The sequence below is a fragment of the Sander vitreus genome, chromosome 7, assembly GCF_031162955.1.
Source record: "Sander vitreus isolate 19-12246 chromosome 7, sanVit1, whole genome shotgun sequence".
NCBI lineage: Eukaryota > Metazoa > Chordata > Actinopteri > Perciformes > Percidae > Sander > Sander vitreus.
The window spans coordinates 8,483,007-8,627,185 of record NC_135861.1 but is presented as its reverse complement, the minus strand read 5'-3'; the positions used below and the strand labels follow the sequence as shown (position 1 = coordinate 8,627,185).

The window sequence follows — 144,179 nt, the reverse complement described above, 5'->3', positions numbered from 1 at the left end:
GTCCCGACCACTGCCGTTTTAGCTCAGGGGACGCTTGTAGTACGTAGCTGCAGCTTCTTCGTGTTACCTGCACTGATTCGGGGCGGGGTTTTTTCTATCGAAAGTACTCGCGTAGCTATAGTGATCAAGATTAACGTAAAAATTGGCCGGAATTCTCCTTTAAGCTGGGAGAGGCTCCGGTCGCTACTGCACATTCAAGAACAGAGAATAAAGTTAGAGGATGAAGAAAGACCGGAGATACACCACAACAACGTATGCTCAAGAGAGGAGCCGTCTGTTGTACCAAAGTTTTTTGTTTCTAAAACAATTGGACATAATTTAGCCACTGTTGTTGCCCATCGCTCTAACATTACTTGGTTGCGCTAACGTTAAAGACATGTCACTTCAAGCATGCAGCGGAGCAACATTATGAACGCAATAACAAGCCACCTACGGTCCCGCTACAGACCGTTGAGAAAGACAGGTTCAGAGCAATGATTAAGACACTGGATTTAAGATGCCTTGTCTTGCTGAAATACGTCCGCCAACCTACTAACATTATTCAAACACCGAAAGAGGCTGACAGAGGAGCTACGTTCAGTCGCCCACTTTTCAACCTAACTTACCTGTGGCGAAGGTAGTGTTTATACAACTATCTTACGACTATTTTGTTTTGAAAGGGAAACTGTTAAAATTGTTTGTATGTTTATTCATTCGATATAAGTTTATTTTACCACTTTGCAGTTAGCACAATAAAAGTAGTTTAGATTCTGTAACTGTTTCATGCATTCTCCTTCATATAACGTTACTGTATAATGTTGTGGAGCCAAGCAAACCCTTTAGTAATCAAAGCTTTTAGTAAACATGATGACATTACAATGTTTTTGTGATATTCTATGTACTCCTGACAGTAGAATAAGACATTGTAAACCTATATAAAGGCCCAGTCAAGCAAAAGAAAGAAGATACCGTGAAACCGCCATAATCTTAAAAAATACTGTGTTACAAATTTTTTGTCATACCGCCCAGCACTAATGTTTCATGCCTCACAGTTGGAGCACTTTAAGAGCTTTGCTGGACATTAACCTCTCCCAATTAAATACAAAAGATTAAGAACTATTAGAAAATATGTGGTTCTTCGATAAAAAGTCGAAGTTATAAGCCTGTGTACATAGAAACTTTAGGGGCAGGCTAACTACGCCTCCCAAGGTGCACTTCGGCAAGAAACATACCATCACAGAGATTTAAATTCAGTCACATGCACCTTAAACAGCAGGCAGGACCTAAAAAAATTATGCTGTTGAGAAAACTGATTAATCTGTAGCTTAAATCAGTTCACTTTTAATTTCTGGGTTTTGCAGTTTTGGGGGAATTTAGCAACTACGGAGCCTTGTTTTCTTTACAATTGCAATGATGAAGCGTTTTGATTTGCTGCTACTCTGAATTGCGTCGCGGTAAGGCTTCTTCTCCACAGCAAGAGCGGCCAAAGCTCATGGGTTTTGTAGTATTTAGAGCCCTCTGCCATGCTGAAATAATGGACAAAACCAGATTTCTTTGAAAATCTGTTGAAATAATTTAAACTGGTCATTAGTAGGGTTGGGTACCGACTCTACTTTTTTATTTTTTTTTAGGTACCGACCGAATTACGTCGGTACCCCACACCCACCCCCACACACACACACACGTAAAGCGGTTGCAAGTGTGGTTACACTTTTCAAAACTCAACGCAAATACAAGAATAAAAGATACAGTGCAGTGTAAGAAATGAATAATTATGTGATAGTTTGTAGGGACGGGTTTGGGAGGGGAGAGGGAGGTGTTTTTTTTTTGTGTTGCATGTAAAATGTTTTAAATAAATAAAATGTTCTAAATAAATAGGATAAATAGGTTTGGGATTATTTTTACTACTGAAATTAATTTATTGTTATTACAGAGGGAAAGTACCGAAAAAAGTAAACGGTCCCCAACCCTAGTCATAAGATTATAAACCTATAGGGTCTTTACATTATCTGGGAGAGGCCCGGATTTATCTGTTAAGTAACACTGAGCATGTAATTTTAAGAAATATTTGAAATGAGAATACATAATGGGGAAAAACACAGGGCCCTCCCACTTCACAACTCTATATAACCTGTTTCCATACATCTAGTCTCTGGCAACTTGTGTTGTAACAGTGAAATGTCTGACCTCCTTGATATTGACTGGCTGTGCAAAGATCTGGGCTGTGTCCTTCTCCTGTAGTTGGTCCAGAGTGGAGCGGAGCAGCATCAACATAGGGGTCAACTGCATCTCCAGAGCTTCCTGGTGAACTTTGACCTGCAGTTGTCAGATGATATGCATGTAATGTCACCATACTGTATGTGGAAGTTGCAGCCATAAAGGTTTTACAAACTGCCCAAAGGCTAAAGACAAGAGAAGCAAGCAAATTTCTCTAAGAAGAATGTCTACAAAATATCACATGAAGCCCTTATTTGGTCAGATTTCAACAGCCACAGACCACTGGCAGTCCAGTACATCGTCTGTATAATTGATGGCTTTCTCTTTTAACCTCTTAACAATCCGATGGCCCATCCGACATACTGTCTTTCAAAGGCTGTAGCGGTCTCGGTTTTAAAGCTAGAGTAAAAATATTGGTATCATATAAAACAATCTAAGAAATCTATGACATGCTAGCTTGTCCGGAAGGGGGCTAAAAAATACGCTCCATAGTTAGGCTACATTTTGGTGAGGGAAAAACTGGCATTTGGCCATTTTCAAAGCAACCTTACTCTATAAAATGACCTGTTGTGATCTTGAGGATAACCACAGCCTTATGAAACTTTCCAAACACAAACTACAGACCTAGGGCATTCAGAGGATGCATGGATTTAGGTCAATTGATAATAAGGGGGTTTCTAAGCAGTTTCTTAAAACATAAGTGCGGCATCCAACCGCTGAAAAATGCAATTCTGACAAAAAACTCCAAATGTCAAAATATTTTTGATAATGAATCACAGCATTTTTATGGTGTTGGACGAGGTCTTGGTGTCTAAATTTGGTATTTTGGAGTGACATTTTTTTTAATCAATTCTCAAGTGGTCAAAATGTTAGCGTCAAACCTGTACAACAAATCATATCAAGCCAAAAATTGCTGCAAAAATGTATGAGGCATGATAATGGCCATCATTTACTTCCATCATAATGTTCTAAGCACTTATACACAATATTATTTCATTTTGATTGATGACTAGAACAACTTGATGCAGCGCTGAGTTGCATCTCAAGTTAATCTTCAGGTTCCTAGCCTCAGATGATGTACATCACTTCTACGTAATCAACTGTTGACCTTTTATCTACCCCTGAACATCCGGTCCCCTACCCCTCTTAAAAAAAAAGAAAGGGGGCGGAATGCTAAGAGGTTAAAAAGGTATTTGCTTATTTTTCTCTCTGTCACACAGCTCAACCCATTTATTGCAGCCGCCTGTTTGTTTTGCCACTCAGTTGTGGTTAGGGGATACTATCATGTGAAAACGAGATGGCAACGTCTCTACTACTCTATATGACAGGCAAAGAAAAGTGTGACCATCCAAACGTCTCAGAACTTCAGACTACATTGGTAAACACCATTAAATTTGAAATACCTGTAATTTACATACTTTAGATCTTCAATAGTTCAGCTTCAAAATTCTGTATTCTGTACACTGAACTTCATGCTTTCAAAAGGGTAAAGGATGAATTAACAAGCCTGAAAATAAAATACAGTTAGTTGCCATGCCTGTGAGCATCTGACATTCATCCGTGTATGTTACCTGTTCTCGTTTAAGTTTCTCCCTCTTGCGGATGAGCTCCACCAACAGCCTGGCTTTTTCAAGATCATGCCGCAGCTTTTGCCAATATCTCAGTGCTTCTCTTGCAGCAGAAACCTTCTCATCCACCTCAGGCTACAAAGTGCAACACATTTTTTTTAGCTTCACTGTATAAACACTGTATCAGAGATGTATTTAAAGGCAATCAATGCAGTTTAGAAATTGTTTGTTAGGACAATGGCTAAAAAAAAAAATTGCATACCATCACACATTGTTTGTCATCAGAGTACAAAAATAGTTACAAAGTACTAAGGCTGTAGTACTGGTCCTTACCCTGAGCTCTTCAGTATTCCTTTGGGATTGGAAGTTAGAGTGCAGATGCCGGACCAGCGGCACACCGTTCCTCGACTGACGCTTCAGTAACCAGTAGTTATGCAGCCTCTGCATGAATTGGTTTTTCCTCTGAAAGAGGATTCCTTTACAGATGATATTCAGCCTGAGAGACAGAGATAGATGCAGGTCGGTCTTACTATTAACATGCCTGACGTCAGTTCAGGCATCTCTACTCGAAAACGATTTCTTGTAATTGTACACGTATTTAAACTGGCTAGTAGCAAATCCAAAAATTGGTTAATTTATGTTGAACAACAGATGCACAACATTTTATTGTATTGAAAATAAAATAAAATCAAACCTGCTTGTGGGTATCTGGGGCACAGTCACTTGTGGTGAAGCAGTGTGTTGTGCTGTTGACTCTGTGCTCTTCTTTCCTTTCTTTTTATCCATCTTGGCATCATCTTCAGACTTCCTGCCTTTTTTCGGTGTTTTAGGGCCCTCTGTGTATGCACTCCGTCCTCTACTAGCCCTCCCTCTGCTGCCCACCACTCTTCCTTCACTCTCCTCATCTGAGACGGCCTCCTGTCCTGGTGGCGAATGGGCCTCACAGAATGCTGTCTTCTTAACAGAGAACGTGGTCCCGTTAACATTTGTCTCTCGCACAGGATCAATCTTCATAAACAAGCCAGCACGCTGAGCACATGTGACGTGAAACGCAGTGTAACAGTTGGCCTTGTGGCACTGAATTGATGCACCACGGCCCTTCTGCTTGCACAGGTAGCAGGTCAGTTTCCAGCGAGCTGGGGGGATGTTATTGACGCCTTCCACTGGTTCCAGAAATACTGTGTTGGCAAAGCAGACTTCAGGGATCCAGATGGCACACACCACATGTGCCCAACGGCCGTCACTCGTTTGCTTGAAGGCGCCGCCACGGTTCGGACATAGAACACAGTCAACAGGTTTCTGAGCGGACTGGAGGCAGCAGCGGCACAGCCACTGGCCCTCGGGGATGTAGGGCACACCGTAACACTCCTGGTGAACAGCTAGGTTGCAGGAGTCACAGAAGAGGATGACGTTGCTGTTAAGGCACTCATCGTCCAGGCACACGCAGCAGAAGGCATCGTCGTCAATAGCACCTTGGGAGGGCGTCCGGCTGCGGGCTTCCCGGTACGCCTCCTCCTCCAGCCGGTCAACCAGCAGCTCAAAGGTGTCTGGTGTGACAGCTGAATAACCCTCTGACGTCCGGCCAGCATTGACCATCTCCAGCCAAGCAGTGTCCTCTTCGTCCAAGTCATATTCTGCCTCAGCTTCCTGCTCCTCAGCTGAGCGTTCAATGTAACGGTAATATGCTGTAGGCAGAGGAGGTGCCTCGACCGGCGTAAAGGTTTCTAGCACATGAAACTTAGGTTCAGGGAGGGTCATGTGCTGATGGTGTGATGTGTTAAACTTTTCAGGTGTTTGTAGATGAGAATTGGGGCAGTGGTTCTTGGAAGGTCGTGGCGACTTGACAGGTGGACATTTGGAGTCTTTCCTGCGGCCTCTGAGTGAGACAGGTTTGCGGACTGTTTGGGCACTGCTGGTGGGAGACGATGACTGCTCACTGTTCTCTTTGTTACTGTTACACTCACTAATGTCCTGAGCCATCATCTCATCTTCAGTAATGACCTCCAAGGGCTCCAGAATAGAAATGCGGTGAAGCCTACCATCCAGTTCCACCTCTACCACCTTCTGGGCCTGGGAGTAAGACAGGGTTTCTCTGCTTGGAGATGCTTTAAGGCTGTAAGGGGATGGAGATCGCTGGCGGGCACCCCCACGCCCGCCAACTGTCCCATTGGACTTCTTGACATCAGCTCCACCTCCTGCGGCCACCTGGCCTTTTCGACGTGGCTTCCTCATAGGCCACCAATCACACTTTACCTCCTGTTGGTTTAAAAGGAAATAGGTATGAGAAAACAGTGTTGTCAAATATACAAAAAGGTATTTTGTACAAGAATAAGCATTTGATGGTGCTACAGTAGAATATGAAAATGTTATGCCATTATATCACCCTTTGAGGATAGCCCTCTGTAATGATTCATACATGACATTGCCCTTGCTAATATTTTGTTGTTTGCTTTTGTTATCTTGATTGTCTTATTCTTATCTAGCTCGTTTTAGTCAACAGCTTATTTTCCCCTTTTGATCATTATATATTTACAGGGCTAAGCAAAATCTAAAGCGATAAAACTAAGGCCTAAATACCATGCTTTGAACTTATTGAGACATTGAGCCATTCAAAGCATCTCTGTTGTGTGTTGCATTTAACTGCAAAGTGTTATTAAGCTGGGCTATGTTCATTATCACCTGTAGTGTAAACATTCCTTCACAGACCTCAACTCGCAAGACTCACTCAAACCAAATAGCTAAATGCATAGACCAATGTATTGACAGCTGGCCAACGGTCAAGCTGAGGGTCACTATTTACTGTCAATAGACACACGGCCAGTAAAGAAAAATTATCTGCAGATTATTCTCGACTTTATTTCATAAATTGTTGGCAACTACTATCAAGGCTAGCCACAACACAACGGGCACATCCAATCAGCTTTCAGGAAAGTTTGACTGATCCACCCCAGAGCCAATCAGCTTTAAGAATACCAACAGATCATGTCCTTATTTAGGGAGTAAAATGTCAGCCATATTTACTATTAAAAGCTCTTCTTCGGATTAAATTTTAAAATATAGTTTTGTACTGCTAAAGCAGTGCATTATATTGTAAAATTGATATGAGAAAGGCACAATATTAATAGTATTGCGGTACTCTGACATAAAAATACAGAGTAAAGTAGTTAACGTTACAGATATCAGCTAGCTAACGTGCTCACTTTTAAAGATGGGCAGAACTAACGTTAGCTGCCTTGTTATAGTTTAACGTTGACAATGCGCATTAGCTATAAGTTTAACCGTTGCTAGCCAAAATGAGGTCAAACTTCTGAGCCACTCTATAATAAAGAAACAGCACGTAGCAAACTTAGCCATCTTACCTATTATGGCAGCTGACAGACACAGGTAGCTCGACAGCCGCCGGTCTGAAGCCGCTTCTACAGTAATGGTTGCCTAGCCAGCCGCCTTACTTGCTGTACTCGCGAAGCTAATAGCTAGCTACTGTTAGCCAGCTACAATTTGCTGGCACAGCCGGTATGTTTAGCTCTTTTATACCGCTTACGTTTCTTCACGACACGGCGTTTGGGAGGCAAGGAGTCAATCCCAAATTCTTACTGAAAACACGAGTAGTATATTTGCACTAATAATCTGAGAAAGAGCATATCGTCGACTCAATTTTATGAGAAGGAGAAATACTAGTCTCCTTCGGCTAGCTGTTTGGGATCCTGAGTATGTGCTAAATCGAAATTAGCAAAAGTAAAAACATAGGACTTCCAGATAGATGTTTCAAAATAAAGTCCTTACTGGAAAATGTTTCAATGTTTCACAATTAATACAGCTGAAAAATAATTAAATTTAACATGAGACCGAATTTAATTACACCTAGTTTTTATTTTTCCCCCCCCCAACATATCATTTTCACAGTATTTCAATGCCATGCGGTCTATGACAAAATGTGGTACCATGCATAGTGAAATGTGGCAGAAGTTGGATGAGCAAAATAGACCTTTTTCACGGCAGACATGTTGACATATCATAGTAGGAAAAGCACAGGTATATTCAAAACCATTAATGATGGCTGTATTCCACTTAGGAGAGGCCCTGGTAGTGTGCATGCTGACTCACTGAAATAGCTTACTGGGACACTCGATGGAATTGAGCCATCGTTAAGGTTATCAATTTCAGCTGTGCTTTTCCTACTATGACAAGTCAAAAATGTCTGCTGGGAAAAAGGTCCATTAGATGGCGGTCTAGGTATTTGGTAGCTGCTAAGTGCAGAGATACTTTTTTCCACACGTTTTATTTGACAAATATGTGTGTTATCATTGCCTTAGTCTTGCATTGTCAGACATATCTCTACAGCGCTAATGTTGCCTTAAATGCACTCTTAAGTAATACATTCTTGCTTAAAGTATTTTATTTTGCTTTTAAATAGTATTTCCCCTTAATATTCCCTGGCTGTATAATGTTTGATCTCCTTACATCCAATTATAGGGGATATAATGTTCAGTGTTTTGTTGTCGGATTTGCTTTGAAATGATGCAATCATTTATAGACTTACATTTTGTTGCTTAACCCTTTCTTTTGAAGTTAGAATTTAAGTCTTGAAAATAAAATAGCTGCGCAAAAGGAGTTATATCCATCAATATACTTTTATTTTGACGGCAAAAAGGCTCACTTCCGCTTTTATGGTAGTCTGTGGGCACAGTCGTTTGTTACAAGTTAACCCGCCCCCTTTACGTCACCAGGCCTGATTTTCGCGCGCAAGGTATTCAACAGTGCTAATGACTACAGCGTTATCCATTCTAAGTGTGTACTTTTTAATCCATCCTTTCATAACAGCAAACTATATAACTATCTGAACTAAATCTAGAGTGGAAACACCTGTCCTGTAACCCCATATACACAAAACGTGCACGCGCGCGCACAGCAAGTGCAGGATGATCCCCTTTCATAAAGATGATACAATGAATTAAACAGAATAACTTTAACCATAATGAATTACCTTTGTGCACTTTTATACACCACACAGCAGCCTCTAAATGTACCAGTCAAGTACATATTCAAAAGCTGCTACATACTGGAAAGATCCACACGGGTTGGGTGTAAAATTGTGTGAAGTTTTTTTAGTAATTAAGTGAAGAACTACAAAGTGATACAAGCAGGGACATGAATAAAACAACTAGTTGCTTTCAGCATCATACACACCTTCATGGTCACATATTCCAGCTGACACTGGTTACATATTAGAGATTCATACAGTAACTGCTAATTGTTTTTGGCCTTTGCTTGTCAGGTCTTCAGGGCATTCAGTGGCAAACTCCAGACTTTGTCCCTTTATAATAATTTTAATGAATAACATATAAAAAACTAAATGCAGTTTTTACCTCAAGATTGCACTAATTTTAATGAAAATAGATTTTAGTTGGCTATGAGTTAGGCCAGTCTTAAGTCAATCTCGGGCAGCAACATTTACTATTTGCCGCAAAAACGAAACGTTGTACACATCTTGTCTTATTATTTAATTGTAAAACAATATTACAGTAAACCCTGTGACATTTGGTCACAATACATTTGCAAAATAATTCACTGATAGGGAATATGTAACATAAGGAGCAATCCACACTTAGGAAACAATTGCACAAAAAAATTGAATATAACCACTCTTCAAAATCTAAATATATCCAGGGTAAAAGAAATAAAGTGAATCCATGGTTGGAATATACAAGGGCACCATTGGCTGTATGCTGTGTAGGTTAGGGCATCAGCGCTAAGAGACATTTGTCAGGTCACGGAGATATAGTCAGCGTGTTTTTTCTCTTGGAGTCCCGCCGTGGGAACGGCACAAAGCTGTTCACCTCTCTGAAGCATAACCCTGTGGGTAAAAGGGGAAAAACCATTTGTTTTCTGCATGTGCTGCATGTCCACACAACTCCAACAATAATGTAAACAGAAAGCCAATAAAAACATATTACATTTTAACACAAATTATTAAATACCACATGAACAGAAGACCTAAACAGGATGTTTGCGTAGTTATAAATCATACAATATGGCCTACATGGTAAACACTTAAAAAAAAGAAAATCTCCACTGTTTTCACTGTTCCACCGTTTACTGTATGCACAATGAGTGTATTAGTACTTCTGTTTATCTTTCTCATATAACATAAAAATACATTTAAAAAAAAGCCTCTTTTCTGACAAATTTGTAAAATAACTGTAAATAAATGAGACCATAACTGATAAGTATATACACGACTCAAATCCGCACATAGGTTATATTGTGGCAGTTTCTTTAAATATGTTTTCTTTTTGTTTTTCACTTACGCTTCCACTCATCCAGGGACAATGTGGCGTTGTCATAGCTGTCGTCATATGGCGCAGGTTTAGGTAAGTCGTCTGGGTCCCTGAGGCTGTCAAAATATGGGTGCTCCAGAGCTAGTTCGGCTGTGGGTCTCTCGTCTCCGTCCAGAACCAGCATCTTCTCCAGCAGGTCGATACCTGCAAACAGTCAGTGAAACAAAATAATACAACAAGTTGATCAAAACCATCAAATTGTACATCAGTCAATGTTTTACTGACATAAGCCATTTGGCAGATTGCTGCAAGGTTTTTAGAAGCAGGAGATTAAATTATGCATACAAGTCCAAAGTACTATTTGTTTTGTGCCTATTAAATGTAACAATTTAAGTTGTTTCCAAAAGATACAAAGAAGAAGGAATTATACTACTGCCAGATACATTACATCACATAGAGAAATTCTCCTGTTCTAGACTTACCTGGAACTGTTTGTTTAGAACAGTAGGCGCATGTCGTTGAACAGGGTACAAAGAGAGTCATAATTAACATGATAAGCAAATGGCACAGATGATTACTGTTAACGGTTACTGACAACAACAAGCATTTGATGCCCAACTGCTGTGGTGGACCAGCTCTGTGGACAGTAGTAAGACTGTACTTGTGCTGAATGTGTCTGAAGTGTAATAAAAATGTGTGGATCAGTCAAGCTTAGGAAAAAGGCTGTGGCTAAACTCACCCATTGCACTGGCTCTGGGGAACAATGTTGAGAAGTCTTTTCTGGGATAGCGAGGAAGGGCCTTAACATAAGTTTTGGCCTATATTGTTTAAAGATGAAAGAAAAAATTAAATTAAGCATGAAAAACCAAATTTGACCAGATTATAATGCAAATCAAAGCAACAGCTCATTCTGTATCTATTCAATGCAGACATTTCGGGTCATGGACATGGACTAGAATGATTCAAATGACATGCATTTAAACTGATCAAAAACTGTGACTGAGGATATCACTATTGCTTTAATGAATATATATATATATATATATATATATATAAAAATCACTTATAATAAACTACTTCATATTTTCCAAAGACAAAAAAATGATTGTTAGCTATTAGCTTAAAAATCATCTGCTTCAGTCTGCAGATGATACAGGTGTTTCTGCAAAATGTAATGAATCATTCATTTAATCATCTAACTCACTGAAGTTAAAAGATATTCTGTAATAATTTCATTGTTTGCTTTGCACCTTGCAAAAATGAAACAAATGGAACTGACTGCTTAAGTCTACGTAAGCAATATGTTTTGAGATTGGTACACGTTTTATTCCATTCATTATGTGTGTTATAATAGTAGGATAATAATAATAATTTTATATATATATATATATATATATTTCTACTCCCACTACTGGTAAAGCTCAAAGAATGGCAAAATCTCCAGTATGTTGTTTTTGTTAGATGTAAAGTACATTGCAACCTCTGTGTGCTGCTAGTGGGACTTGTTTTTCAAAGTTTTTCTTTTTAACTGAATTTTTAACAAGTAATCTTACAATACAGTAATATGTTTGCTGTATTCGGTACAGTCAAGATGGTAAATCCACCCCTCCCCCTATCTGCTCTCTATCATTGTCCTACTGGCCAAAACACCACGGCTGAATACCAGCTAAGATCAGTTGCATTGTATTTTTTAATCAGGGCAGCAGTTTTCAGATTACGTTATGTGCTTACATAATTGCAAAAGGGTTCTCGACTGTTGTAGAAAGACGTGGCTGATCTTTAATGCAATATCTACATTGCCCATTATCAGCAACCATTCATCCAATGCTCCAAAGGCACATTCTGTTTACTAATCTGATATCATTTTAAAAGGCTAACCGAGAAAACATTGGAGAACCCTTTTGCAATTATGTTAGCACATAATGTAACCTGAAAACTGCTGCCTTGTTTAAAAAAAACAATGCAACTGATTCTTTCTATAATGGAGTCGAATGGAAATTCTGTATCCTCCTCCAGCAGAAAGCAAAAAAGAGGTCCACTAATCAGAAACTAGCAGGACTTGTTAATAGTAGTTTCCTGAGAAGGATTTAGTGTAGCATGAGGCATTTTCACTCTTACTCTCTTGGGGAAATCAATTCATACTTTATTTATGCATTAATCTATTCTTTTTAATTTGCCAGCTTTAAAGGTCATGAGTAGTAACAACATGTCAGCCACTGGAATCAGAGTTTTTTTTATAAAAAAAACCCATCCCAGTCAAACTGTTTCATATCATGCATGTATAATTATGACACAGTAATTTGTCCTACCTCTGGACTGTCCAGCTTCTGTATGAACTCTGCTCCAGGTACTCCAGTCACTTTCATGATCTGAGTCAGCTGGTCCATGTCTGGTAATAAAGGGTTACAATTGAGGATTTTTTAACATTGGATGTCCTGGTGGTTCAATAAGCAAGCGTCCACACAGAAGCAGTGAAAAGTAGGGTTTCCACGCAGGTCCATAAAACAGAATAATGAAGGAAACTAAGCCACAAGTGACAGCTTTATTTGCTAGGAGACGCTATGTATAAGTAAAGGGCGTCAAGTGCAAAAAAAGAACATAAAAAAACAATATAAAACATGCAGAAAAAGTATGTAATATAGTGCAGCATTAGCTGCATTGGATCCTGCCTGAAGAAACATATTTTTGCTGCATGTAATATACTGTGATTGCCTTTTGTGTTCCATTCTGCACCTGCTTTATAGTGCCCATCATCAAATAAAACTGTCACCGTTTAATCAAGTGGCTTTAATCACCTTTATATTACAATGATTTAATAAAGTGATATTAAAAATGTGTTGTCATTTCAGAATCCTACAGTACATATACATTTCCTTATACTGATAATCTCATTATCTGGCATTACACAGGTTTCAAAAGTCCAATAAACCGACAAGGCTGATGAAAGGATACAGTCTCTCCCTTTGAAAAGGGTTTTTCCATTGATCATTTCTGCCATGATACAACCCACAGACCAGATGTCCACTAGAAAAAGAAAAGAGAAAGAGAAAAAAATTGAGTGAGAACCTAAGGAGAATACACGTTTTAACTTAAGCTCAGTGCAGTACAAATGAGGAAGGTGGCATTTATATGCCACAGCAAAGTTCCTCATCACAATAGAGTGCAGAATATATTGTGCTGTTTATATTGGGGAATACTTGGTGAGTAATACAATCCTACCAAGGGTGCAAACTTTCCAGAGTTGCTTTTTATGTTACATCCCATACGGTAGATGCTGTTTACAAAATGCAAAACCACTATCTCCTAAAGAAACATACATCCTGGGAAAGTCAGTTTCATTAGAGTGACAGCTTTATCATTGTCATTGAGTCTGAGCACTATCGGGCTACTGTCAGACCAGATCTTTGTCAACTGCTAAGAGATTAAGGGGAAAAAAAAGATTTATTGTCAAAATGATACCAATGCAACTTCAAAGGCATTTCACACACCAACGACAGGATTAGAAAAACTGCTGACCCATAAAGTACCAAACAAGCCACCTCTTAAAGAAAGAAATCCCTCTAACTGGAGTTGGGATGTTTTCACACGACAAACAGCGAAAAGTTACAGGCCAACTCAATACTGAGATGAAATGAAGGATGGATATAATTGTCTTGCCAGTCTGGGTGTAGTGCATCCAGTTCAGAATGACCTCAGGTGCCCGGTACCAACGTGTCACTACGTAGCCTGTCATCTCAGCATCAGTACTGCGAGCCAACCCAAAGTCCAGGATCTGTATTGGAAGCCAAGAAACTGATCACAGTCTAGAACGTGAACACTGTGCAGGACAAACATCTGTAAAGTTAATTTATTGTTTGATGAAGTGTTTACATGCTTTCCAAATGTGTGGACACTTAATGAACATATAGACTGATATCGACCGTAATGTTTCCAATGTTTAAAGATATTTTCATAAATCAATAACATTAAGATTTTCAGAGCCACATTTAAGTAAGAATCAAATCTGTCTAGCAACAAAAACAACTGTTAGTAAATCCATATCCTGTTTCCCATATATTGCTAATTTGATAGTATATCTTGTATTCATTACTTTTCTTTTGTAGCTGCTGAATTCTAATATGTTGCTGCCGCAGAAACCCTATCATTTCAGCTTCGTCATGTTTTCTTGTGTAATAATTCAAAGTACAAACCTTCAGTTCACAGTCTTGGTTTACAGCCAAGTTTCCAGGCTTAAGATCCTGTAAAAGAAAAAGAGCTGATGATGGTAACTTACTGCAAATAGTGATTAACAGCAAATTATAGTGTTTGTACTGCGCAGTATCAAAATTGGGATCGGGAAGAGCCTTAAGCCACAACACTTTCAGTATAGTACCCCTAGAACCTGTATGTAACTCATATGGACATGCACCTAAACAGTACATCTGTTTTGCATTTCCACTGCAGAGGTTACTCTTAAAAGTAGGCGGGGTTGTTACCGGAAGGTAATAGCCGCGTCAACCATGTAAGAAGCATGTTGTTTTTAGTTTGTACATTTCCTCCTGCATTGCTCGAACATGTGATGGAAGTCGTAGACAGCCGTGCGCTGAGAACTGATGGAGAGGAACGTCTGCATCAATCAACATACTGCAGTGTTTCTAGCTCCACCTTTTAGTATCGAACCAGTGTGCTGGATACCTCAACAGAGAGGTAACGAAAAAACGGGACAGAATGGAAAAGTTCTATTGGTACCAGCCACAACTTTTGACAATGGAAAATGCAAAAATAACCATTCTAATGTGTAATGAACTGAACTGAACCAGACTGCTTGGTGGAAACGCAGCCTTAAGCATGATTTATGGTTCTGCCGAGGCTGCACGCAGAGCTTTCGCCGTAGCCTACGTAAGTGGCCTAAAGTTTCTCTCTCTTTAAAAGAATAGCAGGGCCGGCATGTGTGTAAGTGACAGTGATTAGCTTCAGAGCGAGTACCGACTCTAGAGTCATAGTGAGAGAAACAAAGTGTCTCCCCTGTGCTTTTTGACCACAGTGGGAAATATTTAGCAGGAAAAGTTAACCCTCTCCTTGATTTCATGTTGATTATGGAGAAGGAGAACCTGGAAATGAGTCGGGGGAAATGCAATGCTACCAAGCCACGGCCGAGCGACGTGCGTCGCCGCGACGTGTAGTTACATTTTTTGAGAGTTGCAAGTCAGGCTATGGCGTAGGGTTTGTGTCTCCACGTACCTAAGTACGTAGCCACTGCGTAGATTTAACGCAGAAGTATAAATCACGCTTTAGTGCTTGTAGTTCCTGTGGCCTAACATGGCTCAACTGTATGCCTCAATGCCTGAATACTGTGGGGATTTTTTAACAGGTATTCAATGGTCTGACTCAACTATGAGCTGACAATAACACTCACTGCAGCATTTCTGCAGAGTCACTCATACAATACTGTGACATAATGTGTGATAAGTGTGGCACTGTTAGTGAGTGTTGATAACACCTTAAACTGTGTTAGGAATTACAAGAGTAAAAGCAGGGTAACACTGACTGAATCAGAGTGTGCATGATCATATTTTCTTCAGTCTAAACACACAATTAGCTGATCTCAAACACATGTTCAGAGCTCAACCACCACAAACTATAGCTTAGTTAACAATTAGCATAATCGATAATTATGTTTTGATCAAAGCGTGAAAAAAGGCTACATTGTCCTGTAAATGCTCAAGACACATTTTCATAACAGTGCATAACCATTAGTGTGTCTGGAAATCTACTACTTCCCTGTAAGGGAAACAAGAAAATAGTAGATTTAACAGTAGATCTTGCTGCAAACATTAGTACTATATGTCTTTGGATTTTTGTGTTCTTGTGTTTTAAGTCTTTCGGCATCAAAGAGACAAGAAGCCATTAATATCTCCCCGATATATAAGTGCTGTATTGATTTCACCCTACTTTCCCTACGTCACACACACATCCACTTGGCACTGGTGCTGATGGGTGTGGCCTAACATCTCTCGACATGCAGTCAGACATCGGAGAGTCAACGCATCCTACCTGTTAGGGCAGGGTTTGATCTGAGTCAATAACAATGACTAATGAAATCAACATTCCTATGTATGTCTGCAGGAAGTGCATGTGTGTTATCTGAGCCAGTACAGTACAAACCACTGCACACACTACAAGTGCTTCATAATAGCCTGTAAAGAAACATTTATCATAGGTCCAAATTTTCCCAGGATAAATCTTATTTTTAATTTTTTTACCTAAGCTTGAATGTCAACTCTCTACAGTGACATTTGACTTGTACTTACCCTGTGGATGATTCCAGCCTTGTGAATGTACTGCAGAAAGGGAGAGACAGAGCAGGTCACATCCAAAATGTATGTATGGTATACGTTTACATTACATGTCATTTAGCTGACGCTTTTATCCAAAGCGATTCACAATTGCTATATATGTCAGAGGTCGCACACCTCTGGAGCAACTATGGGTTAAGTGTCTTGCTCAGGGACACATTGGTTGATATATCGCAGTGGGAATTGAACCCAGGTCTCCCACACCAAAGGAACGTGTCATATCCACTGCACCATCACCACTCCTATGTTTACATAATGGTTTTATTAGTATGCCTGTTTTGAATTGAATTTCCCCATTGTGGGATTAATTAAGGATTTTGAATCTTGAATCTTTGAATATATACATGCATGCATGTAACTGAAGTGCAGACAATTCTCTGAACTTATTGTAGCATATATTAAAATACAGTACAATTCTGGCATGAATGTGTTACATGATAACCTTGGAACGTATTCAGTGAGGTTTTAATAAGTTATAGTCATGTTTCACTAATGTTCTCATTATGCTTCATAATAAAATTGTGCGTTCCTAAAAGGTCAACTTTTCCCGGCTCACCCTGAGTCCACAGAGCATCTGGTAGACGAGAAACTGTACTTTGTCTTCTGTGAGATGACCTCGCACCTTCGACAGGTCAGTAAACATGTAAGGCATCACCAGGTAGCTGAGAAAAAGAGGGGGAGAGAGGCAGAGCGATTATTGTGTTTTTAGCCACACCCTGTTAATGCTGTAATCCATGACTTTTTATACTTTGATTAAGGAGCTTAGGGTGCTTGTGTATGTTCATATAACACTCATATTTCATAAAACCTTCAATTAGGGTTGGGTACCGAAATGCGGCAATGTGTAGTGGTAGTAACTAGACCGAATAAGAACGAAGGTTTTGGTGCCTGACTTTACACTACACTCGACAGCAGGTAACGTTAGCCTATCTTTAGCTAGCAGCTGGATTAAACACGGTTAAAATGCTGACAGCTAACGTTAAACAGTGTAAAGTGTGACTGTATTTCACTGTAGAGGATTCCAACACCGGGTCGTAACAGTCTGCTCTGCAGCTGCCGTTGTCGGAAGAACAACACAGACGGTGTGTTCACTTGAAACAGGTAGCCTTGTGGTGTATTCAAAGTTATTGTAAAATACCATTTTCCCATCTGGTGGTTTTTTTTCTTTTTTAAAGATTATTTTTGGGGCATTTTAGGCCTTTATTGTGACAGGACAGCTGAAGACATGAAAGGGGAAAGAGAGGGGGGAATGACATGCAGCAAAGGGACCACAGGTCGGAGTTGAACCCGGGCCCGCTGCGTCGAGGAGTAAACCTCTATATATGGTGCCTGCTCTACCAACTGAGCTATCTGGGCGCCCTGGTGGTTATTTTTGTCGTTCAACAGCAATTTACTGGTGAAATAAGTTATTGTTATAAGTTATAGTTATTACATTATTATTAAATCTTTAATTTTGACCATATGGCCTTGGCAAAAAACAAGCTGTTCTTTAATGTCGCTGACTGTTGTTTAGTACCCTTCTTTTTTTTCTTCTTTTTTAAAACTTTATTAAAAAGTATTGGTTCAGGCACCGTTTAGGCATCGGCACCATTTTAAAACTATCGCTTTAGCACCGGTATCGGAAAAAACCCAAACGATACCCAACTCTACCTTCAATATACTCTTCCTCTTTGCAGTATTCTCCTAATTTGCTGCTGCAAAAGTCTAATTTAGGGCCAAATAAGATCATGAAACCTATGTGGCAACAGTTCAGGGAAGGTACTTTCACGTTTCAACATGACCGCGTCCCTGTGCACAAAGACAAATAAAGAAATGCTTTTCAGAGTTTGGTGTGGAACAACTTGACTGGCCTGCATAGAGCCCTGACCTCGATCCCATTCATTACCTTTTGATGAATTGGGACAGCGACTGTGAGCCAGGCCTTATCGCCTAACATTAGTGGCCGACCTCACTACTACTCTTGTGGCAGAATGGCAGCAAATCCCTGCAGCCAGGTTCCAAAGTCTTGTGAAAAGACTTCACAGAAGACTGGAGGCTGTTATTGCAGCATACTAATGCCCTTGGTTTTAATATGACATGTTCAGCATTTACACACGGGTGTACTATTTAGGTGTCCACATGTAGTTAGCCATATAGTGTATGATATTACAGTGGGTCTTTGCTTCATACTTTTTTGTCCAATGTCCATACTTCTAATGAAAAGAGGTGTTGGCTGTCTCTGCCTGAGGGCTTTGCTAATATGCCAAAAAATACTCACAAGTCCTGGATTTCTTCAAGGCTTGAGGCAGGTGAAAACACATCAAGAAGTCCAATCACCTGATTGGAATGAAAAGGCGACGTGACGAATACAGAGACATGGGAGCAGATGTGAGGAGCTTAAGTATTAACAGGATTATCATATCTAAAATGCAAAATGATTATGCTATTTAAAAGTTCAAAAACAAATGTCAAAGTCTGCTAAAGGAAGAAGTAGAAGGAGATGTGTTCGGTTTTATCTACTTACGTTTTCATGCTTCATGTGTTTGAGAAGTCTGAGCTCTCGGTAGGCCCTCTTAGCAAAGATCTCTGACTGGAAGGGCCTGTGGAGCTTCTTGATGGCCACTTTCTCTTTAGTCTTCTCATTTATTGCTGAGCTGTGATGAATAATGTAAAACAAGTCATTAGCTTTGCACTCCCAGTCTGCCTCTGCCTCCTAGTATCACTGTGATTTCCCTCTTTTGAAGTCAGAGCAGTGAGAAAATGACAGGACGGTCTATTTTGAGGTTTCACTCAAAAAAATCTTTCAACAGCAAAGACGTTCTCAGATGAAGGAACTCATTCTCTAACTGAGTGGGGGGGTCTGTGGTTTATTAAGTATGAGTATGTATGAATGTTTGGCAACTCGTGATGTGCATGTCTGCAGTGATCTGCAGGGCACCAAATCGTAGGAGGACAGGCTTGTGCGGCTATTTGGAGCCACATCCACCAACACATATTACACACACACCACTTGTGTAAAGTGTTGTTGACAATGTTGATACACTAATGTAGGATATTAATGTCAATTATACGTGCAGCAGCTGATCCATGCCAGATAAGCATCCACAATAAATACAGTACATCTCACACATACAGTAGTTATGAAACTGTTGATTATGCCTCTGTTTATTAATTCTTTCTTTTCCCATGTTTGCAGGTTCCTACAAGACGATAAATGAGAGATGTGCAATTTGGCAGAATTACAGATAATGGTGGTGGCTTGATCCAAGTTCATCAGATGGAGCTTCTTTTAAAAGGTCAGCTTAAGAGACTGTCACTCCCACACTATAAGCTTTGACAACAGACAGACCACAGTCAGTATAAACACCCTCAATGGGATAAATAACAAAGCTGAGACACTGGCAATAATGCAGTGTTTTCTTAATAAATGTTGAAAGTGAATGTTCAGTGAATGTCATCCAGCACCTGTGCAATGGAATTATCAAATTATCCAATTTGTGGTGCTACAATTTACAAAATGTATACATTATAGTCTAGATCAGGGATCTTCAACAGAGGGTCCGGGACCCCCACTGGGTCCTCAGAGTCAGTTGACCTTTCAAGATGATCACTAATACATCATAGTATATCATATATAATATCAAAAATGTAATTGATTACAAATGTATCACCAAATTGCAGCCTTAGTTGACCCTAACACTGATTTAATTTATCTAGTCAGCGTGATAAACAATATGGTACCTGTAAATCAATAATGTCAAGTGATGTTGGGTGTGTCCAATGTACTTATTCTATTTGCTTAAACAAATCAAACGATTATCACACTGAAAGTTGTGTTTCCCCGTGGCTTGACGCCTGACCCCCTTCGTGTATCCCTAAAATGTCATTTAATGTGCTATGGTACTACATGTAAATATACAATGTGCTGTTTAAATATGTATTATGCAATGTGCCCATTATCTGTTTATGTGGCTTCCACAATGTATTTACGTACCTTTTATATGTGATGATATATGAAGAAATGAACGTGGAAAGTGGCCATCTTTAATATTGACATACTAAATAGCTAGGCTACATCTCCTCTATTGTTGTATGTAGACATATACATATAAGTTTAAAACGTACGTGTTATGCGATATAGTCTTCGTCCTAGCACATGCTGGTAGGATGCGCTATAAGGTGTCAGGTGTTACAACTTGATAACATGAATGGCTGTGCCATCAGTGTTGACAGTGTATTGGTGTAACATACACTACAGTACACTAACGTTACAGGATATAACCATAACCCAGGCCCAACACAGGCTGCATGCAGCCAATGTAGCTAACGGTAATGAATGTTGGGCTCCGACTAAACAGTATTCATACACAGTCCAGTTCCAACTACGACACACACATCATACAGCTTGAGGTAACGACACTTACCATACAGAGCCATACGCCCCGGTCCCTATCTGTTTGAGCCGTGTGTATTTCTCCGGGACTTCCCACACCGTGCTGTTAATTTCCTCACGGGAGAAATGTGCCCGAGCCTCCATGATTAAGAGAAGAAGGCGAAGCTAGAAAGAAAAGTTCCTCCTGTAAGCCTGTCACTTGTTCAGAAGGTAAAGCAAATACTGCTTAAATACGAGACCACATAACCTGCAACTTACTTCCGTTAGAGGTTTTCAAATTAATGTCCGTTAGCCACAGCGTGGGGAGGAAACAAACGGCTGCTGCTCAAAACACCGCAAAACAAACTAATGCATCAATGTATGTCAATTAATAATTATAAAAATTCTAGAAATATGACATTCAGTCTGTGCTATTGTTTGACTTTCTTGTTTTATAAGATTCTCATTTGATTTTCCTTTGACTTAATAGGCCTATATTTTCAGTATGCAGGAAATAATTTCCTAAACTTGACTGTCTCCCGTTGGCTTTACTCGACACCACAGCATAATGATGTCTGTCAGTAAACTATAGTCACAGTATTAGACAAGTAACCTGGATGACTACTTAACATATAGCCTCATGTACAGTAGTCTTCCTTTTGCAGAAAAACCATTTCACTCTATGCTTCATCCCCCGTGTGGAAAACAACCCAATGATGTGTGTAAAAAATCAGACGGCTGCTTGCTGAAACATGTCAATATGACTCCATTTGCTCCCACCCACACACAGTAGGTGTTACTTGTCATGAATAATTAGGCTACTGTAAATTGCCAGAAGTTTATGAATCATAGCAGCTTACTGCAGAACATCGCACTTACAGACATGGACAAAAACATGTAAACTGAGCTATAAGATTTTGACTTTGTTCACAAATACTGTAGGTTTAAACCATACATTCATAAATTATCTTTATAAACCCTTCTTTTGCAATCATCACCCCGTTTTAGGTTTATGATATGAACCAACACTAGCCTATATATATATATATATATATATATATATATATATATATATATATATATATATATATATATATATATATTTAAAAAGAGTGTTATTCCTGTACTATATTATAACTATAATATTATATAGGCTACATATTTTGTTAGATCAGATGTGGACAAAGTAGGCCTTTGTGCATTTGGAAACACAGGGTTATGTGAGTAAGGTGAATTTGTATTTTCTGTATGTCTTATGTTAGTATCATGTCAGTCCATGTTATCGGTGAAGGTGTAAGACTATTAATGATAATTTTTATTTGATTAGAGAACAACGCCTTTGTGTAAGTAAACACAAAGGCGCGAAGATGGTGAATATGAAATCAAATTAAAATATTAGACAGTCAAAAAATAAATTAGTGAAATAAACCTAAAATGTGTAATATTCAGTTGTATTTATCTTGTATTTTATGGGAGTTGAGTCAACACAGCTCTCATGTTTTGGGGGCAGCATTTAAAAATTAAAAAAGGGATGAGGTGAATGTTTTAAAGTGAGCAATAAGTAAGATTTTTACTGCAGGATGGCACAAAATGACCATAATATATCTGTGGGGATCAAAAGGATTATATATCAATACCAATGACTCAGCCATAACTTGGCCAGCTGTTGACTTTTCTGGCTTTCAAAACCCACTTTCCATCCTGTACTGTGTTTTGGAGAGAAAAAAATCCCACCTACTGGAGTTTCAAGAGCTAATTTCCTGAGCTAAACCGGTCTCTGTTTAGTCAAGTGATTAGCAAAGTAGACTACATCGCAACATATAATACAACATAATAAATGTAAAATAAGGTAATATAAATTTGTGGAAGATAGTAATTGCAAAGGAATAACATGAATGTTAACACGAATGTAGCAAATGTATATGCATAATGAGAAATTATATATATATATATAAATATAATAGTGTAACATTTTACAGTGCAATTTGTAATACATATAATATAATTGTAATTTACTTGATAAATATACATATTATACAGTGTTATTATATAGTATACACATTGATGTCAAGCTAATACGGTAGTACTAATCATGGTATTAACTTTGTCCACATCACCCACTCATATGTTTGAGTGGTAACTATTAGTTACGGTCATCCTGTATTCCTCTCTTAAATGTATAGATAATGATTAGTGTCATGTGCAGGTTATCTGCTCTGTATGCAGGGTGTTACCAGTTTCTTAAACTCCTCTAAAAACAGCACTCTCTTCTGTAGCTTTCCATGGTGCCACCCTGCATGGGCCTCGCAGATCACAAAAGCATTATTGTATGCCAAAACATCCAGTATGTTGTAAAACACTAGAAGTGGAAATTGTGAGGTTTTTCTTAGGCAGCTGTATAGCAGGATAGCAGCTTGGCTAAATTGTCCACACCTCTCTTTGTGCCATTATGATTCAGTATGATATCTGGGTCACAGTGCTCTAGAGGAAAAGTCAGGGGATCAACAAAGTCATTATAATTCGCCCCCTGTGGACCGTGGGTGTCTGTACGAAATGTCATGGTAATCTGTCCAGCATTTATTAAGATTTGTCAGTCTGGACCAAAGTGGTGGACTGACTGACAGACAGAAAGACCTTACAGCAACGCTGGTAGCTGATAACCGTTACTCCATCCATCTATCCATCCATTTTCTACACCTTCAGTTCTATGCAGTGTCGCAGGAACTGGAGCTCATGATGGCACACACAACATTCACCATTAGGTGTAAATTAGTCTTGCATTGCAAGGTGCAAATATAAGGTGACAAGACAAATACATACAGACAGACATATCTTTGGACTATAGAATAAAGAGGAAAGCCTTGCTGACACGAGCAGATCTGAGGTCCAAACCCAAGGCCTTTTTGCTGTAACCACTGTGCCACAGTACAGTATAGCTACAGTAATTTAAAATTCAATAAACCTCGGATGCATTCATAAAACACATTAAAGCCCAATGTCATGATATAACCTCCATGCATGTGGTTTACGATGGGCACCCTCCTGTTAATCTTCAGAAGACAATTTAGCACCTGGGTGAGGCTCAATGTACAAAGTAATAGTCTTACTGTAAAATGAACCAAATAAGCTAAAGGTTTCCTTCACCTTGTTATTTACCTTGACCGAAGTATATTCTGGCAGCCTCTAGAAGATATATGCATTTGATTTATTGAATCCACTCTACCATTGATGCACATTATGGGTACGTCTGCATACTCCTTGTTCTATGTAATTACTTTACATGCTACCTGCAGGCTAATCCAAAATTGAGAAATCCAATTTGACAGAAATCTGCAGTCTGTCTGTTGTTGCCAATATTGATCATAAATCCATTTGCTCTTTGCTATTTATTTGCATTTGATCAATATTTTTGGGTCATTTCCGAAAATAGTTTTCATCAACTGTTTGAAGAGGGCCTCTGTCATTCTGTATGGGTAAATGTCAGTGAAATTCCACATTTTACAGATATTTTTGGAGTCACTGAGATGCCAAAGGATTGTGATTAACTTCCAGTGAGCGAATTACATCAGCTTCTAGCAGAAAGGTTATGGCAGATGTGTCAGTTGCAAGTTGGCTATAGTAGAAGGAATTTGTCAGCGTGTTGTGATATAACAGTTGTTTAGAGGGAGTAAATTTCCTTTGATAGAAACATAATAGTTCAGAATATAATTCAATGATATTCATGCCATGTCAAATAAAAGGAAAATGAATTCAGTAAAATAATGATATACTAATGCATATTTAATATCACCCACACAGTGATTGAAAATTGAAAGTTGAAAAAAGCATAGCTAGATATAGCATAGAGATAGTTATCTCAATCTATGTGGATTCATGTTATGCTTAAACAATGAAATGATGATCCCATTTTCAAAAACACAGCATCGCATATTCTATAAGCCTGCTAAGCCTGCCACATATGCGTTGAGCTATAAGTCTGTCTTGAAATGGTACTTTTACAAGATGTACCAGATTGATGGCATCAGCTGCTCCTGATCCTACTAAACACATCTCTAAGTCCTACTCAAGCTCACTTTGGCTGTGTGAATAAAAGCTATGGATGTGAAAATGTGAAAAGACGTCACACCCAGGTTGCAGCTTTAAAGGTTGCAGCTTAATATTTTCTGAAAAAGATCTAAATAGACCACAAGATGGAGCTAAAGTCTAGCACACTGCCACAGGATGAGCTAAACGTTGCACTCAGGCCATTTTATCCAACACGGTCTCAGTGACCAGTGCAGCTTTGTTTAGGCATAGCTGTGTGTACTGTTTTAAATCTGTTCATGTGTTAACTGCTTATAAAATAAAATAAATGTGTTTGGGCCTTTCATTTGTAAAGCCTGAGTCATGTAATCCACAAATCCATGTTTTTTCTTGAATCTTATTTTGATGAAATTGAAGTTTATGTAGGAGCTGCTCATCTTTTAGCATCTGTGGCTATCCCTTCTAACACTAACTACCAAGTGCTTTTGTTTATTCATGATGATGTGGGAATGTAAAATGCATCACTTCCTACGTGCAGGAGGTTTATTCCCAGGAAAGATCTTCCAGACACTGACAATAAAGAACAGCGAATGTAAAAGCTTTCATAGGTTGAATCATTACTCTGCTTTCATTATTGTCAACGGAAACAAAAAGACTGAATGAGATAGTAGTAGATGACACATTTATTTATGTGAACATGTCACCGAGTATTATTTTAAAAGTAAAAGCCTCTGAGCACTACATTGCATCAGCTTCCTTCACAATGTGGAATGGTAGATAATAAAATAACATGGCATGTCCTCTATTCTTGCTTGTGATGCAGATATTATGGTGGCGTATATGTGACTCAAGACAAAGTCAGATACATACACACACGTACCTATACATCACTGCAAACATAAATGCACACACACCAACAGTCATACAATCGTGCAGACACACAGGCTCAGAGTGTGTCGTTCCTCCGTCATTTGTGCTTCAACCCATCTGCCAAAATCCTCTCAAGCTAAATCGGACTTGACATTTTCCAACACTGAATCAGCAGGGAAAGTAGGCTAGCACGTAGATGGTACAGGTAGAAAGAGACATAGGAAGGAAGAGAGAGAGGGGGAAAGAAGCTTGTTTTCACAAAAGGCACCCTCATGGGTGGAGGAAGACAGCCATTTGCCCCCCGTGCCACCAGAGCACACAATGGCATTAACCTAATGAGTCTTTACATAGTAATTTAAGGTTCCCCACTGGATGATACTCTGTACTGAATGAGTATTAATTATTAGTATCAATCACTGATGTTATCTGTGGGTGTTACTTGGTTAAGAAGGGAGATGGGCAGACAGTGGCATTTAGCTGTGATTAATGAAGTGACCTTCCCTACAGCCTTGGCTGAGATCTAGAAAAATCTATTCCATTTCAAAGTGACCTCCGGGAGGGATGGCTGGTTGGAACACCCATTAACACTCTGTATCCAAATGCAACAAAACACCCACACACAAGCATGCACACACATGCACACACGACCCTCACCATAAGGACTGCAGCGATGCAGATGCAAATCATCAGAAATGAATGTCCGAGGAAGTCACATCAGATGAACCACACTGTCCTCCAGTCAATCATTGCTCTCATATTCAGCTGATTCTGACATATGACTGAAGATTGTTGTCATCGTAGCTAAGTTTAGTGCACTGATATTATTCCTCAAAGCTTTAGCACACCAACCACTGGCATGCAAATGTGATGGTGGCAGAAGTGGTGATGATAATGATATTAATGGGTGCCCAAAGACTTTAACTAAGTTAACTAATTTCCATATTTTGTCCCATGGGCCTCAGTTGGTAGAGCATGGCATTAACATTTTTATATTGGTACCATTCCCACTAGAACAGGACAAGCCAAGCATGTAGGCTTTATTCATTCCTCACACTGGAGAACAGTAGAGAAGAACCAGGCTTTTCACAAAGTAGGCATGGAATTTATTTGTAAAAGAAGATATACAGGGCAGTTAAATGAACTCAGTTGCTACTTGTAGATATAGACACTGTAAATAAAGACACATGGAATATTTTAGAATGTGCATACATGTATGTTTAAATTATGGACAATAATTAGCAATTTCATTTTAGTCTATTTTAGTACGCTAAAATGTTTTACATGCAGAATGCTCTGGTTAAGTTAGTTAAGGCACACAATAGGGAAAACAGGAGATAATGAGGTATGTATTATTAGACCTTTACTGCCGTTGTGCATTTTTGGCTACAAAACCCTTTGATTTTACTGCATGATTTTCTGCCATTTGCAGAAAATTGCTGGATGTTTTATGCTTTTATTTCATGCTATCGTATGCTTTTTGAACTGTACAAAGATACAAAGATGATAGTTTAAGAGAAGCTGAGATAGCAGTAGATGGGATAAGTACGTATTTAGTGACCCTCATGAACATCAGTAGAACTATAGCTGATATGGCTATGGCATGGATAGATAGAGATAACGACTAATAATGTCAGTTATAAATTAATAAAAATACAAGAAAACCAACACAATTGCCAATCCAATTCATATGAATCTGCATATTGCTTTGCTGTAATTAATTGTCTTACTTTTGACTTACTTTTGCAGTATTCTTTTTTTACAGAAGACATTTCGAAATGTCACAGTAGAAAAAGCACAGTTAATAATGGCTGAATTCCATTTAGCTGCTTCAGTTTCAGGGTCCTGTATGACTTCACGAACACAGCCATTGTTCATGTTTTTTACAACACCTGTGCTTTTTCTACTACGACAAGTCAAAATGCCACTAATACCAAAAAATAATAATCAAAACATAGAATTGGGACATCCATGCATGTTCCAATATGTTTCTGACCTGAGCTGACCATATAACTCAAACATCCCTCAAATTCATTTGGTCATTTGGAGGCAATGAAGCAAACTTTGTTAACATATGACATACTAAAACACCTGGGAAACCCAAACAATGAGCAAAAAGAGGCTTAAAAGTTTCATAAAGCTGGTGGCTGGGTTGGATCAGTGGGTAGAGCAGGCGCACATATACTTGGAGGTTTATACCTCAATGCAAAGGTCTAGGGTTCAAATCTGACCTGTGATGATTTCCTGCATGTCTTCCCCTTTTCTCACCTAGCTGTCCTGTCAAATAAAGGTGGAAAAGCCCCCAAAAAATAAATAAAAATAAAGCTGAGAGGGACTGCAGAGTTGGGTTTTAATTCCCTGTGAGTTCATCACTATATGTGAGCCATTTCATATCACATGTCATATGATCCCCAATGACCTGCAGACAGCATGATTAAATGGAGCTATTCAGTTTGGACTTGGCAATGCAGACAGCTGTCATGGAGTATCAACCTTCATATCATCTATGATGATCAGGACTCAGACCATGAGCATTTTACAATCCCAAATGTGTCCATTCCATTTACACAACCAGCTGGCTCTCCTTCCATCTGACCCAGCATCAGGTCAGCCCGGATCATCTCCTAATGAGGATGAAGAGGAAAATACATTAGTTAAAATAACTCTCCAAGCATTGCAGATGTCACATTTGTTTTTGACACAGATGAACATTTGGTAACAGATGGGTAATACACACACATCCACACAAACAATGCCAGCAATATCTAACACACTAGTGCTCATCTAAACAGCGATTACCATCTTGTATGAGGCTGGTGCGCTGCCCAGATGATGACAGCTCCTCATACAGTACAGCAAGTCCCTGCGGTGTCACTATACCAAGCCTCAGATGCATGCAAGTCATTGTGCCATTGTGCCGGCTGGCTGCCACTGTAGCAAAGCAGGCCAATTCTAATAGTATACATGGCATGTAATTGCTGCATTTCTGGAGTGTACGGAAATAATGGTCTATAGAAGGCTGTTACTGGGGTGACCCTCAGCATAATGACCCAACTCAGGCTTTAAAAAGCATTCAGGACATTGACTTTTCATTCATGAGTGTGAGACTGAGGGAAAAGGAGATAATAATGAGTATTAGCCAGGCTAGTGTATTAATTTGTGAGAATAATGTCCCAAATAGTGTCAGAGGTTACAGAGCTATGTAAGTGAGAGGATATAATAAGACAGGCGTTCATGTCTGCAATGTGTCCCTGTCTATATATTCAATGTGGCTTAAATGGTGATTTTATTGCAGTGACAGTGGAACGATGTGGTGTTATTAGACTATTCTAAGGAGAAAAGTGCAGCTAGTGCTGATCAATACAATTTTTACAATCAACCCTTAATTGCCATAGTAGCCAATTAAGTGAAGCTAAAATGGAGAATAAGACTGTCTTTTCCACTCAGCTCCCATCAGGAAAACAGCTGCGAATTTTTCGACAAACTGAACATAATCTGCTGGGTTCGACAGCTTTCCAGGGAGCCGTAATGAAGGAGAAGCATTGGTTGCAGTTTCAGCGGTAAGTTAATGACAAAAAATATCTGGTGTTGTAAAGTTATAGGAAACATAGCACAATGGTCTTAGGCTGAATCTCATTTCTCTGTCTGTATGTATTTTTTCTAAACCGAGATAAGAAAAAATAATTCTGGCTTTGTTCAAACAACAGTCATGGAAGGCCAAATGTGCATATGATGAAGGGTATAACTCATTCATCTTCAAGTATAATTACAGTTTATTACAACTTTGGTCTTTTGGTCATCATCTCTATCAGTTATGATAACATTGTACTCACCAAATGCAAAGTAGCGATAACATACGATAACACAAGCATTCAGATGATCAGACAAGACAACAGTATCTACAATCCAAACCACTTTATGTGGAGGTAAAACTGAAAGTGAAACAGATAGGGTAATCATTTCACAGCCCCCGTTTGTTTTGTTCTCCAAATAAGTTTGGCCAAACTGGAGGTTTATTTAAAACCTGTCTGCCATGTTCCCAAATGTCAGCAATTAACTTGATTGTGTACAAACTTACTATAACCGATGGCCAAAACTACAAAATAACAACCACGTAATAAATAAACCAGAATCATCCTCTAATTATGTCATTCATTTGTTAAAATAAAGCCTACTTATTGGTTTGTGGATATGGACTGAGGTTACCTTTCCTGTCCAACACGTGCTAGTAACAAGCTTATTTTGTGATTTTGTATTTTCTTATTTTTATGATGACGTTTCATAGTCACATTGCTTTACAAGAGACACTATCAGTGACAGAACAGAACTGTATCTACCATGTTGGTGGTGTTGCTGTCAACAGTCTTGTCCTTGTTTGCTGTGCTCTTGTTTCCACAAATTTTGTTTTCGACAGTTAGAAAATACCAGACAGCAAGACAGCAGGGCTGGAACAACACGGGGCCATAATTTCAGATTCAGCCATAATCATCTATAGGAAATCATTTTTAATATACAGAAAACAAGTAAGGTAAATTGGCTTATTGCTACATGCAGTATCTTCTGGGTAACAAATCAGTGATACTACACAATTATTAAAGAATAATGTACATATACAAAAAGACCCAGAATAGACATCAAGGGAACATTTTACACAATCAATATCTATAAAGAGGAACTGTTGTTCATTGCATTATAACAGCAGAAAAAGTCTACTGGGTCTGAGAAAAATGTGTGTTTTCAGTTGTTTCACAGCACATAAGAGACTGTATAAAATGTAAATCTACTGCAACCCATAAGAAACTACCAATTACTATTCCTTCTTGACAACATTTAGAGCCACCAACCTTGTGAACACTAAAACAGTGAGGTGTTTCTTGTGTTGTTTGCTGTCTTAATTGTCATTATTATGCTGCTTTTACATAACATTGTATTGTCATGCTGTCTGTGATTGTTGTCATGTTATTGTTGATTCTGTGTGTCATAGGAGCTGTCTCTCTTGTCTCTATGTAATGCAGACACCTCCCTAGGGAGGTGCCCAGGGGGAATCCTTACCAGATGCCCGAACCACCTCAACTGGCTCCTTTTGACGCGAAGGAGCAGGGGCTCTACTCCGAGCTCCTCACGGATGACTGTGCTTCTCACCCTATCTCTAAGGGAGACGCCAGCCACCCTCCTGAGGAAACCCATTTCTGCCGCTTGTACCCTGGATCTTGTTCTTTCGGTCATGACCCAGCCTTCATGACCATAGGTGAGGGTAGAAACGAAAACTGACCGGTAGATTGAGAGCTTTGCCTTCTGGCTCAGCTCTCTTTTCGTCATAACGGTGCGATAAATTGAATGTAATACCGCACCCGCTGCGCCAATTCTCCGACCAATCTCCCGCTCCATTGTCCCCTCACTCGCGAACAAGACCCCAAGGTACTTGAACAACCCTCACCTGAAACAAGTTACTGCCGAGAACCCGGACACAGCTCTCGCTTTGGTCATACAGAGATTGGATGGCCCTGAGAAGGGACCCCCTCACCCCATACTCCCGCAGCACCTCCCACAGTATCTCCCGGGGGACCCGGTCATACGCCTTCTCCAGATCCACAAAGCACATGTAGACCGGTTGGGCATACTCCCATGCTCCCTCCAGGATCCTTGCGAGAGTGAAGATCTGATCCGTTGTTCCACAACCAGGACAGAATCCGCATTGTTCCTCTTCAACCCGAGGTTCGACTATCGGCTGAACCCTCCTTTCCAGCACCTTGAAGTAGACTTTACCGGGGAGGCTGAGAAGTGTGATACCCCTGCAATTGGCACACACCCTCTGATCCCCCTTTTTGAACAGGGGAACCACCACCCCGGTCTGCCACTCCTAGGCACCGTCCCAGACTTCCACACAATGTTGAAGACGCGTGTCAACCAAGACAACCCCTCCACACCCAGAGCTTTAAGCATTTCTGGATGGATCTCATCAATCCCTGGGGCTTTGCCACTGTGGAGTTGTTTAAAGTGCCCATATTATGAAAAAAACACTTTTTCTGGGATTTGGGGTGTTCTTTTGTGTCTCTGGTGCTTCCACACACATACCAACATTGAAAAAAATTAATCCATGCTGTTTTGAGTGAGATACGGTTTCTGAATGCACGGCTTGTGACGTCACAAGCCGTGCCGATTTTGTGCTAATGCTAATGCTAACGCTAGCATGCTACCTCGTTCTCAATAGCAAAGCACTGCTACAACACACACAAATTCACCATAATCTACAAAAGACCTACTTACATGTGCGCCCTCATTTAGAAGTCTCCCAGATAATCCGGCCTTGTAACTGACCGAAGTTGGAGAAACAGCCTTTCTTTTACAGTCTATGGAGCTAGCTAGTTGACATGATCTACATCTGAGCTACTGCATGTGAGAGTGCAATTAAAGATAGTACAGAAGAAAACAGAGACCAGGTGAAAAGGGGATCTGCAGCAGTGAGAGAGAGCTGTGCAGTACAACAAAAATATAGTGTTTTTTGAAAATTAAACCATGTAAACCTATTCTGGTACAACCTTAAAATACAATTATGAACCTGAAAATGAGCATAATATGGGCACTTTAACTACCTCAGCGACTTCCACCAGGGAAATTGACGACAATCCCCCATCATCATCCAGCTCTGCCTCTACCATAGAGGGCATATTAGCTGGATTTAGGAGTGCTCCTTCCACCCCCCTATTACCTCCTCAGTTGAGGTCAACAGCGTCCCATCCTTACTGTACACAGCTTGGATGGTTCCCCGCGTCCCCCTCCTGAGGTGGCGAACAGTTTTCCAGAAGCACCTTGGTGCCGACCGAAAGTCCTTCTCAATGTCTTCTCTGAACTTCTCCCACACCCGCTGCTTTGCCTTTTTCATGGCAGAGGTACCTTGCAATTGCCTCCGGAGTCCTCTGAGATAACATATCCCGGAAAGACTCCTTCTTCAGTCGGACGGCTTCCCTGACCTCCGGTGTCCACCACGGTGTTTGAGGGTTACTGCCCCTTGAGGCACCTAAGCTTCATCTTCAGCAATGGAAACTTTGAACATTGTCCACTTAGGTTCAATGCCCCCAGCCTCCACAGGGATGCACGAAAAGCTGAGGAGGTGTGACCCAACTCACCACCAGATGGTGATCGGTTGACAGCTCCGCCCCTCTCTTCACCCGAGTGTCCAAAACATACGGCCTCAGATTAACAAACGATTATAAAATCGATCATTGACCTTCGGCCTAGGGTGCTCTGGTACCAGGTACACTTATGAGCATCCCTAAGTTTGAACATGGTGTTTGTTATAGACAATCCATGACTAGCACAGAAGTCCAACAACAGACAACCACTCTGGTTTAGATCAGGGAGGCCGTTCCTCCCAATCACGCCTCTCCATGTATCTCCATCATTGCCCACGTGCACGTTGAAGTCCCCCAGCAGAACTATGGAGTCCCCCACTGGAGCCCCATACAGGACTCCATTCAAGGTCTCCAAAAAGGCAGAATACTCCGAACTCTTCAGTCAGAGTTTTCCCCCCCACAACCCGCAGGCGTAGGGAGGCGACCCTCTCGTCCACCTGGGTAAACTCCAACGTTGCGGCGCTCAGCCGGGGGCTTGTGAGTATCCCCACACCCGCCCGGCGCCTCACACCCTGGGCAACTCCAGAGAAGAAAAGAGTCCAACCCCTATCCAGGAGTATGGTTCCAGAACCGAGACTGTGCGTAGAGGTAAGCCCCACTGGTAGTGCTCCACCTCCCGCACAAGTTCCGGCTCCTTCCCCCACAGAGAGGTGACATTCCACGTCCCCAGAGCCAGCTTCTGCCGCCGGGGTCTGGTCCGTCGAGGCCTTCACCGCCACCCATTTGGCAGCGTACCCGACCCCAGGGGTGAGCCCAATATGCACTGTCCCTGTCAAATAAAGTAATAAACTAAACTAAATATAAATTTGTTTTTTAATAACCAGTGTTTAGGATTTAGGGGGATCTATTAGCAGAAATAAAATCTAAGAACCATAGAGTTTTCATTATATATACATATATACTTTGAATTCTTTGGTCCATTTTAATATTAATTGTGTTTTTTTAATTCATTCCTGTGGCTATGTGGGTACTCATTCAGTGATTTCTGTATGGATTATTATAGACAATAGAGATAATATGGAAAGCCCATATGCAATCTATGTTCATAGTTAAAGGTTAATGTGTTCTGTTAACATTACTGACAGTTATTCTGGGAAAATGAGGGAGAAGCAGCAGAGTAAGTAGATAAGGCATGTAGACATATGAAACAAAGAGAATTACCACGATGAGTCACACAACGACTGGCAGCACATTTTGAACATCACAGATTGATGATACACATAACTGAATAAGACAATGTGTGGGTGTTTATTTTCTTAAGTTTTCCATCCCCTTAGTCTGAATTTGCATGCCGATAGAGCCCATTAGCTCTCATTATGCCTGTTGATTGAGTTTACAAAACAATAAAGCGTGTAGGCTTTTTCTTTCCTAAATTGAAACTTGATTAAGAGAAACCAATGACTTGTAACATCGTTCTACTCCAAACACTTAATTTGTCATCTCAGTAAGTGGTGTTTCAAATACATTAGAGGCATCCATATCCAAACTTCTACAGAAAAAAACAGTTTTGTGCGCATGAGAAACACATAAGAGGCATCATTCAGCATCCATGTTTCATTCAAATCACTGGCATTCAGCAAAAAATATTGTTTGGTGCCTGTAATTACTGTAGAAATTGTAAGTGGTGAGTGGGCAGAGTGTGTGTTCGAGAGCATATGTCACAGTGTGTTAGTGTCCAGGCTAAACGTGTTACTTACGCCTGTCATGGCCGCCCTGGCTGCCCATCAGACCAGCCATGACTGAGGTGACATTGATGCGTCTTGTCGGTCCTGTTCATCGGCCCAGAAGACCTGTCACTTGTCAACACACACACACACACACACACACACACACACACACACACACACACACACACACACACACACACACACACACACACACACGTTATTATGTAGATTGACAGCTCATGTGCATCACGTTTCACTCAGTTTTCACTGGCTCTATTTTTCTGCCCATTGCCTCCTTCCAGCTGCACTTGTTCATATTAATGATATGCCAGCAGATATAAACACAATCTCCTGCCCTTAAAATTACCAGTCAAAGCTAATACTGAAGTCTAATGTAAAAGTAAAAGTAAAAGTATGTGCTGATTCCTGCAAAAAAACAAAAGGCAGGATACTATCACCTATGAGAAATTGCAACCATTTGTTGACTGTTAAAGGCAGGATTGGTAATGTTGAAAAGTTAGCAAGATTTGAAAGTAGCATCTCCTCGGGGCTCCGTCTAACCCCTTCCCCTGCCCTCGGGGCTGCAACCCACACACAGATGGGCACGAGCACCGCAGGGAGCAAAGGGCCACAATTTTACTTCATGTCTCATTCACCTGTAAGCAAACACCTAATATTATCAAACCAAATGTTTAAAACAAACATGACTACTGTTAGCAATGCGACGACAAACCACATTGAACTCAGGCTCATACATGGGAGGGGTAGAGTACGTGCAGCGGAGAAGGAGGCATTTCATTGGTTGTTTCCAAGCAGACCGGGTGTTTTTACAGGATTACAGCAGCTACAGATGAAGGATAATTTTCACTCCTTTTTCAGAGCCCATAAGTTATTTATTGCAGGAGGTGGAGCACTGTAAAGGCTATTTCAAACAATACATAAAAAAGTGTATATTGGAAATAGTTACCAGCCCTGCCTTTAAAGGGTTTTAATTGTTAAGTTCACCAACAAGCCAATCTCCCATAACCCTTGATTGTATTGCTTCCTTGTATTCCTTTACTGTACAAATTGTATCCCCCATTTTACAACATTCTTATTTTAATCATTTTCAGCTTCACTATGACTATCTGAAACAACCTTGTGTCCACATGGGAATCTTGAGGTTTCATCTCATCTTATCACTCCCTTTCTTCTCAATCTGAGCCCTCCTCTCTTCTGTCCCTGTGGATGGCCCTGGCCCGCTCCAGACCTCTGACTTTAACCCTGCGGCACACCATCCCAGCTACACTCGTTCTTTCTGTCTAACAGATCCCTCCTCTTTCTCCTCCTCTTCCATCCTCTCTCTCCTGTCCAGTGGCCCTTATCTAAGTGTGTATTTGTGTGTCTCTCTCTGAGGCCCAGTGTGTTAGTGCCAGATGACTTGAAGCCACCCATGACCAGTGGTCCACGGCTAAAACGATAAGGCAGGAGACTCCTCGACTTGCCGTTCCTCCTTTACTTTCCTCTCATCACCTTTGATTTTGTTTTTCTCTTCCTTTCCTGTCCTTTGCTTACATGGGTCTATTGGATATTTCAAGCCAAAAGTGGTGCACTGTTACTCACAAGGACTTTCTCAGGCCTTCATGTCTGATCTGAAAACATTGATCCTCAAAAAAAAAACTCTTAAACATTTATCTACTTTTGGAAAGATGACTTAACAGCTTGGTATTTCCCTGGTAATAGCCATGTGAGTCAATGGGAAATCTATTTATTTAGACGCCAAATTGAATTCTACCAAATCTCATGCAACCTAACAGAACGGTTTGCAAATGATTTTGGTAGAAATGGCCCATGTCTCCATTGACTTTGACTGCAGCTTTGCAGCCCTGTGTTGGCTTCCAGAAACCCCAGAGAGTTTTGATGAACCACATCTGGTCCCGCTCTTTATTGGGATTCATGTCAAATCGAAAACATGACTGATGGCCAATTGTAATCTTATGAGTGCATGTGTGTGTGTTGATAGTATGCAATAGAAATATCTGATTAATGATGCTCATCTTGGCCTCCCTTGGCTGTCCAAATGTAAACAGAGGTCTCAACTGTTTGCTTGCAGTGTAATTAGTCAGCGGTGACAGGTCTTTTCTCTCTCTCTTTCTCTCTCTCTGTCTCTCTGCTCATCTTGTCAACAGGACAGATACGCACCATGCTGTCAACAAGCCTGATAGCCAGCACTGGTAGAAAGGTTAAGATTTACATAAAATACAGCAATCTGCTTATATACACACATCATACAGATTTCCCCATTATTATGTTTTTTCTTATTCTTTTCTTTCTGTGTCTCTACCTCTATTACTTCTCTCTTTTAATGCAGACTTTCGCTCTAAATAACTCACATACAGAGGCAACAATGCACGCATGATTGAGTGTGCACACACACATACCCACAAACACTCATAAACATTCCTCTTTGTTGAGCAGAATGATGGTCATCTGTCACAGTGAAGGTAACGTTGTTCTAGTACATGCTTTCCCACATAAAACTGTATACAATATATATGCACCCTATTGTTTTAGTGTGCAAACAGTGCTATCATTAACTTATCCTCGTCAACAGCCAGAAAGAAAGCGCTCCTTGAAAGACAGCGATGGATTGATCAATTCAGAAGTTCATTTTCTAAAGCCTGAGAATCTAAGGTGCTATATTTCCTGTAAAAGTAGAACAATGTACAGAGAGGATGCATGTAATATGGACTACAAATTGTTAGTAACCACAGAATGTTTACTGTAATGGATAAAAGCAATAAATGCATAAAAATAAAAAACATTTGTTAAAAATAGTGAGAGGGATTCATAAATGTGAATGCACCTTGGTTCTGGTAAAAGAGTGAAAGGGGGTGTTTTTGGGGTTGACTGGTCACCTTGTGTCACTAAAATGTCAACTTCTCCATGCGTGCACACATCTTTTTAATTTTCACATAAAGGCAAACTTGCCCTTGACATTTTGCGATATGCTGAGTATCCCCTTTAATAGGTGCACCTAATCATTTAGAGTAACGCCCTGCTCCAGACAGTGAGTCACATATGAATAAAGCATTAGTGTGAAGCATGCAGGCGGGTGAGAGGTTATAACTGTTTCTCCAAATGTTAGAATGAGCAGTGTGCATGTAACTTTTAACATATGCTTAAATTTGTACCGCTAAGTCCTCTGTATCTTTTAATTAGGCGCTTCAGGCAATTCAGTCCGGTTTTCCAGATGCATCAGAAAAGGTACATTAAGTCAACATTGGTTATTTGCATTTCATCTGACTCCTTTATTGGGATTATGGCAAATCATTCTCTTAGACCTTGGGAATTTTGTGGAAATGACGTGAAATGCTAACATGTCAGTTATAAATAATAATAATAATACCAATAAATAGTGATCAAGGATGAATAAAGGTTGACCTGACACCTCTATGGTGTGATTGCTGGTGTCGGACACTTCTGTCACCAACAATCATTAATAATGTTTAGACTGCCAGTCATTTCCACCTTGGAAGCAGTGTTCAAAAAAGTTATAAGGTGTCAGCAGTGGGGGAAGAACTTTTAACTAAAAGAACCCCTTCACAATACCACAATGTAAAAAATACTCTTAGTGAAAGTCTTGCATTCAAAGTTTTACTTAAAGCTGCACTAATCAATGTTTTTATTTTATTTTTTATTTTAGAATTTGATCAAATACCTTTGTGTAATGAACTTGTAGAGACAAATCATCCTCATTTTCTGTGATGGAAAATAACTAACTAGTACTTTACTCAAGTACAATTTTGAGGGTACCTCAAAATTTTACTTAAGTACTCCACTTCTCCTCCACTATAGTTTAAAAGGAAAATATTGTACTTTTTACTCCACTACATTTATTTAACAGATATAGTTACAAGCTACTTTGCAAATTAAAGGCTCTGCACACCCACACACATATTACCCTGATTGATTAGCCCTCTAGTCAGGTGTAAGTTGGGTGGAGCAGGGAATTTCACCAAATGTCAATCAAGCATATAGCACTTGATAGGCAACATAAGTGAATGCACCTGTGTGAGTGGACAACTGGTGTGCAGTGTGTCTAAGATGTGATTCCTCAATAAAATATGATGCATCACTATTAAATTAAAGAATAAATTACCAGACGGTAGAATAAGTAGGTTAGTTAGCATTAGCTCCATCTCGAACATCTACATAAAATGCTGCTTACAAATAAATGCATCAGTAGTAACACATTCATATTCTATAATAAAACACTTCCACTCTGCATAATGAGTACTTTTACTTTTTATACTTTAAGTACATTATTCTGATAATACTTACTATTACTACTAGGCCTACTATTCTTCTTGCATCACAGCAGGAAAAAATTCAGACTTATTCTGACAAAGTATCATCATCATATCATTATTAATGCTTTTACTCCTTTATATTTTAAAGGCAAATATTGTACGTTTTGCTGCACTACATTTATGTGACGTTTACTTTGCAGATTAAGATTTTACATTTTAAGTCTATGATGAGCTTATATAATACAATGTATTAATACAGTCATGCATCTGTAATGCACGTTATTAAGTTGCCATTAAGTGGCATAACGTGGTAGTACTCAACTTAAGTAGAAGTACATAAAAACTTAAATATAGTATGTGAGTAAATGTACTAAGTTACATTTCATCACTGCATACATTTTACAGTAAACTTTAACAAGTTCCTGTACACCTTGCAAATTAAACTAATGACAGCAGAGATCTGACTTTCATGCCATCTTTGAGGCCTTTATCCTGAAACTTTATTATCTCTGCATTTACATGATTTTTGGGAGCAGCTTAAGTTTTATTCCTCTACTCTCCCTCTCCTCCACCTCCCTGTTCTCCTCCCTTTCCTTCCTCCCTCTTTCTGCCTTCCTCCTTCTGTTCTATCAAAGTGCTGTATCATTACGCCTGGGATAATCCTGATCCCCTCGCCCCTCCCTCCTCCTTCAATTCTTGAGCCTCACCCTTCAAATTCTTTTGTTTTACAGGGTGTTTTTGAGTGTGTGTGTGTGTGTGTGTGTGTGTGTGTGTGTGTGGGGGGGAGGTGGAGGCGGGGGGAGGTTGGGATGTCTTTTTTTTGTGCTACTGCAAAATGATGATGAAACCATATGGAGGCTAGCGGTGGTGGGATTTTGCAGGGAGGGAAATAGGGAGATGGGGGAACAGGAGGGGAAGCTACACAGCAGCGTAAATGACTTCTTAGCAGTGCAGCGAGATGTGAAGGACAGACTGACGTGAGACGGTGTGGTGAGCAAACTAATGAGCTACACATTTCAAGCCGAGAAAGAGAAAGAAAGAAGAGAGAGGGAGGGGAGGGCGAATAGAGGGAGGAGAGATGGAGCAGGAGGAACAAGATGATGACAGAGATAGAGAGATGAGAGGAGGAGGATAGGAGGCAGAAGAAAAAGGGAGAGGAGAACAGGAGGAATGATGGAGGGAAAATGAGAGATGGTGAAGCCTTACATTTGCAATGTTGGGGAAAGGAAGAGGAAGACAGGAGTGAGAGAGACAGACAAGTAGGAAAAGAGGGGGCAGAAAGAGTGACATGAAAAATGACCTTTCCTTGCCAGCTTTTCTCATTCATCCTTGCCACGACAATGAACAATAAAGTTAGCTTCGATATTGCATGGGTACACAATCTCACAGGCTGCTCATACCTCTCATCTTTTTTTAATAGGAACTTTCAAAGATTTCTATTCATTTGACTGCAAAGGAAATATGTATTTGATGCATAAAGTTTCAGATGGGATGTACAATATTAGTGTGGAGGTGATATATGGCTCCCAGACAGAAGAATGAAACATCAGAAATCTGATCTGATGTGTCAGTGTAGTCCACATCTGATACGATAAAGTTGATTTGATTATTCATTGTGGAATTAATCAATACAACACTTGTTGCCTATGGAAAGCCCTGAGCCTACTGCCACAGAGGTGTTTCCTCTCTGGGAAGATTATGCTGTCATTGAACATTAATTGTTTTGTATGAGGATGTCTGGATTTACAACACAGAATTCACATTGGTTAGACTGCAATTTCTATAATGAACAAGCTACTTTTCAACTATATTGTTTTGTAAAATCAGATTATTCATGAGAAAACAGCAACACAAGATGAATGTGCTGTACCAGTAGGTGCAGATAAAGATTCTAATCATTAATACCACCACAGATTTTTTAATAAACACCAATCCGCACACTCCATCACCTGCAACTTCACAGTTTTCAGAGCGACAGAAGTAGCAGCATGCTGCAGTACATTTTGTTATTTTTAGGCCTCACACCCAGGACGGAACTTCCAGCTCTCATCCCTCCTCCTTGGCTTCCTGCAGCGTGAGCCTTTCAATACCTGGTGTGATGGGTGTTGAAGGACGCCTGTGGTTCTCTGTAACTGAATGCAGGCTGCCAGCTAACTCATCTTGAGTCACTTCCAGTGTTTGTTCTGGTCCAACCCGCCCACCTCTCCACAGTCGCTCAATGCATCAAAATTTAAAGCACAAGATACAACGTGGTTAAATAAAATACAGGGCTTTGCCTGAGAGAGTTGTGAGCTAACAGTAGCCCATAACTTTGTCTTGAAAAACATGGGGCTAGTGTATTTCTTAGACCAAGACATGTCTGTATCCCATGTAACCATCTAACAACAAGTTAGAGGGGTGCACCACTACAATTTAGAATAAATATCTTAACAGGTATCAATGGATTTACCACACAGACATTCATGATCCCCAGAGGATGAATCATGGTTATCCCATGACTCTTCCTCTCTTCCACCATGTGATTTTAAGTGAATTGTCTTAACAACTATTTGATGGATCGCTGTGAAATTGGGACACACATGGATGTCCTCTACAGAAGGAATTGTAATAACTTTAATGCCACATCTGTAGCATTGGTGTGTGATACAACTGCACATTTTAGAGTTTATTGTGACCAGGCCAAAGCACACCTGTGTGATAATCATGTAATCATCTAATCAGCATCTTGATTTGCCACACCTGTCCGATGGATGGATGTTGGCAAAGAGGTACTCACTAACATGGATTTTAACAAATTTGTGGCCAACATTTGAGAGAAATAAGCCTTTTGTGGGCATAGAAAAAGTCTTAAATCTTTGAAAAATGGGAGCAAAAACAAAAGTGTTGCATATATACTTTTGTTCAGTGGTAATGGTAAACATTATCTGCTAAACGTCACCATGTTAGCATTGCCAATGTGAGCATATTAGTATGCTGATGTTTTCATTTTGCTCAAAGCACAGCTGTCGCAGGGTTAGGGTTAGGGTTAGGATTAGGATTAGGAGCCATGGATGTAGGTTCTAAGTCTTGTTGTAGTTTTGGCCATCATTGCTATCTGTGAAACTCACCATTGTACTCACCAAGTTATTTGCACTGAACTGTAAAACTATTTAAACAGAAGTTGTTATAAATTAAAATCTTCCTTTTTAATCGTGATGGACAGGTTCTCTGATTTGTGGAGCTTGTTCATGTTTCCGATTAAAATGCCTCATATAATAATGTGTTTGACTTCTTGAATCCAACCTTTTTTTTTTAATTGTCAATGTAATAAAGAAATTTAATTCAGACATATTTGATTTTCCAGGTTTCTGCAGAAGCTGTGTTACCATAGGTGTTTATGCAGTGTAATTGGTTCATCCTAACCAGAGGTTAAAAAGGGCTAACGTGTGAATAATCAGCCTTTCTTCTCTATTTATCTCTCTCTCCCCCCTCTGCGCTATGCTGATATATTATGCTATTTAAGTCTCCCTCTTTTCCTCTTTTAGTTGAGATAAGAGTTCATTTCCCCTGCCTCTTCTGCTTCTCTCATTATTGCAAAAGTCCTTTTCATGCCAAGGAACCTGGCAATGAAGCAAATTGCTTGTCCTACTAATACTTTATTAGAGGCTACTGGTGCGCACGTACTCCTTCAAACTCAGTCGGACTCACTCGTTCTCTCGATCAATCACACGCACTGCCCTCAGCTCGCCCTATCGCGTAACCACTTGTGCTAAAAACAGACCATATGCGCACACACACATACACACACACACACACACACACACACACACACACACACACACACACACACACACACACACACACAAAATCACACAATAAGTGAAAAAAAAAGACCAATACATATAGTTAGGACATTATCCCCATTGTGCTGTACTCTTTCTTTTCTTCTTTGTGGGAACCTGCAAAAAGATCCACTGCATGGTGATTGGTATAAGGGAACACCATAAAACACTGCATTGCATATTAACTGTTACTATTTGTATCACCTCATCACTCAGGCTGGTTCAGGTATCTCCTTCCCGAGCAGCTCCCTGAGGTTTTGGAGGCACAGTTGGTGCTAAATTCTGGCAGCTGCATTCAGGGGGCCGTGACCTTCGCGTCTTGTTAAGTTGGAGAGAGATGGGTCACTTTGCGAGCTGTGTTTACAAGCCGCACACTGCAGAAATCCTCTCAGTAAGCATTTAAAACAATTAACACATGCCAATTTATAAGATTATTCAGACTGTGTTAAATGCAGAGACACGGGTGTGAAGGAGACAACAATTAAACAGAATATGTTGGTGGTATTGACAAAATGTGACTTTCAAGGACATTTTTGAATAGGTGGATGCACATTCAGTTTATCTGACCACAGGTTAGACATTGACTCAATTCCAGACAAAATAATCCATCCATCCATCCATCCATCTTCATCCGCTTATCCGGGGTCGGGTCGCGGGGGTAGCAGCTCCAGCAGGGGACCCCAAACTTCCCTTTCCCGGGCCACATTAACCAGCTCCGACTGGGGGATCCCGAGGCGTTCCCAGGCCAGGTTAGAGATATAATCCCTCCACCTAGTCCTGGGTCTCCCCGAGGCCTCCTCCCAGCTGGACGTGCCTGGAACACCTCCCTAGGGAGGCGCCCTCAGGGGGCATCCTTACCAGATGCCCGAACCACCTCAACTGGCTCCTTTCGACGCAAAGGAGCAGCGGCTCTACTCCGAGCTCCTCACGGATAACTGAGCTTCTCACCCTATCTCTAAGGGAGACGCCAGCTACCCTCCTGAGGAAACCCATTTCGGCCGCTTGTACCCTGGATCTTGTTCTTCGGTCATGACCCAGCCTTCATGACCATAGGTGAGGGTAGGAACAAAAACTGACCGGTAGATTGAGAGCTTTGCCTTCTGGCTCAGCTCTCTTTTCGTCACAACGGTGCGATAAATTGAATGTAATACCGCACCTGCTGTGCCGATTCTCCGACCAATCTCCCGCTCCATTGTCCCCTCACTCGCGAACAAGACCCCAAGGTACTTGAACTCCTTCACTTGGGGGTAAGGACTCATTCCCTACCTGGAGAAGGCACTCCATCGGTTTCCTGCTGAGAACCATGGCCTCCGATTTAGAGGTGCTGATCCTCATCCCAGCCGCTTCACACTCGGGCTGCGAACCGATCCAGTGAGTGCTGAAGGTCACAGGCCGATGATGCCATCAGGACCACATCATCTGCAAAAAGCAGCGATGAGATCCCCAGCCCACCGAACTGCAACCCCTCTCCACCCCGACTACGCCTCGATATCCTGTCCATAAATACTACAAACAGGATTGGTGACAAAGCGTAGCCCCTGGCGGAGGCCAACTCTCACCTGAAACGAGTCCGACTTACTGCCGAGAACCCGGACACAGCTCTCGCTTTGGTCGTACAGAGATTGGATGGCCCTGAGAAGGGACCCCTCACCCCTGTACTCCCGCAGCACCTCCCACAGTATCTCCCGGGGCACCCGGTCATACGCCTTCTCCAGATCCACAAAACACATGTAGACTGGTTGGGCATACTCCCAGGCTCCCTCCAGGATCCTTGCGAGAGTAAAGATCTGGTCCGTTGTTCCACGACCAGGACGGAATCCGCATTGTTCCTCTTCAACCTGAGATTCGACTCATCGACCGAACCCTCCTTTCCAGCACCTTGGAGTAGACTTTACCGGGAGGCTGAGAAGTGTGATACCCCTGTAATTGGCACACACCCTCTGGTCCCCCTTTTTAAAAAGGGGGAACCACCACCCCGGTCTGCCACTCCTTAGGCACCGTCCCCAGACTTCCACGCAATGTTGAAGAGGCGTGTCAACCAAGACAACCCCTCCACACCCAGAGCTTTAAGCATTTCTGGACGGATCTCATCAATTCCTGGGGCTTTGCCACTGTGGAGTTGTTTAACTACCTCAGCAACCTCCACCAGGGAAATTGATGCCAATCCCCCCTCATCCTCCAGCTCTGCCTCTACCATAGAGGGCGTATTAGTCGGATTTAGGAGTTCCTCAAAGTGCTCCTTCCACCGCCCCTATTACCTCCTCAGTTGAGGTCAACAGTGTCCCATCCTTACTGTACACAGCTTGATGGTTCCCCCGCTCCCCTCCTGAGGTGGCGAACGGTTTTCCAGAAGTACCTTGGTGCCGACCGAAAGTCCTTCTCCATGTCTTCTCCGAACTTCTCCCACACACGCTGCTTTGCCTCTTTCACGGCAGAGGCTGCAGCCCTTCGGGCCCTTCGGTACCTTGCAACTGCCTCCGGAGTCGCCTGGGATAACATATCCCGGAAAGACTCCTTCTTCAGTCGGACGGCTTCCCTGACCACCGGTGTCCACCACGGTGTTCGTGGGTTACCGCCCCTTGAGGCACCTAAGACCCTAAGACCACAGCTCCTCACCGCAGCTTCAGCAATGGAAACTTTGAACATTGTCCACTCAGGGTTCAATGCCCCCCAGCCTCCACAGGGATGCACGAAAAGCTCCGCCGGAGATGTGAGTTGAAAGTCTGTCGGACAGGGGCCTCCTCCAGACGTTCCCAATTTACCCCGCACTACCCGCTTTGGGCTTACCAGGTCTGTCCAGAGTCTTCCCCCCACCCCCTGACCCAACTCACCACCAGATGGTGATCGGTTGACAGCTCCGCCCCTCTCTTCACCCGAGTGTCCAAAACATATGGCCTCAGATCAGATGAAACGATTATAAAATCGATCATTGACCTTTGGCCTAGGGTGCTCTGGGTACCAAGTACACTTATGAGCATCCCTATGTTCGAACATGGTGTTCGTTATAGACAATCCATGACTAGCACAGAAGTCCAACAACAAACAACCACTCTGGTTTAGATCAGGAGGCCGTTCCTCCCAATCACGCCTCTCCATGTGTCTCCATCATTACCCACGTGCGCGTTGAAGTCCCCCCAGCAGAACTATGGAGTCCCCCGACTGGAGCCCCCATGCAGGACTCCACTCAAGGTCTCCAAGAAGGCCGAATACTCTGAACTCTTGTTTGGTGCATATGCACAAACAACAGTCAGAGTTTTTCCCCCCACAACCCGCAGGCGTAGGGAGGCGACCCTCTCGTCCACCGGGTTAAACTCCAACGTAGCGGCGCTCAGCCGGGGGCTTGTGAGTATCCCCACACCCGCCCGGCGCCTCACACCCTGGGCAACTCCGGAGAAGAAAAGAGTCCAACCCCTATCCAGGAGTATGGTTCCAGAACCAAGACTGTGCGTAGAGGTAAGCCCCACCAGATCTAACCGGTAGCGCTCCACCTCCCGCACAAGTTCCGGCTCCTTCCCCCACAGAGAGGTGACATTCCACGTCCCCCAGAGCCAGCCTCTGCTGCCCGGGTCTGGTCCGTCGAGGCCCCTGACCTTCACTGCCACCCATGTGGCAGCGCACCCGACCCCAGCGGTTCCTCCCACAGGTGGTGGGCCCATGGGATGGAGGGATGTCCGCCACGTAGCTTTTTCGGGCTGTGCCCGACCGGGCTCCGTGGCAAACCCGGCCACCAGACGCTCGCTGACGAGCCCTCCATCTGGGCCTGGCTCCAGACGGGGGCCCCGGGCTTCCTCCGGGCAGGGTCACTTCATCCCTTCCTCGATTTTTCATAGGATTTTTGAACCATTCTTTGTCTGGCCCCTCACCTGAGACCACTTTGCCTTGGGAGACCCTACCAGGAGCACAAAGCTCCAGACAACACAGCCCTCAGGTTCATAGGGACACACAAACCTCTCCACCACGATAAGGTGATGGTTCCCGGAGAAAATAATGTAAGACAGATTTGTTTTAGCATTTGCTGAAAAATGTAAAGACATCAATGTTAGGAAAAAAAACACCTTACCTGAACAAAGTGTTAGTACTAATAGTAAAGTAGTAGTAATCTGTGATTACGCTTTGAAATGAGAAATGAGAAAAGCACACTGAAGTGGCTGTGAACTGCTCTTTATTCATTTTTTCAGGTAACTTTCCAACACTGATAGACAAACAGTACGCACAGACTTGAATGGACTAACTTTTGTGCTTACACCTGAACATCTTAAATCACACACGAAAAACAAAACTTTATTTTTAATTTGTCACATACACTGAGTACAATGTAGTGGAATTTAATTACTGTATTTAACCCATCCTAAGTAGTAGGAGCAATAGACAGCTATACATACAACATCCGGTGAGCATGTGGCTGGAGAGGCTAGAGGAGGTTGACCATTCTACCTCCGAGCCACAAGCCCACACACATCTTATATAACCCTATGTATACACAAACACAGAGCAATAGGAAGCTTGTCTGAGTCTGGAGGAAGAGGAAGACCTGCCATGACTGCTGGGGGCTTTGACCAGCGTCTGACAGGAGAAAGTGAAGCAGCTCATCTAATTGACTGTAGACAGTGTCTCGCATTCAGGGCTGCTGCTGCAGCCTCCAACACATAGCATTCTCTTACTTACCCTTTCTTCATCCATCTGTCCTCTATTCCTCTTGCTTCATTTCCTTTCTCTCTCTTTCATCGAGTGCCCCTTCTCCGTTCCTCCTTTCCCTCTGCTAATCACTTCTTTTTCATCTCCATTGCTGTTGTTCTTTCTTTCTTCCTTATCAACATATTTTACTACAAGGGATCTGAGCCAAGCCTTTAAGACAGATGGATGATGATGAATGGTGAGACAAACCAGATCTCGCTCTGTCATTCTCTTTCTCTCTTTCTTCCTTTCTTTCACATACTGTTGACATTGTTTTCTTTTATACGCTTTTGAAGATAATGACAATACACCTTTGGGTGGTAAATGATGTGCTTTCAAATGGTTTTGGCCAAAAGCTGATTTCATGGCCATCGAACATCAATAGAACAAAGCCAGTTGGATGCAAACCGTGTTGAGACTGAAAAGAAAGAGAAAAAAACATTCTACTCAGAAGTCAGTTATGAACCCTCTTGTGGAGAACCAATGAGTGGCTGTTGCCAACTTGTTAGAGCTTCCACCCCTCAAGTCTTCTTAACTTCCCTATGATAATGATGTGATCCTGCTTGTATCTCGATTGGATTCAAGGGATGAGGAGGATAAAGATCTGTGAGCAGAGTGACATGTAGCTTTTGCCTTTAAAGAAACACAGATGACGCCTTTTGGGAAATCCCCCCAGGACCCAAGATGGACTCCCTTTGGTCTCAATTATACCAGCCTTTGCTTGTAAGTACATCGTTCTCTCTCTACAGTCTCTATCTCTCTCTGCATGACTTCCGCACGTCTCTTGTAGCACCGCAGGACAGTTCTGTCCTTCACCTTTTGATCTATGCCAGATCAAACACCAGCTGCTCTTTGATGATAGCAGATATGGTGGTCGTGCTATGGACCCCAGGGCATCAGATCCCCTTCGGTTTATCTCTGGAAAACCCTAACAACCTGTAGCAGCAGGCCTGCAGTTATACTGTTGACATCTCCTAGCAGGAGGCAACATAAGTAATGGCAGTCTTGTTGTGGTGATGCAATATTTGAGTGTAGATTTTGCCAGCTGCTATGCTTCCAGGGGTGTTTGAGGTGCTGCTCTGCTGGGCAACACTGGGATGTAGGTGGTGGAGTCAAGCAGTTTATGATTCATAATAAGTGACAGAGGTTTGGGCTAACCCACGAAAGCACTCACAGTGAAGATCAGGTTAATGCAGCACTTCCGAAACGTCCTGTCTTTAATACTGGGAAACAATAGCTTAGTAGCTAGCACAACCAGCAGGTTGAGATAAAGTAGCAGGTCTTGAGTTAATGTCTCAACAACTATTGGATGGAGACTGTCAACCCCATAGGTAGTTTGTACAAGCAGCTTATTGCAACCAATATTTACATTTATTGTTAGGCACTGACCTTTAGTGGCTGCAGTAATTATGACAGGAGCAAAGGAGAAAGTCAGGTGACGTAGTATAAAGAGTAAAAACGTCTGCATAGGGAGGTGGTTGGGGTGGATGGATGTTCTGTCCCATGTGAAACCAAACATTGCCATTCATTGTTAACATTGACTTATTTAAATGTACGTAAGTTAACTTGTAAGTTAAGTTACATAAGTAACTACATTACGCTACGTCATGTACGTAACTATTGTGGTCTCTTACACACTCTTTAACTAACTCTTTAACTATTCTCTGCTAAGAGAATCTTAGCAGGATGTATGTGCACATTGTACCTTATCCATAGCCGAACAATATTAAATCTTATAGTGTAACTAGAAGTGATATTTTATATGCCCATATCACCTTTAAACTAACAATTAATCCTAATTATGATATAGTAAAGCAATGGACAAATTGAGGAAAAGATTAAAATGAGCAGTAAGGCTTTCTAACACAACACATTGGGAAATGTATGACTATTATCACCATCCAGACCTTTTCATCATCACAGGTGCTTACCTTCGGAAGTCTTGACTAATACAGCTCTGGACAGTGATATAAAATGATTACGACTGATATGGACACTTATGGTGCCCACATGTATAGACAAAAGAAACACAGCTACCTGAAGGTCAAGTGGAAGAGGGGGAGGGGGCAGTCAATTTCAAAGGACCTTTTGTCAAGTCCTTATTTAAATTCATCAATGGGCCGCCCTAAGCCTTTTCAGAAATAAAATTGTCATGCTAATTCACTTTGATTGCCAAACTGGAATGGCTAAACAAAATGAATGGTGGGGGCCAGATGCGTCCACCGAAGCGTAACTCTGGATATTTCATAGTGAATTACCCTTGATCGACTTGCCCCATGGATCTTGGTGCAAATTTCGATCAAATGCCCACATGTGTGGAATTCCAATCACTGCTTTGCTAACTCATTGATTTGCATGCCAAAGAGGTACATATTAAAACCCCAATGAAAAGCAGCACTGCTGACTGGGACTTTTTTTGCAAACGGAGATTATTTAAATTTCATCCCAAGCATGCACCTCCTGATATGAAAAAAATATTCAGCCATTTGTGAACCAAACATTGACTCTTCACCGTTATCATTTGCAGTGACTTGCAAACACTTGCAGAGAGTACTATGTTTCATTAAGGTTTTATTAGGGCGGACGTTTGTGCTCAAACATAAAATGTCACTTATCAACACACCAAAGTTCCTTAGTTGCTATTCTTGTTGGGATGAGGGACTAAATAAAAAACACAGCAACTGATACAGTTTCAGAGCAAAATGCATCAAAAACACGACTGGTCCTGTAGATTATAGACCACAGACCATACTGTATGGGGGAACAGCGAGGAATAACAAACTCTCTGTGTTGCATTAGAGACAGGATTCTTGTGGATGAGGGGGGATGATACTTTCCAATGAGCCATCTGGACATGGGCCCCTAGGAGACAGAGCAAAACATGCTTGCTCTGTCTGCCTCTCTCCCTCTCCTATCTATCTATCTATCTATCTATCTATCTATCTATCTATCTATCTATCTATCTATCTATCTATCTATCTATCTGACTTTTTGTTTGTCTCTTACTTTTACAGCATGTCAACATGGCAGACTTGAAACAGTTGCCTATTAACACATTCAGCAGCATGAGTTGTGATTCTATCAACATGGGAATGCAAGTCCAATATTCACTCTCTGTTAGTTCTGTCTTTGGTCTCTGCCAACTCCTGAGGGAAATATCTATTTACTGTTGCTTCTAAATGCACCACTATGTTTACCAGCTAGTTGTTAACTGATACCTAAAATTGACTTTCAAATGGAAAAATCTCCGGTGTCATCTACGATCACAGTGTTGTGTCCAGATAAAATGGGCTGATGAGCATTTTAATAAAAGTTGTACATGGGTTGCATTCTGCGGGATCTGATTATGAGGCAAAACTCTCATTCATATAGTCAGGATGGAATTGACAATGTGGTGGCATATTTTTGGTTTCTTGTTATTCTGTTATACATCAGACTGACTGATCAGTCATGTGAGTCACAGGCATAAATGTGACTGTAGCCTTGGACTCAGTGCCCTTATCCATCACTTTACAAAACATTTCTCCATCACACTCTCTTCGTCTCCCCCTCTCACCCTTTCTCAGTCACCCTTTGGTGTGTCTGTCTCTCTCTGTGTCGTTCAGTTGCAGGGATTGGAGGCCCTCAGGGTATTGATTGGGCTAGGCTTAATGCTGTCAGACTGATGGGAGACATGTGATTCACAGACGAGATCTTGGCCTGGGTACACTCAGCCTCCAACCAACCAACCAACCACACGCACGCACGCACGCACACATGCATGAACGCACACACACACACTTGCACACACACACGCTCGGACACACGCACGCATGCTCGCACACATGCATGCTCGCACACACATATGCATGCACGCACGCACACACACACACACACACACACACACACACTTACATTATGTGGGCAGCAAGCATATACACACAAATGAACACATATTGGGTCATGCACTAATGTACAAAAGCAAATGCATGTACACACAGTTAAACGGGCACCACACACATGCACGAGTGGGCACATTTCCACAAAAACACACAGCCTTGGGAGTCCCTCATGACACCCTCAATCTGTCACAGCTAAAACCCAGAGGACCTTGTCTTTGAGTCAGGAGGGCCGAGGCAGTACACTGAGCTCAGCAGAGTTTGAGCTAATCCAGACTGGCAATAACAGACTGCCTGCAATGACAGACATTTTTTTTCTCCATTTTACATATTTCACAGTTGAGGATATCTCATTTCTTTGGTTGGAGGCATGGAAAAGGGAGTTTGTCCTGATGGGCAAATATGGATCGTGCTTAATCACCCGTCATGGGACTGAGGCACAAGTCTGAATGGATAGACAGCTTTGGGTTGTTCAGCAATATTTACTGACAATAATTACATGAACAATGAAGATTTTTATTATTACTGTAACTGCATTATATCTGGTTCACAGAAAAACATTTTTTTATCACAGCAGGTCAACACTGTGAGCTATACTGTATAGTTATGTAAATGGTAAAAAAAAAGGGTAAATTATGGGCTTCACAAGGTTCACAAGGTTAAAGAACAGCAGGATGAAGGCCAATCAAAGTATATTCTGTCTACTATTGTCTGTCTTTTAAAAAGCCTCAAGATATACTGTATGTTTCAATATCACCAAGATGAGAATGATAGGTATATACAGTATGATGAATTTCCATGATAAATGTAAATAATTATTAAAGGTGATAAAGTTATCGGCCTTTATTCTGCAAACAAGTTAAAGCATGAGGCCGGAATTATTATTTATATTTTCTATTGTCAACAAATCCCATGAAATGACAAAAGAAAACATGTTAGTCTGTCTCTCAATAGTTTCTAATCTCCCTATGCTGTCTGCAAAGAAGAAGAATCTTATAAAGTAAATAGTGGATTTGTTGAGGACTATTTTCAGCCACAAGTTACGCGATACATATGGTGCTCCAGTGAGCATTTAGCAGCAGGTCGATGTATGCTGATATGAGTCCAAATAATGGTAAAGAAGGAACATATCACCTAGTGCAACAGTGTGGCTCATTGATGTGATGTGTTGTTGATTAATGGAGCTCTATGGCACAGATAAATAAACTATATCACGCTGTGGCAACACAAATAACACTTGTTACTGTAATAAGATTATTACATTGTTGGCTTTAGTCTTTTCATGGGACTTGTTGACAAAATGAAAAATATAGAATATGGCCAGCCTTATCCTCTAAGGTTGTTTTACTCTTTGCTTCTTCAATGAATAACAAAATTACAAAATCAACGTGCTGCAGCTCCAGTGCTGTTTATTTCCTCATTCATAATACTGTAATACCTATTGTGTTTCATTTCATGAAAAGTAGCCTATTCTGTGTTTCTGCTGACATTTAATGAGGCTTTGCACTTGACTTTGAGCCTGTTACGTCTCTCTCTGTTGTTGCCCTAATAAAATGTGCATTTGTCCTTTTCTTTACGCGAGTACTCAGCGTCCTCTGTGACATCTGGATGTTCTCTTCGTGTGGGGACCAGAGACTAGTAGCTGCTGTAACTTTAAGTCCAAAGGCAATAAGCGTTCAAATAAACAGTCCTAAGCAGTAGGCCTGTTAATCGTCTGCATGCAGGGCTGGGAATCAGTGAGACAGATGTGGCAGGAAACAATCATGTGATGAATTGACCCCAGTGTTAAATAGTGCCACTAAACCTTTTAAAATTCAATAAACAAGTCAGTAGGCCTGCGTAGAGATCCATACCCTCATCACAATGAATTTCCTGCTGCGTAAATGGGTCAATGGCAAAGTGTGACTTTGCGTTTTCAGAACGGTCCAAGAGGCATTTAAAGACAATTCACCATTAGCTTCACTAACACCAATTCTTTTTCGAGTAAGAAATTGATAAATTAGCAATGTAGATTATTGAAAATATATCCTAATCCAGTGGCGTAAGGTATTTACGACAGGCCCTAGTGCGCAAAGAGATGCATGAGATTTTGCACCTAAACTAACCTCTGTTTATATCATGTCGTCTCAACACATGATCAAATACAGACTTGGCGTTGGACAACATCAAAATAGCATATTACCCAGCAATCATCATTGCATATTTATATATGACAAAAATACCATAGAACATAAGAAATTTATTTAGTTCAATAGTTTTTTGTTGTTTATTTATAGTTTTCATAGTTTATGTGGAATAAGCATATGACTTTGTTATGGATTGCTACTGACTATTTTACAAAACCATGATGAGATGGGTTTGCCTTTTCAAGGGCATATATAGCAAATGGCACTATTTATTTAACATGATTTATTTTTTTTTTTTTTAGCACAGGGCATATTTTCAAGGTGGCAATCTGAATCACTCGCAAGGGCCCATTCTCCGCCCAACACATAGTTGCAGGTCCCACTCTTTCTACAGGCCCTTGACTACACAACACTGTCTATATTTACGCCCCTGTCCTAATCCTATATTGCCGCTATATTATTCTTTAACATTCCTCTATCTTAAACGAAATGAAAAACTGCAGAGAAGTTGACTTTTTAGTTTAATTAACATTATGCTCACAACCTACCCAGTAAAGCTACAGCCATGCTAGTAGCTTTGTGAAGCTGTATTTAAACACAGTTGGGCTTTGACCTTAATGCTAACATCAACATGCTAACATGCTTACAATGACTATGCTAACATGCTGATTTGTTTACCATGTTCATCATCTTAGTTTACCATGTTAACATGCTAACATAAGCTAATTAGCACTAAGCACAAAGTACAGCAGAGGCTGATGGGAATGTCATTAGTTTTGCAGGTATTTGGTCATAAATCAAAGTAAAAAAAGGCTACATCATGGTGGCACTAGAGAAAAAATTAAGGGGATCACCAACGTCGGATTCATCCTCTGGGGACCATGAAGGTCTGTACAAAATGTCCTGGTCATCCGTCCAGTAGTTGTTGAGATATTTCAATCTGGACCAAAGTGGTGGAGCAATCGACTGACAGACATTGTCATCCATAGAGCATTGTTAAAAACAACAAATACATTGGAATGATAGTTTGACATATTTTGCCTAATTCTGATACAGTATATAATGCTAGCCATAGTATCACTGAAATATTACTTCTTCTGAGTAATTAGTACTATTATCTAGCATGCACAATCTGACAGTACAACATGGATCTTCAGAAAACATGTGAATGATTCCAGTAACTTTTCCAATACCTTCAATAATTCACCTCACTGTGTCCTATTAGTGTTATAAAATGATGACTCTATTGGATAAGTTTGGCTCCGGCCCCTCTCTCCTTGACTCACTAAATGAGCCGAGTGAAGGATGTTGTGCTCTTCTGCATAAACGCTCGCAGCAAAATAGAGTTTATTAAGACCCATAAAAAAACAACATTAAAATTCACAACCAAGGGAGCGTCACCTGACCCCTGGAGAATGATAAATTAGCTTGTGTTGCTCTAGCAAAACGACCATTTTATACCTTCATCTTCCCCCCTGGAACTGACTCCCCATCAGTGTGGTAGCACCACAAAGGGCCTGGACTGAGAGGCTTTGGCATTGAGAAAATTTCAGATGCTGCTGATATCATTCTGCCTGCTTTCATTCTCATAGGAAATCCCTAATGACATTTAATTCAGCTGCATGTCGGCTCTCCACATTCATCGGTGTCAAGCTGGTATGGCGTTGTGCCGCACTGCACATACCTTTACCTAAGCCGGTCTGAATTTGACATTGAAGTAATAATAGAGAGCAAGGGCCAAGAAAATAAAAGTCAGAAATCTCTCCCGAAATCTCTGTGGTCGATAAAAGCTGCTGCCTAGGGCTCAGTCCATTGATACCTTTGATTGTATTATACTTTTCACTTACCATGGATGAAGTGTTTTCTGCAGCCAGTGCTGCTCTGCTTATCTGGGACAAGTTGTAATTGTTGAGTGCAGCCACCTCCTCATTGTTAGTTTGAGGGATGGTAAAACAGATTTCATGTGACAGCAGCACTTCCATTTCCCACCAGGCAAACATGCAGTTGTCTGGGCAGCATTTAAGAAGAGATGAAAGAAAATGTGAAAACTCATCAGTGACACTCATTGAGAAAAGAGGGGTTAATACTAAGTTCTAGTATTCTCCAGCTCGGGTCATGCACTCCTTACATGTATGAAGCTGTTGCCCTGTAAGTGCCTACCTTTAATGACGATTCGCTTGCTAACCAAAGTCCCTTGCGAGTCATCACAGGACACTCATTAGCACTATGCTAAGCTAATGGATCAGTAAATGGATTTTTATGTGGGCATAAATGCTAATTCACTACACTGCAGCGCTGTTCGACAACGCTGTGTTTAGCAAGCCAGTCTGAGCCTCTGGGGTGTGTTTGTATCTTATTAGGCTTGGCTAGGGATCTATATTGTGGATGTGGAGGACTTAGTGGCAAAACAAAAATACAATGGTGAAGGCCTACAGTGCTAAAACACTTGTCTGTCCTGCACCTGAAGGTTTTATTGAAGAGGGATAAGATATCCCACAAGTGCAGACTCAATTACTTTTTTTTTGAAAACAGAAAATCAGCCTGTAAGACCGGAACTGATTGAGTGTCAGGTGTTATTATGTTGCATGATGGTTGTTGCTATCTGGGATTGACACTGACACCAACTGAAGCTACTTGATAAAACTTGAGAATGTGTGTAGCTCAGAAATAAAGATCTCATACAGATGTGGTGACTTTTTGCCCCTCTTCTGCTCACACACTATCACTTACTGTATTTCTATCCATCCACAACTCACATCCACACAATCTTTTATTCATCAATTACTGGACACATTCCCAATTGCAAATGCTAATTGGTGATCATTATCATATTTTTTCCCGTTAGTACTCTGGGCATAATCTGTGTAGGGAGCCCTCCTTTTAAAAACCCAAATTTACATGAAGCCCATCTACAATGTCTGATACCTACGTATATACACTAACACATTATAACTTGTATCATAATACTTTCTGCAAGCCTTTATAACCTATAATGCTTTCTACAAAGGTAATAAGGCATTACAAGACTGATCATAATTAAGTATTAGGTATCACAACTGCTCATGCTAAATCACCTAATTTGCATTAGAAATAATAAGGTCTGATGAACATTATGGTTCTTCCAGCAAAGTGTAGTTATAGCTCGCCATAATAGCTTCATGACAACTCAGCTTTTTCAGCTCATACCAACTTCGTACCATTTGTTGATTCTGATAGCAGCCACCACTTAAAACCCTGAGACAGCAAGAGACAGACATTCAAAATGGAAGAGAGCAGCAGCAGGGCCTTGTTGAAAGAACATGTCTAACTGAGTGGGAGCTGAGTGGGAATACTGCCTCGGCAGCGAACACAGAAACCACACGTCTGAGTTTCTAAAGCCAACTGGAGCACATACTGTAATATTCTTGATGATGCTGCATGTTGGTGTATTACATTTTTCACCTTTCTTACAGCAAATATTAGCCTACCTGTTTCTAGTATGTCCTACAGACATTGTGGCAAGCAGAAGAACACTCTCCGTCGATAAATGTTATAGAAAGCATGGCAACACTTTATTTTTTGGGTCCATTATTTCCTAGTCGCGCCTTGCCAGACCTTCCTCCACAGCACTGCGGAGGAGGGTCTGGCTAGTCCACACAGCATTCCGGGATGGGAGAACAAAGTGCTGTGGTTTATTGGCATTTCCTTAAACCAATCACAATCGTCTTGGGTGGCGCTAAGCGCCCGGCAGAGCCACGGTGCCACTGCAAAATAACCTCGGGAAGGAACTTGTTTTGGTGGAACGTGTATGTTCAAAAGTTGTTTTAGTCGAGGAACAGAAAACTCAGAAGATTGGACAGATAGTCTAGCTAGCTGTCTCAATTTACCCTGCAGAGATCTGAGGAGCAGTTAACCATAATCCTCGTTAATCAACCGGAGTTTAAAATTCCAACACAAAGAAAGCGTAAGGTAACGGACAGTCGGCCGAAAAGAGTGAAATCCGGCGGAATTTCCGGCGGCAACGGAGCAATCCCGGAAGTGGAACTTTGTTGATATAGACTAATTATTTCTTAATGATTTCTTTACAGTCTGACATAGCACCCTCATAACCTTTTTAAATTACTTATAGCTGGAAGGCTCAGTGGTTACTACACACTGGCTTCTACTTGTTGAAGTAGTAAAATAACGTTAACTCTGCTTTATTCCAAAGATATCCAAGATTGTGGCGATACAAGTTTTCCACCAAAAGAGCATATTTTCCATCAGAACAAAGAATAAATATTTACTTTATATTCCTGGGAAGCGCAGCCAATGAAGAAGTGAGGAAATTCGTGATGCATCATTGAGAAAAAGAACGCACTCCACACTGTGCGTTGTATTTCTATACCTGCACTTTATGTGTCATTCTTTAATACTGCACACCTTATTGTGGATTATCCCTCACATGAAGGTATGGGGCAACTTTTGCAATGTAATACACTGCTGTTATAATGCATTATGCAGTAGTTTACATTATAATGCATCAAACACATGGGCTTCAGAGAAGGTGTTACCCAGTTTCATTTGAGTCGTCACAAGAAAACTGTTCTTTTATAGTTGTTCCAGTTTTTCTTAGATACCCTTGCTGTGTCCCTGTTAGAAAAATAATTGGCTTGTAGTATTGCAGTTTTCAAGTTAAGCCTCTTTCAAAACAAGGACAGTGTGACATAAAAGTATAAAATATTAATATATACACATTTGAGGCCACAAAAGGCATTTACAGTCCTTACAATTTAAGGACACTCCCTCAGCTTGGGGCCCTAGAGAGTCCCTCCACCACCGTGCATCAAAGGCTCAGAGTCAGCGGCTCAGTGCTAGAAAATGCAGAAACGCTCACCCACTGTCAGATGTTGACAATTTTAGACCAGTAGAGGTCCAGATATTTGTTGTTTATGTTCCTATTAAGATTTTACTAAAATCCAGATCTATGTACTCTGCCACTGCCCTGCAGCAGCAGTTCCTGCATTGGCAGTGGCTCGAATCAAAGGGGGCAATGTATTTACAGTAAGTGCAAACCAAAGAAGTGATAAATAAAAGCAGCATGAAATCAAAGGTAGGGAATCAGACACAGACTACCGTTGACCTGGAAAACACTCACACACACACCAAATACACACTGCACAGCTCCTGGGAGCGGACACTCTCTTTATATACTCAAATGCATACATTAAGATGGAGATGTACAGATTTTTTTAGTACAAAGAAATAAAAAAAAAGAGGGTGTAGACATATTAACAGGAACACCTGTACAATATTATGCAATCTATTGTAATTGCCCTACAACAAACACTACCTCTGTGAAGGTTATTTTTTTAGACTTGAGGATGTTCATTCACCTCGCAGACCATAGCTTATTAGGTTGTGGTATTTGGATAGTGTTTTATCCTATTCTGTGTTTTTGAAATATCTGGTATTATAGTAACTGGTATTTGTGTTATTGTGTCCACCTCTTGTACTTCTCTCAGAAGAATGCCTCTTGTGCTCCTCCTTTTCTTTACTGACTCTTGGAATGAGACCCACAGAACATAAAATACATTAATTGAATATATATACACAATTTCAAATATATCAAGCATCTGAAATCAGCAAATAGCATGTCCAGCTGGCCAAAACATTTCATATCAAAAAATAGTCAATTTAGATAAGGATTCTGAATACATTTAATTACGCATGAATTGATTTTAATTACAGAATTTAACTTATATGACATACTGCAGATCTGTCCCCAGTTTTAATAATATTTCCCCCAATATAAATATCTCTATGTACTAAATAAAAGACACGAAAGAAAAGAAAAGGCAAAGTCAGGATTCATCCGTGAAGATTTAAATGAGATCCAACATCTGTAAAATCACAAATGCTTCTCTTGCCAGATGGTAAGCTCTGGTCTAGGCGTGTCCCAAAAATATACAAGAGTATGAATAATGCATTGAATATGACTTATTTCACAGTGTATATCTGGATGTGCACGATCACTCACACACAGGCACACAAGCATGTATACACATATTCACACATGGACAGATGCAAGCACGCACACATGACGCACACACACACATGCATGCACGCACGCACCTACAAAGTGTAGACCATTAAAATGAGCCAGTGATGTGTACAAGATGCGTGAGGTTCATTGACAAAATCTACTCTTCTAGTCTACTGTATGTTGGCACCACATAAAAAAAACATAAGTTATAAGCTAAGTCGTCCAAAATGTCCACATTTTACCATCATGACCTTCAGTCATTGAGTAAAGACAGTCAACTCATCTCTGTCGTCTCTTCTGTGACATTCCAATAGAGTTTCATGCTTTTTCACAACGTTCCAGCCAAATGAGAGAAAGAATCCAATGGACAATAAAGCCTTTCTCAACCTCTGTAAAGTCATGACTCTTTAGCAGCGAGCTGTCGAGGCGGGGATAGTAAACTAGATGAAGGGTCCAACTTCTGAAAGACCTTCTGACAAGTCTAAATCTTCAAGGAGCCGTCCCCTGCAGACCTGATGTTGGATTACAAGGACAAAAAAAGGTAATGTACTTCAATGAATATTCCACTGCCCTGTTGATAAATGTTCCCCACAGGGATTTTGTTCTATGATGTGTCCACAAATTTGGCTGCAGTGAAGATTTAATGCCGATGGTGTACCATGCTCTTCACATGAGACTTCTCAGAGTTCTCAGAAGTGTCTGTCGAGAGTCTTTCACTGTGGTGATTGGAAACGCTTTGGATTAAATTTTTCTTTTTTTTCTTTTTTTACTGAAGGTCAAACCTGGTGTAAAGTTTGAGAGTCTTGTTGGTATATGGATACAATGTTGTGGTGTAGTGACTGGCCTCAGTTCCTTTTGTAGCATGGATGTCAATGAATCTGGAATAGAGAAAAAGGAAAGGAAAAGATAAAAATCACAAGACAGGCGTTTCATAAGCCTTTTTCAGACATGCACCTTCTTACGTACATATCTAACCTTTTACATTAAAGTCACAATGGTAATCTAACCAGGTCAAATGTAGTTTTCATTTCCATAACATTTTACCTAAGACAACTCCGAATTGAATACCACCACATTGACATAAAGCTTAAATAAAGGTTAAATATGCACATAGAGATTACTGTAAATGTACGTTCGGCCTTCATTTGAGAAAGCTAATACATTTATTATATCACTTACTTATCATTTCTTTTACATAAAGAAAATAAAATCCACTAGAATAAAGGCTTTTTATTTGTTGTACATTTGTGGCCTTCACCTCCTGTGCAATTCTGTAACCAATGACTTAATTTAGCCAATCACTTGATCAAGAAACCCATTTGAATGATAATAAAACTTTGCAATGAATATGTTATATGGATAAATCCATAAATGTTAATACATAAATGATTCATGGTGACAATGGACAAATGTGACACCCTGGACTGCCCATATAAATCATTCAGACACTTAAATATGAGTTGGCAAATCCACACAGAATTGCACAAATTCCCAGGGCTAGCAAATAAATATTTATGACGCCCCCAATTCCCCCTTTCTCCCTGTCCTTGGTAATTGTGCGTGATTCATTTTGTTTTCTCGGTGGAAGAGGGAAAATCAATCTTAGAATATTGGCCAGAGGACATAAAGCATGTAGATTCCAAATGCTTGTGGTTTTGCAGAATGTAAAAGCTTCACAGATACTCAGTCAATGTTCTTGGGAGGGGAATTTAGTTTAATCTTTAGATTTCCTTGTTTTTCAGGGAAAAGAAATGTTTGTGGAAGTAAAGTTAGAGCTAGCCTGCTCCTGAGTCGAGTTTACCTGCCTGACTTTCAATATTAACGTCGGCAGCCAGCTAAATTTAAGGAATCTGGTACCATGGCATTTAGAAAGAGATTTTCTTTGTCAAGAACATCCTCCCATTCATATCAGTTTTCTACCTTTGTCCTAAAAGAAAGCCTGGACACTTAGCCTCTCCCTTTGATGTAACCAAAGTAAGGCTTTTTAGTTTCCATCCTTAAGCATTTCAAAACTTCCAAATCCCCTTTTGATTTCCTTTTTTTACATTATCAAAGGGACTGCATCCTGAGAAATGGGGGATCTCATTGTGTCTTCTCCAGGTCCTGGATTATGTTTATTTAAGCTCAGTGGTGAGAGCAGTACTGAAAAATACATGGTGAATACACACTAATGGCTGAGTTATTCCAGGTCTAAACTAAACTAAACCTTTATACAACTTGGAATTAAGGCTTCTTGATCATCAAGACTCCCTGAAGATTTATTATTTCTGCTTTTTACAAGATGTCTTTAGTTGCTTGAAATTTATGTTGAAGTAAACTGAAGCATGGTTATACACTTAGTATGCAAATTACAATAAAATATATTATAAAAGACTTACATACTTGCTGTTTTCTATGCAACCTATGATGGCTCCTTGGGCAAAGGCTGGAAAAGAAAAGTAAAAGTCAGCATCGGAGGAACAGGGGGCCAGTCTTCACTAACGTTTTACTTTCCCTCTTACTCTCTTACTTTCCCTCAGCATATTGGAGGCATAGCAGCATATGTCCATTTAAAAGCACAGATGGCATGTCCAATTATATCTAAGGCGAGGCGATGGAAGCTGAAGGTTATTTTCTCTCCCAGTTTTTATGACCTCTGAAGACGCCGCTTCTCTCCTCGACCACAAAATACGAGCAAGTAATGGCCACCTCGTCATCTGTGTTAACGATTAAGAGACCTTTTCTTTCTTCCATCAATGGCATCACACAGATACAACATTTTATCACATTACCTGTAGGGCAGGGTGATAAACAGTGTTTCACTTTGTTTCTCTGTGAACAACAACTTCTTGCCTCCTACATTCATCTTAAGAGCACACATGAAAACATTGTTTTTCCCTTGACCAAAGGAAGAAAACAGCTCCCTTGCTTTCTTAATATTGGTGAATGAGCCCCTTTTGTGTAGATAATGACTCGGCTAATGATAATCAGGAAGCTAATGGTCTGTTTAGCCAATCAGAGGAACCAAGGCGAAACGGCGGTCTGGGTAGCGCATTGGCATTCCCAGCAGCCGCTGCTCTCCTCTCTGCTGTGCAAGGCTTTCTGCAACAGCGAGGTGGACTTGGTATTCTGTTGCCCGCCCAGCCTTTCGTCCTACGATCTGTCGCTCTGTCTGCCTGACCGGCCGACCGGCTCTGCTGCTGTCGAAGAAAATCAGTCCTCTGAAGAGGCGCTGATCATCACACCTCTCCAGCAGCATGTCATCTAAATGCTAAGTACTTCCACTGCATCTTTAAATCAAAACAAGAAAAGAAATGAGCATGGGGGGCGAGCGGTTGGAAGGGATAAAAGCTTATAAGGGCACAATAGAATCTGCCGAGCAAACCCTTAGCTTTTTGATAACAATTTTCGAGGGAGAGGAAATGTGAATGAGGAGAAACTGGGCAAGAAGGAATGTGCATGAGGAACCCAGAGACCTTGTTATCTCTTTAAATGTACAAGGAAGACAGAGAAAGAATAGATATTGATACACCTAAAAGTTTCCTTTAAAGAAAACAGTATGTTGTTTGATTTCTCTCCACAAACCATCATGAATGTACCTCAGCTGCTTTCCTTCTCTCCCTCAACTCCCTGTCTTAGTCGGACTCCTTGCTATCGATTGGAGGGATTCTTGAAGTCGGTGCTGAGGTGGCCATTAACTGCTCCTACTAATTAAAAAGGTAACAAGGTGAGTTTGGCCCCACGGGACGAACTGTGCAGGAGACGGAGACGGCTGTTTGCCTGCCATGCACACTGGTACACAGTGCTCACCGCCTATGGTGTTTACAAGACAGGAATCCAAGGACATTGAACACATATTCATCTCCCGCTGGCATGAGGGATAAGAGAGATTCACAGATAAGGAGAGAGAATGAAGCGGGAGCGCACTAATCAGCGCTTTGCTAATTGCTTATGCTGTGGTGAAATTGAAACATTTGGACCTCGTCTCTGAGCTTGGGGTGCCCCTTGTTTCATCAACACTTGTGAACATTGAGCACTGTGCATAAATGATAAAGTTTCACAGTTCTAATAAGGTGCACAGCCTGGATCTTTGAGAGAGTGCCAGCAGAGATTGGCAAAAATATTAAGAGATTCAATTAACTTCCTTCCTTATCATCAACACAGCATATTTTAGGATCAAAGTATTTTTTAAGATACAGTAAGCCTCGCATTACACAAATAAAATCCTCAGCCAAGGTAGCATTACAACTTCCAGAAACGTTTGTAGCCAGAAGGGAACGCCACTGCAGGTAGAGCAGACAGCACGTTTGCTCAGTGCTCATGGGAAAACAAAGCAGAGACTGCATATTCAGTGGCACTTCAAACCGCAAAATTCTCACCAGCAGCCCACCCAGCCATTACGGAGACAGGCGCTGTGCCATCACTGCAGTAACAAAAAAATCTTTTCCAGGGTCTCTCCTAATAAGTGGACTCCTGTACAGGGCTTAATTGGTTTCATCAACTGGAGACTCATAGTGGTCCCAGTTATTACCAGCCACTAGAACTGGTGTTGTTAGTAGGCTAACAAGCACAGCTATAGCCTACTGAAGACCCTGAGTGCACGCTTCATGTCCAGAGTATGAACCTGATGCACAAAAGCACAAGAGCATCAGATTCAGAATTAGCTCAGAGGAACAAAACCAACATTACAGTAGTTACAAAGCATTGGGTTGTATTTGCTGCTTTATTTCTACGGGGGACAACTACAGAAAAACCAAGCCAAAATTCAAATCCTTTACTGAATTAAAATTATAAATTAGTATAAAATAATGTAAAAATAGTCAATTACAAGAAATAAAATACTGCATGAAAAACTATACCTTGCAGTGTTTTTGAAAGTTTAAGCACTTTCAAGCTGCATTAATTTTTTTTTTTCACACTTGGGGGCAGCTGTAAACACTGACATATTATGACCTATTAAAGTTCTCATGGTATTGCTTATTCACACATAAAATAGTAGACACATAACAACATTAACATTCATTTGGTGTCATGTCTCTGGCAACCTGGTGAATGTTAAGTCCAATATTAACTCTCCTCTTAGCTCTGTTTTGGTCTCCACCAAGTAGCATTGCGTAATTAGTCTACGTGTAAAGTTAAAGGAGGGGGGTTCAACTACGAAAATGTGTAGGGGGCGCTAGCGAGCCACTTTTGCACACCTATTTACGAAACCCTTAAAATACAAATTTTTTCACCAGTCCTGATGCATGTGCAAATTTTGGTGACTTTTTGAGGCATTCCGCATAATCATAATTCCTTCAGTTTCAATAGGGCCTTCGCCGACTTTCTTTAACTAAAAATCATGTATACTTTACATGTTTGCTGAGCATTTTTGGATGCCGACATTGTTTTACACTCATTTCTGTACAATATGAAAATTAACACACAGGCTCTTGAAACTGGCTTGATGTGTGTAATCATTACATTGAACATCAAGTCTACATTTTTCTTGTAAATGTTACATTACTGCTGCATGATAATGTAGTTTAGGTACATATTAATTTGAATGTGATTTGTGGTAAAACCTACAAAACCACTGCTATTGGCATTAAAGTAAAAGTATGATCAGCTAAATGTACCTAAGTATCCAAAGTACAAATACTGCAGGGTGGCACCTTTCACAGAATATTATATAATTACATATGATATTATTGAATTGTTACTCCTGATGAATTAACATGTGAACTGCATTTTAATATTGTAGCTGGTCAAAGTGAAGGTTATTTCAAATATTACAAATATACACTGATGAGGGGTTTAATCTAACAATGCATCATATTTTATAAGTTGATAATATGTTTTGTTTGTAATTTTTAACCTGCAAAGTAACAGGTAATAATATCTGTCAAATAATTATTGTGGGGTTAAGAGAGCATAATGTCATATACAATTTGATGTAGTGTGAGTATACAGTAGCATAAAATTAAAGACCAACAAAAATCTAACAATTATATTTTGCTTCATAGCTCTGTAAACGGGTGATGTTTTTAGGTTGACAACAGCAACATAAATGGGACAAAAATGAAAAACTGTGGCTGGCTGCATCATAGGCAGCAGCACTAAACAATGAAATAGGATAAGTTAAGTATGCTTGAATATGTCCAGTCCATTGACAGGCTTTCTGCATAACACAGGGTACAAAAACCCTGTGTTGAAATGTGACCTATGGCTCTGACAATTTCACACTAGGCGAAGCTCGGGACACAAGCATTGTGCATGGTAAAACTCGCATGGCAGTTCAAAGCCTGGCAATAACAGAACTTCAGATAGGGGAGCAGGGTAAAGTGTGCTGAAGTGACGGCAGAAGGGTCCCTATTCATTGGGTCCCAGACAAAAAGGAAAAGGGGGCAACACATGGCCAGTGAACGCAAACTGAAAAAATAAGTATTAGATGATGGCAGTACAAGAGGAAATAAAAAAAACAACGTGTTGCCTTTTTATGCTCTGTGAAACATTAGATATTGTAAATGCAATTATGACGCTTCCTGCAGTATGTTTGTTCCATAACACAACACCTATGATAACACAAATGAAAGAGGGGAATGGAAAGGTGGGTTTTCTCTGTTTTCGTAACATCTCTATCAATCCAACCTATTTCAATATATTTTCTGCATCGGTCCACCAGCTATCTCCTCAAGACTGATGATCATGCCACAGAATCCGACAAACAGATGAGCTGAAACCAAAGGAGTGCATTTTTATTTTCCGCTTGATAAATAGAAGATCTGTAAATGAAACCGAAATAAAATAGAGTATATTTGCTTATCGAGCATAACCTCTGTGTACTCTGGGGCACATATGTTGTTTCAACGTCAGTCATTTTATGAACGTACATCCAAAGGCAAAGCGGCCAGGCTACAATATGTTATCCCCGAGGATTCAGAGAGAGGCTGTCAGAGACAATATGACAGGAGTGCCGTCAGTTCACAAAACAGGAATATGAGTGAAAGCCTGGAGGTGAGCCAGTAAAACATAAAACATAAGAGCTAGACTTGTGCTCTTTTGTCTGATGTATGTATCAAAGAAAGAGTGGTGGTGCATTTAAGATTAAGAATGGATAAAAAATAGTAGTCTCAGTTAATTGCAGATGTGCATCTCTCTCAGCAGATAGTGCTGCAAAAAAAACTAAATTCTGCTTCTTTCAATCCAACACTCCTCAAATAGATCTATTAGTTGTGCACGATTGTTAGACTCTACTTGCTGGAACACAAAATTTAATAATTTCAACTACAAATGGAACTGAAAGCCAGCAGAGCACTGAAGGACACGGTGCACAGCACGCATATCTAATATTTGAAAATGCTCTGGCCTCGTTTTTCAATGCAATTTGAAGATGCAAACATTTCTCTAATGACCTCCAGTTATGATTTCCTCACTAATATTTCCCCACTGCGTTAGAAGGAAGACCATTAATAACATCCTTTAAATCAGGGCACATTTTTACTGTATGTATCCTTCAGAGCCTTCGGCACAAGGAGTTACTATTTAAGAAACAACCTATTTATGTCTCTCATTATGCATTTTATTCAGTTTTAATGAATGCTGCTGGTCACAGGACTACAGCACCTAAAGAAAGGAATTGTACTAACATAGACCACCTTTATCTAAAGATGGCATCACACTGAGAATACAAATATGTTTGCGAGAGGTTTAGAAGGCAGCTCTGTGACAAATACAAGAGCTGTAAAAGAACAAAGGCCAGCAATTTACATAACCTGACAAAATACACTCAAATCAGATAAAAGATAAGAGCAAAGTCACACCAGGCTAATGCAACTGCAAATTAGGCTGAAAACCAAAAGGGCACTGAAGGACCTCTTGAAAAATATTGTCATTATACAGTATATCATCAGTGGTATGATAAAGGTAGATTTGGTTGAATCACAAGTCTGTAAAAATGAAATCACATTCACAGATAAAAGATTGGATGTGACCTGCAGTAACCACTGCAGTCACTACCAGCAGCATTCAGGTTTTTCAGCTTCTTTTGAAAACATTTTCTGTAACGATTGCAGGATTATCATTTTTCATAAGCACAGAGCCAACAGTGGTCACAGGTAGTTTAAAGTGCTCATATTATGCTTTTTGTTTTTTCCCTTGCCTTTATTGTGTTATATATCTTTTTGTGCACGTTATAGGTTTACAAAGTGAAAAAGCCCAAAGTCCACCCCAAAGAGACTTACCATCTCCAACAGAAAACACTGTTCACAAACAGCTCTATTGTAGTCCAGCCTTTATTTAATGACTAACGCTCGTCACTTTGTAATACACGTTATAATGCTCGCCTAGCTGATAGCGTGGCACGCTCTCATATTCTGCAACTGACTAGCTAGCAGTGCTTACCTAGTTATGTGCATGTGCGACTCCCAACAAAGATGGAACAGAAGTGAGATGCCTCACTCTGTAGCTAAAACTGAGAGCTCAACACACAGGGTGAAAAGAGGAGCTGCAGCAATGTGCTGTACAACAAAAATATGGTGTTTTTTGACAATTAAACCTATTTTTGTACAACCTCTAAATACAATTATGAACCTGAAAATGAGCACAATATGAGCACTTTAAAGTGCTGTTGTTATACAACAGTCTATGCAAAATGCTATTCTGTGGCACAAACATGAAGCATAAAGTATATGAATCACTACATGCAGATTAGTGGTTTAAATATAACATACAGATATTTATTTTCAGAAACAGAACAGCTCTTAAGATAATGAAGCAGTAGAGCAAACTGTTTCTGGTTGACTAATGTTGTATTTGGTAAACTGGTTGTGTTGCATCAGCAGTAAGCAATATGTATGAGGACTGTGTGAGTGTCTGCATCTGTTTCATTTTAGTAACATATTAAAAAAGCAGGAATTCAAGCATGTAGCCTCAGTATCAGATACAGTGTGTTTTCCTGTTGTTTACTGTTTGGGCTCTCTGTGACAGATATAGGCTTAACTATAGACCAAAACCATCAATAGGTGTGTATGTCTCTTAATACTTTCTCTCAAGCCTCTCAAACCTCAAGCCCATTGGTTCCTACTGAAGATGTAAATCTTTAAAAACAGCCAACAAATATAAAGTTTCATTTAAAAAAAAGCTTTCCTACAGCAGCTGGGCTCTGTAGTTTTTTGCAAACATTACTCAAACAGAAAAAAAAATATATTTATATATATAAATATTCTTAAAGCTGCACTTATATATGGCTCTTTGTAGTTTTGCTTATTTAAAGCTAATGTACTTGCACTTACTACTTGTTGTCTGGAGTTTGCACCTCCAAGGTTGAAAGAACTTAATTGGCTCAGCTAAATGACATGTAATGTAATATAATGTAATGTAAAAACAGGAGTAAATAGTGCATACGTGGGGACTATTTTCAGTGGCAGATTAACAGACAATTAGTCATCTAGTGAGCATTGATCTTTTTTAGTTTAAATTCATTGATAGTAGTCTTGTCATGGGATTTGTCCAGTAGGGTTGAGATAATTCCACCTGCTTCTTCTAGTTTGAACTATCTCAGTGGTATAAGGACATTTTCATCAATTCAAGGATATTGTAAAAAAAAGTTGAATTGCAGTTAGAGCCACATCACATCGTTAGACTTAGATTGATGACACGTTCAGACATTTTCACCAGCAACTCACTTTTAAACCTTATTGCTTTCTGTTTATTCTTACTTGGACACCACGTCCTTTTCCAGCCTTTACACTAAAGGTACCAAGCCAACCACAAATCTGTCATCTCTGCTCTCTAACCTCACCAACTCATCAACAATTCATTTCAGGAAGCTGCACACAAACAGTTGTGTTGCTGACAGAGCTGCGGTTGTGTTGCGTTGATTTGAGAAGCAAGCTCATTAGAAGTCTATCGCTGGTCAGATGGGTTGCCAGCACAGCAGTGACCATGGTGTCACATGACTTGGCTGCCTGGTTGTTTTTCGTTGACATGGAAGCTTTTATAGCTGATGTGAGAGCAAGTGTTATATAACAACACTGTGGAACTGCATGATCTGTCTGTGTAATTTTATCACCTCTTTCGTAAGAGGTGATCATTCATAATCGCTTTCATAACTGGATAGGAACATTTGTATTGATGTGGGGTCATAAATGCAAATTTTCTTGGTTTTCCCACCACATTTGTAACATTTTCTATTCAAACACATGCTTCCCTATTTCTCTATGTTGGGAACCGAGCAGTGTGGTTAAACGCATAGGCGTCAATTTCTGTGGGGACGCGTACCTACCAGATTTCGTCATGAGTCATTTTGTACCCACCACTTTCTTTGAAAACCAAAAAAAAGCCAAAAAATCCACAACAATCTCCATACCCCCCACACACACACACACACACACACACACACACACACACACACACACACACACACACACACACACGTTTGCTTGGTTTTGCTTTTGTTGTAGTTGTAACAAGTAAATAGGTTTATTGATTGAAGAACTATTGATTGACAATTAATAATTTGGAAGTTAAATAAATTATATTATACTTTAAAGAGCAGTTGTTTGTGATTATTTGTGTATATGTGGTAGTAACAGCTGGTTGAACAGGTCAGTGCTCGAAATTTCACCATTCCGGTTCACTTTGTAAATATGAGATAAATTAATCAAATGAATTAAGATCTGTATTTTCAAAGACAACACCACCTATGAGACTGTTTTCACAGTTCAGTTATTGGTCCCTGATTCCAGGGTGGTGCCCCGTTTAGATTTTTTGTCAATTTGGTAAAGTTATTAATACAAGGTACACATATTAATTCATTTTTCCATTACAAATCAAGATTTTGTGTCATATGGCATCCTTTAAAGAATATTTTTTGGGGCATTGTAGGCCTTTATTTTTATAGGACAGCTTAGACATGAAAAGGGAGAGAGAGGAGAAATTACATGGAGCAAAGCGATGCAAGTCGGAGTTGAACTCACAGCTGCTGCATTGAGGAGCGAACCTCTATATATGGGGGGGGGGAGCTCTACCAGGTGAGCTACCCAGGCGCCCGAAAGGACTGCAGAGCTAACTGGTTATGATGTCTTCTTGTTTACAGCAGCACTGGCAGGACTACACACACTGCCACCCAATACCTTTTTTTTACTCTGGCTGACGCTGGAAAAAAAAGCACATAGCTGGTGGAGGACCACCAGATCAGAAAAAAAGAGAAAATGCTAAAGAACATGATGCAAGCCTTTCTGGCCCACTGGGTCATGCTGTGTGTGTGTATGTCTGTGATGTGTGCTGTCTATTTTGCAATTCTCCTTCATTTGGCAAAAACACCCAACTGCAACTGTTCTGGGTCTCTACAGGCCACACACTAGCTGAGCAGTGGCATTTGTTGTGTGGGTGTTGGAAGATATTTTAACCCAGCTACTGTCGTACATTGTCTGAGGGATGAAGTACACATCAAACCGCAGTCTGAATATGATCAAATAAGTGTTTTACTTAGTAGTCATAATTTAAGCTCTCTCTAGCCTGTGAAGGAACATTTGAAGCCCACAACATAATATTTGTGAGAATAGTCTCTTCTTACCCTGCACTGAAGAAGCATTTCTATGCGCAGTTTTAATTTCAGCCCATCACTTGATTAGCAAAGGCTGATAATAGAGCTCAGTAGTGCTCTCAACAGAGCTCTCACCAAGCAGGGAGCAAGTGATGCAATCTCCCAACCCTCTTGTTTGCCGGAAAGGAGAAAAAACATTTTACTGTCCTGAATTCTGTCTGTCTTGTCAGTTTTCTATCTGACAGCCATTTCCACCATTCACACACTAACACACATACAACACACAACTGTGCTCTTGTATAACCTAACAATTGAAATCCCCCCCCGGCCCCCCACCCCTTTCCCCTGTCAAGTGTATGAAACCAACCTCATAACACCCCGCCGCACTCCTCCCGAATTGCGCCTTTCACCTCAGAGAATATTGTATGTAGACCTTTCAGTGGCTCACTACTGAAGACAAATTGCCAGCTTGTTTGGGGGGGCCTCCAGAGAGTGATTCATATTAATGGCTAGCTGGCAGTGGAGAGCAGGCTGCATATGCAAACACCATTAGCAGGTTAGGCTGGAGTGTGTGACCTGGCTGTGCCACCGTGAGCTGCACACACATGAGGATGGGCTGCGGAGAGGAGGCTGTGTTTAGAAAGAGTTGCAGGGGAGTGTGTATGTGTGTGTGTATGTGTGTTTGTTATTTAATAACCATTTAACACAATTCACCTAAATTTAAAAAATGGACTTTATTTGAATTATTATTAGAACCTTTCACAGTTTTGAAGTTTTCAAGGATTTAATAAATAATTTGACAGCCAGAGTGCTTTGAAGGTAGTGACTGGTGAGACACCATTTTTGTAAAGGTTTCAGTTGTACCCTCTGCCATACATTGTATTTGGATTATGTTTTATGACAGGGAGTTCTTGACCACAATGAGTGGAAAAATGTATGAAAAATGAAAGTCTAATCCATTGACACATTAGTTAATGATTTTTTTCCTTGTACTAGCAGCCTGTGAAAGTTATACATAGTGCTAATGTCCAGCGGGTGGAGCAGTGGGCAGTTAAAGGTTAAATGTCATAAATATTGGCACACTGCATCTGCAATTAGCAGCTGATCAAGACAGAAAGTGTAAAGCCCTTAGAGCAACAAGTGTTGGACGAACTTAACTAGCTATTCTTACAGTAAGTTGACCATGAATGGGCACTCAAGGAAACGCCATGGGGTTGTTTAAATCAGAGGGTTTTATCCCACTGAAAGCATGTGCTTTATCAAAATCATGGAAATTTGAATGCATGATTTCTGGTGCAAAGTTTTTGTTTTTGACCTGAGGGCAGCTCATAGCGTGTCCGAAATGCAAAGAGTTCCTCTGAGGAGAATAAATGTGCTCAGTAAATCTCATGGCAGAACTGCCTTTAAGATTTTAATATTTCTTGTCTACATTTTGGATTGATAGAGGCACAAGAGGAAAGGTCAGAATTCATCCTAAAAGGACCATGAATATTCACAGCAAATTTCATGGACACTCAGTCAGTTTTCATTATGATGTATGGACAGTGTTAAAGTGTTAGTCAAAGAGAGCTTTTGGCCTCACAGTGGTGATAGAGAAAAGATTAGTTGGTCACTAAAATTAGGAGTCATCCTCTGGGTGCTGTTGGTGTCAACAACAAGTTACACGGTAATCTGTCTAATAATTGTTGAGATGTCTTTTTCTGGACCAAAGTGATGGGAAAATAGATCTGCATCTGCATTACCAGGGCTCCAACACTATCAGGGGCAAAATTATCCACTTTTATTAATTTCAGCAGCACTCAATATAGGAACAGAGTACCCTTGTTGACCGACTCCAACCTACAGTAACAGTAAAGAAACTGATGCAAAAACATGACACAACAAAAGCATGCTACATCTGAAGATGAGAGATGGTTCCCTTGAGGAAAATACATATGTATGTTTTTAGTTACACAACACAGCTGCTCGATTAAGGAATGCTGTTGTGAAATGCACAAGCAAATCTTTTTTTTATCTCCTTTTCTATCTTAAATAACCATTTATAAATATTTTCAGATTTGATCAAACTGCTCAACTGCTGTTGGCTTGCTGTGTACTCCGTCAGTTTCCAAAGTAAACTTTCGATCATAAATCATTTCAATGATTTAAGCATACAAACCTCATAGATTTGAATTCACTTGTGAACAATAAGGTGTGAAAGTCAGTAGGCGACATTCATTTTTTCAATGTGTCAGATTCATTTAATCAACATTTCATATCTTCTGCTGCTTATCTCATGGTTAGGTTGTAGCTACAGGTTGTGAGCAATAATTAGGCTGCCACTCAAAACTGAAGTGTTTCTCTTAGTCCACAAAATACAGATCTTAATTGAAGATTAAGTCATTTTTAACTTTTTTACCTTAAAATTGTTGAAAGCTTAACTAGATTTGATAGGTGAGTTCAATACTGGATTCAGATATTATGTGTTTTTTAGCAGATGCATGATCTGCCTCCATCAGGTACATTTGTCACTTTATTTCAGTGGCTAACTCCACCTACGTTACGCCTACGCACCACAGCATGAATAATGACTGCAGCCATTACCAGCTTTCAGAAACCCATATTGTCACACTGAGTGCTCTTATGTAATGTGATTATGAACATGTGAAGACAGATGCTCTCACAATTAAAACTCCCTCTCTACACTCAGATACTCGCACACAGATGTGGACGGACAGAGCTTGGCCAGTGGCAGAGTGGCTCTGTCTCTCTCTCGCTCTCTCTCTCCCTCTCTCTCGCTCTCCCTCTCCCCATCTACTCTCCACGCTCCAGCCTGATCAATCCTCTTTATAGATTTCTCATTTTCATTTATCTTCCAGAATGTGCTATCCAACCATTTCAGGTCTTACAACAAATACCTCTGGATACCTCCTCTCTTCTGCTGCCAAATCCTCCCTATCCCTGCCCGCTCAAATAGAAAACAGCAGCATCACTTGTGATTAACTCCTACAATAAAACTCTCCTCAGCAACAGCTAATAAAGAATATGCAGTGGAACACATAATCTGCATTTTTTTTTTGTAAATGTATGTACAAAAGCAAAACACTAACCTAAGTGTGCTGTCAGGGTAGATTAGAGCACGATGGGAATGCGTGCATGAAATCTGCTGCAGCTGCCCAGGGCTGCTGGATGGAGGAGGCGGAGGAGCAGTGAGAGGGAGAGAGAGAGAGAGAGAGATAAAGAGACAACAAGTGAGGGAGATAAAAGAAAGAGTGAAAATCAAGAGATCCAGTCACAGGTTGACCTTTGAGCTTGTGTACCTGACGATGAGGCAGTCTCTCATGCTCAGTCCGTCCTGTCATCTCATGCTGACATCAACATGCTGTATTGTGCTGTTTCACTCGCTCTGTCTTTGTAAGTTACATCCCTCAGAAAAAATTTAAACCTGAATTGAAAAAAAAAAAAAGCTGGACTCGTGCAGTGCCAACCACTGAAAACAACCACAGCATACAAATGCTTGTGGAGCCAGAGTTAGAGTCTGACTATAATTGTGCTTAATGGCCATTTCAAGCACAGATGAGCTAATTGGTGAAGCAAGACAGTCACCTGGTGGGAAAACTAGCCTGCATTTTATAGAGAGAACAGAGAACCCCTCCATTTTCATTGAGTATAAAGTTGCATGGTGTGAAATTGAGACCTGTATCCATGGCGACTCAGCCGTTGACCAGGCAAGCAGTAGCACTTGGAGAGTGGCTATCTGTCTATAGGCGCCTTTCCAGTTTGTTTGTTTTTCCACTCATGGCACTTCCAAACATTCATAATGAATATTTATAATTCATCCTTTATAATGACACCAACATCTAAAAGCTCAAACCCTTACTAATAAGACATGCTGACTTTGTGTTCCCTGTGTATTGTGAAGAGAGGTAGAGCCTCAATTATGGAGTTATATTCCTGTCTTTATTCAAGAGCGCATTCTTTCAATTTCCGAGCATTTCTCACTGATATTACATTATTTTGTAATAATTTCCACCAAAACCTTGCTCTCACACTCAAATAGTCACTGCTCGCGCTTGGATTTGCTCTGCTTGTGCTCAAACTTTCTGCTTGGACTCAGATATGTTGTTCTGTGGACAGATTTCCTGCTCTCAGCTTTGGCCCTTCTCCTCACACTCAGGCTGATTCTGCGCACTTACAAATCTTCTCCTCACGGATTTCTCCTGCGCGCTCGGATTTTTTGGTGTTACAATCCTATCAAAATTCCTCAACCAATAGAATGCCAGGTGTAGTGTTGACCAATGAAATGATCCCTGCCCCGTTGAGGGTGCGTTTGTTTTACGTTAGAACGTCTGTTGCGGACAACCGTAACCGAGTTTATTTACCCCCGTCGTCCATCGCTTTATTATTAGCATATGTCAACAATGTGCACAGAATGGTCGACGCTCTTTCACCTACACCCATCAGGAAACGGGAGAAAGCTTTGAAGTGGCACACATCAAGTTAGGTCCACAACTACGAGGGTGAGTAACATAAATTAAGCACGTAGCATATGGCGCTAGCATATAGCCTAGCTTGATTTCCAGAAACAAATTTTTATATATATATATAGATTTTCTTTATAGTTTAGCTAGATTGAACTACATATGACTGACAGTATGTGTGTATTTACAACTGGTATTTAATGACCCCACTTTGTATTTTTCCTCGTTTGGTTAAACATGTTCCTGGGGATTTGGCTAATTTCAGAGATGTTAGAGGCAATAGTAAAACCTAAACTGTAATATAACTGAAAAACAAAAGAAACTGGATTGTTTGTATCAGTTTTTACATCACTGTTGTATGTTTTTCAGATATTGTTCTAAATTCTTATAAGATTAGTATACAAATAAAATTCATATCAGTCTGTATAGAAAGTTGTAAGTACAATTCCACTGTTATAATAAAACACTATTTAAAATAGCAGTTATTTATTTTTACCCTAATGAAATCAATACAAAGCAAACTGAACAGAAAGAACAAGTATTGTGTTTCAGTTTCTGTTCTTCCAGGTGTGACTGAAGTACCCCTGTTGAGCTGCATCACAGCTGCACCGTGTGCATGGACCAGTGTTGTACAACCACACTACAGTGTTGTTCCAGTCAGTACATTAGTCCCAATGCAAAATCCCATTGGTTCCCCCTGTAGTCTCCTGTGTGCGGAGGGCAGGCAGCAGTGGCACAAACCAAGAACGTTGGCAAGTCTGATAATAATGTAATTGTAATTAAAATACTACAACTACACACACACATCACGTTGCATACACTTATTTATTTATCTTGCTTAAATTCACAGGGTGCACAACCAGGCGCGGGAGAGAAAATTACCGTGATGTCTACAAAACCAAAGCAGAGCAGGTAAGGTAAGATAGTAATGATGTTAAAGAAAGCTGTGTACACCTAATATATTATGTGTTGATGTCTATGAATTTATCTTAAATAGGAGCACACTATACAAAGACAACAGTGGAGAGTTGCTGGATCTGTCTGTCCTCAAAGTGCCAGAGATCTACAAGGAATTCACCCCGTTTCTGGATTAAATAGGAGGTATATACAACTAGTAGAATATTAATTAACTATATAAGAGCAATTAAGGCAAAGTTATGAGGTAGTGGCAAGCTAAAGTGATGTATAATCAGTAGCAGGGAGTCAAGTCAACAGTGTACACCAGAATAATATATGCTGTGATTAAGTAATGATACTTAGTGTTGTCTGTAGACTACTAATATAACAAAACAGAAAAATAATATAGTGTATGATGCAGTATGGAGAAAAACCAAGTCCCATATGACCCCAAGAGACTTTAAGTGCAGCTGTTGATGATGTTTACTACAAACAAAACTTGCAGATGGTTGTAGTCTGTAGTCAGCCATACAGTAGGTAGATCTGGAGCAGATGGTTGGAGTCTGTAGTCAGCCATACAGTAGGTAGATCTGGAGCAGATGGTTGTAGTCTGTAGTCAGCCATACAGTAGGTAGATCTGGAGCAGATGGTTGGAGTCTGTAGCCAGCCGTACAGTAGGTAGATCTGGAGCAGCAGGGTGACTTCTAGCTTTCATGGGTTGGTGATAAGACACTGTGTTGCTATGTTGCAGCAGCTCAACAGTGGTCGAGCCCTTCAGGCCCAACTGGAAGAAAAGAAAGTAAAACAAAGTACTTGTTTTTTTCTGTTCAATTTTCTTTGCATTAATTACAAAAATAACTGCTATTTAAGGAGCAAATAAGAAGACTTTCTAGATCTGTTTTTATTATAGTGGTGAAATTGTACTTAACACTACAACAGACAGACAGTTTTATACAGACTGATTTGAATCCATCACTTTCAGACTATGAAGGAATAAAGACTAAATTCTGATGAACAACACATAACATTGATGCAAAAACAAACAAACCAGTTTCTTGTGTTCTTTCAGTTATATTACAGTTTAGGTTTTACTATTGGTTCGAACATGAAATTAGCCAAATCCCCAGGAACACGGTTAACCAAACGAGGAAAAAAATACAAAGTGGGGTCATTAAATACACACATACTGTCAGTCATATGTCGTTCAATCTAGCTAAACTATAAAGAAAATCTATTTGTTTGAGGACCTCAAGCTAGGCTATATGCTAGCATGTCTGAAATTAGCCAAATCCCCAGGAACATGTTTAATCAAACGAAGAAAAATACAAAGTGGGGTCATTAAATACCAGTTGTAAATACACACATACTGTCAGTCATATGTCGTTCAATCTAGCTAAACTATAAAGAAAATCTATTTGTTTATGGACATCAAGCTAGGCTATATGCTAGCGTCATATGCTACGTGCTTAATTTATGGTACTCACCCTCGTAGTTGTGGACCTAACTTGATGTGTCCCACTTCAAAGCTTTCTCCCATTTCCTGATGGGTGTAGGTGAAAGAGCGTCGACCATTCTGTGCACATTGTTGACATATACTAATAATAAAGCGATGAACGATGGGGGTAAATAAACTCGGTTACAGTTGTCCGCAACAGACGTTCTAACGTAAAACAAACGCACCCTCAACGGGGCAGGGATCATTTCATTGGTCAACACATTCTATTGGTTGGGGAATTTTGATAGGATTGTAACACTAAAAAATCCGAGCGCGCAGGAGAAATCCGAGAAGAGAGGATTTGTAAGCGTGCAGAATCAGCCTGAGTGTGAGGAGAAGGGCCAAAGCTGAGAGCAGGAAATCTGTCCACAGAACAACATATCTGAGTCCAAGCAGAAAGTTTGAGCACAAGCAGAGCAAATCCAAGCGCGAGCAGTGACTATTTGAGTGTGAGAGCAAGGTTTTGGTGGAAATTATTACAAAATCTGAACGTAATATCAGTGAGAAATGCTCTCAAATTGAAAGAATGTGCTCTTGAATAAAGATAGGAATATAACTCCATACTCAATCAGCACTGCAGCATTGGAAGCTCTGAGGCATTGGATGCATGTTGCACTGTGAGAGGAGCCTACAGACGACCAGATGACACCATATTGAAGGCTTTAAAAATGTAACATGTTTGGTATTTATTTAAATCTCTCACAAAGTCAGGGAGAGGTCATGGACCGTTGTCAGCTATTATTTTTCTCAGCATGACACCGAAACCTCAAACCTCTGATCTCTTGTTAGAGTAAATGAATCTAATCAGCTGCTCCTGTTTCACATCTGAATCCACATTTTGTCAGTATTTGTTTCACAGTAGATGTTCAAGGTAAAACCTCTGATATTTGGCCTGGGTTTGACAGGTTTGTTTGATTGTTAGGTGAATCAACATGGAATCAAAGTGGGCAGAAAGCTGCTGCTGAACTGCTCGCTATTAGTACAGTCTATTAGTTGAAATTTTCAAGCATGTTGCACTTGGGGCCTCAAAAGATGTCACAGCAGATGATTTCATTTCTGCCCTTTATGGGTTGCTAGTCTTCTCGGGGTCCGTAATCAGACACGTGGAATGTAAACTACAGCAAAAATTGGTTCATGACCATTACAAAGTTATATTACATAGTTATATTACAACTGACCATATTGCAGAAAATACAGTTCAAGTTGGTAACAGACTCTAATCTGAAGAGGTTCTGTACAGGATGGTTTCAAATGACGTATTTGAGTTTTGGAAGGTACTGTAGTTGAGCCTTGTTAGCATTCCTAAGATGCTGGTGTATTTAAGCTGGTCCAAGAAGAATTCAGGTTTATCTGGTGAAAAACTTTACCTAAAAAACAGTTTTGTGTGCATTTTGTCAAAGCTAATGTGATACTAACAGTGCAGAGCTAATCTAGAGGCTTTTTTATAAATCCTCCTTAGCTGCAGGGCAAAAACTAGAGCAATATTAGAGGTGGGTTAGAACCAAGAATGATATGACCATGTTCATAACATTAGGTACTGTTTTTGCTGCTTCTGACTTTCTTTTCAATATTATCAATGTCCAGAGTACAAGAGAGATGACACAAAATGAAGTGATACCCAGAAGTTTGGTTTATTTGATTTGTTCCAATACATGTCCCACAATTAAATAGTGGATTGTAATTCCAACCCACAGGGAGCAGTTCACCATGAGTTTCCTACACTTTGACATTCAGTATTGATATACCTGTGTGCTGCCTCTAGCCCTGGACTCTCACTTCACATAACACTTATCAGCTTGCGGGGTTTAACCATGCTAAAATGTTGGCGTGATGCTGTTAAGTGCATATGGTGTATATTAATGTCATGTCTTGTAAATTACCGTGACGGTCTTGATGCGACCACTGCCCTTGGTGCAGGTCCAGCCAGATCGGTTGAACAGGAGGCTGCAGACCTCCCCCTCCAGGCAGGGAGCCATCTCACACCACTGACGACTCCGCACGATTCGCGCTGAGAGGGCGAAAGACAAGAAGGCAAAGAGGCAAATTAGACAGACAGATTCACCGACCCAGACAGAGACTTCAAAATGTCAACATTTTCTGGAACAAAAAAACAAAACTGTCCATTTTATGCTCACTAGACAGGAAAGAATCGTCATGTACAAACTGTAGCATTTTAATTAGGTTCTTGTTGAACTACCAGGTCTAAATTGCCTGTGGTAGTAACCTTTACAGGCCAGCTGGCGTTCCATAAATTACTCTTCTTCTAATGCTTGCTTTTACTGCAGCTGCACAGAAAGATTCTCTTTTATTTTATTTTTTTTATTTTTTATTTTTTTGGTGGTAATTCTAGGTAAAAGGTTCTAGGTTGAAAGTAATGTGTACCATTATACAACATAATATTGATGGAATTCTTTTACTTAAGCTACATTGTAGAATTTGTTCTCAAACTTGCACTCAGTGGACAATACGCCAAATAGGTTACCTGTGAGCTCTTCAAATGGTTTGATGTTACCTGTCTCTTCACCGTCAAAGCCAGACACATTGTGTAGTATATTGCAAGAATCTTGGGCATCTCTTTATACACCAGGAGTAAATATAGCTACATAGCAGGAATAGCAAGAGCATGAGTTAATTGTTGGTTTGCAACAATGGCTGAAAAAGCCCTATAGCCACTAGGGATGTACCAATCCCACTTATTTCAGTCCTGATACCAATACCTGGGCTTTGGGTATAGGCTGATTCTGAGTTCCAATCTGATAACAGCATGTAATTAATAAGCTGTATGCCTCACTGTGTGGAAGTGACTGGGATCATTCTTTTTTGTTTAAGGCAACACCAGGCTTGACATTGCTTTCCTCACTTTGTAAAACAAAATGTAACAAATAAATACACAGATTAACAATTCAAGTGTAAACCTTTTCAATGCAGCAACAAATTGGTCAAAACTTAAACAGGGATTACAATTCCAGTGTATTTGAGTCAGTATCAGATCAATGAATACTAGCCACCTTATCTAAGTTCATAAGACGTTATCTTCAGGTAAAAAGGGAAATGATAAACATCTGCAAAAGAAGAGCAGTACTGTAATTGGGACTGCACTGAATTTGCGGAGATATAATGATGGCACGAAATGGTCAATATTTTGCTAAAATCTTTTATATTTTCATTCCTATTTGCATTCTAAATTCAAAAAATTAGCCTTATTGTATTCTGTTAAAAAAATAATGTGATTAAAGTTTCCTGTGATGATGCCTTTTGGAAATACTTAAATTAAATGTAATGCTATAAGGTGTACATTTTAACAAGAAAATCTCAAGCTCTCTGCAGGGAGACATTTACTTATTCTTTGGGGCATGTTTGTACCTTTTTTTATTATAAATTAGCATCAGTGAAGAGATGAGAGGAAACGAGGTAAGGAAATGCAACAAAGGTCCCTGATCACATGGTGAGCAAAACGGGGACAGCAATTCAAGCTCCATCGATGCAGATTATTTAAAAATATTTCAATTTCAGGTTAAGACATGGACCTGTACAAAGCCCAGCAGGTGTCAATTTCTCTGCACAAATGAGTAAAATTAGCATCAAGTCACTGGATCAGTATGAACTAAAGTTACAGGTTGTATCAATATTGTGAAATGAGTTTTGTTTGGATTTTGGAAAGAGGTACTGTGGGTGGATGTTATATATGATACTCCTTAAACATGTTATCGATGTTGTTTAATCTCATGTTCTAATTCATGCACACAACTTATTAATACTATAGGAATCAGTAATATTTCAATATGTAGATTAGAGGGGATGGGATACAGTATAGAAACAAACTTCAGTCTTCTTAAAAGGTATTTGTCAGGCTGTCAGAGTGATCCCTCTGCAGTCTGTCTGCATGACATTGAATAAGCCTTCGCCTGTAGTCGATGCTGATAAGCTCTTATTGTTCTTTACACAGCGTACTAAAGCAACACTGAAAGGTTATCAGCTCTCTGCGGACCTGGCTGCGGCCGCTGCTCTTGCCTACCCATGATCCCCCAGGGGCACACACTGTGGAACGAGGTAACATGGTCGCCAAATTGAAAGAGAGGAACTACAATTCGTTGAATGTCCACTGGAGAGCTGAGGGCGAAACAGAGAAGGAGCGGAGATAGGGAGAGTAAGGAGGTGTGGAAAGGGAGGCCTTGTGACATTTTGCTGTGAGGTATTCCTGGTCCAGGCCTTGTTAACAGTCTGAAATTGGTCTTTGGAGTGTCATACCCAGACTGCTACTCTAATATAGATCTGTCATCTTGTGCTATTTATCAAGCACCCCTCATGTATGTAACCACACATACACACACTCGGACACAAGCAAATAATAGATATTGTTGACACATCGAGACAGGAGCCGTGTTTTTTCCAGCCTGCACTCACGGTGTAGTCAGGCAGCTGGGAGACGAAGCAGTGGAAGAAAAAAAATCTAGAAACCTGTCATCTCATTGAACCGAACAAGCATAAGAAAATATTAAAACTGAGACAAAATGGGCATTTTGGCTTCTCCGTGAACAGAGGTTCCTCAGTGTGTAGGAGAAAATCTAGTAAGTGACCTTCCTCTTGACACAGCAACATGCCGTGGTGGGTTTTCATTTTCACAGCCACCAGTCAGGCGCAACAAAGCGTAGATTTATCAGTCAGTTGCAGATGTAGTTTTGAGTATATTACAGGGCCAGCACAACTCAATTTCCAGGGCACGGAATATAAGCTGAGCCCGCAAAGTGGCGGGAATGCTGACTAACCGTGGAGTGCATCAGCCCAGCCAGCCCAGAGTCGCGGAGGTTGGCTAAAATAAATGCCTTTTTCAGCTGCTGCCACAGTATCCAGGCACTTGATAGCTTGCCCTTGTTACTTTTTCAATGCCGCCCATGACAGTGTGACTTGATCTATGATGACTTGATGAATTGCATGGTGCCGTAAGCCGTGAATCGGTCGCATGGCACTGGTTGGGATTAGAGCGTCGCCATGATAACTTCATCCACAACGACATCATGAATAACACGAGCAGCTACAAAACAGCATCGCTGCAGTTTGGCTTCAGCCTGTCTCCATCCATCAAACCTATCTGTCCAATATGCTGGCACGAGCAATTGTGGACACATTAAAAATCTTATATGGTACAACCACCCACACACACATCAACTATATGCTGAGCAGACTTTAAGCCTCTCAGCTGAAGCCGTCTGAAAATATCTGTCTGCTGTTATATTTCATCTTAGAGTATCGATTACATGCTGCTATTAGGCAAATGGCTGAGGATTATTGTGGTTTTATTATGATGATATCTGTTTTGTGTTTGAACATGATTTCAGGCCTGCTGTATAATATTTTCGTGTTTGTGATGTTGGCAGTGTGCAGCAGCAACAGCAGCAGCAGCAGCAGCAGAGGTGAAACAGCTGGCTGTGGTGGTTGGAAGAGACAGATAGAGTCTGTCTGTCATCAACTGTATGCTGGTTGACACCTGGGTGGCCCATACTGTTGCCGGCGCTGTCGGAGTCCCACACAGGGACCGTGGACGTCGGGCCAGGCTTGTAAGCTGCCAGAGACCCTGCTGAGGCAAGGTTCTGGACCTCCAACTACTTTACACGTAAGACCATCTGTCCCCCCCGTGCACAGTGCCAAGCTCTGCCATGCACAACATAGCACTGCCAGACGAGACTCAGAGCAGGACAGGAGGCACAACAGTGAGTCCTAAACCAGACGCACTGTTAGTCTGACGAAATTCTTCCTCTGCAGAAGTAAAAAATAACATTCTTACCAAAACCACAGGCAGCTCATGTAAAATGCATTAAGATGAGGTACAACAAGAGAGATAGGAAAGAGTATGTTAAACATAAAGTGATGCATGAACCTAAACAATATATTGTGCGCCTCTACTAGTAATATAATAATCATCCTAATAATTACGTTTTTTGATAAATATCCAACAAGATTAGCTAACTAGCTTTGCTGGGCACCAGAAACACTTTTACAGGTTTTTACAGGCTTTCTGGCTGGATAATAATTTGTAGCGGCCAGATTTTCAGCCCTCTGTCCTCTACACAGCACAACCTGCTGCCAGATGCCTGATGGTCTTTCACTTCTAATTATGACAACAGGAAAATCCAACATTAAACACATTTTAAAAGCGGCCAGCAGCCAAGCTCCAAATGACTCTATACTTTTGTTGAGCAAGCTGTTGAATTACTTTTCTTATTGTTTTTTGTTACATTTTATTTTGGGGGCTTTTATTTTAAAATGGCATTGTATTTCTGGCTGGTTCATCAATATGTCATCAAACCAGAAAGTTTGCCAGATATAGTAAAACCCATCTGGCAGCATCTTGATACTGTATTAACAACCTAAATCTAGAGCTGATTCTCTAACTTGAGATCTATCTATCTCTACATCTGTGGGTGCGATGCTGTCATAAGTGAGGTTTGCTATTAATGATGAAACTAACAAGATATTTCATTTTCCTTTTCCTGCTGATTTACAAATGCTGCTCTGTGGAAAAGAAGGTATTGATTGATATTTTAAACAAATTTCTAGGTTTGCAACATTTTAGGGCTGGAAAACACTTTCAATTTTATCAGAAATATAGAATTGCTTGGTTTTGCTGTTGTTGACATGGAAGGAAAAAATTAGGCTGCATTGATTAGAAATTGAGAAGCCATTTTGTGGTTTTATGTACGCCTGATCTTTATTAATAATTTCCAAAAGATTTTTCTTCCCAAACTTTTGTAATTGCTGTTTAGCCACTGTCAGTAAAACTCAACTCTGCATATACATCTGTGCAGGAAGTGCTGTCATTAACTGTAACTTATAGATTGTTGAATTGTAGACTTGTTGATAATTAGTGAATAAAAACAGTATTTCTGTTTGAGAAGAGAAACAGATCAGTGAGTATGATATGACAGTGTTGTACGTAATTTGGGCTGGGATTTTATGAATTTATCAAGACAACAGGTAAACATGAAGAAATGTTGAGTTGCATTACCAGCAAACAACATCAACAACAAATTGAAATTAGAGAGATCTGGAAAGGGAAATATGATCCTATAGATTTCTTTTCTGTGTCAAACATAAGCTTCTTTCAAATCAAGGTCTGCTTCTCTCTGCAGCTGAGGTAAATTAAAAATACAACAAATCTTCTCAACTGTGTGTTTGCATTATACATTTGAAGAAAGTCTTCTTTTTGCTCACTTTTTGGCTCATTTAGTGTCAATAGTCAGTGTGTAGGAGTGTGAAAGCAGAAGCTTGCAGCCAGCATATAAACAGTCTCCCTGCAGCCCGCAGACTCTTATCATGGTGGCCATCAAGCTACATACGATTACAGTGTGATGTGATGGCATGGCAACAACGGACCAAGCAGAGAAGGGGAGGGAGCGGCAGAGAGTCAGGGAGCAGATTAGAGTGAGAGCAGGGAGACAAGCAAGGAAAAGCACATAATCCTCCTGTGTACAGTGTGCAGACTAAACCTGCACAACAGTGTCACACAGCAACAAAAACAGGGCAAACCTTGAAATATGGCCTTAAAAAGACTGAGAAAAGTTATTTTGTGAAGAAATAAACTGCACTTGTCACATAGTGAGAAATTGTTGAGTACAAATAATCAAAAAGGAATAACGGAGTAACATGTAACATTACATGCTGCTAGAACAACGCAGCCACTATCTTGGTAAATCAGCTTATCAAATCCTAGGTAAGTCACATATAACAAACTTTATTCGCTGCAGGGCTTAGGCTTGTTGGTATGTCATTATAGAAGTGTGAATACTAGCAAGATGGCAAGGGAGATCAAAATATTTGTCTAATTGTCACCTTTAGTCCACAAGTTGCAGACTGTTGTCCCAAAGGCTACACTATACGTACAGTAAGCCTTGGGTTTCTATTCATTACAGGAAACAGCAAAGAGATTCAAATCCATGAGCTTTTGCTGTTGAGTATAATTGTCCAAATGAGATTCTCTTAACTCTTAAATCTTAACTCGTAGGGCCCTATTTTAACTATCTAAGCGCACGGCGTGAAGCGCATGGCACAGGTGCGTTTAGGGCGTGTCCAAATCCACTTTTGCTAGTTTGACGGTAGAAAAAAGGGTCCGTGCGCCGGGCGCGTGGTTCAAAAGGGTTGTACTTAGTGTCTTCATTAATTCATAGGTGTGTTTTGGGCGTAACATACAATAAATCAGAGTGTCATCTCCCATTCCCTTTAAAAGCCAGGCACGTTTGTACCTTGGCGCATTGCTATTATAATGGCGAATTTGCACCGTAATATTTTTATTTGTAATCTTTTGCATGTTTGTGTGCTGCTGCGCTTCCCTGTGTGTGTGTAACAAGCATCGTGTGCGTGCACTGTGCATAAGCCTAGGCGCATTTTACTAATTTGCTGCGCTATTGACTTTAGACCAGGTTTTTGTTGGTCACTGGCGCGATCACTTCCCGCTACCTCAAGATAGCAATACGCCAAGAATTCACCTGAACACACCTCCTGTAAGACCATCACGCCCATGGGCGCAAAGATGGGGGAAGGTGCATTTGAAACTGCTTCGGTCTTAAACTAGCAAAGACACTTGCGTTGGGCTTTGCGCTGCGCCGGGTGCAAGATAGGGCCCGTAAAGTTGGCTGGATACACTCTAAAAGGTCAACTGCAACCAACATCGACAAACATCAGTGTAGCTGTGTACTGTGTGAAAAGTAGCACTAGCACCATTCTTATCACAGAAAACAAAGCTCATGATTATGTGCACTAGCCTCTGTTCCTTGCTACTCGGGTACAAAATGGCATACATATACATTATGACATACAGTAACCTGATGGTCTTTGTACTTTTGTAATGCAAGAATCGCTGTGCACTAGGGCGCCCGGATCGCTCAGTTGGTAGAGCAGGCACCATATATAGAGGTTTACTCCTCGACGCAGTGGGCCAGGGTTCGACTCCGACCTGTGGCCCTTTGCTGCGTGTCATTCCCCCTCTCTCTCCCCTTTCGTGTCTTCATCTGTCCTGTCAAATAAAGGCCTAAAAATGCCCAAAAAAAGAATCTTAAAAAAAAGAATCGCTGTGCACTAAATTCCACATCAGTCAAACCTGCAGGGTGAGAGAGGATGTTTATTAAAGTTTTAGTTTGACTTGTAATCCCTCCACCCCAACATGTCAATCACCATAACTGGAAGTGAAAAGGCTTGAAATGTCACAGTTTTTTCCAACTGCTTACACACGTTTTCAAAACTATGTCTCCTTTTTTCAAAACTCTACACACAATTCCCAAAACTGCACACACAAAATGCAAAATGCCTCACATCTCCTTCAAAATGAAACACTGCATTCAAAATACCATAAACACATCTCAAAATAGTACATTTTTGGATATACCATGTACACACTGTTCTAAATCTAAAGCTCTTTTGTCTTTCATAGGCTTATATCTACATTTACAATGTTCTAGAGAGAACGTAATCTGCTGAAAGTGGTTGAAAAGTGCACTGTAAACAACAATGTAATGTTACAGTAAAACAGAAAATATTTATTGGGCAAAACATTACATTTGTAAGAGCAGCACAGTTTTGTATACAGTAGCATGAAACAAGAAAACAAAAGTACAAACATATGTAGACCAAAGATATCATTTTTAGAATAAAGAATGTGTGTGTGTGTGTGTGTGTGTGTGTGTGTGTGTGTGTGTGTGTGTGTGTGTGTGTGTTTGTGCGTGCTTGTGTGTCGGGGCGGGGGGGATTGTATGCACTTTGTGCAAAACAAAATCTGATTGATTTGTAATGCTGAAATAGACATTAGATAGTTGCATGCAGTATGGACGCCACTGTAAAGCTACTCAAGATGGGCTTCTCTCATGGTCAATCCGTGGTTGATCACATGATGATTAAGTGTGGCCCTGATCTCATCAGAGATGGCTCTCCTCCTTCCTCTTCTTCCCTCCTCCTCCTCCTCCTTGTTGTTGTCCCGTCTCTCCCTCCTACTCCCCTTGCTCTGTCTATGTTGGCATCCATTGTTCAAAACAGGTAATCTGACCTTTGACCTATGTATAGGCCTATACTAAAGCAGTGATTGGTTAGTGTTCAGTTATGACATAATGTGTTTGCAAATGTGAGGAGTGTGTGTGTGTGTGTGCCCTGGTAAATAAGTATAGCCTTTTGATTGGTTGTGTTTAGAAAAGGAAAGCAAGTCACTTCATGTTAGATTTTTGTGTCTTAGGTAGAGAATTGTGTTTTAAAATGTGTTTACAAAAGTGTTTTATGCAATTGAAAACTGAGTGAAAGGCTGAGAAATAGTTTATGGTTTTGGAGATTTGCTGTGTAATTTTGCACTTTGAGTGAGAGGTTTCAAAAATCGTGTGACATGAAAAGATTTTGTGTGTAAGCAGTTGAAAAAAACTGTAAGAGGTGTAATCTATCTATAAATTTCAGGAATGTCTGTCTGTGTGTGTGTGTGTGTGTGTGTGTGTGTGTGTGTGTGTGTGTGTGTGTGTGTGTGATGCGCATATCTCTCGAACCGTTAGTCCGATGGATTTCAAACTTGACAGGTGCTACGGGCACGAGTAAGGGCAGTGCCAAGCGAGACACATCTGTATGTATGTGTGTCCGTGTTTGGGGGGAAGGTAACCTGCACATCACATGCAGACGCCACATGCAGAACACTTACAAGAGCAGGGGGTGGGGCTGTTACAGCCTTTGACTCTTTTCCTGTGTTCATTATGCATTTATATCTTTTAAATTGCTGTGAGCTGGCAGAACATAACGTAATCTCGGAGATTATTCCTTCACAGCGCTGTGCAATGCGAGAACATCTCAGAGTTGAACCGGACAGACACAGCACCCTGGGTCGGGTTAATTAAGTCTTAAGCGAATCAAATCCATACTTCACTGTTAACCATCACGCCACTAAACCTGTATGGAAATGATCATACCTCACTGACCTCCTCTCCCCGTACCAACCCTCACTGTCCCTCAGATCCACCTCAGTTGGTCTCCTCTGCATCCAAAAGTCCAACCTCCGCAGTTTTGGGGACAGAGCATTCTCCAGAGCAGCTCCCAGGCTCTGGAACTCCCTCCCCCAAGAGATCCGCACCTCTGAGTCCCCCACCATCTTCCAGTCTCGCCTCAAGACCCATCTCTTCACCACTGCCTATCCCTAGGCCCACGCCCCTCCCCTTTTCATCTGTGCCTGAATCTTGTTTTGTTTGTTTGTCTCTATTTCTATACCCTGTAAAGCGACTTTGAGTCCATGAAAAGCGCTATATAAATTAAATTTATTATTATTAACACTTCTGCTGAAGTGTTAAATCTCCACACACACACACACACACACACACTCTGGTGGTTGATGAACACAGATATGTGCTGATGAGCTCTCATAACGGGCCAGTTGGGTAGCGCACTGCCACGAGTCCATGTCTGATTACTCCACATTGTCATTGTGATATTTTGTGATTACATTCTGAATCTACCCTGTTCTCTGTCAGGTAAATACAGTAGTAGGTAGGCCTAGACGTAGCCTACACTGTAAGTCAGTAGTAGGCTATAGGCTACGTGGTTTGGGGTCCTTCTGTAAGTAATTTTGGGGTACAATTTGGTTTTGAAGAATTCTACAAGCAGCAGTACCACAGGCCAAGCAATCGCCCGTTCCAAACAGGCACATTTTCAACGGGCTCTGTATTAGTATCTGTGAATTTCATTAAAAATCCCAGCTGTGGCTGCTGAGATACTGCACTTGACGAATGTATAAGGAAGTCATACCGACACCTTGGAGTATACTTAATTGTGTCACTTTTCTAGCATGAACCCACTTTACACTTGAACCCAGTTAGAGTATGGAACTGGGACACATATTAAGCCTCCAAGAAAATGACTTTAAATAAATCTGTATTGACCGCTGTCCATGGTGCTGATTCTGGAGCTGTCTTGGATGTTCTTCAACATTTGTGCTGGCAGGCCACAATCCCACTAGTGGGGAGTGATCGCCAAGGTTGGCTTATCTGATCAGCATTCGCATATTGCCTCACCTGTTGAGCTCACTATGTATATCTTATTGATCAGGATCCTGATTGCTGAGACTTGGAGATGCCATGCCAAACGGCCAAAGGAAAATGTTTTAGTCATATGTTTGGTTGCCTAATATAAGTTTAATTCAATTCAATTCAATTTTATTTATAGTGTCAAATCATAACAGGAATTATCTCAGGACACTTTACAGATAGAGTAGGTCTAGACCACACTCTATAATTTACAAGGACCCAACAATTCCAGTGATTCCCCCAAGAGCATGCATGAATGCGTAAGTGCGACAGAGGCAAGGAAAAACTCCCTTTTAGGAAGAAACCTCGGACAGACCCAGGCTCTTGGTAGGCGGTGTCTGACGGTGCCGGTTGGGGGTATGATGAACAATGGCAATAATAGTCACAATAAAAATTATGTAATAGTTATAATAGTTCATGGTGTCAACATTTCATTCAATACAATTATGGTACAAAAGGAGCACTAACGCCACGTTGACAATGTGGACGCAGATATAGGAAACTCCAAAAGGCAGTCATAATATTTACCTAGCTGTCTAGGCTAACGCTGTTGCGCTAACATTAGCAAAACGTCGGCGTAGCGTTAGCTAGCTGTCTAAACTTGTGAAAAGCCGAACAGCACCCCCGTCCAAGTAATAAATAAACACTAGGCAAATATGTTGTTACTGGAGCTAGTAGGCTACCATCAAAATGTGAGATAACTAATCGAAAATGTGTTCACAACGTCGGGGGATTTCACAGGTGGAACTGACTGGCAAGTTAGCCCATAACTAGCATGATGCCTTCTATTTCTAGATCTAGATAAGTTTACCGGTACTTATCTGAACTAACGACATGATCACTGTCACTAGAAAACCTTGACTTTCACTCGGTGCTATTCACTGACAGTAAAAACACCTCTTCCTCATCCCAGTCAGTCACCATAGTTCTAGTACTAGGCTGAGGCACATCTCCCCAACGTGACGCCATCACCGAATTGCATTAAAAAACCCAATAATACCAAAAACGACAGAAACTGGAAACACTATTTGGAGACATTTTTAACAATGATATACATATGTTGAGTGCTTTATGTACCCATTAGTCAACAGTGGTGGTTAACCTGCAACATGGGCTTTAATAGCCAAGTGTGGTGCAGATATTACCCACAAACAGCAGAGATCGCACTTGAAGGATGTCTGATGGCTGACAGGGTAAACTTCCTAAGGAACCCGTCGCACCCACGGAGGAAAAGCCGCCGTTTTCCCTCTGCATGCAGGATGGCCCACAGCTACAAACTTGATATCGCGTCTTCCCACGCTGTTCACACACGAAGTGGGAGAGGGGTGGCGGTAACGTTCCAACACAGCACTCCTCGATATCCACGACGTTCAAACTAGCTAGCTAGCTCTTACTACACAAAACTCTTGTAAAGTTAACTTTAGCACTTCTAGCGACCTAGACGATATGAACACCAGCACTAGATTCACACTTGAATGCTCTTCCAGCCGTCTTCCTCCGTGTAGCCAGTGAGCTCAACTCTTAAAGGGCCAGCAAATATTTGTACCCGCTACACAGGGAAGGGTCAAGAAATCAGGCTTTCAACCACTGACATTCTCACCTGGCTCACAGCTCTAACGGATCGTTGCTCCAATGACTCTTTATCTCATCTGTTTTTTTAGATTATATTGTCTTTATTAGATGGTGACAATGTAAATACAACCAGGACACAAGGGGAGTGAGAGAGGGGAACAACATGCAAAAAAGATCCCCCACTGAAACTGAACAGGGGATGCTGCGGTTATATGTATAGTTCTTTCTACCTCTTTTCAAATCATTCCAAACTAGAGTTACACTAGAATTCTATGAATAATGGATTACAGAAATGTTGTGTAATACCTGGATTTCTGCTATCTCTGGTAGTCAGATACTGCTGAGAGTTCATTTCTCTTTGTATGTGTCTTGACAGGAGGGCATTTCCCACATCAGAGTAGATGTACATTACTTTGTAGTTTTGCGGTGTGGAGTAAAAGGCAACAAAACCAATTTTTCACAGATTTTGTTTTGTCTGGAGGACAGAAAGGACAGAAATACTTGATATTCTCTGGAAAAAAGGAAAAAGCACTGAAATGGCAGAGGTTGCTATAAACCTGGACTCTAATAGGTTTATAGTATAATTAAATGACTGTACATATGACTCACAAACTCAAAAAGAGCAATTCATATCAAGTTACTAAAAAGCAAGCCAGGTTTTGTGTTCACGTGTATGCTTAAAGCGAGGAATAATCATATGTCAAAAAGTTCACAAGTTCTCACATCTAAAAGAGCCAGTGATCCACTCCTGCTGCTGCTGTGAATGAGTTATATTAAATTGACCCAGAGGACAGTGAGCCCTTGCTTTGTTAATAACAGCTCAGTGAAAAAACTGGAGTATGCCAAAGCCTCAGTGAGAGACACAAATTAAACATGTCTAAAAGTCAGTAAATTGGTTGTGCTTAGAAGGGCAAAAGCATTTATGGGAATTCACATCAAAAGCAAGAGTACCTGAATATACCCTGAACTAAAGGTCAGAGAGGATATCTGAACAGTTGCAGCATTAGACCCATTGTGGTCTCAATATGCAGAAATTCCACCTTGTGATTATGGACACATTTTTTAGCTGTCAGCAGAAAGCCTTTAAACAAGCCTGTGAGCAACAGGTTGCATCTTTAATGCACTGGCTATTAATGGAGTGTAGGGTGTGGTGCAGTGGGAAGCCCGTAATAATCAATTTCCTGCTGCTGTAATCATAGCTCTCTGTAAGTAAATTAGCATCTGCTGAGTGTTACTGAGAGGCGTCTGCAGAGAGGGAGTGGTGGTTAAAAGCAGTGTAGGGAGCGTGACACAGGCTGTGGGACTGTGGTCTCATGTCAGGGCTATTAGATTAAGGCTAACATGAGTCATTGCGAGATGGAACTAATAGATGCATGTGATTGTGATATTGTGAGATCCAATCAGCATCGCAGATGGACTGTGTCTCATCTGACTTATCACCCTCCTCTAGATATCGTCCAATAACACAGAGGGGGCTTATCTTAGAGAGTGGCTGAACATCACACAGTCTGTATTACAAGAGATCTTTATTCAGCTGGAGTATATTTTTTAAAAAACAGCAGAAGAGGAAAATTCAACATGAAGACAACAAAAGAGGCACAAAGTGATTGATAATTTGCTGATGTCACACTGGCTGACTGGAGGAGATCTAATGTAGACAACCAATCACATAGTTGGGAGTCAAACAGTCTAAAGGGAGACACGCAAAGTGATTATCGATTGGCTGGTTAAACAACCAAATTACATCGGCAGTTGCTTTTAATGGAGAAAGAAAGAAGTCCATACATTTTGTTCTATCTGAGACATCTTTTACTGTCATTAGCATGTAGCTACATGCGACAATGTTAACACAGCAGTAGCTTAAAAAAAACAAAAACACTCCAGTCCTGCCTTGCTGGAGCAGATGATCATTCATAGAAGGCTGGCTAAGTGTTGCGTAACACTCAGCCGAGAGTAGAAAAAACTGTTGAAACTGAAGCGTTCAGAACAGTTTTGGCCACATTTAAAATTAGAATCCAACATTTTAACATTGTAGATATGACAGAAAATACGGAAAAGCATCAGAGAAGAGGGCTTAAAGAGACAGGGAGTGTTTCAGACAGAGGGTGAATACAGGTATATTCAGACAGACAGTATAAGAAAAATAATGTGTTTTGAACGTTAAAGCATGAAACATGTTCTAGGAGAAACCTAAAATTAGGGTTGGGTACCGAAACCTGGTGCTAATACGGCACCGGTGCCTAAACGACCGGTATCTACTGGACCAAATTGCCTACCTTTAGCTAGCAGCTGGATTAAACACGGTTAAAATGCTGACAGCTAAACGGTATAAAGAGTGTCTGTATTTCACTGTAGAGAATTCCAACAGCGGGACGTTAAGCAGTGTGACGTGGTGCGAACTAGTAAGCCTCGTGGTGCATTCAAAGTTATTGTAAAATACCCTTTTTCCTATTACCCTATTTTTTTAAGTATCGGTTCTATGCACCGTTTTAAAAGTATCATTTTAGCACTGGTATCAGAAAAAAAAAAAACGATACCCAACCCTACCTAAAATACAAGCATGAACTGAAAATGACTATGGGAAATTTAAGAGCGATTGGCCAACTATAATTGGTAATTTCCTAATGCAAGTGTCTTTGACTGATATAACATTAATAACTACATTGCATGCAGGTGTGCCAGATGTAGGGCCCTGGTATTGTGCATGCTGGTTCACTGGAATGGTGCACATAATGGAATGGATCTATCAATAATGTTAATAGTTACAACTGTGATTTTCCTGTTATGATTTTTCATGATGTTCCTGTTATGTCAAAATGTCTGCCATGAAAAAGGTCTACGGATTCTGCTGTAATTTACTCTGTTATTTACTGCTTTATTTATGTCTTGTTTATAATATTAGATTCCCACTGGGACTGTTTTTTTGTTAAGGTGCCCTCCGTGCCAGCCAGTTTCCAGTGTTTATGGCCAAGATAATCGGCTACACATGGCAGCTTTAGATTAACCGTAGAGATATGACAGTAGTATTGATCTTCTTATCGAACACTTGGTAAGAAAACAAACAAAGTGTATTTCCCAAAATGTTAAACTATTCATTTAACTAACCTAATTATTTATAATATTCTTTTAAAGTACATCATTAACTTTATATTCACTACTGTGTCAAAAAGCCATGAGTCAAGCATTCATCCAGTGTTCACTTGGTGCACATTAAAGTCAAATCTTACTTCAAACAAACAAAATGCTCAGAGAATAATTCAAGTTTAATCACAACACTGCTGTGCAAGTAATAAAGTGATCTAAGGCAGCGATTCATGCCATGGACCCCATGTAGACACAAACATTAGAGGGTCCTGACACACTTCCAGAATGTTGGTGTTCATTATAGTTATACATTACATGGTTACTACATGTGAGACAGAGGTGCCTATTATGGGAATAGTAATGGTTGTACTTCAATAAATACAATAACTTCCAGTGAATTAAATTACAAAATTAAACTGTTTCTAATGTTCCTAAGAACCAACTGAGGAACCTTTTTTTAATTGATTCAACATGGATTTATCCACAGAATGTTGCTGCTTTCCAGAGCACCCTGCTTGACATTCGTACACTCTCACTTGCTGTTTCTGTGCCTTGCTCAAGGGGACTACAGCGGGAGAGAGGTGGAACCATTTCCATTTACAGGACACATTTTTTTCACTAGGTTTTCTAACCTTTGGGCCTCTTGTTTTGACTCAATCCAACTAAAATCTGTATTTTTTGCCCTCTATGGGACAATTTCCCTCCCCAGGGCTAGAAAGGTCATTCAACTTACCGTCTACACATGCTGGCCTCGCCCTGGTGGTCCCAGCAATCTGGCCTCTCCGGCAGGCGCAGCGGGCCGTCTGCCTAGCGATGGTCCGTCTGGGAACGCTGCTGTCTCTGTTGAGCATCACTATCTCGCAGGTTCCCACCGCCAACTGGCCTGCCAAACAAAGCAGCGAGAAACAAAGTACATTACATTAGCATAATGAGACTGTAATGAACATATTACAGAGGAGCAACTGGTCTTCGAAGGTACAATAAACAGGCAGCCTGGAGACAGGGCCCCTTTTTTTTGGTATGTGTAGCACTGAACAGTTTAATACTCTCATTTCAGTCTCAAATAGAATTAAAGCTGCAAGCAGCATTGGACGGGCCCTCGCGCCTTTGCGCGCGTCGGGGTTACTGGAGGACGCTGCTCCTTGCGACCGTGCATTTGCGCGGCACTCAGAAACTGCAAATCGTCACCAATGAAAAGGGAACTCCCTGCTGAGTTCAACGATACCTTACACAAGACTCTACGTCATACAGTTCATTAGCTGTGAAAGGGGGCATAGCCAAAGCATAGGGGTTGGGGAAAACCTTTACCAATAAAAAAGGAAGTCTCTGCTGAGTTCATTGATACCTCACATAAGACTACCTTAAATGGGTCACCAGTTATGAAAGGGGCGTGGCTTGAGCATAGGTGGGCGGGCCAAACCATCACCAATGAATAAGGAACTCTGCTGAGTTTAATGATACCTCACACAAGGGTCTACATCAAACGGGTCATAAGTTATTAAAAAAAGGGCGTGGCTACAGCATAGGGGGTGGGTCAAACCATCACCAATGAAGAAGGAACTCTGCTGAGTTTAATGACACCTCACACAAGACTCTACCTTAAATGGTTCAAATGTTATGAAAGGGGGCGTGGCCTGAGTAAGTGGGCATGGTTAAAGTATAGGGGTGGCTCAGTATCACATGTAGACCACACATTATAAGTGTCATGTAAATCGGATGATGTTTGTCATATAAGGCTGATTTCCTGTTGCCAGTGGGGGGCGCTATGACCAAAAGTTAATTTTGGCCTATAAATGTCCTCAGGCCTGGACCCTTGTCAATCGTGAGAAATTTCGGCCAAATTGGAAAATATACACTAAAGTTACAACAATTTCTTCGTTCATCGATAAATGCTCAAAATGGCTGCCACGCCACGCCCACACCGTTGGACGAAAAGTTTTGCTTTTAATAACTTTTCATCGTTAAGGTCTTAAGATGACACAGACCGAATCTCTAGGAGTTGTCAGCGCTCGGGCCCTAATTAAAGCTGCAAGCAGCGTTGGACGGGCCCTCGCGGTTATTGGCGGACACCGCTCCTTGAGACCGTGCATTTGCATGGCACTCAGACCCTGCAAATCGTCACCAATGAAAAGAGAACTCTCTGCTGAGTTCAATGATACCTTACACAAGGGTCTACGTCATACAGTTCATTAACTGTGAAAGGGGGCATGGCTAAACCATAGGGGGCGGGCCAAACCATGACCAATGAAAATAGAACTCTCTGCTGAGTTCAAAGATACCTCACATAAGACTCTACCTTAAACGGGTCACCAGTTCTGAAAGGGGGCGTGGCTTAAGCATAGGGGGGCAGGCCAAACCATCACCAATGAATAAGGAACTCTGCTGAGTTCAATGATACCTCACACAATACTCTACCTTAAACGGTTCAAAAGCCATAAAAGGGGGCGTGGCCTGAGTATATGGGCGTGGTTAAAGTATAGGGGCCGGCTCAGTATCACAAGTAGACCACACATTCTAAGTTTCATGTAAATCGGATGATGTTTGTCATGTAAAACTGATTTCCTGTTGCCAGCGGAGGGCATTATGACCAAAAGTCAATATTGGCCTGTAGATGTCCTCAGGCCTGGACCATTGTCGATTGTGGGAAATTTCAAGCAGAATGGACAATGTACACTCTAGTTACAGCCACATTCTCGTTTATCGCTAAACACTCAAAATGGCCGCCATGCACGGCCACACCATTTGACGAAAAGTTTTGCTTTCAATAATTTTTCATCTTTAAGGTGTTGAGATGACACAGACCAAATTTGAAGTCCATCGGATTAAATCTGTGGGAGGAGTTTGTTAAAGTATAGCACCTTGACTTTTAGGTCTACTTCCTGTTGCCACTAGGGGGTGCTATGACTTTGAGCCAATATCAGCCTGTAGATGTCGTTGTTGAATTCTTATGAATCCTGAAAAGTTTCGAGCCAATTGGACAATTAACACTCAAGTTACACCCACTTCCTGTTTCGATGGCAAAAAGCACAAAATGGCCGTCCCGCCACGGCCATGCCCTATCACGAAAAGTTTTTCTTTTAATAACTTTTCATCTTCAAGGTCTTAAGATGGCACAGACCAAATTTGAAGTCGATCGGATGAAATCTCTAGGAGGAGTTCGTTAAAGTACGACGTGGAAATGGCCAAAATCGCACTAACTTTCAATTCAAAATGGCGGACTTCCTGTTGGGTTTAGGGTATGGCTCCAATGAGCTTTTTTGTACATCTTGACATGCTACATATGTGTACCACGTTTCGTTAGTCTACGTTAAACGTACTGCAGGGGCTACATTTTTTTAATATTGTAGGGGGCGCTAGTGAGCCATTTTTGTGCGCCTATTGCCGAAACCCTTAAAATATCAAATCTTTCACCAGGCCTGATGTGTGTGCAAAGTTTGGTGAGTTTTTGAGTATGATAAGGTCCCCAAAAAGGCGATTAATTGCGTGGGAAAAGAAAGAATAATAATTCCTTCAGTTCCAATAGGGCCTTCGCCGCTGTCGGCGCTCGGGCCCTAAAAATGAAAAAACGGATTTCAAAACTTTCAAAGCAGCAGGCTAGAGTGCTTCTTCAGTTTAAATACAGAATGGCTGACTGCTTTGTTGATGTGTCTTATAGTGATCATGTGGAAACAAAGATCCTTCCAAGAATCTGTACAAAAGGATGTTTTCTATTTTGTTAGTCATAATTAGAAGTTAACAAGCCTACAAGTCAAAAGCTGCAAGATATTAAAGTGCTAATACTGACTGTGTTAGGAATAAAATATGCTCAGCAAACTTCATCAGACCATTACATTATGAGATATTGAGACTGTCCTCAAAAGAAAAACAACATTGGGCATTTATTCAAATACCTTAAACAACCTCTGTTGTAATGTGAATGAGGGCAAATTACAGAAATTATTCACCAGACAGACATAGTACTATGGCATGTAGTTTGGCGTATAGTTTGGAGTACTTGTTATTCTGTATGCACAGGTGATAGTTTGCTCTCAGTGTGGTGTGAGAGAGAAGTTCATGGGGTGTATAAAGTGGAAAAGATGCCATAATCCGGGCGGCATCAATCTTTTGTTGTGTCCAAGTTGGAAAATATTGACCTGATGGTGGTGCTAGCAGGGAGGTCAGGTGGTCCCCAAAACGTTAGACATCGTCCTCTTAATACAATGAATATTCACAGCCAGTTGTCTGGATATCCTGATGTTGGACAGTGTTTCTCATAAAGACGGACGGCTGAATGCACTCAATTTCACTATCCTTAGACCTCACCGCCAGCAAGCCAAAACATTTTTAGCCTTTCTAGTGGTTTGATTGAAATTTGTTAATTGTTAGTGTTGATTAGCAAATGTTAGCATGCTAACACGCTAAACTAAAATGGTGAACATGGTAAACATTATACTTGTTTAGCATCAGCATGAGCATTTTCATGAAAGCATAAATGATGATATCTGAACAATCTTATATTCAGTGTTGGGGAGTAACGGAATACATGTTAAATATTCAGAATACAAATTATGAGTAACTGTACAGTTACAATTGAAATAGTTGGTATTTAGAATACAGTTACATTGTTGAAATCAATTTATTACATGATGATACTTCTCTGTTTCACGAGTTTATTCACTCTCGCAACTCCATGCATTTCCCAGAAGCCCCAATATGAAAACAAAAACATTAGCTATTTGCGTGATCACTGATAGAGGTAGAGATGGAGCCGGAACCGGCACAACAGAGCCAGGGCAGGAATGCATTTCTATCTTGGAAATTCAAACAGCATTTCACATTAAAGAAAGAACAGGGAGAACGAAATATAACTGTGCAGTGCAACCTCTGCTTGCCAGCAACCAACCTCCTTTCAGCGTCCAAATTACTCCAACCTCCAACCTGAAGAAGCATCTTAAAGTAAGTTTTTTTTTTTTATTAGCCAAGGGTAGTCGTCTGCTGTAGTTTTATTGGTCACCTTGCTATAATTTATAGTTGACATGCGACTTTACATTCTCCTACATGTTGATTTACTATCCCCAGAGCCGTTGAAAGACTGACTAGCGCCGTTTGACATGTTAGCTAACATTATCTAAAATTAGCTCGTGGTAGCTTAGACTGCGGTTCGATTTTTGTAGTATGCAGTTCGGGACTACAAATACAAAAATGTATCTGCTTGTTTAGGTACACATTCAGCCAGTTGGAACAGAAGAACACACCAGAATAGGCCTGTTAGCTGGCTAGCTGTATGTGATGGCCGCATTCCTACACTTATAAAATGCAATTCAATGTGGAAGTAATCCAAGTATTCAGAATACGTTACAAATTACATTTTTGGGCAGGTATTCTGTATTCTGTAACGGAATACGTTTTGAAAGTATCCTTCCCAACACTGCTTATATTATATATTATATTTCTATATTATAGATCTACATTCATTATATCCTATGTAATTTGTATTTAGTCAAAGCCAATACCTTACATCTTACTAGTTAATACCCTAACAGCCACACAATTGAATTTTAAAATATTTTGTTTTTTGAAAGTTTTATGTTTTGGAATTTTTTTGTAATTTGACAGTTGAACTAGTTAATGGACTGCTGGCTATAATAATGTGAGACTTGGTTGACATGACAGTTGCTGCTGGGCACTGTGTTCCTACAACAGACCGATTTACAAGGCAAGTTGAGCTCTACTGATATGGCAAATGGACAGAATGTCTTAAAGTGATGATCACCTTGCTCAGGAATTTCTGCAGTGTGTATGTGCTATTCTTACACTTCTAAGAGAATTACTTCAGAGTTCTCCAGGCATTACAAATTGATGGATGACTCCCTGGCCAAGGACTAGTGGCTATGCAGGTTTTTTGAGTTTCAACTTTGTCAGAATGTGATCTCATAATTAATTACACAAACTGAACTACTTGGGAGGGGGGAAAATAATGAATAACTGTTTTTCATTATCTTGACTTTTTCATGTCATGAAAGTTTAAAGAGTTTTTAAACTTTTCACTCTCTTTTTAGTTGGCATCGTAGCTGACAGTCTCATTGAACACTTAATGTTGAGGCAGCAGTTTTGTGTGGCGTACAGTTTTTGGGAATTGCCTTTTATTGAGGCCTTCCTGGTGCGTTTGAGGGAATTATGAACTGTTAATAGTCTTGTGTTTATGATAAACAAGCTTTAATCATAGGAAATTGCTTGAGGGTGTCTGCTGCTTTCAAAAACACATTTGGAAGAACAAATTCAATATACGTTGATGACACATTTTCTTCATTTAAAATCAAAGGGAGGTTTGTTGCAGCCTCAAATGAGAAAAAAAAAATTAATCAATAACCTGCTGAACAATATTAACGTGTGAGTACATCAAATCTGACTCTGCTTAAACTCAGCACGTTTCTTAATAAGTGCAAAATAAATGCATGTGAACTTAAAGAACTACATCAATTTCTCTAGGTTGAACAGTGCAGCACAGAGAAAGTTGGGGAAACTTACTTCACCTTTGTAATGATCTGGACAAAGTTACATGGTTTCTTTTTTTCCTTTCTTTATTGAATGGAAAGCTGCCAGTGAAAGCCATTCAGGCTGACACTGAAATAAAATCAGTTCAGCGAAGGTAGATTAGAGAAGAGTCTGTGCTGCAGTTCTTGTAAGGTCAATTCACCAACCATCACTCCTTTACACTGCTGTTTCTAGTTCCTTCCCAGCACCCTCAAAGGCTCATTAAGTGAGACGTTAACTGCTAAATAGCATGAAATGACTGTAATAATGGCAAAGGTGGAAAGGGTTGTTGATCAACATAAATGACTCACATAATTGCGTCAGCGAGTGCTGAGATGTTTCAGAAGCTACTTAATTTCAGAGGAAGACATGTTGGAAATATTCCAGATGATGATTGTGGTTTGGTTTTATTATAGTGACCATGTGGGATTAACCCACTATGGGGCAAGAATTAACTTTGGGCCCCAATGACCACCCAACCAATTATTCCAACTATGTGCACTGACAATGTAACATTACTTTAGACGTGAATCAATCATGAATCAGAAATCAAGTGACACCCTTTTGGACCCTTGACCTAACTTTAACATTTCCATGAACTTTGCTGTCTAAATTCACAATCTCCGGAGAATGGAACCTTGTAATTGTTGTAATCCAACGACCTTACATTGTTTTCCCTAGGCCAACACGTTTGCCTGAACTCATGGTCCCCAGGGGATGGACCCTAATGTTGTTGGTGAATCCTTGATCTTTCCTCTAACAACACAGTCAGGTTACTATAAGAACTCAAATCAGAAGATCAGATTGCCATGAAGTGGCAGCTTCAGTTTCCCCCTAAGATGAACCCTTTTCATTTTCAACACTCCATGGGCTTTCCTCCAGCTCCACCTCAACATTGCAACCTCAACGCCCTGCAAACCAAGCTTAAGACTTTTGTATTAATAATTTGTCCCTGTCAGTAACCACACTCAACCCCAAATGTTTCCAGACTAATCTGCATCTAAATGAATGAATTGGTGGTTGGGTTGTTGGTCTCAGTGGCAGCTACCTTTGTGATTTAGGCTGATAAGAATGGTGTATTTTTTACATAAAATTATTATCTAGACCAGTCTTGGGAGTCATAAAACACAATCACCTCTATGAAGAATTGCTATGCACATTTCATAGCATCAGCCATGCTGCCCACCCTCCCCCACCCACTACCCACCCTCCCCTACCCAACACTCAGCCCACCCTCTACTCTCTTCTGCTAAGGAGAGTCCCTGTTTATTTGGTGGGTGCTTGGAGAACAGAGGTGCCATCAGATATCAGTGCTCGCTGCCATGTTTCAACACTGAACAGATGAATGGGCTTCATGCAATAAGCCTGAAGGAGGGAATAGCAAGGCGGAGAGTGTGTGTGTTGGGGGGGGTGTTTATAAAGTCCCTTCAGCCACGGCCAATGCTCCATCATACGTACAGGAGTTAATTCATATGACAGTGGGTTTCTGTCACTCAGCAGTGTGAAGACACTTGGCCTCATCTCTATTTCACATGATGATATGGGCATATGGCTGCTGCGGTGGCGAGGAGCTTGCCAAGTGAAGGATGTTGCTATGTTGCTGTCCAGGCTATGGATCATGTCAGACATCTAGAGGGCTACAGGAAGCCAATACAGAGCACAGAGACTGTCTCTCAGCACTGACTGGCAGCCTGATGACCTTCACTGATCACTGAATCACAACACTATACAAGTGCAAAGTGCCGGCGCAGACGCACAAGGATTCAAACAAACACAGCTTAGAGCAAAGACGTGTCTGTGCTCTACATATCGGCACTTTGATCAGACACACTGCAGATCACCAAAGTACAGGAGCACAAATATCTTAGTATCTCTGCCTGAAATAGGCTGCCAGGAGTCCACACTTGCTTACACAATTTTCCCAATTCAATGTGTGTCATTGTAAGACTGAGAACTGCTGGGCATGATGAGGTTATTAACCTACATTACACTGGCTGACTCTGACCACATAGACGGAAAATAGAAAACTATTGATTATCTTTCCTGTTAACATTGCAATTGGTTCCTTATTTAGACATGTACTTATCAATAAAACATTCTCTTCGTTCTTGCTTATCTTTCTTTTCTTGTTGGTCTCTTTAATTAAGACTGTGCAGATACATCAGTAGTCCTAACTGATAAAATACCTTTATCAGATTTAACAGACAAACACATCAGACACAGCCATGCACTGCTCCCATTCAACTGAAACCAGATTGGGTGCTATGAGAACTGCTCTGCTTCTTCTCAGGGAATCTGCCATAAAAAATAAATAAATAAATACATATATATATATATGTATTTATATATATGTATATATATATAAATACATATATATATACATATATATATATATATATATATATATATATATATACATATATGCAGTGAAGGAACTATGACAAGGATTCCATTTCCATATTAAAACAATCTTTCTTTATAGATTGTAATTACTTGAGGGCAGCTAAAGATGGAAGTGAGGTTTTACAATGTTTTATTGCAGAGATCGTCTCTGCAAACTATTCTTTCAAACCATGTTTATTAAAAATTCCACTTCTTGTAAAGCTAGTTCCGTTAATTATTCATGACAATATGTATTGTATTCGGTATTATACCCCGTAAAGACACAGCTATAGCACGGAGCCATTATGTGCTGGCTCGGCTCAAATGTCCTGGCATTGAATCTAACCAGTTTTTCCTGAGAGAGTCAATCAGACTCTAATCACTACACTGGCATACAATAATAAGTCTCAGTGATTATCTTCCTTCCATTGTATGTTCCTTTCTTGATAGAAGTGCCGTTCGCAAGGATGAAAATGGGGCTGCCAACAAAGCGCCAATTTAGAGAGCATGACAATCATATTAATGTGCATCAAATCAGATATGAATTCAAAGGATCTTTTATAGAAGATTTAAAACAGTGTGTGATGCGTTATAATATTAATGCTACAGGTAATCAGTCAAATCATATATATTTTTTGTGGTGGCTGCAGTTATCAAGTTTTGAAATGTAATGAGCACTGACTGAACCTCCATACCACCACAAATCTTAAATCCATACACCTACCTCACACTGCTTGGTTTTATTTTCTCTTGAAAGTCTTGTGTTCACGGCTGCAAATAATTATTATCATTATTGATTATGGATTAACTATTCAAATGGACTTTTTTGTTAGTGCTCTCGAACCTGAGCAGCACAAAGTGCTTTACAAAGCCTCTCATTCAAACACACACAAACACACTCACACCGATGGTGGTATAGATGCCACTTGGGGTTCAGTGTCCTGCTCAAAGACACTTCCAAATGTGGACAGGAGGCGCTGAAATCGGACCAGAAACTCTATAATTTGCTTGCAACATGCTTGCCAATTTGCTAAGAGTGAGTTAAATGTTAGAAATGTGCACCTACTAATGATTTATTGTAAATTAGGTGTGACTGTGGTTGTAAAATTGTATATTTTGATGTTTTGTATTTCACTTGCGTGGAACTTTTATTGTTTTACTGACCTGCCAAGGGACTATGGGCGGAAAATAGCACTTGTGCTACAACCTGGTACAATGCATCTCTAATTGTTCTTATACAAGGTTAATGTTAACTTGTGCATTGTCCCTGTTTAAATAAAATAAATTCTAAATTCTAAACAGGTTGTAGTCATTAAGTTAAAATGAGCAATCTAAGACACTAAGACTTGTTTTGTCTCACCAACACTCCAAACCCCCCAAATATTCAGTTTACTGGCACATATGACAAAGGAAAGCAGCAAATATTTAAAATGTAGACGCTGCAAGTACAGTAGGGACTGTTTGGCATATCCGCTTGAAAAATTATTTCAACAATTCATTAGCAAAATAGTTGACCTTTATTTTTCTGTCAACCCCAATACAAAAGTGTTCTTCCCTTAGGCCCATTATTTGGATTTTTTGCTTAATGGTTAACAGTTAATTGATTATCAAAATGATTCACCATACATTTTCTGATAATCACATAATCAATTAATTGAATAAGTTTTTCAGTCCCACTTATGACATACATTAGTGCACCAAGGTTAATCACATATTATTCTTTTTAATCGATTTTATGAATTTAATGAATCCGAATTGAAAAACTACATACAAACCACTAAAATGATCACACTTTTATTGAAAGTAACACACCAAAATTTGACAATATATGTAAAACACAATATTAAATACTAGGGCTGTCAGCATTAACGCGTTAATGGCGATGCGATTAAGGGCCGAGCATAACGCGTTCATTTTTTAAAATCGTATTAATCGCATGCCGCCATTTATTAATTTATTGTCACTTCACTCGGCTTTGCGTCATGCCTAACAGGCTACTATTTTGCTGTACTTCCTCGTAACACATCCTGCTGCTGCAGGAAGCGCAACGCGGATTTCGGTGCCTCATTCTGGTGCCACTGATATGTCTGCACTTCTCTCTGATGCTCTGAAACAGACGTTACAGGAAACACAAACCCCGCTGCATGTGACGCTAGTTAACACAATACTCAACAGCAGCTAACGTTAGCCTACCGCTAGTTAGTAGCTGGATTTAACACGGTTACAATGCTGACAGCTAACGCTAAACGGTGTAAAGTGTGACTGTATTTCACTGTAGAGGATTCCGACACCGGGATGTAACAATCGGTGCGTTCAATGAAACTGGTAATTTACAGCCTCGTGGTGCATTCAAAGTTGTTGTTAAATGCCCTTTTCCCATCTGGTGGTTGATTTTGTCCTTCAACAGCTATTTACTAGAGAAATAAGTTAATGTTATAGTGATTACATTATTATTAAATCATTTAATTTTGACGATATGGCCTTAGCAATAAAAAAAGCCATTCTTTAATGTGCCAACTGTTTAGTACCCTTCTTTTTCAGGCACCGTTAAGGCACTGGTACCGTTTTAAAAGTATCGCTTTAGCACCGGTATCCAAACCAAACAATACCCAACCCTAATATTGACTCTAGATTCAAATGTGTGACTAGATTAAATATATAATAAACAAATACAAATCTTAAAATCAATTTCAAAAAGTAATTTTCTTTGCATTCATTTGATTCCCAATCAATATACACTGGTAAGAATTGCTTTCCATTGTTAATATGTACTTAAAAACTGTTCTGAAATGCAAAATAATAGAATTTTAATCATGTGATCTTAGACTTAGACTTCTCTTTATTGATCCTTTTGGGATGACTCCCGCAAGGAAATTAGATTTCCAGCAGCAGATTTCAGCAGCTTACAAAACACTCTTTAAGTAAAGAGGTATAAAAAATACAGTATAGAAAAAATACAGTATAAGAATAACAATAAACTTATATAAATAATTTTTTACCAAAAGTAAACAAACAGTAAAAAACAATAAACTACAGATAAATAAAGATAAATATAAAGGACATGCGATTAATCGTGATTAACTATAGAAATTCAACGATTAATCGCGATTAAGAAAATGTAATCGTTTGACAGCCCTATTAAATACATTATTCTTCATTCAGTTCTGTAACAATCAGATGTCAGAGATGTTGATGTACTCTGCATATTGAATTGGATGTCGTGTTTTCAGATGGTGTATCAAACCTGACGTGGAAAAGTTCTGCGGCACCGTACCCCCTCTTGAAATGTCTGCTGAACAAACACTGCAGATCGCAAATTTGATGTCCTTATCAGAAACTTTGAAGTAATTCCACACCGCTGACATGATCAGCCTTTGCTGGCTAGATCAACTGAGAGAGAAATCTAAGCACTGAGGGGCGGGGTGGAGAGGCATGTATTTTCGGCTCATATTTTCGGCCATTTTTCTCTTTCGGCCAAAAACCAAAAATGCTATTTTTGGCAAATACAGTAACATGAGCTATTTAAATTAGCTGGATACATGGTTAAACCTAATTTTCTCATACCAGTGTGTCGCCGTGTGTCCTTCGTAGACAACAATCCCTGGCAATCGGTCCCAAAACATCCCAGTTAGATAGAAAATACCGTAAACATATTCCTTGTAAATCTTTACAATCATTCCCCAAAAGAACCAAGCAGACCTGCCTTAATGCACGATCCAAATTTTCTTCATAACTTGCCATTTTCAGCATGTAGCTTGCTAGCTCGAAGTTTGTTGTTGTTTCCTGTAGCAAAGGGATTTTGAGAACGACAACACAAAGACGATGTCAGGCGTTATCCTGGAAATGTACTTCGGTTGATCCAGATTTTTCACTGTGTTACATTAGCTAATAAGGAGGCTGATCAACATAAAAAAAAGTAATCTAAATATCTGGATTTATCCTCCACTGCTGCTCTGATTTCCAACCTAATCGTTCCTTTGTGCCCGTTCTGATCTCACAACTCTGTTATTACCAACTCAGGACGACATTGAACAGCAATCCCTTTTGACTAAGCATATGCTAGTCAAGGCAGCCACAGCCAAGTGCATCTCATTACCTTAACACTGTTTGACGCCAGCAGCGCAGTAGGTATCATGTAATAGGACACTAGGTGAGAGAGGTAGATGTTTGACTGACCCCATGCTATATGCTGCCTGACACCGCTGTGAGATTCTGCTGCTAAACAAGTACAACAGCAGAGCAGTGGAGCGAAACACCCGCTTTTTATTAATGTGCTTGGTTTATAGGGAATACAAGCACTTGATTTCAAATGCTATTTGAATACTCTACAGCGGTCCGATCAATATTTATGCAAGTGCACAACTCTCTGCCGAAGTCGGAGGACCTGTAATGGTACCTAAGAATGCAATTGAATCTGTAGCTAACATAAATGAATCAGGAACTATAGCAAAGGGAAGTGTGGGAGCAGCCAGGGTGACTTCTGGAGATGAGGGGTGTGTTATGCTATTACATGATGAAGCTCATTTATCTGCGAGCGGTAAAGTAGGCAGTGTGTTGGCACGCAGTCAGTTCACCATTTATTGTTCTGAGGAGCAGTTCCAGCTCTCTCATCCTGATGACAATACAGGTTGGAGTTTTTTGCTCTGAAAAGCTCTTCATATTCACAAATGCATACCTACATTGGATTAAATTGTGGGAATTCTTAAAGGTCTTAAAACAAGCATGATTTTCTATGCAGTCATGAGCACCCAGTGGGGCTGCAGAAAAAGAGAGAAATGCACTGCACCCCCACCAACTGAGAAGCGGAAGATGTGCTCTATTTGCCCAAATTTAATTCTCGAGTCAGGTGTGTACACTACTCCACCCACGGGGAATAACAAATTGAAACTCTTGTAGCAGCAGTAGGATGGTGCTCCCTCTGGAGAAAGTCGAACTCAACAGTGTTGGGTTGTTTCCTTTTTCACTAGAAAGCAGCAGTTTGTTGTTTAGTTCGCTAACGTAACTTTACTGGACTTCCAGGTCTTTGCAGTTCAACTTTTTTTTAAAACACCAACCCACTCTCTAAAATTCAGCACTGCCATTGTGTGACATTGCCAAGGGCTGCTTTAAAATAGAAAATATTCCCCTTACAGAGCTAGGACTGACACTGTAATTTAGGTCTGTCTTGTACAGTACACATGATGGAGGTGGCGTCTGATACATTTCTGTTGTAGTGATGCAGCACAGTCGAGAGATATTACAATGTAGAGTGCACTCAGACAATTGGTTGTGGATGAATACAGGCTTGAGGCATAGACAAGAGTGAATGTACAATATGCCTTGCAAAAGCAAACAGTTGCTCAGTTGAATGTAATGCAGAGAGGACTGTAAAGCCACAGTGACTCACTTCAAATTCCATAGCCCTCTAGGATGCCCTCCTTCTTTAATGCAAACCCAGAGAAAATGGTGAGCATCATTATGACCCCATAAGCAGTGTACAGTAATGCATAATTATGTGAACTGCAGCTTTAATATTCAAGCACAGCGCTATCAGGAAATATGAAATCAGGCAGAAAATGAGCAGGACACAAGACTGAAGTAACATAACTCAAATAATTTATACTACTCTGCCAATGATGGAGCAGTTTCAAGCCCAGAGCTTTCTGCAGAGAAAATAACAAAGCAGAAATACACTGAGCGGTGCACTACACTCAACCACAAGGGAGGTCAAAGCTGAAGGCTAGACGGAATTCATATTCAGGGAGATGAAATATGAGCTTTGTGTGCTGCCAAATTGATTTAGCTGTAAAAAAAATCTTTTCATTTTGTTCCATAAAAATGCTCATACTTTTACAGCTCTGCCACCTATAGGAGCAGGCCTCGATGATTTGCTAAGAATTTACAGCCAAGGTCATAATCAAAGCGGGTCTCCTTTTGCATGCTTAATGTAGCCTTGAAGAAGAGTGGAATGAAAATCATCCTATTCACTTCAAAAAGTCGGTAATTCTCTGCTACTCTGATTAGTTTAATGCTGTGATAGATAGACGATGCTCCCTAAGTTAAAAGAGAATACCAACCAAAGATGTTTAAATTCATCATTCTAGTGCCCCATGAATACTTGCTGTCTCCCACACAGGAGCTGATTTGCTAGAAGAAGAAAAAAAAGCAACCAAGATAGAATCCAGAATAATTTACCAGGTCTGGTTTGTGAATGACATTTGGACAGGAGGCATCAGAGACACATGGCAGAGTCCACAACGCAAAGAGTGGACTGACTGTGTGAGTCGGTCATCAATGGAGCTCTGTAATGATTGTGAAGCCATAGGGACTCACTTTAAAATGTAGTGACACAGCCTGTATACGTATCTCAGAAAATGTGTGCTGTCATTCCCATCGACAGTTTACTGCAGAGCAAGAAGACTGGATAGATTGTTGTCTCTGCTTCTCAGCTTCAGGGCATTGCTATTTGTGTTCAGGAGCACTGATTGAATTATTCAAACAAATCAAAGTGACACGTCATGACATGTGACATGTGCTGTAAAAACCAGCATTGCTGTCTGTTGCACTTACATGACACCGAGTTTAGGATCTACAGTGTAGCTCTGTAGATGTATTCAAGTCATTTGAATCATCCAATGAAGCTTGTTATATTAATGATATTCATCATTCCACACATTGTGAATAAAAGTCTGTTTTGCTGAACAGGAAGTGAGGAAGTCAACATTTTTTAGGTCTTTTGGAAAAAGCATAGAAGGGGCTATGCGCAATAACTAATAGCTGAGCAGACAAATAGACAAATGCAGGAGCTAATAAGGATCCTAAATAAACAAACAAACAAACAATAGAACGCCAACCACCAAAACAATTAAATTAAAGCTACACTAATTGATTTAGGCCACTTGGGACAGCAGAACATGCTGAAAACACAACAGCTTCATTTAGAAAGTTGTTGTAACGCACATGTTTGCTAACAATTGCAAACATTCAGCAGACATGGCGCAACATTAGCATTCATTTGGAGTCTATTTCTTAGTGGGGCTTTAAACTTCTTCAACAGGAAATCCGAAAAACAAAGATGTTATACTTTGTTTTGATTGATCTTTGGAAAGTGCAGTGCAGAAACAGCAATGACTGTTTACCTTAGCATCAAAGATGCTCACAGATCTTGAGGATTTGCACTTCTAAAATGCTAAATAGCCTCATTTGATCACAGTATTTTAGAAGGAGGATTTTTTATGTTCCCACTTGAAGTTGAAATGTATTCTTGGCATTAGAATTCCTTGAGCTGAGTTAGAGCAAAGGCTAACTGTCCGTCCACCTCCAACTTACAAATGTGGATAACAATGCTCCATCCCCTCCTCCTCTTCACACACACACACACACACACACACACACACACACACACACACACACACACACACACACACAATCCAAAGCAATGTGGTTGACAAAGCAAGGAGGAGTTGCCACCATTCTCTAACTGCACCACTGAACCAGAATGTGGTCCAGTGAGGAAATCCAGACATTTCCAAATTTATCGTTGAATAAACTGGCAACGTTGAGAGCGGCTGACAGGCAATTCATTGTGGCGGGCGCTGGCCCAATGGCGTGCGCTGACAGGGCTGCTGTGCTTTGATTTCCTGTCCTGGCCACCTTGACAGATGAGCTTCGGAGAGAGGGTGGAGGCGACGCAGCCTCTCACCACCACAAGGCTTCACCTCTCTGCCCACCAGTTCAACCACACTCATCGCTGCTTCAGGGGCCTTCCGGGGCCAGGGAGGTGGAAGTGCTAGAGAGCTGGTCAAGGAAAGTGATGAGTGCTTTGACTCCATTAGTGGGGAGCAGTCATAAACACAAAACAAAAATATACTGTCAACTAGCTGATGAAATGATAAAAAAGCAATGGTGGTTTGACAGCACTGACTGGTCACAGCTGCCAGTTTCAGAGGAAGATTTTTGGGGGATTTGAAGATTACAAGTGCGGATAAATAATATAGTACATGCTTCATTCTTAAAATTCAGCTCAGAGCTGGAAGGAGGTGAGCGACAAATCATATCCAGAGGTATTAACTAGGCCAAATCCAGCAGAATCTATTTACTCTAAGAATATCAAGGGTATTAAAGTTCACAAGAGATTGATTGAACAATTTTGTACAATAACACTCTAATGAGATCATTTTCAGATGAAATTGAGTCAATAATAAATGGCTGAGGGGAAGAGGAGAGCTGCTGTAACTCCTCAGATAATATGCAGAGGCTTGAAAGAAGGTTCAGGGGCTGCAATAAGAGGCTAGTGAAAGCAGCATTTTAGGAGAAAACACTGCAAATTAGAGGCAAAGGGAGCACATTTCAGTGCACAGGCAGTTCATTTTTCACATCAGTGTCTACTTTTGTTTCTGGCGAGCTGCCAAAGACATTGATGTAGGCACTATCCCTCCTCCACAGTGGTAATTATGCTGCTGGCCAATGCTTGATTAAAAGATCTAATCTGCAAACTTAGTGTTCAACATCTCCCAACAAGTTCCAATGCTTTAAGCCCGTTCTCTGTGTCTTTGACATCACTGGAATCTGAAATGTTTGGTCATGGACAGCAGCCAATGAAGAGCAGAGAAACATACTTTTGCTTTCTATTCTGTGTCAGGGTGAAGGTGTAATTGCACCAGCGGATGTATTATTCAAGAGGAAAGCATGGCATGGATGGATATAGCCTTAACCTGAGTGAAATTATAAAAGCTTTGAAGTAGGCCTTCTCCTGTCTGCACCAGGAATTAAAACAAGCAAACTGTGTTGCTTTTTCACCTAAAGCTCGATTATGGTTTCACTAAATTGTCATTCCACAAGGAGCAAAGACCCTGCATCAGAATAAGGAAAACCACGAGGTTAGTTATATATTACAGTATTGTGAGGATATGGTCACTGCAATATATTACAGGCTCCTAGATGATATTATAAAATGGTGTTAGGTCCAATAATGTCACTATACACTGTCTGTTCAGTATCATATACTCACTACAGTAATGTTATTATAAAGATACCAATCAAATTCAAATCAATCAATAATCAAAAATATCATAAGTTACAACAAGGTCACCATACATTGACTGGTGATGGGACACAAATTGGACATTATGGGGAATGTTCCTAAGGATCACCAGACCTGACCAGACCATGTGCAGCTGCATCCCAATAAGAAGCCCTCAGAGACAATGGTGCTGCTGACAAAGTAATAAACTGAAGTGCCCTTACCCTCTCTGAGCAGATGGGAGTAGATGAGCCAGAGGAGCAGCAGGCAGCAGAGTGACGCACCGCCACCTGCGGAGAGCGTCTTCACTCCAGACTGCATCCTACACCTTCAGCCTTTTAGATTATCCAAACTTTGAACGCTTGTGCCTCTCAGATGTCAAGCAGATCAGCGGAAGAGTGGCAAATCCAGTGGCGTCTCCACAGCCTGTCGTCGGCATCCATTTTGAGGTTATAATAGAAGAGAGGAGCTGATAGTAATCCCCTCTTGCTTTTCAAATTCCCTCGGTGAGCCGCATATCCATCCAGGCTGCTCAGCACACACACACACACACACACACACACACACACACACACACACACACACACACACACACACACACACACACACACACAGGGTACAATGTCACCAGATCTGGCCAAGTTTACGCAGCTGTGGTTTCAGGAGCTGGAATTCACTGGCAGGCTTCTGCAAAAACTGTTAGTATGTAGATGAAGAGGAGTGAGCAGCAGCAGTCCCTCGTAGTTTTGATCCTCACACGAATATATGGTGATGATGCTGCTAGTAAATTCAGCCGCTCAACATCCCCTGAACGCCACTGTCACCTCTATTTTCCTGTAGTTTCTATTATTATTCCCAACCAACTTCTGCACTAAGCGCGGCTCTGTGTGACTCTATAGAGCAACGCGCAAGTTAACCCAGGCGGACATGACGAACATACCAATCAGCGCAAACACTTGTCCGGAAACGCAGCACTCCATGCGTCCAAAACAGCTGAAGGCGCAAATGCGTCATATGTGGCCACATATGCACTGCAGCTCAAGCGAAATGTCACGTCAAAACAAGAGCGGCGGGTCTCACGCAGCGCACTGTCCCTGGATGAAACGCACTCTGAAGCGCGTCAATGCAGGCGGTGCAGTGAAGTTGGACACACTTGTCACCTGTATGAGCCTTTGTGGATGCTCTGGGAAATTGTCAGGGGTGATGCCTTGCATCTCGGGCTCGAAAAGCTCCCATTCCCGCAAAGCCAAGTGTTGGTTTTCAGATGAGTGTGTTAAGCCTTATTCTGTCCCGTTCTGCATTTGCATGCAGGCGACGACGAAGAAGTGGATTTCCTCCTTTCAATCCATAGAAGGAAACGCTGCTTCTGTTGCTGCTGCACCCTGAGTTGCCTTCTGCTCTCTCTCTCCCTCGCCTTCTCTCTCGCTCTCTCCCACACACATACACACAGTGCCCCAATTCCTTTCGCAAAGTCAGAAAAAAAACTTTGAGCTCCCAGGCTATAAATCCTAAACTGTAGATGATGGTGATGCTTATTTATACACAGTAAGATGTCCCATCTCAGCCCACAGGGAGAATCAAAGCAGCACCAGCCCCCACATTCTGACATTAAACTTTTCTTTATGTTTTTATGCCCTCATTCATACTGTAGGTGTAAAACGCCCTTGACGGCAGCATGGTCTGAGGACTACACTGGCATTCTGGGAAAATGTGAAAGGTCTGTTCCTGGACTGGTGGCAGGAACATGTGCAGTGCCCCAGGGCTCTTTAAAGTCACATTTTTATATACTGTCTAATATCAAAATCACAATATCAGTGTGTGTGTGTGTGTGTGTGTGTGTGTGTGTGTGTGTGTGTGCGTGCGTGCGTGCGTGCGTGCGTGCGTGTGTGTGTGTGTGTGTGTGTGTCAAAGCTTACAGGTGCCAGTCTATCTTCTGAAAGAGCACCATTTAAGACTCCCTCGCCACTCGAGGACCATTACTATAACTCACCCTCTCTCTCACTAACACACACACACATACACACACACACACACACACACACACACACCAAATGCCATGACCAGTGAATGTGCACTTTATTAACAGATGGAGAAGTTCCCCCCTGTGCTGTGCTATCAGCCGGCTTTTATGATGACGTATTGGCCCAGGCCAAGGCCTGTCACATCATCAGTGTAGTATATGAAAAATGACTGGACCTCATACTGCACAGACTATTTGTGAAGTATTAAAGGTATAGTTTGCCGATTTTTCACCTTATGTCCTACAATCTGCTTGTTTTATCTCCATTACTGTAACCAACTGCAGAAGCTTACTTTACTTGGACAACGGTAGAAGAACTACAGGGAGAGTTCAGATGCTGAGAGGAGATTTGTTTTCTTCTCTCATCTATAACTCAGCTCAGCCAGATATCAGAATCAAGAACCACGTTTCAGTCTGTCAGAGTGACGTCCCAGCAGGGATTGCAGTGTAATTAATCACAATTCATCACTGTGACTGACAGGGTTGTGAAAGTTCTGCCAGTTCATTTTTTATCCATCATATTTATTCGTATGTTTACCAATAATATATAGACTTATTTCATTTGCATTTGGGTATGTGTGGATTGTGCTCAACAAAAAAATCTGAAAAAGATTAAAAACGTTTTTTTTATTCATGCTTGATGTTTGTGTTATTTGGCTGCCAACTTTGATCACTGTTTGTGTATATGTTTGTGCCGGTGGTACATTTGCTCAAGTACTACTTAATTACAATCTTAAGACCTACTTAACTTGAGTATTACCATCATATGCTACTTTATACTTCTACTTCACTACATTTATCTGACAGTTTTACTAAATACAATATCAAGTTTTTACATACAAATCTTATGGTCAGCTTGTAAAATTGCATGGCTATAGATTAAACGTCGCAACACAATGAAGTACTTGAAAATATAACAACTGTCTTTAACAGCCTCATTCTGCTGTATGAATACTTTTCTTTTTGATACTTCAGTAGCATACTTTTTGCCGCATATACTTCTGTCCTTCTACCTAATATTGCTATAATTAATATTTTATTGTTAACATCGGATCATGTGATGAACCCACAGAGAAAAATCACAGGACAGAGCTTGTTAGCATATTTCGTACTTGAGCTAACTGTCCAACATTTAACAGGGAAAAAACAGATATTCTTCTGAGGTATAGGTACAGACCACAACAGAGCCAAAAGGAGAGTGAATATTGGAACTTTTGAAGTGGGCTTGTATGAGGTAGATGATGTTCGGCACGTCCCCAGTTTGGAGAAACAGACCAGAGTACTGACAAGGAAGCAAAGCAATGTGGTGCTGTGGACGGGGCAGCAGCGAAAAAACATATTTTTAGCCAACAAAAAAAAGGCCCACCTAAAAAAAAACATCAGTTTATGTGTACACTATATTTAGAATATTTTCACTACTTTACCTCGGACAGCCCTTTCCTTTGGAACTACATTTTTTCAACCATAGAACTTTTGATTCCACGCAGAAGCAACTGTGCCTCACACTTTATCAGCTGTTTCGGTCAGACTTTCGGTGGTTTATGAAAATTGTAAAATAAAAATGAGTGATTATTATGTTGGGACCAGCAGTTGTATTAAACCTGATTTGTAACCAAAAAGGCCTCAGATAAAACTGACCTCTGGAGACAAGACACACATGTAGCACATGTGGACACAGACAAAGAGATCTTGGCCTAGGTGGAAAAACCACAGCCCTTGTCACCAAACTACGAGAAAGAGAAGAGTCCCAAAATGGCTCCAGGGAGGGGCTGCAGATAAGGTTCGCACCTTCCTGTAGCTTTGATTCTTCCCATTGGTTCAGGGGTTCCTCAAACACAGCATGGGGCCTTAAACTATAAATAGCCTGAGCACCCAAAAACGAATGTCTTCCGCTGGTGGCTCACGCTGCTGAAGGAAGCACACAAGCGCTTGTGCTAAAAACTTCCATTTCTGAACAAAGTGGATTTAATTAAGGGGATCCTGGAAGCACACGTCATGTTTCAACGCTGCAGAGAGAACAACAACGTTCTCTAGAAGAAAATCTGACACAGACACCGTTGTTTCTTCAAAGTCGACTCTGGCTTATTCCCCGCTGCCCTGGGGATCAGAAGGTTTCTCCGTTGCGGGCTGTTCTGTTTTTTTTTTTTTTTTAAGATTATCTTTTGGGGCTTTTCCCTTTATTTTGAAAGTGGATAGACATGAAAAGTGGGAGAGAGATGAGGGATGACACGCAGCAAAGGGCAGCAGGTCAGATTCTAACCCTGCACCGCTGCAGGGCTCAGCCAACATGGGGCGAACTAGAGGTCGCCCCATGTTTTAACGTGGAAAGCTATGGACAGACACGAACAGACTGAACACACAGTAAGAAGGCTTAAGGTTTTCTGGGCAGAGGAATAGTGTGTTTAATTAATGTGTAAAGGCTAATGTTGCCATTGTTTACCATTAATGTGATCGATTGATAAGCGCTACGGGTGCGCATTTGATTTATTAATCTATGATTGTGACCGCTGAGTCAAATCTATTTCTGTGAATGTACTCTGATCACGGTGCATTTGTTGATATGTTGTGTTGAATATGTAGCTTGTTCAGACTGTTCAGGCTTTCTCCCACTGCTGAGGAGTTTAGTTACTGTTCGACGAGATAATAATCTCCGTTGGTCCGTCTGTTCACAGCCGCCAGGCGACGAGAACGCCACCCCGCGGTCTGTGTAGACCGGCGGAGCCATGTTATCTCCGCGGAGAATCAGCTGTTTAGTGCATCAGAGTGGTTATAATGAACCTCCCCTCAGTCAGACAAAATTCTCAGAGTCTGCCCTAACTGCACGTTAGTCCAGACCTGAGTGACTGAGAGGGCTGGTCATTATCGATAACTAAGATCTAAGTGTGTCTCTTTCTTTCCCCTTTCTTCTTTCACTAACCTTACGCACACAAACACACACACACAAACACGTGCGTGAATAGCTAAACCGCTAGCCCATAGCAAAGTAGCTAGTGTGTTCTTTTGGTCTGTAAAAGCAGTTACACACCGGGCCGATTATCGGCCGTCGGACAGTCTGGCAAGGTCAGTGACTCGAGTCTGTTCGGTGTGTTCCGTGTCGTCGTCCGTTGGAGGAGCTATTGGCCTTCATTTTCGCCGACCTGACATGCTCTGTCGGAGACAGGGCAGTCGGGACTCACCTGGAAATGGCAAGATTTATATATTTATATATATATATTTATATATATTTTAAAATAAAATAAAAAGAAAATCTTTTAAACTGACCTTTGTGAATCTGAAATGAAGACAGATTCAGCAACTGCATGGCCTATTTCTCGCTTAAAATGTTTTCAGAAACACGTTTTAGTGAACTATTTTGGTACAATATGAGATCGTATTCTGATCAAGCCACGATAACAGTCTGGCTTTGAATTTCCTGAGAAAACAAACCCACATGACAATTGTTCATCCAATCAGCTGCCGGTTTTCATTTTTTGGGCAACAATACAGATTAGCGTCGCCTGCTGTTATGGAGACGTATTACGTCTCGTCGCTTTGGTGTGTTCCGAGGCACTTTTTTTACCAACTCGGCGAGACTGATCAGTGCCTTTTCTGCCGACGGTCAGCCGTCTGGTTGGTGTGTAACTGCCTTAAGACGTTAGCCTGAAAGCTAACCGGCTTGCTCTAGCCACACAGCGCTGCACCCAGCACCACTACCGCCCTCTTGAGGCTAAATAGTTTTGTGCAGCTCACAGTAGTTTTGTAGTCTTTGAACTAGACTACATTTCGACACCCCCTCCTCCTCGCACTTTCTCACACACACTCACACTCATACAGACACAGAGGTGTCTCCTCACATCACATGCTGGTTTGTTTTTGCTTTGTTTTGTTGTAGTTTAAAAAGGGTATATTGGTTTTAATTGATGGAGGATTATTGATTGGCCATTGATCATTTTTAAGTTAATAAATTCTACTATATTTTAAATAGCAGTTGTCTGTAATTATTTGTGTACTTATTGTAATAAGCTGGTTAAACAGGTCGTTGCTTGGATTCACCCTTCCTTTTGTTCCTTTAAAGAATACCAGATAGATTAACCAAGTTAAGATCTGTATTTTAAAGGGAACACCACCTAATGAGACTGTTTCACTGTTTGATTATTGGTCCCTGACTTCCAGGGTGGTGCCCCGTTTTGATTGTTTGTCAATTTGGTGAAGTTATTAATATGCATATTCATAACTTTATTAATATTGATGAAACATCTTTGATAATTTGCCAGTAATTAAATCTGTACCCTACCGATACCCAACAAATGTGTGACCCTGTGTGAGCCTGTTAAATACCAGCGTTATTACAATAATTATACATAATAATTCATACATTTAAATTTTTAAACTTAATTATTTTTTAAAGAAATTTTATTTTTGAAAATTATATTCTTTCTGCAACATATTTATATATATATATATATTTTTTTTGCATATTTATTTTCTTTTTTTTTTTTGCAATCTGCCAAGCATACATTCAGTTGTGGTTTATGAATTTTTCAGTGTGTACATTGGTTAGTATTCTTTGTTGTTTAGGCAACATTCTGGCGTTCTACTTGATCTTCCTTGAATGCCTCTCAGCACCCAACTGCACAGCCGTGACAGCCACGATTCTGCTCCTGAATCTTGACTAACACTGATTTTTGACAGTAACAGCTATTACTCACCTTAGGTGTGTGACCTCTGACATCCTGACAGGATTAGGTTGTAGTAATTAGCTTAATTAGCAGTCAACACTTAAAACTAAAAGAACTACAGGTTAAGCCTTTCACCTTCTCCTTGCATCAGCTTTTTCACAGTTAGTTTTCTTTTGTCACCACTAAGGAATTTAGCTCTGGTATTAATTATTTTACTAGAAGGTAAAATGAATTACTTGAATCTTGGGTACAATAGGCTGGGAGCGAAAGCTCCCAATGAGCTAGCCGACGCAGACCTGAAGGAACTGGTCGCTTGTCTCGTCCTAGACTCCAGGGAGGATAGGAATAACTTTAATGGTTATGAAGCTAGTACCTGCGACAAGATGCTCCTGGAGATAGTAGCTTACATAGCCCAGCCAGATAGGACGCTAAGAGCTCCCATTGAAAAATGGGAAGCTGAAATGGGCTGGGTCAGTTAGTGGTCATGTATCGGCAACATGCTATCCTCCAAGCACAGCTCGCACAGCTGCAGAACCGCTATGATGCTGAGCAGCGCAAAACGGCGTGGCTTAGACAGAGAGTCCAAGCCAGGCGTGATGAGATCTCTTGGCTAGAGGAGAGCCGTGAGGATCTGGCAGCACAGCTCCGGCGTCACCTCGGTGGAGAACCCACTCTTCCTCTTCCCAGAGAAGAGACCGTTCATCTCCTTCCTCTCGTCCTCCTCCTCCTCGGAGGGACCAATCTTGTTCTTCTCCACCACCCCTCGGAGGAGAGATCAACACTCCCCTGCCAAAAGGGGGAGGGATCTCTTGCAACATCAGAGAAGCACAGGTAGAATCAGAGTTCCGTCCACTGACAAATGATATGCACCACAAAGCTCACCATCCCGCTTTGATCAGACTCCGTCCCCACCGCCAAAGGGGGGGGGGGGGCGTCCTTAATTGAGTGACTATGATTCTTCTGATGTTTCTAACGGCCACCGTCAGCTCCAAAAACATGATCTGAGCACTCGCCAGATCGAGCCTTGGCTGCATGATCCTCTCTGACTCCAAAAGAGTGTCTGGTTTGACCCAACGGAACGGGTAAGTAAACTGACACCTTCACACGTCCAAGAATCACGTGATTCTGCCCTTGACCCTGGGCCTGACCCTCCTACCACATCCAACGGTCCAGGCAACCTGGACGAACCTACTTGGCTCCCCTAGGAGCCTCCAGTCACTTCGGTCTACTTAGAGACCACGGCTAGCAGCCTAGTGAACTCCAGTAGGGAGGGGTCAGAGCTGGTCATACTTGAGAGTTATCAAGAGCCTCTATCAGCCCGTTTGCTGGAAACAGGTATTCCACCCTTCAAGGAGACACCCCAGCTAATTTCTGATTGCAACATCTTGCTTCCTGAAGAAACCAGATCTTCTCCACTCGTCAAAGAGGAAGAAAACTTCCAAACCCTGTGCGGTTACAGTGGATCAAAACTTTCACCCACCGCAATGGATACTTTGTGTAGCTCAAAGCCGCACTCTGCCTGGACTCCGCCCCAATGAAAGGGGGAGGGAGCTCCTGATGACTTGGACAACACATGTCCATCCCCAAAACAAGGTCTGTATCCAGCAGAACTGTCGGACTCCTCAAAGGGACCTGATACTGGTTCCTCATCAGCAGAAACAGACCAGGGAGGGGACCTAAAGTAGCCCAGAGTGCTCCCTGAAACCACGACGCCTAGCGCCTCACAAGCCCCTCCCCTGATGTCCTGGGGAGATCCTGCCCACAAGGGCAAAGCCCTCAGTACAGATACCACAGCAGGGGCAAAAGGGGGTGTCAGCACACTAGCCTTGCTGGACTGCATCTCCAGGATAAGTCAGACACATTCTAACACTTCTGCAGAAGTCGTTAAAACAATGCTCCCCCTCAGTACACCAGTACTAGCCGTAGCATTCAGTGGTAGCATTCCCAGCTACCTGCCAGATAAATCGCCCATCACAAAACCTGTTTTGGTCGATATCACACCCCAGAGGATGACTCTTGTGCATCCTATTCAGGATTGGACACCGGTCACAACCACCTGAGGCCGGGCCCACTCAGTGACTGCCACCGTGGACACAGTCAGGCTCAGGTCGACACCCTGAAGCCACTTGATCCTGCAGGCAGTCTGCCAGCCCCAGACGGACAAGTCACCGTCATTCATGAGCAAATGGTCATGATTCTTCCAGAGCCTGATCTTGGCTCTGACTCTTCCTTGCCGCCGGTGAGCACACAGCCGCCGCAGTCTGGTAGCCTTGATTTTCCCAACCCTCACAGGTTCTTTTGCTCGCTGAACACAAGCGATGCACCGCACACAGCTGTAGGTAGTGGAGGGGATGCAGAAACACACCTCCTGGAGAGCGGTGCCTAGGCCACAACAGCAGCACCAAGATGTCAGCTCAAGGATTGGACCAGCACCCACCTGGTCCAATCCACTCGCTGATTCGCAAACAGCGGCGGCAGTGACAGTGACGGGTGTCTTGCTCCAGCTAGAGTTGGAAACATAACGGCGCTTTTAAGGGCCACACAGTTTCCCCTAAAAAGCAGTTTTCCCTCTCAGTCAGTCCGCTTTTGTCCCTTCTGAGCAACTTGCGGCCACTGAGACACACGTTCCCCTCACACACACGCGGACAGGCTCGCCGCCATGCTCACGTGCAATACGCAGGCGGAGCCAGCCACACTGTCAGAATTGACAGGCGCAACACCCACTCAGAGTGTGTGTTACCCATAATAATCACATGGATGTTGAAGCTAATCACAGCTATACCCCCCGCCCCCTCCCCGGTTCTTACTAACTAAAACTATCACGCTATCTCGAGTCCAGATAACGGCTGGCGGAGCTGTTGGAAAAATATGTGGGTGGTGGTGGCGCAGTGGATATGACACATGCTTTTGGTGTGGGAGATCTGGGTTCGATTCCCACTGCGATACATCAACCAATGTGTCCCTGAGCAAGACACTTAACCACTAGTTGCTCCAGAGGCATACGATCTCTGACATATAGCAATTGTAAGTCGCTTTGGATAAAAGCGTCAGCTTAATGACCTGTAATGTAAAAATATGCTATAGCATTTTGCTGAGCATCACGTGAGCACCGAGACACTCGCTCCCTACACAAGCTCAGACAGGCTCGCCGCCTTGCACACATGTGGTGCCGCAGGCGGAGCCTGGTCAGTCCCTCACTGTGCAAACAGCTGGAGCAAGCGCTCATTCAGAATGTGCGGTGCTTCACAGTCACTCCTCACCCCCCAACCGTCTGAGCAAGACGGGGGCGACTTGATGACTGCCGCGCCATGCATCCCCAGCATAGCGGCGACCGGCAGCCGCCCTTTTTCGGTGATACCCTACCATGGGCTGTGAGGAACGAGCACTCACTTCTCACAGCGGTGGGAATGGCTCAGCATTCTCTGTTGCTATGGCAACAGACAACACACGGATGTGCATGGCCCGCTCTTGGAGCCCTCGCGGAAAGCTTGTTACCCATTAATGGATGGATGTCAAAGCAATCACAAAAGGCTATACGCTCCAGTTTGCCAGCCCTCAACCTCGTTTTGCCGGCGTGTTGAAAACAACCGTGTCATCTCAGGTGGAGATAGATGCTCTGACGTCAGAGCTGGCAGAGCTGCTGGCAAAGCATGCTATTTCCTGCGTCCCTCCAGGAGAAGAGAACAACGTTTTCTACTCCCGCTATTTCTCCACACCGGAAAAGACGGGCGGTTTGAGACCCATTTTGGACCTGTCTCAATTCAACCGGTGCATTATGAAGCGCCCATTCCACATGTTGACTATCAGACACTGGAATTTTGGATTTGGATTTGAGCGATCCATATTTCCACATATCCATCATCCCCAAACACTGGACATTTTTCACTTCTCCTTCAAGGGAGCTCAATACCAGTACAATCGGCTGCCAATCCGCTACTCTCTAGCCCCCCCGCACGTTCTCCAAATGCATAGAGACGGCCTTACAGCCGTTACGCAGGAAAGGGATTAAAGTCCTGTTTTACTTGGATGACTTAACCATTATGGCACCTTCCCAGTGGAGTGCTGAACTCCACACAGTGGAGGTTGTGCAGCACCTACAGATGCTGGGTTTTGCCATAAACTGGCAAAAGAGCTTGCTGGTCCCTTCACAGGCAATAGTTTATCTGGGCGTGGACATAAACTCAGCCACTATGAGAGCCAAACTGTCAGCGCCAAGGCTGGACGCACTAAGCTCTCTGCTGTCATGCATCACGCTTTGTGGGACATGTGCGAATCGCAGGTTGTGGGGGGAGGTGGCCAGATTCTCCACCTCCTCACATAAATTGCCTGGAGCTGTCCACGGTGCTGAAAGTGTTGAAACACTGTGGTTTTTTTCTCTATGAAGGCGCGAGGCTGGTCTCGTTTTTTCCCCGTCCCCCTGACTCCTCGTCTCCTGGCTCGCATTCAGGAAGAGAGCCCGGTGGCCATTCTAGTGGCACTAGAACACACGAGCGCACCATGGTTTCCGACTCGGGGGGACGTCATCATCATGACAGCTGCCATATGGCACGGGGACACACTGTCACAGCCGGACTGTGCGATCTCCCACAGTTGCGCTACTTAGGCAGCAGCTCCACCCTGTGATTCAATCGGGGATGTTGATCTGTAACAGCAGAGCTACTGTGTGAGCCAATATGCTGTATGTGAATACATGGATCTTGGAGCGCTGGTGTGCGGAGGAAGGCTCAGACACCACCTTGTGTCCTCTGCCTCTTGTGTTCCTACCCTCAGACACTGCTGGATAATGATTTGGCTAAGTTTTAAAGCGTATGTGGCGGCCTTTTTTCATTGTTGAGTGGACTGTGGAGAGATATAGGTTTTTGCGCATTCCTTAGTGAAGCGTTGTTGTGGGGGATCAGACGACAGAAACGTTTTGCGTTTTCTAGCATCTTTAGGGGATTTAATCCCAGTGCTTCGGGCTCAGGGGTTCCTGGCACAAATCTCTCTCAGAATGTTGCTCATGACAACAGCGCTCCTCATGGTCTTGATGCCGGCTAGGAGAGTGAGTGACTTATGTGCGCTGTCGGTCCCACTGTCCTGCTGTTCTATTAGAGAGGACGGGAGTGTGGCTACTTTACAGCCAAATCCTTCATTCATTCCAAAAGTCAAAACAAACTATTTTTCGTCCAAGAATTTCTTACCTTGAGGGTTTCTTCTTTCCACCTCATAACAGAGAAGTGGAGTAAACGTCTCTGGAGTCTCACTGAGTCTGCCTAGTGCGTGCGTTATCTCAGTAGGCTTTTACGCACGGCAGAGCAGCTGTTCATTCACTATATAACACTCACGCGGCTGTTTCGAAACAGCGGCTGTCTCACCGGCTGTGTGAGGTTTAGTGTAAAGGGAGTGGCATCGGGGCACTCTCCACGAGAGCGTTATCAGCACCCACGGACCTCCTCAGAGGTAGGACAGTGGCTGGCATCTGTGCAACGGCGTCTTGGGCATCTCAGTGCCTTTTTTCATCCGCTTTCTTTGCGCGATGTGTCCCCATGATTCACTCGGTCTTATCCACACTTAACGGCATGTGATGTGCTATTAGATATGGTATGCCATCCTCCGGCAACAGAGTGCCGTGAAGAGTGTGCTTTGCATTAATTAATGATGATGTTAATCTTAATTACAGAGCATCTTCAGAATCCATGCGGCAGAGCCTCACAACATAAAGCAGGCCAGTCATGGGGATAGCCTATCAGGTTTTTAAACAAACAATATAATTTTTTTACATAATAAAACCTGTACAGTGTGAGAAGGAAGAAGAGCTAGTCTATGCTATCTGCTTGTGGATTTTGGTGTCACAGGTGGCATTGACTAAATCAGCTTCGCCCTTAACCCAATAGCAGGCAAAGCCTATAAGAAATAGAACAATAGTTACGTATTGTAACTCCAGATTCTATGAATATAGGCATAGCCCTCTAAGATCCGGGCCACCTGGTTCACTAACATTGCTGATGTTGGGAGCAGAAGTCTGGTCTCGCAGCTGTAATATACAGTAACTGCAGACGCAAGAGAGGCCCGTGCAGGGCACTAGGGCGCGAAAGAAATCTTCACGCATGCTCGAGGGATAAACCCAATAGCAATAGCTCTTAGAAGGCTATGCCTATACTCATAGAATCTGGAGTTACAATACATAACTATCGTTCTCCACTACACAGCCTTTGTTCAGCTGCTGAGTACAGAACATGAAATGCCTATTGTGTTTCCACATTTGACAGGTAAACAGAAATGTGCTGTTGTAGGTGGAGCTGATATGTGTATGTGTGTGTGTTTGTAGCTCAAGTTTACATATGTGGACTCTCCAGAGGGACGCCAGAGGTCCGGGTCAACTACAAAACATCCGCCATAGATCTGGTGGAATTTCGTGTCTTGCTCAAGGGTACTTTAGCAGAGTGGTTTGAACCCAAGACTGAGAACTTAGAAATCAAACTCAAAGTACAAATATTGTTCATATTTTTACTGTCCATAAGCTACCTTTGCATATCGTAGCTGATTTGTTGTTTTGTTAATTATGCCTGTTCACAAGTTTTCACATAAACATGGTTTTATTGGAACAGGTGGAGAGCTTGTTACAGGTAATTCGCAACATTTGTCAAATCATTGGGGGGAAAGAAAAGGAAATTAGGACACCCCAAATGTATGAGCATGAGCATTAGGATATGCAGGCATTTCTGGAATGTGATTTGTTAGCTTATATCAAACCAAGACAGGTCGCAGTCATGTGGACCCACAACTTCAATCCCCATTTTCCAGCCACCGGCTGCTCACAGGCTTTGCTTACATGCTGTAGAGGAGCATACAGTGCCTCAAAACATCTGTTCAAATGGACCATTTGAATGGACCAAAATATTGAAACAGTGGATGGATACTGCCACTATTATACCTACTGTGTAGTAATCACTTTAAAGTTTGATTTTGGAAACTTTAAAGATAGATTTTCTGTGGAGTACTACTTCTCAATTGTGTTTATACTGTATATGCTCACTACTGATATTTTTGCCAAAGTTGACTAAATACACAGCAACAAATTTGTTGAAGATTTGTTTCTAGCATGATCAGCTATTCCCTTGTCATTCTCAACCAAGCAAAGGTGGTTGCATGCGACAGACATAGAATGGAATCCACTGTAGCTGTTGTCAACCTCCACAAAGTACTGTTAAGTTACAAACTTTTCAGAGCCACTTTAAAGTCCACAGGAGGCAAGTCTTAAATAACCACAGGTGCATTCAGACAGAAAGTGAAGCAATTTACGTAATTTGCATGAACACAATAAGATTCAGCAACAGCATGTTTGCGTACAAAACTTGCTGATGAAACTCGACAAAGCTATGCTAAATTGTGCAGTAGACAGTACTTTCTATCCAGATTTATAAGCCTAAGCATGAATATGACTAAAGAAAATCAGGATACTGACTAAAATCAGTGTCATGGCTGTCATCTTTTGCAGTGCTCATGGTGTGGCATCTGCATACAGATAAAGAGCTTCCAACTGTGTCTCAAAATGATCAAAATTTCCAAAAATGGTGAGCCCTAAACCCCAGCAGTATTTTACAGACTACAGCATGTCAGCTTCTGAAATAACGCTCCATGTTACACACGGGTGTCTGCTTGGGTTTTACAAGCATAACTCCCTTCTCGCTCCCTCCATCCAGAGAATGTGAGTGACATGCCAGTCAGACGGGATATGGACTGGACCCCCTTTTTCTGCTCCAATGGACAGAGAGTCATGTTGACAAGCCGCTGCAGAAAGGCAAAGGAGCGTCTGTCCTTTTGAAGCGCAGCAGACCTTGAAAGAACAACACAAACAAATTTGAGCGCAACAGCAAGGTCCCTCACGCAATTACTGAAGATGCAACGTGCTCCTCATAATGATTCAGACTGATGAGTTTTCCTTCTTTATAGCTTCTTCCTATGAATCATCACAGGTTGACTTCAAGAAAACACCAATCTGCGGTCTGTACATACCTAATGAGTCAGTCACAAGATAAATTAACAATGGCATTTTCACATAAATATATGCCAATAATTCAGCGTAGCCAGTTTGTAAGAGCTTTTACATTTCCTGTTCCAAACACCTAAGGCCAATAATCTTCTCAGCACACCATAACAACCTAATAGGCCTCCATAGTTTTGCATATAATAACATTTGCATGCACTAAAATATTTATTGTAGCATGAGTAATGTGAGAATAAGAATAATGAACTCTGGACCATCAATTATTATCAATTATACATGCTCATGTGATGAATCAATCAGATATGATGGTTAACAACATAAAGTTACGTAACAGCTGTCTGACAACTGTATGTAGAAACTCTCAGCTCATCAACATTGGTGTCTCGCATTGTAAAGTTATTTTATGAATGAAATGGACAAATTATAAACCTGAGGGCCAATTCGGGGTCAGTTTTGAATAATTTACAATCCCGTAATGTGCTCCATCTGTTGTCTGTCTACCTGTCATAAATAATGTTGTGACTTTGCGGGAAAAATCAGACCCAGGCAAAGGCTTTACTAAAAACTATATTAAAAAAGCGTTCTTTTCACTGTCTTATTTGCTGTTACAGGTCATTTATGATCATCAGATGAAAAATTACACAGTTTCAGAAACATTCAAAAGTTACATATAGTCACTTTAAATATATTAAAATAACAAAAATGATGGCTTGAATAGACACAATTACTTTCACAGGTTCCATTTCTTACACACATCAGTCTACAGGGCTTAAGCAGAGACCATGTAGGGTGTGGTTTGTCAACTAATAATATTGACCTACCAACTTCATATGAGTTGTGGTGATGCTGAAGTCAAATCAATAGTGCCAAGTCAATAGAAGGGCAGTGGATTCCAACACCACACTATAGCCACTATTAGTGATTTACTGACCTGTTTGCATGTGGAATAAAGCCTCTGAGAATGTTTCAATTACAAAGTGGTTTTTTTTGTCTGTCCCCTCTCAGCTGTTTGGATCTAAACACTAACTTGGGCAATATGGTGCCATGCCCCAAGAAATTCAGCCTATTTTCTGGCCTGTCAAATTCTGAACTGTTGGCGCTGAGAGCCCAATAACAAAACAAAGAACAACCCTGTGGACGATGATAGATACAAAGCCCTTTTTTATTCTTTTCTTTTTTTTTTAAAGTTTCCAACAAACATGCTTCCATTGTTGCTGCATCTTATTGTTCTGCAGGAACTGTGGCTTTGGAGTGTTTGCTTTTGATTAGGAATGTTTAATGGCCTCTACACATTCAATTATCAGTAGCCTGCTCCGCCAGTCGATAGTCATCCTCTCATTAATGGCCCAGAACTGATTACCAAGGACAGAGAGAGAAATGGGTGAAATGTTATTCATTCAAAGCGTAATTAAATCCTCCTAGGTGGGACTTTCAATCCCACTAGAAACGTTGCCAGCATTTTACTATGTACCACTTAAAGTGATAGTATGCCTAAAAATAACTGATCATGAAAAAACATGCGTCTTGATTTCTCTGTAGCCGCGCTTTCGGAATAGTAAAGTAGTTTGTGCTGCTGCTCGTGATTGAGCTGGAAAGTCATGTTCTGGTCTCAGTTTTCTGTATATCATTTAGGCATACACTTCTAAACTACTTCACATATATGTTCTATCCAGGAAACTTGTGCAAATTGTAGCCTTGTAGGGCAAAACAGTCTCTGATGGATATCGATGTCATGTCAAAACCTATGTCTGCTTGTGTTTCTTTTTGTTGAACACAGCATGGGGTAATAAATGGCAGAAAAATATTTTCTGCCTCTTTTGTTTTTTGCAGGCATGGGTGTGTAGCCCCATTAAATTTCTTTTCATGCTAAGTGGAATTAAAGAACTCGCTGCCAAACAAACAAACTCAAGGACCTCCTTTTGATTGAACACTTTCCTCTATAGTCTGGATCAAATGTCTTCACAACCTCAAACAGCATATTGTCAATGCTGAGAGGAACCGTTTAGTTCAAGAATTTCAAAGGCTGAATTGGGCACGTGCCAAGCATCTATAGTTCCTCTACTGGGACTCTTGGTTTAAGCTCTTCCACCAGCACAGGGAGGAGAGGATTCACACAGGTACTGTAGGTGTGAAAAGTTTTTGTGTCAGAATTAATTCTTCCGGAAATGTCAGCGATAAACAGGGATTTTTCTTTTGCAGCTAGTGGCTCCCAAGGTCAATTTGCCTTGCTGCTTTGATACACCAGCAGCATTAACTATGGCAAGCAATACAAATAATCTTACATCCAATGCCAAATCTTTTCAAAATTCTTCCTTTTTGCAATATCTGCACATTACAACCACAGTAAAAGTACAGTATAGGTTAGTAAAAGATTGTTGTTGTGGAAAGTACAGTATGATTAAGGTATGGTTATACGTAGGCAACTTAAACACTCTGTTGTTTGAGTTCTGTGACGGGAGGCAAAATTGGACTACGCTCGCTCATCCACCACTTTTGCTTCTACTCCCTATGAGCCCTATGGTTACCTTATGCGCATGCGCAATGGCTGTTGAACTTCTGAACTCCAGGCGGCCACTCTGGAGGCTGAGCTGTGGTGTGGTGTCAGGTTACAGCTTGTTGCTACAGTCATTACTATGGAAATGACCACGGCAAATCGTTTTTTTTGGGGGGAAAATACGTTTTGGAATATTGGATTGTATGAGTTCGGCAATCGACTAGTTTGGACTTCACCAGAAACCAGGAAATAAACAGAGGTATGAATTAACACAACTTTTATGCATTTCTGTCACAGCTACTGCAATCAAATTCGCTGTGTTCCCTCGGTAGGAATAACTGCACATGGGTAGGCACTTGTAATGACATTTCAAACATATTTAGAGGCTAAAAACAAGTTTAAAACATGCCCTGTTTAAGCCTGTTGGCTGCTAACTCTAGCAGGAGAATAACACGGTGTAGGCAGCACCGATTGTTTTCGTTTTTCTCGCTACTGACAGCACTCCAAATTTACAAACAACAGAGCTACCGGTTGAAATTGACCGGAATTCTCCTTTAAGTGTTTTCTAAAAGTTTCCACAGAATCCAAGGCTCTCAAGGCTAAAGGGAGAGTGTTGCAGAGCCTTGGAGCCACCACAGAAAAGGCATGATCACCTTTTGTTTTAAAACTTGTTCTGGGAACAAAAGGTCTTGGCTTGAAGACCTCAGAGAGCGACCAGAAATGTGTGCGTGCACTAGATCCTGGATGTAAGAATGTAAAAATGCACTCTAAAACCAATCGGTAGCCAATGAAGAGCCAGGAGTAATGTGCGATCTCTTGCTGGTCTTAGACAAAAGTCTTGCTGCTGCATTCTGTACAACTTGCAATTTGTCCATGAATGATGTACAGTACATTGCAATAATCCAAACGTGAAGAAATAAAAGCATGAACAAGCATCTCCATCTCTTTTTTAGAAACCACAGATCTAATCTTAGCAATGTTCCTGAGATGGAAAAAACAGGAACGAACCACAGATTTCACATGACTGTTAAAATACATAGATTTGTCAAAAATGACACCCAGATTTCGCACATTACAGTCAGAGAATGATAGAGCCCCAATGGCCTGCATAATCTTAGGGGTAATGTTGTCTAGGGCAAAAATCATCACCTCAGTTTTGTCTGAATTTAGTTGCAAAAAATTGTCTGCCATCCATTTGTTAATGGAGGCTAAACAATTGTGCAACAAGGACAGTCTGTCTAGCCTATCAGGGCTAAAAGATAAATATAATTGGATGTCATCAGCATAACAATGGTAAGATATTTCTTCAAAACTACCAATAATTGGTGCAGAATTACAGCCACTAGAGCCAAATTCTCTGGGCGGGCAAAGCAGAGAAAGGGGAGGTAACCTTGCCCCTTATGACCTCATAAGGGGCAGATTCCAGATCGGCCCATCTGAGCTTTCATTTTCTCAAAGGCAGAGCAGGATACCCAGGGCTCATATTAATGTTAAAAAACCTCATAAAGTGAAATGTTCATGCCATGTGACCTTTAACGCCTCATCCTACCAACTAAAGTCTTGTTCTGCTGTTTGGTGTGGAGGAGCTATTGTGACAGTCAGCAGTAGTCGCTACTGTTTATGCCCCCCGCCACTATCACTGACGGTTAACGCTAGAACATTTACTGCCTCATGTCTACAAGGAGACCATGAATGCATCCTCTGCCCGTCTCTTCCCCATAGAGACATGCCACTTTGGATTTCCATCAAGGCTGCTTTAAATGGGTGCTGTTGTAATCACCGTCTGTAGGCCTACAGGAGTCTCTGGTTTAATCTTGGTTCCAAACTCTCCAGGCCCCAGGCTCTCTTATGCGTCAGCCCTGATTCCATCATATGAGGAAAAATCAACTTGGAGGAATACCTTAGAACCAATGAAATATGTTTAGGTGTACCCTGAAACCGACAAAAATGTGCAGTTTATGCTGGTTGAGTTAGGTGACTTGGGTGCCTTGGATTTGAACATGGTGCAACAACACCTACACACTGGGATCCACTTTGGTCTTCACCTCCAACAGAGGAGGAAAGAGATGTGTGTCAGGGCTCACTGTCACCGCCGAGAAAAGCAACAGGGACAATAAAGAGTGCAACAGTACTGTAACAAAGCATCTCAGGCTTGTTTTCCCCCCCTCTCTCGGTTTCTGTCTATCTTTCAGCTCCTTTGATGCGTTTCCATGAGAACAGTGAGACAGAGCAGGTAGGTGTTGTTACCCCTAGTGTAGGAACAACCAAACTCATTTGGGAGGAAGCAGTGCTGGTAGATTTTTGTTACTGTATGTCTCTCCAGCCCAAGCACTCCAAGGCAAGGCTTTATTTGTGCCCACATGTGACCTTGCAAACAGATAATACAGCACACACCTGTACCATCACACATACGCAAAGTTCCGATGTAGATTATTTGCCATATCCTTCTCTAAATGATTTTAAACGTAAAAATTAAATTAAAGTGAATTGAGCCCGGTGTGTTACATACAAATGTGGCTTGAAAATGCCTGTATTCTAAGCAAGCAACAGTACCCACAAGAGATTTTAAATCTCTTGGGATTGTTTGTATCCGACAACTTTATAGATTCAGGCTGTTCCGTACATGCAAGGTTACCGAGAGCTGCAGAGATCCCATTTGTGAGAGCCTGAGAGTCTCTTAATGCCATTTAGAGCCTTTTTGGACACCATGACAAAGTGGAGTGGCGCAGCACTATTCATCTTCCAGCTGTGGCCAGGAGCCTCTGACATCCCAGTAGACAGAGGGAAATGAAAAGAGGGTGCAGCAGCCAATGGCGCCGTACTTTATCTGCCGAGAGACTTGGCTTATCCTCCAGCTGTGTGGGCACTGGCTTTGAATGCAAACAATATGGCTGCAGAATGTAGGGCAGGCGAGAAAAGCGGCTTGCATCGTTAAGTTGAGGCTGCAAAAGCTATCAACGAACTTTCTCTGCAGAGGATTTAGCAGTTGTGACGTCTTTAAATGAATGGTATTTGCATCACTGTGAACTTATTGTTAAGTGTCAGAATGTTAGAGGATAACTCCGGTTTATTACAGCTTGGGTCTTATTTCTGTAGCTTTGGCCTTCATTCCTATCGGTTATTGTGCAGACATTGTCCTCACCAAAGTAATTGCCGAGATCTGGGCACAAGGTGACATCCCTACAAGTTAAATGGGGCAAGAAACACAAGCAGTCAGACTATCAGACAGGTTGTAAACGAGCAGATTATCTAATAACATTATAATTCTCTGCCCTTACAGACAAAAGTTCCTGGATTTTGTTGTCTCTCTATAGACATTTTTGTCAGCGTCTTGGTGTGACCCTTCTTCTTCACCCTCGGATGTTTGTTTTCTTGTTACTGTGTCTACTATTTCCAAGGTCAAGAATTAACTTTTACTCTCAAGAACCAAGGTGTAATAAACCAGAATTATCCTTTAAGATGGCTGTATTGAGCAAAAATCACAATGCTTGTGTCATTACTGTTCCACAAGTCACTCAGTATGCTAAAGTCGCCTCTGTCGCACAAAAATTCAGTTTTAATATCCATCAGCCAAAGACCAGATCATATTTCCTCCACAGTGGGAGTAGCCAGCAGGTAAGCTCTCACTCCTTCAGACTTCTCGTAACAAGCTAAATTTATTGGCTACACTGAATCATTTCCCCAGTAAAAGTGTGAATTACAGGGAACGCTTTTGATGATCTTTCTGATTTTCTACAGCAATTTAAAAGCTATCTGTCTATGTAAGAGCTGTTGAAATGACAGGCAGTAATTTAATCTGAGCTCCTGAAACTGCGCTTTGAGAGAGACAGGAGAGGGACGAAGGGAGGAAGTATAGAGCGAGATGCCTCATAGGTCATCTTTGTGGTTTACCATGAGATCAAAGCTGCCAACTCCACAACTCTAGTTTGTTGTAGTCAAAAATTGAGGACTGTTTTAATTTAATAAATTAAACAATATAACAATGCTATTTTCAAAAATGTGCTGTTCTGGATTACTCATCTAAAGTGTTATTATGTCATTTTAGTCACATGCCAATGCACATTGGTTTGTGTTACTTTGTTAAACAGACCAGACCTATAGGTTGTATCCCATTATAGTTATGAACATGCCAGCAGTTGGGAAGCAAGACACTTGGGTCTTGAGTAGCTGCAGTGTTTATTCATAGACAAACTGAAACCTACACTGTACATTAACTACTACCTGCACCTGAACACCTGTCTGAGCGCATCCACCGTCACTCTCTCTCTCTCTCTCTCTCTCTCGCCGGACCACACACTCTCTACTCGTATAACATGCATCAAACTGTGTCAACACCCTACAAATATAGGATTGAAACGCCACGTTAGAAACCCATATACAGGGATATACAAATGTATACAGAAAAGAAATGTGGCACCAAAAATTGCAATATTTTAGAGCTCCTATTCATTTCTCAAATGAGGCTGTCTGGGTCGAGTGTTGCAGGGAGAGTAACAAATGCTTTGCGCAGCAACAACAACCCCGTATGTATTGAGGAAGTGGATCAGATCATTGATCGCAGAGGCAAAGACGTTACCAGCGCCTGTCCATTTTGAAACTCCAACTTGACTAATTGACTACAATGGTGTAACTTCACCACTCACTTACTCAGTCAACTCAGTGACAGACTTTCACGTTTATAGGGCCATTCTTCCAGGTTTTGAGATATCTGTCTCTGAGGTTTCTTCCACCACTTCCACCCACTACTATGGGAGTGAATGGAATTGTATAACTGATGTTGCTTAGAGACTGTTCGTTATTTATTTCAGGAGCCACCGGAGGAGTTTTGGGATCTTTAGTCAAAATAGACTGACCCTCCCTTCACCAGCAATACATTTTTGATAACTCTCCAAAATGATTTAGAAAAAAGGGATGACCCTCCCCAACAATGTATTGATGCCTTCTGTACTGGTTTGCACTTGGCAAAGACATAGAGATAGCCATTGTTTTTTTTACAGCCATGACATCTGTGACGAAACCTCTGCATTCTCATCTTACGCATCACACTCCTCTGTTATGGTGTGGTGGCCATTTCAGTAGATTTATTCACTAACATTGTTGTGGAAACACAATAAGCATGGAAACTAAATGCACACTTTCTACATTACTGCATTACTTCAAATACTAAGTTACTCCTCTAGTAAACTAGTATTCACATGAAATAAAACAATAAAACATTGAGACCATTCAGAAAAGCACACTGGATAATAACAAATTAAACACTGGTTGCTATGGACGCGTCACTAGGCTTCCTCAGTCATTGTATATTTTAGCATAGGTAAAGCTGCCAAAGCTGAACATTATCCAAAACTCCATTTCTCAGACGAGCGTCAATTTGGGAGCTTGCATGCTACCACTCCTTCCTTCTGAAATCGTTATATGTATATATATATGTGTGTATATATATATATATATATATATATATATATATATATATATATATGATATATATATGTGATATATATATATATATATATATATATATATATATATATATATATATATATATATATATATATTACAGTGTTAGGGATCTCCCTGTGTCAGTTTAGGAACTATGTAGTTCAGATAAAAAACTATTAGTAGAAAAGAAACAAACTAAAGACTTCCTCCAAAATATTCAAGACATAACATCTAAATATTTTTCTTATATAATTAAATAAAAAATATAATTTTCTTAAATATTCATGAAAACAACTTCCAGTTCATTAGTTTTTGAAAACTGCATACAAGGTTCCCTTGAATGTCTGTATTAAAGTGGTTTTGTCACAGAGAAACATTTTTTTTACCAACTCTGTTCAATAATTAAAGGGGCACAGCTCAGTACCAAGAAACACAATGTCATTTTCAGTTATCAATTTCCTACTGAAACACAGGCTACCCATTGTAAAAAAGTTTTTTTTTCCAATGAAAACTCATACAACAAAATTGCTCAGCCCACAGCCATTGTGGTCTGTAAAAGAAAATTGTATTAATACCCAGCAGTAAACATGCTCACTAGTGGTAATGCTAGTTTGGTCCTTTGCGTGATAATAATTCAACAGCACAAATTACTCATTTGTGTGCACAAATAATATTCATTTAAGAAAGTCTCCTGTCACCTGCCAGGCTCTAGAATAAGGACACATTGCTGTAGAATATGTAGCCACACTATCAGCGTGGCTATAGTGATGGCAATGTTGTTCTGGTTTGGATGAGCAAACACATTTAAAAGTGATTTGTTTTACACACAGATATGTGAAGGTTATGATACTAAAACAAAACATTTTCTCAAAAAGTGCACTTCTAGCCCACTGTACCTAAGAACTTTGTTTATCTTCAGCCATGGAGTTAAACTGTAGTGCAGACACAGGAGGAGGTTTGTGTTTGCTGGTTAAGCAGTTTGAGGCAAAGTAACTCCACAGTCCTGGAACAGCAGTCCTGTCTCTGCAGCTTCCACTCATGTTGTCTTGCTTTCAGCAGCGCACATTAACAGTTTATGAAGGAGCAGGCAATGCGTTTACCAAAAGAAAAAAAGAATTCAATCAGAATTTTGCCATCCTGACATTTTCCATTAATATTCATTTCACCTCCCTCAGGAGCCCCTGATCTATTGTTGCCGATATCATAATGCTGTCCACTTAAATGTCGAATGGCTGATTCCTTTACTTTGTATAGGGATTATAATGACTCATCCTCTTACAGAAGAGCTAATCTTAGTATCCATTAGGCAAAGACGTGTTCCACCAATATGACGGTGAGTATAAGTGACCCCTATTTCTTTTCATGGAAACGACTGCTTCCTGCTTGGATCAGAGAATGGCCAGTGGGCACATAATTCAAATACTGTCCAGAAAAGTGCTGTGCCTGCATATTACAAAGAGGGCCTTGAACTGCATGAAATATTAAAGCATTAAGACCAGATGAGGAAGTAAGCCACAAGATCTCGCCAGTGTCTAGACACAGATGAGAGGAGAATTTTGAGTTGATGACAGAGCGAGAAATGTCTGGCCTTCATCCCCCATCTGAGGCGATGAAAAACTCCAGAAAGTGGGCAACCCATTCAGCGGTTGGGTGAATGATGGAAGCAAGATGCTACACAACAGAAATATCGACAGGAAAAGAAAGAAAAGACATACTTAGTACTTATTTAAAAAATTGAGGGTTGACATGCATTTAATAATAATACATTTTATTTATATGTGCCTTTTAAGTCACTAAAGGATACTTTCGAAACCTAGATAAAGAATAGTTACATTCTTATTGAGAGTGATCAATGTAATTCCACTGACAGACCCTTTTAAATAATTATATTTTTTTAAGAGAAAAGCATAAAAAACACACAAATAAAAGTAGATAGAAAATGAGAAAGGCTGAAAACAAGGACACAAATGCACATAGAAAAAGAATGAGCAAGAGCAGAAGAGAAAGAGAGAAAGAAAGTAAAGCAGACAAAATGAAAGGAGGCACAAAGAGCAGCAATGAAAAAGGGAGAGTGAAAACTCAGATTAGGGATAATCAAGCATGAAGCAGTTGTGCAAAATTTACAGCCGTAATTTGGAATCCCACAGCCCTGGCATCTGGATGAAGAGGGAGACACAACAGATTCTCATTTGCCAGAAACAGTCCATGCTTGGTGGGCGTTTCTGTCACTGCTTCCCTCTCCCTCCTCCTTTTTCTCTTTCTCTCTGTAGTGCTTATCCATCCTGCTCGGAGCACAAATTAAACCTGCGTCACAAGACAGGCAGCATATCTCCACTATACCTGAGCAGTCAGCCTTGAAGACACAACGCTGTGAGGGATCATTTCAATTGTGGAGGGCAAAAAGGGAAAATGTGAATTGATAGACTCAGCAGACAAAGAGAAGGACGCTTTACTTTTCGGGCAATGTTAAGCTTCTTCCAAACTGCTGTGCCATTTAAGATTGCCTTTAAAGTAACCATTTGTGACATCTTTATATCCACCTCACATGCACATATTCTCCAGGGGATATTTTTACCCATTTCCAGGGGCTTTACATGTGGATGGGGTTGCCAGCGATTATAGATATGCACTATTTCAGGGCCCCAAGAGAGCAGTTTCCATTGGGCCCAGACTTACTAGCAACATCCCTGTAGAGAGATAATTTATTCTCCTATTTAATTTCCCAGAAGGGCACTGCAAGAACCAAAAGGGATAAAGTCCATCTACTCTACATGTATTTACAAATTTAATTGGCTAATGAACTCTCTTAGCCGATGACATTTACCTTGCACTCCATCAAAATGATCCATTCATACATTTTCCGCCGCTTGCACGGGTCTTAGTTGGTCCTCAGGAGACATCCTGAAGGGGTTCTAGGTCAGATGGGGTGTATGGATTCATCCAGTGAGTTCTCCTTGCACCTGGGCTCTCGTCCCAGGTCGACATTCCCAGAATACTTACTATGGAGCCACATTCAGATAACTGAACCACCTCCACTACTTTCAACATAAAGTAGTAGCAATTCTGCATGAGATCCCACTTGCTATCGCTACACGTTCAGACCAACTTTAGCCCTGTGTGAAAAAAATGCAGACCTCTCATTCATTTCAACAAGGCTAATCCGGTAAAAAAGTCAGAATGAGACGCAGAGTGCTATAGCAAAGAACATAAACCAGGATCAACATTTGTTGGACCGCAATTAGACATGTGTGATTATACGTGATAACTTTCCAGAGCAGTATAATCCTTGGAGTCGGATTATTATAAACTGCTGTGCAGCGTGTTTTGTACATAATTGCTACACAGGCCATTTTGTCGTCTTTAAAAAACTATTTGGATGGATTTGGATGCATAATATTCACATATAGACATGTAGGTCTAAAAATACAGTGCAAGGGAATATTAAGTTTTTTGATTGATCGAAAATCAACATGTAAACATGGCATTACTTATACTTACTTACTTGTATCTGTAGACAGTTGGAGCTGAAATATACAACAAAAAACATCTATCTTTGACAATCATTTGCATTTGAAATGCAACACCAACCAACCGTTGTTTTAGGTCAAATTGACTTGGCAGTCACATTGTTGCTACAAAACAGAAAAACAGGAATAAGCTTTTTTGGGGGGGGTTCAGTCTCAAATGAAATTAAAAAGGGCTGCGCTACACCATGCGCCAAGAAAGTCTCTTGCACCCTACAACAACACCATTTCTTATTGAGCATATTTTTCCCCAATCATCAAATGCTTTCAGTTCTAATCTGGCTAAACTTTTGATCACGGCCCATTACTCCAATGACATTTCTCTCTTGTACTTCATGAATTTAACAGCAAGGTAATTTGTAAAGTACAACAACAATATGCACCGGGACAAAGTCTGCTGCCGATAATGTTGTAAAAAAATAAAAAGCTAAACTAGGGGCACGTCTCAGCACCACTCAGTGATATTCATTTGAATTAATGGCCAAGTGGTGCATATTCACTTCACAGCTTTCAAACTCTGGTTACCCAGAAGAACAGCCTGCAGTTTAATTAGAAAGCTCTTGGCTCCATTGTGAGGCGGGTAAGGAAAGGAAAGAAGTAGGAGGAGGAGGAGGAGGTGGTGGTAGCCACTGATTGAGCACTCTGTCTTCAAACCCATTTAGTAGACTAGAACAGGAAGAAACCTTATGGAGGAGGAGTAGGGACTAAAGGCAGAGGAGGGTGAGAAAGTAGGAGATGGTGTGATTGTATCAGAATACCCAACAAGGAAGAAGATGAAAACACTTCCTATAAAGCATGAGTCTGCAGGTCTTCATTCAACCCGGGGTTTCCGCTGCGTACCTGCTAAAGGTGAGGGAGGAGATCGTCAGTTGGCATCTTCAGGTGGAATGAAAACCTAGAGCTCTGCACCAGTCTCTTGTGGTTTCCTGTGCAGCCAGGCCTGCCAGCACTTTGTCACAGCTTGGCCTGCAGATATCTAAACAAGCTAAATATGTTGGCTGTACACAACGCAGCTGTGTTGCCCTGTGGATAACAAGCCCACTGATGGCACCAATGCCACCACCGGCCTTACTGGACTAGTGGCAGTATCGAGTAAATGCCATAATGCTCCCATGATGTCTTCCTATGGAGGGAGCGGGCCACCGCTGCCTGCTTGCCTGTGGTTTCGCTGTGTAATGAAATATGTCTCCCTTGATGTATGGCTGCAGGAGAAGCCCAAATCGAAAATTGAATCACACTAACTTAATTTGTGGTTGGGGCAATCAAATTACTTGTTTTGGCTGCAGTGCTGACGATGAATTCATCTTTGTGACAAAGCTGTCATGGCAGCGTAAAGGGGGTGGAGGAGACAGAGTGGATGTGTGTGTGTTGGGTAATAGTGAAAAGAAGTTAGCAGAGGAATTTTCCGTCAGTGCTTTTGCATGCAGTATTGTGCCGGAGTGGCGACCACCTTTGGCTGTGTATTTGCTGTCAATAAAAAGCATGAAGTTCTCAGGAGTTTCATAATACCAACAATAAAGGGTTTTTTACAGCAGCCAATGAACAGCTACACATGTAAGGAGCTTACACAGGCTTGGGTTGCCCTGTGGAGCAGTTTGGAGGAAAAGTGTCAGAAAGTGTCAGCATCTACAGTATGTGTTCATTCCTACTGCAGCTGAACAGCTTGACATCAGCGCCTCAAGACCCAAAGCTTAATTAGGCTGAGCTGAATCGCTCCTTGAAGGGTCAGTTCATTCAAATGGCAAAAAAACATACCCCTTACCCCTTTTTTATCTATACTGATAGTTCACTCAGGTTTTGAGACATCTGCCTATGTAATTTCTGCCTTCATCCTAAAATACATTTTAATGTGTAAGGGAATTTGTGGTAACACTTTACTTGAAGGTATCTACATAAGAGTGACATGACACTGTCATGAACACATGACACAGTCAGGACACATGAACCCTAACCATAACTTGTCATGACAAAAACCGAATGATACTTACTAAAAGAAGCGTTATGTCATAGACACTTATGACTTGTTTATAATGTTTATGACACATTCATGACAGTGTCATGTCACTCTTATGTAGATACCTTCAAGTAAAGTGTAACGAAATTGGTTTGTGTTGCTCAAACAAAGCCCCTTAGTCTCATTTAAACAAGGCTAAGGCCTGTTCAGACTGACTTCAGCTGTGTATGAAAAACGTACTAGAGTTCAGAAACCTGATGTGAACCCAACGGGTTGGCTCGGTTTTTGGCCCATGCAGAACTCTAGCCTGTACTAAGGCACAGCGGTGTTTTGAGCTAAATTCTGAAGTCAGAATGCATATTCATGCTGGGGATGTTAACATGGTGATGTTTAGCAGTTGAACATGTTTACCATGCTCACATTAAATTTAGCGTTACCATGCCAATTCCCATTAGCTATAGCTAATGGGAATCTAAGGAGTGAGTCATAAAGCAAAGTACTGGACAAATTATACCTACTGAAAAGTAAGGATATCGCCAAAGTTATTACAAATTAATCATTTGCCGAAGATGAATGAATCTGATGTTTCTGTTGACTATTTCTTTTGTAAAACGTAGTTCCACTGAAACCATTTGACAGTAATCTGCTCACTAATCTCTTCTGATAAGTGAAAAAAATGTAACTTGGGTGTACATAAAAAAAGCATGTGTGGAATGTCTGGGGATCTATTGGCATACATGGACTATAATATCCCTGACTATGTTTTTTTATTAGTGTAAAATCACCTGAAATTAAGAATTGTTGTGTTTTCCTTAGCTTAGAATGAGCCTTTCACATAGGGAGCAGCATTTTGCACCACCATGTTTCTACAGTAACCCTGAACGGACAAATGAAACACCCGCTCACGAGAGAGCCTTTTGCATTTTTAACCTGAAGTGAAGGCCACCGATTGTTCTACTACACACTTGAAAAGGTAGGCGTGAGCGAAAGGGGTATTTAGTTGGTTGTTATCTGCAACCTTGCCTCTAGATGCCACACACGGCTCCTTTAAATGGTCCTCTCTGTATGTATACGTATTTGGGGAGTCTTTAAGTTTTGACACCTAAAGCTATCTTTCAACCTGAACACATGTGATGTCAAAACAAACCAAAGAAAACGAAACAATAACACTGCAAACCTCCATATTCCCACAAAGAGGTCACTGTAATAATGATGAACTGTACCTTTAGCAGGTCATACCATGGGCTTCTTTGGGAGAGGAAGTGTGGCAGGGTCAAACTCAGCAGTGGACTCCAGGAAGTGAGACTGATAGGAGGAGACAGAGAAGGTGGGGGCAGCGTTTGTGTTTCAGTCCTTCCTCTCCTTCACTTCACACGTTGTGAAGACCAATGCCGCGGGCGTAGAATAGTTACATGCCAAATAAATCCCATAAAAGCAGAAATAACTGAGTTTTTATTCACTGAAGTGAACACGTCAAGCAGAATTAACAACTTGCAAGATTTGTTCCCTGTTCAGCCAATTTCTCCAATTGGGAATATGTGTGTGATGTTCCATCACAAATAAAGCCTGTCCATGCATACACACTTACTTCACATCCAAAGATGTTTCACAATAATTGATGCAACACACAAAGCCCATTTAAAAGGGCAGATAACACTTTATTTTTTTTACTTTAGGAAGCAAATGGCAGCCAAGCAGAAAATGTTGGAAAGTGACTCAATGGAGAAAACTCAGTGAGAGATGGATAAACACCCTTGTATCCAAACAATTCAGCACAATTCAGTGGGCAAAACTAATGGTTGTGGGTCCAAAAGACACTGTTTGAATGGTGTTCCTGGTATGCCATTGTGGGTTTGATCTGAATTCTTTCATATAACAAGGATACACTAAACTCAGAAATTTGTTGCTGTTTTTCTGGCCTTATGACATTATTTATAGGGCAGAATGTATGTCATTTCAAATGACTTATGATGAAGAAAAGGTCACTGAAAAAAGGGAGGAATGTTTTAAGGGGCTGTATTCGATATTCAGAACATTATTATAGCAGCAAACAAATATTTGCTTTGTAAAGATACAGTGGAGTAATGTCGTCCTGAGCAGAGAGTGAAGTCACACTCCCTCTGTGTGGGTTGTAATCCAAACATCTCTGTTCTTTGTTTTGATAGCGGGTCCGGCCATGCATGCATGTTAGTACATGTGACTATGAAAAAAACTAGGTATTGGGGGGGTATTGGGGAATGGTATGTGAGAGCCGTGCAGAGGCAATCCCAGCCTGAAGATTATTTTTTGTGGCTTTTTGTGAAATTTACTTGAGAGGACAGCTGAAGACAGGAAAAGGGGGAGAGAGTGGGGGAATGGCATGCAGCAAAGGGCCACGGATTGTCCACGGGTCGGCCTCTGCGGTAAGCACTGAGCCTGGTAGCTCAACTAGGTGAGCTACATTTCAGTATTTCGAGCATATAACCTCTTAAAGAACAATGCCAGTGTGTTTTAAAGTTTTAAAATGTTGGCTGTTTCAAATACATGCTCATTTTGATGATGGCTAGCTCATGCTTTAATGCACTTATTGTAAGTCACTTTGAACAAAATGCCAAACGAATGGCATGTGATATAATGCTCTTCACTTGTAGATTTATGCTCTATTTTTTCTATAGTTCTATAGTTCTCAGCAGCCATGATGAAATATTATTTTAGTTAAAGCTGCAGTGGGTAGGATTTCAACTCTTTCTGCAGCTCTCCCTCTCAGACCACTTAAATTACAATATCCTGAAAGATTAGTATGAAATGTTTGCCCAACAATACCACAACAAAGTGCCTACCACAGCTTTAAGTAAACGTCTGGTAGGGTCCTTCGTGCGAATTATTAAAGTCGATGACTGGACGCCACACTTCACCCTCCTTCTTAGGTGTGGCTACATTGCTGGTTGTAACAAACCAGACAAATACATGATGAAAACTGGCTCCCAGCAGCACACACTTCCATCCATCCCATGTCTCAATAACAACCCCAGCATAACAAATCTGGTCCTCAGATATCTTGATTTTACAGTCGCACACAGAAACCACATTGCTTTTGGCCTCTTAAGGACAGGCGACAGCATCCTAAAAATAGTCCTTGTTTACCCTCCTGTGTTTTGTTGGGCCTGTGTCCTGCTGTGACTCTGTGAGCCAGCTCACTGTTTTTGTATTGCCAGTGTCACCTTTGATCGCCTTAAGAAGAGAGACAGCAGATGAGTTGTTGCCGGAGAGGAAAAGGTGGACACGAAACAGATATGGGTGATATTCAAAGATAGAAAGATGTAAAAGAGGGAAGACTGGGGGGAGGGAGAGCAGGCTGCTGCAGAGTCAAAGATGAAAGGAGAGACATTTGGAGGGGTGAGGGCAGGACTTTGGAGCTTTAGAAAGAGACAGCTTTTAAGAAAGTGAGGCGGGTAGAGGGAGAGGTTGAGAGGGAAAAAAGCTCCAGGGAGAGGACAAAGATGGAGTTTTAAAAAAGACAGAAAGGAATAGAGCAGGCAGCCTTAATGAAAACAGCTGGCGAGAGAGAAGGTAGTAAAGCCACAGAGGCGGGGGGGGGGAAGTGTGTCAAAGAAAGTGACTGCTCTTTTGAGAGCTCTCTTCATGTCCTAGCGGGGCACCACTCTGCTGTCAGGTCCACCTTCCCTGGACAAGGACTGCTTGTCACGTTAATGGCCTGGAAGGATGACCATGTCACTTTATCACCTTGCCGCGACGCCAACATGGCCGTGGCTTTTGTCTCCTCAGCTCCCCCTCCACTCCACGGCTCCCTGGAAGTGACTAATTGATCCTGGGAGACTGGCTTTTTGTGTCTTGGGGGCTGATGAACAATGTGAGAAAAAGCCGCTGATAAAGGGAAAAAAAGAGAGCAGGATGTGCGCCCGGCTCGGGATAATGTAGCCTACTGTCTGCTGCAGTGCTATCTCA

At 41.1% G+C, this 144,179-nt stretch overlaps 3 protein-coding genes across 4 annotated transcripts in view; all 3 read right to left on the bottom strand.

The window, feature by feature from the left end:
• brpf3b (bromodomain and PHD finger containing, 3b) overlaps positions 1-7,488 on the bottom strand; it is a 16,060-nt gene extending 8,572 nt beyond the window's left edge. For both annotated transcript variants that reach the window (XM_078254435.1, XM_078254436.1), the window contains exons 1-5: positions 7,124-7,488; positions 4,459-6,020; positions 4,098-4,260; positions 3,768-3,899; positions 2,167-2,295 (exon numbers count right to left, since the gene is read on the bottom strand). In XM_078254435.1, coding sequence (XP_078110561.1) covers positions 2,167-2,295; positions 3,768-3,899; positions 4,098-4,260; positions 4,459-5,996 — 1,962 coding nt within the window. In that variant the 5' untranslated portion in view covers positions 5,997-6,020; positions 7,124-7,488. The remainder of the gene's footprint in view (positions 1-2,166; positions 2,296-3,767; positions 3,900-4,097; positions 4,261-4,458; positions 6,021-7,123) is intronic.
• A 1,762-nt stretch (positions 7,489-9,250) lies between these two features.
• On the bottom strand, positions 9,251-21,015 carry mapk13 (mitogen-activated protein kinase 13). Its single transcript, XM_078254433.1, has 12 exons — positions 20,781-21,015; positions 18,881-19,010; positions 18,635-18,693; positions 16,934-17,039; positions 16,333-16,362; positions 14,233-14,280; positions 13,700-13,814; positions 12,995-13,066; positions 12,352-12,431; positions 10,782-10,860; positions 10,073-10,246; positions 9,251-9,618 (listed from the first exon to the last, which is right to left on the bottom strand). Exons 1-12 carry the CDS (start codon positions 20,891-20,893, stop codon positions 9,533-9,535), a joined length of 1,092 nt encoding a protein of 363 aa, XP_078110559.1. The 5' UTR covers positions 20,894-21,015; the 3' UTR covers positions 9,251-9,532.
• A 42,750-nt stretch (positions 21,016-63,765) lies between these two features.
• Positions 63,766-112,476, bottom strand: tafa5l (TAFA chemokine like family member 5, like). Its single transcript, XM_078253844.1, has 4 exons — positions 112,380-112,476; positions 94,993-95,142; positions 79,452-79,579; positions 63,766-63,816 (listed from the first exon to the last, which is right to left on the bottom strand). Exons 1-4 carry the CDS (start codon positions 112,474-112,476, stop codon positions 63,766-63,768), a joined length of 426 nt encoding a protein of 141 aa, XP_078109970.1.
• Positions 112,477-144,179: the final 31,703 nt, after the last annotated feature.

Bases quoted from the DNA above. Each gene is read 5' to 3' on its own strand.
- mapk13 (XM_078254433.1), bottom strand. From the start codon at position 20,893: ATGGAGGCTCGGGCACATTTCTCCCGTGAGGAAATTAACAGCACGGTG. The intron at 19,011-20,780 runs GTAAGTGTCGTT...TATTCATCACAG, and splicing joins GGGGCGTATGGCTCTGTATG to CTCAGCAATAAATGAGAAGA. The intron at 18,694-18,880 runs GTAAGTAGATAA...CATTCCAATCAG, and splicing joins AACACATGAAGCATGAAAAC to GTGATTGGACTTCTTGATGT.
- tafa5l (XM_078253844.1), bottom strand. From the start codon at position 112,476: ATGCAGTCTGGAGTGAAGACGCTCTCCGCAGGTGGCGGTGCGTCACTC. The intron at 95,143-112,379 runs GTAAGGGCACTT...TTTGTTTGGCAG, and splicing joins CTCCCATCTGCTCAGAGAGG to GCCAGTTGGCGGTGGGAACC. The intron at 79,580-94,992 runs GTAAGTTGAATG...TCGCCCTCTCAG, and splicing joins GAGGCCAGCATGTGTAGACG to CGCGAATCGTGCGGAGTCGT.